The 143,040-nt window shown below is 43.1% G+C and overlaps 1 protein-coding gene across 1 annotated transcript; it reads left to right on the plus strand.

Moving 5' to 3' along the window:
* Positions 1-17,797: 17,797 nt before the first annotated feature.
* On the plus strand, positions 17,798-96,225 carry ZNF704 (zinc finger protein 704). Its single transcript, XM_065752543.1, has 9 exons — positions 17,798-18,095; positions 34,251-34,498; positions 75,559-75,662; positions 79,848-80,080; positions 82,763-82,863; positions 84,558-84,819; positions 89,182-89,286; positions 94,239-94,333; positions 95,835-96,225. The coding sequence occupies exons 1-9, from the start codon at positions 17,814-17,816 to the stop codon at positions 95,944-95,946; spliced, it is 1,542 nt and encodes a 513-aa protein (XP_065608615.1). The 5' UTR covers positions 17,798-17,813; the 3' UTR covers positions 95,947-96,225.
* Positions 96,226-143,040: the final 46,815 nt, after the last annotated feature.

The raw sequence follows: 143,040 nt of genomic DNA on the forward strand, positions 1-143,040 counted from the left end.
CTGGCTCTCTCAGAGCAAATACGGTTAAATAAGCTGTGCAGTTCAGCTCTGGAGGTAGCAAGAGCAGTTCTAAGGAATGACTGTAATATATAAACCTGGAGTCAGAGCATGCAGACTTCCAAGCTGGCACTGCTGAGCCTTGTTTGCTACACAATTGGTTATCTGGCTTGCTCCCTTTTTGAAATTGATACGTTTTTATTAACAGCACCACAGACACCAAAATACTGTAGTGTTGCGGAACGTATGCTCCATAAATTGTAGCCTGACTTAATTGCGGGCCTTATGCCGCTGTCAGAGCGGCTCAGAGCCAACACTACGCTGCATTTTGTAAATGGATAAATGCCACGACATTCCTTTCAACGTTTTGTAGGAGTACACACAAGCTGATGAGATGTAGTCATACCCTTATTGGAAGAATCTTCATCTGATATTTCTAGCCAACCCAGCTTTGGGCTGCTGAAAGCACAGTAGGTAATTATGGTTATTTACAGTAAACGTAGGTGAGTTTTATGTAAATACGTCAGGAGAAAAGAAATGTTACTTGAAACGTCTGAGGCCGTTACCCGAAAGTCAGAACATAGGTCAATAATATAAACCGCAGCTTTTATTTATGTGCAGCGGTATCCTAATCTTTGCTTCTTTATATGTGGGGGTGGGGGTGGGGGGGACCTTAAGATTCTGGACTGTATTCTCTGAAAGCATTTAAAATTGGCGCTGCCGTTTTCTCCGGTTAATACAGTTGCAAGTATCTTCTGAAGTGACTGGAAATCCGTGTAAATTATGTCGAATGAGAGATGTTGCATTGCAATGAAAGCAGTTGAATTAAAAAAAATCCTAGGAAAAGTCATTGGATTTAAATCTATATAAAAATTCAGTCACCACATAGACTAAAACACAATAAATGTCTTTTTTTTTTTAGTTTGTGCCTCTTTTCTGTGCTGCTTTTTTTTTTGCTGCTGTCCATTGGTTTATTTTCTTAACAAATGCTTTATTTAATCCTTGCCGACACTTCCTTTTCTAGGTCCTGAAGTCTGCATTATTTGATAGGATGTTGTTTGTGCCAGGGATTTTCTGCTGATTTCATTATCTCCTGAGAACTTTTAAGTGTTCTTTGTGTTACACAGCACTGTATTGCCCCCAAAGCCACAATACTGTCAAGATTCAAGCACGCGCTGTGCAAATTTTAAATTGCCTGCAGACTAAAGCAGAAGCTCCCACGAATAAGGTGGTACTGTGCTCTTTAATGAAGGTTAAAACATGGTCTTGTAAAAGTTACATAGCTTTCAGCATTTTTAAACAGCAGCAATTACCAGCTTAATGGGTTATTTTCTGAAATAGTCACGGCATTTGATTCTTTTTTCTCTGCTGAAGATGCTCTCCAGGTAACATTCCCAGCCATCAGCAGTGCTGCCCTGTCAACAGCAATACTCTCCTTTGTGCAGAAATACTTGTAAGCATTGTGAAGCATTTCAGAGGCAGCTGAAACAGGTTTGCAGCTGAATACATGACACATGTCTGTGTTCCACACCTAAACAACACAAGAAAAGGTCATCTTTGAAGCATTTCACTGGAGTGAGGCTTCTTCATACCCTAGAGCCTGAGGCCTACCTGTGCAACCTGGGCTAGGGAGCTGCTGTGGCAGGGGGTTGGACTCCATGATCCCTAGAGGTCCCTTCCAACCACTACAGTTCTGTGATTCTGTGCACACAGCCTGCTGGGACTTCACGTTTCCCCATGGGTTGGGCCTTTCCCCTCAGTGTCTTCAATTGTAGGTGAGAGAAGAGCAGCTTTACCCAATTAATACCACACCAGTACTGATGAGTGAGTTCCTGGAAGATTCACCGTGCAGCCATGGGTTTGTTACACTGAGATGGGAGGCTGAAAAACTGCACTCACACAGGCAAGTCGTATCTGTTTGTCATCAAGGCAATGGTTCTTTAACCTGTGTTCGTATTATCTTAATATTGAAAGACACAGACCTGTAGGTCAAATAGAAGACTTGTAAGAATGAGGAATATGTGAAGAATTCAGTATCTGAGAGTTTAACAAACTGCTCTTCAGTGAACATTTTTTCATGAACCAGGAAGACACAAAATACATAACTTGATACAATCCTTTGATGAAGTAACTCGATGAACATCACCCAATACCTAAAAAATGCATACGTTATTCTCATAAAGAGACCTGTATTACACACACACATTTGTTTCTCCTGATGAGAATTAACGTGTGTGTTTATATAGTATATATCTTATATATGTGCATATACACTCACACATATGTATATATATAAATTCCAATTGCTCTTAGCCATAAAATAGCTCTATTACAATGGCTAGCTTCAGGTTTGAAGACTACTGCGTATATAATTGCAAATGTGTCTGGTTGAAACACTGAGCATTATGCCCAGATTCCAGCTAACCATGTAGCTGTATGCAGCCGTTTGGGAAAGGAAAGCAGGAGCAGTCTTTGTTCTCCACTCATCTTTGACATGGCTGAAACCAGGCAGGAGTATGCTGCAGTGACACCTGGTGTTTAAAACAGAATTCTTCCCTGTGAAGCGTGACTGGCCATTTGCTTTTAATTGGGTACACTCAAACACTCAAAAGTTCACCCCACGTTCCTGCATTGAACTAGAAAATGTTGGGAGCTAACGAGTGACTTGACATTACTTTGTAGTGAACAAACGTGGAGAAATGATGTAAAAAGCATCTGGCAGATTTGCTTCAAAAGCCCAAAATTGCAGGGACATGATCTTTCTTGAACGGCTGTTCTTCCTAGCACTTTAGCTGACAAGTTACTTTATCAGTATTTCTTCTCAGTTGATTATTTCACAAAAGAGATTGACCCTTAACACACACAACTGGAATTTCCACGACAGATGCTTCTGAAGCAGTCTTGCTAAAGAACTTGCTGACCAAAGGAGTCGAGACCTGGGCATCCACAGATGCGACCGATGTGAAATGCAAAGCACATCAACAGTTGAGGTAACTCAGGATTACGAGGATAAAATAAGATTATAGCAAACGTAAGGAGCATAATTAACAAGGACGAAGCAAAGTTAAGGATCTGGCAGTAATCTATAGACTGCTTGACAATTTCTGTTATGTAAAAGACTGTGTGCCTTGCTTTGTGCCGAGCATCCAAGCTCTGCATTTATGTAGTTAATCTTTGGAATCTAGGAAGGACAAAACCCTCAGGGCAGCACTGTATTCTTCATTTGTCACACCAATTCTGTGAGGGTTTGGCTGAGCTGCAAAAGCTATATTATACTGGGAAATGATGAGACACAGAGTGTCTACCTTGTACCCCAAGTCAAGCAGCAGAGGTGTCTCAGTGTCCCTGCTTCCACTTTCTATAGGATTCCTTGTGTTTGAGTTTGGCCAGGAGCTGCTTGTTCAGCCGTGCAGGCCTCATGGCAGTTTTACCTATTTCTTGTGCTTGCTCATGAGCAGGTGATTCTAGAACAACAATCAGCCTTCTCCGACCTCTCTTCCCTCCAGGGCCTTATCCCATGGGGCTCTGTCAAAGCTGATCCCATCCAGCCACCTCCCCATGAAAAGGGATTCCCGTGGAAAGGTAGTACTGTGATCAGTCAGTGACTGCATGATCAGGTTTGTTTGCTTTGTTTGTTCATTTGTTTCATTGGGGTGTTTTCTCGCTTTAGTTTTAGGTTGCTTTTGTTTTCCCTGTAGAAGCAGATTCAGTGAGTTCTGAGCACAAAATAGCAAGAAATGGTATAAAAAGTATATGAAGGTAGATGTAAATCTCAGATGTCTTTCCCCCCAAATTTTGCAGCCTATATACCATGTAGAGGTTTGGTACATGACTGAAAGACAGGTCTGTAGAGTGTAACAACTGCTACATGGAAAAGGAAGACGCAGATCCTACCCTTAGTAATCTGCAACTGAAATATTCCTTGGGCAGATGAGTGGGAAAAGTCCATTCTTGTAGGATATCATAATAGGATGCTTAGGATTTGTTTCCACAGCTTTCAAATCTCAGGCAGATCTTCCCAGGTTCATGTACAGTGCTTTCCAATGGATCTGGTGTCTGGAGAGCCTCCTAGCTCAGCCTGCTTTTCCCACCCACCTTACTACAGTATACTGTTTTCTCTGTAATGTGCTCTGGGCTGCCCCAGCCTTGGCCAGCACCGAGCCCCACTCAGGGAGCTTCCCTGGAGCCAAGCAAGCCTGTGCAGAAGGAGTTAGTGTGTTTCTGGACCAGCACTGTGGTTAGGCCACAAATCAGGCAATTATCACACATAAATGAGATAATTATGTGGTTTTATTTACTTATGTATGTATGTGTGTGTGTCAGTGGGAAGGGGGAAATCCAGAGAATCACAGATTCGGTATCATGTAATGTTCCTTTTCAAAGCTTTTCTTATGTACTTTTCCACTTTGAATGGCACCGAAAGCCAGGCAAGGCAAATAATGTTATCTGAAGTGCAGTTAATTCATCTGTTCCTCTGTAAAATGGCTTTCCAAAAGAGGAAAAGGAATAAGGGTGCTATCACATCACACAGGGGTTCTTGCTACTGCTATGCTGATTCATCACACTTTGAGACAGGTGAACGAGCAACAGCAATTTTCTTCAGCCAGAATTTCCCTACGTTTGCTTGATTTTATTTCTATTTATTTATTGTTAAGTGCACATACGCTGGGTGGGACTGCTAACCCGTTCCTGCTCTCAGCTTGGAGATTCCGTTTGGTAGATGTGGGCTCACCAGGCTTGAGGCTAAAACAAAGTAAGGGCTTACATATCCACATCCACATATCCACAGATGCTCTTCCCAAGTGCACCCTAAAGGTGGTATTTTCCTTGTCACCTTGGTTTCAGAATCTCCAAACTGCTTTCCTCCAATACTGGGCAGGCAGCTTACATGTCTAACTCATTAACTGCCCATGAGTTTAGATGGCTGTAGTGTACTCTGTTTCCATCGCATGTACCTGTGCAACTTTTCATTTAGTAACAGAGCTAGAGAACAACTTCTGTCCATATTACTGTGAGCAATATTTGTGCTGCAGAGATATATACCCTCACTCCACCAAGCTTAGCAGATAGCATGAGTCCCAAACACAGTTCTGCACCAGTATGTCCATCCAGGGAGACTGCCTTGTTTCCTGACCCAAATGGGAAGAAGGTAGGTGCTGTAGGGCATAAGAAACTATTGATTGTGCCTGATAGGGTGAAAGAGCTAGAAGGGGAGGAAAAAGGGAGACAGAACATGGGCATGATTAGTTCTTGTTTCTAAGATTCCAAAGCTGAATATGTGATTAAGATTTCAATCTCGCTGTGTTCTGGCAGGTGTGCAGGGCAGCAAGCACCCTCCACACGTGTCCGAGTTCTGGGTGTTTGGGTATGAAGTTCAGAACACCGAATTCAGTATTCAATAACCCTGGCAGGTGTTAAGAGGAAGACTTTGGCAAATGTTACTGAACTCAAAAAGCAGGGAAAGAGAACTGCTGCCAAAAGCTCTTAGTTTCATGCTGAATTTCTCCCCCAAACTTTGTTTCTATTGCTGCTCATTAAAGCTGCTCTTCCTACACCTGGAAAAGCAGAGAGACAAAAGAAAAGGAGAGGATGAGGCTCTTACTCTTGAACAACTTGTATTCCCATCCCTAAGCTTTTGGTGGCACATTTATAACTGAAGCAAGCACTCACTATGCTTCCCAACTTGAATTTGGTTAGGCAGTAACAAAGGCTTTTTGGAGATGGTCTTAATCTAGAAAGTGAAAACAATGCTAAGTGTCACTTAAAAACAATGTTCTTATTGCTTGCTGAAGTTTGGGTTTGTCTTTTTATTGTTGGGTTGTTTTTTTTTTTTGTTCCCCGTGGTGCTATTTCGAGTTCTAGCACATCTATTGTACTCACGCTGAGGAGCACTCTCTGGTTGTTTACAACAATTTTCCTTGCACTGCCAGGCTTTTCTTCCATGGAGCATAACTTTGTAGCCAAATTTAAAAATTAAGCCACAACATAAATTGAACATGTGTGGCTCAGCACCCTTCATATGTTGTCTCTAGCTCCACCACCATCATGAGAGCATGAAACTTAACAGTTCGGGCTGGATTCAAAAGCTTCACCACCTATTGGCATTCAGAGTTAAAGGATTTACTGTGTTACTTGTGAAAATCTGGAATGGAAAAGATTTATCTAATTTCAGTGTTGCTGGGCAGGCTCCGATGGTTGGCCAGATTTCACTCTGGCTCTGTTGAGCTCACTGTGGTCACAGCTGCTGCTGCCACTGAGATGACTAAGGCTGCTGATTTGAGGGCCAGAAGGGACTTTTTGGTTGCAATAGCTAAAAACATTGATTTTCTGGTCAAATCTGTGAACTAATAGTGGATGGAAGAGCTTTGTTCCATTGTGCTTTCATGTGTCCTCTGGTCTGTCTGGCTCATTTGATGTACACCTGGAACTTGCTGACTTTTTTTGGTTGAACTTTCCTGGGAGTTTATAAAGCAGTGCATTGTCTCATGGTGACAGGGGTTCACCAGAGAAACAAGGGAAGAGTGAAGTCATGGAGACTGCCCTTGTTACCACTTCCTCATGCTCAGTGAAGGCTCAGCAGGTGGAGACAGCACAGCACCGGGGTCCCTCAGCCATGTAATCCACCACACACCTCTGGCACTCCCACTGGCTCGGTGGTCTCCTCATCAGACAAAGCTTCTGCAAGAAAAACAAAATTCAAGAACCATTATCTGAAGAATAAAAGGTGGAAAAGAGCGACTGCAGCACTTCTCCAAGGTTTCCCAGTTCCACAGAAGAACGAGAACGATGCAGGTGTAGAAGAGAAGAATCTTCTTCACACACAGTTACCAGTAAACCAGTCCAAACCTGTCTGAGAATTGACAGCTGTGTATCTTAGGTGGCTGCAATGAAGAGCTCTGCTGCCATTGGGATTACACAAGTAGAATATGTATGTAAGTTATCTGGAACACAGACAAGAAAAATTCACAGCTTAGTCTGCCCATGTGCTACATGTAGCTGGCTTTGACCTGAAGATGTTTTCTTTACTTCAAATAGTCAGATTCTTTGGTGCCATGTTTATTGGTAATAGCCCAGTTACCTCACGAGGTAAGTAATACATGCTGTGATTTACTTTCCACGCATGTTTTTCCACTTCCATGCAAAGCTAAAGAAACTGCTTTGCTTCCAGAGAGGAGGAAGCTTTCCAAGAAGGAACTGCAGTAAACTGCTCAAGGAAGCAACTGGCTCATCAACCTGACAGTTTCAAACGGGGAAGAGGAATGGATTCCACCTCCTCTTTCTTCTGTACTACTAAGTCTAAAAAAGAGCAATTTCTAACCACAGTGAGACATTGATTTTTGAAGTCTGTCACCAGATCATTTTCCAGTTTTTCAGTTGTAAGAACTGCCCAACTAGCAGTGACACAGCAAAAGAATTTTATTTCTCCAGGTACTTAACACTTGGGGTGGTTGAAGAGTACCGTAGAATGGAGACTAATTTGCTGTGAATGCTGGTGCACTAGACCATGAGGTTGTGTGTCAGTAGAAAGCTGCGTGTGACGTGCAGATTATAGGCTATTTTTTATTGTCAAACTCAATCCTTCATTTAAATGAATACGTTGTCAGAACCCTAATTATTTCTGTTAGGAATGCTGCAGCTTGTTAAGAAAGGGGCATGAAAGTCTTTCTCTGTAAGTTCTTGATCATTATATTACAATTCTGAGGCATTTATGAAATATTCCATCATTTAATTTACAGCTTGTTTCTCTCCATGTGGGCTCTGATTACAAAGTCATCAATCATTATACAGCATTAGCCCTGTGATGAACCAAGCGCTATTTCTTTTTTAGCTTTCCTCCAAAATAATGCCATTAATTTCTTTCTCATTATCTCCTTTTCCTCCTAATTGCTGACAGGCAGACTGGAAAATCTTCAGTCATCCTGCTCTTCCTCAACAGTGAGAATTTCAGGCAGAGCCTGTAATGATCCTTCTGCCTTCATCCAGCACTGTGAAGTTTCATGGACAGGTTTTTAGATCTGACATTATTAGTAAAATATTTTATGCCTCATCCCTTATTGAAACTCAGTACGGAATTCACTCAATAGAACAATGTCAACAGGCCTAGACCTCTGGTACATGTCTACATGCATAAATTTTAGGTTAACGATGCTTTGAGGGAGTAAATGCACCAAAACAATACTTTCTCCTGCCACAGCTGGTATCAGCACAACAGAAGATGATCAAGGTGGCTGGGACAAAACTGGAGCTGCAGGGAAACTGAGGAGTGAAGCACACGTCTCTTCGGGTCCAAAACACATCTTCTGAACACTCTGTAATGATGCGTTTATAAATCCTACTGAGCAAAACGGAGTATATCCCCGGGTTCAGGGAGTATCTTCAATGAAACCTGACCCTAGATTTTATGCACCAGGGCTACAGTATCTTTCCTGCCCAAAATCATGAGCACCAGGTGGAAGGGATCAGCAGCTCACAGCTGGGACGGACCTGGCACTGGGAGCCAAGCAAAGCAACAGTAGCTCTCGGAGGTTGGCTGCGGTTGGTGAGCATGTGACCAGGAGCCAGTGCTGGCTGATCCATGGGATTAACCATTGGGAAACTGTTCTTCAGAAACAGCATAGGCCTTGGGAATGCAGGTAAAGATAGGGAGTAGAACTAGAAAGATTTGCCTCGAAGAAGGCTCTGAAACACCATGAATATATAATACCCTTTGGACTGGGAGTAAAACAGCCAAACTGTGAACTGAGAGCAGCTTTCCCCTAGGCAATAAAACTAATGTGAACACTTTTCTGTTATTACTTTTCTTCCCCGCATTATTTAATAACTTACTCCTGGTTCTACTTTTCTAGATTTCTTCAGTGTTTTAGATCCCCTCCATGGAAATAAATGAGCAACATAAAGCCCTATTTCCAGAAGGGAAACTGTCCTCATAAAGTAGGAGATGATAATAGCGATGTCCTGCTCCAGCTGGAGGAAGGGAAACACACAAATGGAAGACCTTTTCCTACATAGGACCACCACATTGTACCACAGCTACCCATTAGAAAACCTTATGTGTGTGAGTGTTTTGCAGTGAGCAGTTTAAAGCAGGGATGAGTTTACCAGTCATGGTGTTATTTTTTAATGTAAGCCATCCAGAACCACTGAGCTCTGACTGCAGACCAGCACTTTAAGTACCTCCATTTCAGAAAAGAAATGTGTTTTAAAACTGGGGACACGAAGGGTTTTAAAACCCAAACGTTCCAGTGGTCTGGAGTCTCCAGTGAGCATCAGAGACAGCAAGTATAAACAAAAGCTGCTGTAAGTGGCAGCAAACGCTGCTGTTCCTACCCATGACTGTAACTGGAAAATTAGCAATTATGATGATGGATGCTCCAACATTTATAGATTTCACTAAATGTACTTTGTAATTACATCATCACAAATAAATTCCCATCTACTTCAGTTATCTCCTTCAGTTATCTCTCTGAGTAGCTCCGAGAATGACAAGCTACATGTCAGGGATAAGCAGAAAATTATTTTCTGTTACTTGTTGTGGTGGAACTGAGAGAAACTTTTCAAAAAACAATACTGAAAAAAAGGATTTGAAGATAAATGATACAAGTTGAAAAAGCATTCTTGTCACTAATATATCAGTCAGACTTTACAGCTCAATGAGGTCTGTATGTGTTGCTTGCTAAATGCTGAAGAGGTCAATGGAAAAATTGGTTTGAGAAAATAAATGGGGTAGCTGATCTGATTCCTCCTAAGGTTTTACTCTCACTCACTGTGACCAAATGAGAGATATGACTACAACAGAACACTAACTAGGAACTCTGTTCTTTTAAAACTACTTGCCTCTTCCTGTTCAATCAAAGAACAACTTCTGTTGGCCATTCCTTGAGAGAGAAATTTTAATTTGCTTCTACCCAGAAGAGGGAGGTAATATACAAATATTTGCAATGTATTTGCCTAAAAGAAACTCAGAAGTAAAGGAAACCTGCATTCAAGGATTAAACACGTGAACAAATGTGTTTATGTCTCTCAAAGAAACAACATATGAAGAAAGAGTTTTGAATTAAAATATTTCTGAAGGGGATGGAGAATCAAGCAGCAATGGAAAGCAAAACTACTGAGGTATTATCCATTCAAAGGCAAGAACACGCATGAAAATGACTACTAAATCTATTGTCACAAATGTCTTTGAGATCAGTGAAGCGAAGACATTTAGTGAGTTGGCATTGCTCAAAACCTACTAATCTCCATGAACAGACTGAGATTCAAAGCAGACCAGAGAACAACCCTTTGTTAATCATAATAAAGAATTTGCTGTATTCAAATGAAGTTACAACAAAGTGGATGCGTGCCAGTGCAGCACCAGTGTTCCAAGAGAAAGGAAAGCTAGGAAATTATAGACCCTTCATCTCAATGTCTGCAATTTGCAAAGTAAAGAATACAACAGAGGAGTAAGTTTGCAAAATGCACGTGCAAAAGCACTGTCATTCTCTGTGATCTAGTTGCAGAAATGAATGATACTAGGGATCTAGAGGTTGATGGTACTGGTTAACTAATCTTTTTAAAACAACCGTGCAACGCTTTTGTTATTAAATACTCAAATAATAATTCATGTGGCACCTAATGCTCTGTGGTAGAAGAGGTTAATTCTCTCTCAAAGGCAAAGTCTCTTTTTCTGCAAGATGAACTTTCTGCTACTGTAAAAAAGAGATCCCAGGTATTAAAACTGGCTTTGCAGCCAACCAAATTTCCGAGTGGAAAGGACAATGTGACCACAGAAATAAAAGTACAGAAAAAAAATTATCCAAATGTTCTGTCATGAGCTGAACCAGACATCTTCAGGACACTTATCTACATCATGAGAATTACCTGCAGCCTCTCCTAAAGGGGTATGATGCCCATTTGATCACCTGCTTCTCCTCAGTCCCAGTAAACTCTGTCAGAGTTGTGTTCAAGGAAAAATGATATGAGAAAATTAATAATAAGAAACAAAAATCTTGGTTTCATCAGCTCTGCTTTCCTTCAGTCCCTTAGGGCTACTCTCATTCCAACTGCTTGATCCCTCTTAATCTCCTGCTCCTCTTTTGCTGTCCTTCCTCTGTGACGACAGAAATCTTTGCTGTTTTGCGTTGCTCCATCTCTATGTTGTGTTTTATTCTTTTTCTGCTTTGAGACTGTTTATCTTAAGTAACGTGTTCCAAATGACTAACTCAGCCAAAGCAGTAGATGCTTCATAAAGTTAACTCAAGAAAGACTCATTATCTCTCCATCTACACCAGACTTGTTTTCACTTTCTGACCCACCAGAGGCAGGCAGCCTGCAGGGCTGCTGGGCACAGCTCTTCCTCTGGCTCGGCCTCCCTCTGTGCTTCCCACAGCACAGCCTGCAGCAGCAGCTCATTCATATTCTAAGAAAAGTGTTTATACACAAATAAGTTTGTTCTGTAAACACTGAGAACCCTTTGTATCTATAACACTTTCTGTACCCACAAGGTTTCCTTCTTGCTCACACAAATCACTCATTACAATGCAACACACCGCTACCAGAGGAAGCCAGCAAAGCAGGATCCTTTGGGTGGTTCTGAACAGAACATGAAAAAATTATCAGAAATACCCTACAAAAATGCTTTGGAATTCAATGTTTGCACTGCATGAGACTGACCCTCCCAGGACTAAGCCAAAGTCCCCCAGCAGCCAGAGAAATCAGTGGGACGCAGCGTGTGCTGTGCTGGGCTGCAGCAGTGTGGGAGCTTGAGCTTGTCACAGCCTTGACTCGTGCTGTGCCCTCAGGGAGCGTATCCCCGCAGACCGCATTCCCTGCCATGAGCTTACATTTGCTTTCTGTCCGTAAACACCTCGCTATGGGAGCACAAACTGCCCCGACCTAACAGAGGTTAGGAAAGCTGCGGTTCCCAGTTTTAGCTTGAAATCACAAGACGCGTGTGAGCTACGTTTTGGGCACAGTGTGTATCTATCTGCTCACTGCCAAACTGTTTGCTTATATCGAGTTTCCAAACTTCTTTTTTCTTTTCCTCGCAGAGGAGGGTTACAGAGGTTCTGTTTGGGTGGTTCACTGAAGGAAGCTGAAAGTCTTACACAACCTTGGCTTCATTAAGCGGGGCTTTCAGATGTTTATTTATAGCCAATTACAAAACCGACTCTCGCCCGCAGCGGAGCAGCGTTTCTCCGTCGGCTCAGGGCACAGCCACGGCCGCCATGGCGTAGGAAATGCGCAGCTAGATTGATACATCGCGGGGCCCTGCACCGAACGGGCAGGGCGGGCACAGCCGCTTCCGAGTGAGCCCGGGGCCCGGCTCCAAGGCGGCTCCGTGCGCCCGCCCGCTGCCTGTGCCCGTGGCGGGGCTCGGCTCGGCAGCCCCGGCCATCCCTCAGCTCGTCCCCCGCCCTCAGCGCGCGGCGGGCGGGCATGGCGGAGCGCTCTGACAGGGCCGCACAAGTTGACGGCCGGCGGGAGGAGGAATCCGAGGCAAAAGCCGAACAGGATCGCGGGCGGGAGCATGGATCGAGGGCTGCGGGAGCTCGCCGGGCCCTGGGGCGGCGGGACGGGGGCACGCGTGAGAATGGGCTACGCCGCCTCAGGGTGGGCTTGTAATGGAGGAGAGAGGCGGAGAGACGTGAGCGACATGGCCTCGGGGGAGCGGCGGTTTGTTCCCGACACACGCGGCAGAGACAAGCGGAAGAAACCGTCCGCTGTTGCCTTTTCCACGCGTGACCCGTTTTGGTTTCACTTAGGGGCTATCGGTGTCGTTAGGTGGTCCTACCCACCCACTCCCCCCCAACTGTCTGTCTGTATGGTGCTTCCCTTAGGTTTTGCTTACAGGGGAGTTTAAGTGAAAGAGCCTTTGGGGTTAATGCCAGCGTGGTATGTGAGCCAAAAATCTGGAACGCTGCTGTCAAAGCTGAGAGTGCTTATCTCCGGGATTACACACTGATGTCAATAAAACTATACTATCTTAAGATAGTAAGCAGTACGATCAAATTAAAATTGTATCCACTGCTTAATTGATAGGATGGAGTATTTTCATTGGTGACATTGAGTTACAGCTATATAATATTTTCCTTGGTTCCACCAGATCCACGTAAAAAGTAATTCCACAAGTAGTGCTCTGTGCCGTCCTGTAATATCTGTGTTTTCCTGAGTGCTCGATCTCATTTGTTCATTCTGAAAGGAGCAGCTAGTTATTTCCTTCGTGATTGCTACCTCTGCAAATTCATCCTTGACCCTGAGAATCAAGCTGAGTTCTTTGACACTTCACTGCGAAAGAGGAAGTTGACATGCCATCCTTGCCATTTTTAAATTGTTTAATTTAACATTCGTGGGAAAGTCCACCTGGGTTAGGACAACGACAGCACTTATTTAAAATAATACTTGAATATTATAATCTTTCATTTTCTGTATACACCCTTTATATTCTGGTGTAGTTTTAGGGATTGTTATTAACACACATTGCTGTTGTGCTTGGGTGAGCACAAACCATTTAAAACTCCCCTGAAGTTACACAGTTTTTATGTAATGTATATATACGGATAGAGACATTTCTTGTATGTGCACAGACGTTCACATGAGAGGTCTATGTTTCTTGTGCTTCTGCTCTCCTTGTAGATGGGTTTTCTTTAATAGTTGTTGCCCTGTGCTGATTTTAAGAATATGTGTTTCTTTCCTCTTTTCTTTTCTTTTTCCTTGATGGCCTCTCTGGACTAATTACGAAGGAAAACATTAGGGTTGTTTTTTTTTTTGTTTATTTTTTCAGTTTGATGATCTGCCCTGTTGCTTTCTTTCTGGAAACAAAGCCTTTTGAGAGGTATAAAAGTGTATGTTTTGTGAAATTACTTGTTGGAATAGTTCATTACAAAAACATTGGTGAGGGGGTTTAAAGATGCTGTGCCTTTCTCATTGTTATTCATTCTCTCATAGTCCAAGTATGGAACATCCAGAATTCCTTCCCGTACCGGTAAGATTATTCAGAACTCATAAATGTTTCAGAGCAGTAACTGAGAAGGACAATGCTTAATAGCTGATGAATTTTGCTACTTCATTCCAATGCATGGCTGGCACTGAAGACTCCTCCAAGCAAGAAGCATAGCCCTGTCTGCAGGGTGGAATTTTACTGCACAACAGCCAGACACAGAAGTGACCTTGTGCTCCCCACTCAATTGATGACTGGGGCAGAGGGATGTCACAGAAGCGATGATTTTGCTCATTGAAAAGGGGGTCAGAAGGCTGCCACCTCTCCTTTCGAGCGGCATCTGGTAGAAAATTTTCTGCCTGATATTGTCAATCATCCCCTTGATCCTGAAGGTGCCTGAGTGTCCTCCCAGCTGGAGTGAGAACTTCAGTGATCACTATAAAGCAAAACAAATGCAAAGTTTAGAAAGGGGGTGTGGAGAAGGCAGGTTCCCGAATAAAGAAGTTGGCAGGGTCTCAAATGCTTGGGATTATGAGAGAAGTGGAACACGTGATTAGTGCACGTGCTGGTCTGAATACTAAGGCTTAAACGAATAGATCTGTTGCACACCAAAAAAATGAGAAGTAAGTGACTACTTGAGCAGGTTGTGTTTTGAAAAATGTGATTAAGTGAGCAGAAAATTGAGGGCTTCTGAGCACCAATTGGTGCTAGGCTTTTGTAAAGGCAAGGGAGTGAAGCATAGTGTTGGTCTGGGGAGCAGGTGGGAGCAGAGGGGATCTTGCCTCTAGTGATAAAAAAAAGCTGGCATTCGTGGACAAAACTACTAAGAGACTGAAGATAATAAACCAAGAAATGCATTTTTTCCTTATTGTATGGAGGGGAGAAGAAAAAAAGAAGGAAGCAGACGGCCAAGGTGAGGATTACGGGCAGTCCTGCGAAATACACGCTGCACTGTGTCTGCCCACTGCTGCCACACAGCACGCTTAAGCACACCCTGAACAGTGCCTGTGTGCAGCGATTAGTGCTTGGTGCTGCTGGCAGCTGGCACTGCTGACTGATAGCCCTGGTGGAAACAGTTCTGGGAGCAGCAGATGAGGTGGTCACGTAGCAGTGCCTTCCTGAAGCCTTGAGGTTTCCAAGCAGAACAGACTCCCCAGCTTTGTGTCAGGAATGATCAGTAAAATAGCAAATGCTGAATAAAACAAAAGGTCAAACAGGTTAGTAAATAATTATATGAGAAGAATGCTTAGGTGAAAGGTGGACTCATAATGTACGAAAAAAGCATAAGTAATAAGAAACTGGACTTTGATCAGTGTAGACTACTGGTGTCAGTGTCAAGGAAAGTCAAGAGTTTTCCTGTGACTGCTGCACAGGGCTGCACAGTGGATTTACCAGAAGAATTTAAACAACAAGACAGCCTGAAAGCTGTCACTGTAATTGAGCTCTGCAGATAATCCTGGCAGAACTTCTGGAGGGAGGATGCCTATTGATGGAACTGTTTTGCATGGCTTCCCGTGGAGGGATACTCACTGCTGCTTCTGGAAATGCGAACTGATTGCAAAGGTTAGAGGCGAGGATTTCTGCAACATTTCTGCTGTTGGAAAGCTGTGTACGCAAAGGGAGTGTGAACGTGCACCTTAATTTTTAATGAGCTTGGAAATCATCGGTGTATAAAGTCACTGCTACAGCCAGAGCCTGTAGTTTTGTTGGAGGCATAGTATGCTCTAGTCCAATCAGCAGGTAACTATTTAGCTAAGTGTTGCCATCATAAGGATTTACTAGATGGCAGGATGTGGCTATGGGCCAGAATGGTTCAGCAGTTCACCCCAAGAATGCTAAGGCTGAGCCTGAGGGGAAAAAAATGTGAAGGGCAATAGAGGATTATGGTTTGTGTTTGGCTCTTTCCTATCTGTGAATGTAGCAGGGTAAAAATACTGAGGAGTCCTTATCTACATCTCCCCAGCTGTCCTTAGAAAACTTTCTTCCTCAGTTAATTCCTGGGGGAAGCCCTGTAAGGGTGATACAGGTTCAGATTCAGTTCTGCTCATGCTGCACATCAGACAGACTAGAAGAAATCGAGCACTTCAGTCATTTCTATCCTTCGTATCAAGTATTGTGAGAAGTTATTACTGCTCCAACCTGGCTCGCCTAGTAAGTACTGGAAGTCTTTATCCTATCTGTTGCAGAGTTGTCCACACTGGCTTCTCATCGCATGTGCAAACCCAGCAGGAGTAAAAAGCATTAGCAGCTCAGCTGACTGATCAAAAGTCAGTATTCTCTGAGCCCCTTCTTGGGATTGCTCTGCCCAGTGAACTCTGGACTTCTTTTTCCCTCCCAGTCCCTAAAGTATTTTGCCTGCTCTTCCCCCACCGAGATTTGGTGATGCTCTTCTCTTTTACCCTGCCCAACGTTTCCAGGGCTCTTCTGCACTCCTGCTGCACCTTGAGGGAGCTGCGGGACCACCACCTGCTGGAGGAAGAGGCCGTGTGCTGGAGGATGGAGCAACCTCTGCAGAAGGAGGAACACCACTGGAGCTTCAGGAGGACGGATTGTTACTGGGGCTGCTGGCAGCACACCACAGCTGTGTGCTGCTCCGGGGCGAGGTGGGCTGATGCAGCAAGGTGTGGCCAATAAAGCTGGAAGGCCTCAAAGCATAGCATTGTGATGCGTGAGAAAACGCTATGGGAAAACCTGGTCTGGTAGGGTTTGTCAGCAGTTCCACTGCAGATCTCGCCCAGAAATAACGTGGTCTCTGGAAACCTAGGAAAACAGCTGTTTTGTGGAGCCAGGTGGAGAAAATTGAAACAACTTCCTTAGTTAGACAGGAAAAGTATTTTCATTATTGCTGTAAGAATGGTAACTGGATTATCTGTAATTTCCTGCCTGGAAAGCACTGTGTTTTATATTCCAAAGCGAATAAAAATTGTTACATTAATTCATCAATGTCAAAAGTAGATTTGGAGTTCCATGGTGGTACATTATTTGTGCATGTGGCACATGAATGTTTTTGTACAGCAGAATGCATGTGGGGACAGGGACTAAACACAGAAAATGGGATTCCTGCAATTTGCTTGTAAATGGAAGAGAGTACATGTATATGTATACATATACAGCTCAGAAGTAGCAAGTAAATAAAGACTCAAAACTTTGTCCAAGACAAAAAGGTTAGGAGAATGGGACCCATCTTATTAGGCATTAATAGCAGGGTATGTCAGTAAGCGGTATGGCAGCCTATAGGAAATGCCAATAGTTACTGCAGCATCACGAAACACTCCGTTTTGAAACATCTTTTTTTTTTAAGTCTCTTTCGTGTTCCGAGGTTGGTTGTGCATTTCAGACTCGCTCGGGCAGAGGTGCGCTGCTCCCTTCACTCCTGCCCAGGCCCGCGCCGCCCCAGCCCCGTCCCACACACCGAGGGCCGCCCTCCCCCAGGCTGCGGGCGGTGCGGGGCCGGGCCGGGCCGCAGCAGGTGGGCGGTGGGCGGCTGCGGCGCTCCGCACGGGAACCCGCCCGCGGCTCCGGGCAGCGCGGCCCCGCGGACGGCGGGAATCCAGTCCGGGTTTTGGTGCCGGGGACCGGCAGCGGCGAGGAAGGGCCGGCGGGAGCGGACCCCGCACCGCGCCCGAAAGCCGGGCCGGGCAGGGCAGGACAGGGCGGCGGGCGGGAGCAGGTGGGCGAGCGGCGGGGCCGCCGCGCCGGTTCTGGGCCCGCCTCGCCGCGCCCCGGGCCCCCATGGCCGCTGCGCGCCCGCCGCACACACCCACCGCCACCGCCGCCCCCCGGTGAGCGCCGCCGCCGCCGCCGCCCCTTCGGCTCTGCGCTGCCGCTGCGCGCCCGCGGCGGGGGCCGCCGCCCGCAGCCTGCGCTGAGCGGGCCGGGCCGGGCCGGGCGGGGCACGATGCAGGCGCGGCGCCTGGCCAAGCGCTCCAGCATGGGCAGCCGGCGGCTGAGCGCGGGGCCGGCGGCCGCGCAGGCGGACGGGGCCCGGCCCCCCAAGCCCGAGAGCGCCTGGAGGCCGCCCCGGCGGGAGGGCTCGGCTGCCGCGCTGGAGGAGGAGGACGAGGACGAGGACGTGGTGGTGGAGGTGGAGGAGGAAGAGGAGGAGGAGGAAGGCGGCTTGGGGAGCCCCCCCCCAGCGCTGAGCGCCCACGGCAAGGGCTCCCTCCGGGCGAGCCTCAAGGTGCGTCCGGGCGGGGGAACGGTGGGCCGGGCCGGGCCGGGCCGGAGTGCGCGCTCCCCGCTGCCGGCGGGCGGGGGGAGGCGGCGGCGGCGGCGGTCGCGGGGCGGGCAGGGCCCGTGCCCCGGGGCGGGCTGCGGCGGGAACGGCCTCTCCGCCCGCGGCCGGCGCTCAACAAGTCCCGCACAAAGCGGCGGTGGTGCGCGGGCTCCCGGAGCGGGGCCGGGAGGGCGGCGGAGTGCGGGCGTCCCTGGGAGAGAGGGAGGGAGCGCGGCGGAGGGGGGCCGAGCGCGGCCGCATGCGGTGGAGCTCTGGCTGAGTGGTGCCGCCGCGCGTGCGGGCTGCCCCTGTCGGGGGCGGCTGGGACCTCGGGCGGGGGGAACGAAAAGTTGGGGCGGGCCGGAGTGCGGCTCAGGCCCCGTTCACAGCCTGTCCAGGTGCACGCGGTCGGGCTGTACGCGGTGCGCCCTGCTGAGCGCCCGCACGCTGGCAGTCTGCGGGCTCGGGCTCAGTTGTATTGATAGGAGTGCTTTTCTGTGAGCTGTTTTCTCTTGGGATAACTCAGGTAGGACTGGTAGGTGTGTGTGCCGGTCTGCTGAGGGCTCACGCGGTAGGCTGCAGGGAGGATCAAAAATAATTGTGCTTGAGAGCTTCAGGTATATCCATCTGGATTTGGGGTTGTTTTTTAAATTCTCCATAATGAGTCTTACTTACCAGGAGGGGAAGAGCGGCAGTGCGGCTGTGCCATATTACCCTGTGACCTCCTCTGTACCCCCAGGAGAAGCACACAGAAGAGCAGCAGCAGCTGCCGCACGGTCCCAGCGGGATTGATACAGCAGGGCACGGTGACCGCCCGGGTTCTGTGAGCCAGTCCCGCCCGGTGATGAGCGTGATCCCAGCCCCCGGGCTGCTCAGTGCTGCACAGCCCCCCAGTACTTTGCTTTGTGGCAGAGCATGATGGCATGTGCACAGTGTGCTGCTGCTTCCCAGGGTGCTTCCCAGGGCGCTCAGGCACTGAGCACTGGAAGAGTCTCAGGAAGGCACTTTGTAGGACAAGGCATGAGGTTCTCCATCAGGGCACAGCAGACGAGACCAGCAGCTGGGTGACACAGCTGTAACCTGTGTACAGACAGCATGGGCTGGCTGCACGCATCGTTCTCGTTGCCAGTCCACGGCACACTTTTAGTGCCTGTCTGTCAATATACATTAAGGCAGCTGGTATTTGTCTCTCTTACTTCAGTCTTTATGTTCATACTAGAGGATGATACTTGTGTGTATTTACCTCCTTGGAAAGTAAACCTGCCTCATGGATGAGATCACTGCTGTCAGTACACACAACAAACTTGGAGTCCTTGGCCATGCTGGGGCTCTGTAAGTAGGTATGCACCTACTTATGGCTTTGGAGGAGTATTTCTAACTCTCCTGACCCACTGCATTTCTTCTTTCACCGCTTGCACTCTTAAGTAAAGTACTATAAACTAAAAAAAATAACAGATGAAGAAATTAACTTGGCTTTGTTTCCACGCGATTCTTTAATGGTTGATAGAAGTGTGTAAAGCTCAGTCTAAGGGTTCTTTCAGGCAAGTTTGGAGCAACAGATTAAAGTGAGGGAAGCAGACCAGAAGAGAATGCAGGGGACTGATCACAGGACTGTGAGAGGGTATTGACCTGGCACGGCACACCTACAGTTAGTCAGAGTGGGACCCTGACAACTGGAAAGCTGGCATTGGCTGAGGGATGTCTGCTTCCTGAGTTGGCCTTTGGAGATGGAGGCAGGAGCAAAGGGGGCTGTCAGGGTCTGTTGTGGAGGTGGGGCTCAGGAGACATCCTGCTTCAGAATTCATTCAGAATCAAAAGCAAAGAGTGCTGTTCTTGCAGCGTACTCTTCCCAGATAATTGCAGTTAAAAAGAAGCGTGCAGTGTTTTGGTGCATGATTTAGGTAGCAATATCACACATGTATACAGCTGATGTATGCTGCCCTTGGTAAACTGACGTTTTGAGTCTAGGGGTGTCTTGTTCTCTTCACAGAGTTCCTTCCGTAGAGCTGCTGTGAATGTGCCACAGAGTCGTCTTTGGAATCTATCACTTTTAAAGGAACCTGAGATTTTGGTTCAGTGGCTGAGATAAGCTGTACTATGGTGCCAGGCTTCATGGCCATATTTTTCCCAGTGGAATGGAGTCGTCTGTGTGTCTGCGTTGTGGCTTCCTGACCATCACTTAAGTGTGGAAAGAGATAGGAAGGAAGTGCCTTCTAAAGACACATCTTGGATTTCTCAAGTTTTGCAAGAATATGTAAGAGGGAGTAAAGGGAGGGAGAGATTTCTTCTTTGTGTCAGTGTAGCCACCTGGTTACTCAAGAGGAGGAGGCTGGGCACTGTAGGAAGCTCCTTTTTTCTCCTCTCCTTTTTCCCAGCTGCTCCAGCTTGATGCTTTGAGAGGTGTGAGCATGCCGTATGAGGCCAGCAGCAGCTGGCAGGAGGACAGCCCAGGAAACCTGAGCCTTTAGGGCCATGCCAGAATTGCCAGGATTGCTGATACTGCTGATACTGCTGATTTTGTTCACATGGATCTAAAAACAGGTAACACTAAGGTGCCAACAGAACCAGGATGCATGTTATACATACATCTTGTATGTAAAACTCTGCACAACCCACAGTTCCTACCTTGGCTGCATCTAGATCTCCAAACTTTTGAAATTAGATGAGAAAGAAAAATCTTCCAACATTGGAAGAAGTTAGTTGCCTCTTTTTTTGTGCTTTGTTCTATTTCATTGAATTCTTTCTCACCTCCTTTTTCTCTCCCCTCTTTTTAAAGCCAGGTGTGAATTCATTGTCATCCTTTAAATCATACATCCACATTTACTCTTTAAATGGATTATAGGCTCACCTCAGGCAGAGCAAACCTACTTGCCGCTTGATTAGTCAAGTGCTATTTAATTTAGCTTTCCTGTGTGCGTGCCAATGTATTTGAACTGGCAATATGCAAAATACAATTTGCCATCAAATAGTGGCTTCTCTTTGTGGTGGAGAGGTCTCAGAAACACTTCAGGAACTTGCATGCTAACCTGAGAGTGAAGGGGAGAGTTTTCTGTCAGACTAGTAATGGTAGTAACTGTTACTTCTGTGGAAGCATCTGTGTAATCCAGAACTCACATCCCGGCCTGGGAGCAAGCTCCTGCTATGCCAGGCTGTGCCGGGCAAGCACAGTGCTGCTCTGCTCCCTACTGTAGGGCTAAAGAGAGAAGAAATGGGTACTGATAGGCTGTGGAGGACAAGTAATTTAAGACAATATAGATTCGTTAACACCAGCAGCTCCACTGTGTTTTTGTAAGTACAGACCTTGAGAGAAAGCTTAGCTCGTGGCAGTGTAGAAACTGCCAGGTAGACTTGGGTTTTTCCTCTTCATTACAAGTAGGAAAGCTCATATGTAGTATGGATTAATGGAGGCAGATGAGAGTGATACAGTTGTAAGATGGTATTCTTTTTCCTCAGTCTCCCACAATAAAGAATACATGAGAGCAATTTGCTGGGAATTTTTGGTGCAGTTTATTTTTTTGTTGTTTGTGGGAAGCTGACCAAGGGTAACCACTTTGCCCTTAAAAGGAATCGTGTGAGCGAACTATGGCTATGTGTGACGAATGAGGTGTGCTGGAGCTGCTGGCAGCTCTCATCTGTGTTTGTGGCACGGTTCTCAGCCCCCAGTGAGGCTGGTTGGAGTGATCACGAGTTGCCGTCCGGGACACAGCACGTACTGCTTGTAGGTGTGTGCTGCTTGCTGTCTGTGTCTGCCAACTCAATACCGAAAAAGTGCTTTTCAGGATGTGTTCCTTAATATGCATAATGCATCCCATGAGAAGTGTGGTGGCATAGACTTACGCCCTACCAGTCTCTGCAATGTTCAACCCTCCGTAAGCATTGCTGTGGGTCGAGAAGGATGGTTAGTTTTTTTTTCTCAGTGAGAAAGTGCCCATTGGCTTTCTCTTCATTAACCTCGAGTGATTTATTGAATGACTTAACTAAAAATAGCAAGCAGCTTGACTATTGCTCAAGGTCAGCCAAAAGGATGCTGAGGACTAAAAGTGAAACTGTTATTAGTATTCGTATTAATTTGTAAAGACTGAACAGGAAATAGAAAGTGAATAAAAAGACTGCGTGTTACCTTCTGTGGTGCTCAGCTTAGAGTTCCTGGTCTGCTGGTGACGTCTGACTCCGCAGAGCAGAGCATGTACGCATTGAACGATGCCAGTGCTGATGAACAATCTGCAGTTTGATCACTTTCACCTTTTGGGCAACTTGCCAGACTTTCCAGTCTGAAGTGATGGCTGTGGTGACGTTTGCCTCATTGTATGAGAAAGTACATGTGTGGGTGGTATTTGCTGTTTGACAACAAAACTAACGAAGACAGGAAACTGAACAACTTCTGTTGCTCGAACTTGGGATAAAAATACACATCTTTTCATTTCTGTTTTTGCCAAAGATAAGAGTCAAACTTCCCTAAAATCCTGACCCAGCTAAAGCTGATGGAAAAATCCCGCTAGTTTAAACAGACTTGGGACTTGGGCCCAATTATATAACCACGGGTGTGCATCCATCAGTCTCTCCATCAGTCCTACTGATCTTTAAGTACAGCTTCAAACTACCAGAGGCACTTACCATCACTGAACACAGAATCAGAGCAGGTAAAACGCCTCAGTGATTGGATACCGAAGTGTGAAATTACACAGCTCATCGTTTTACCATCTTGAATGTATTTTTTAACGCAGTGGATAAAAGCTTACTTGAACTTTAGATAGGCAATGCAATTATGACAAGCAGTCATGAGATGGGCTGGTTACTTAGGAAATTTTCTGCTTCAGCAGATCAAGTGGCAAATGCCTGCATCATACTGACAGGGAACATTGTACGGAAACCTTTGGTGAGCTGGGCTTTTTGAATTCAGTGAGCTAAACATTTGAGCCAACTTGATCCTTTATACACATGTCTACGTCTTTTAAACAAGTCTTTTCTTTACGTAATTGTGTCTAACGTAAGTGCTGTCTAAGGAAAAAATCAGAACCAACTCTTTTACAGTCCGCTGTGGTGCAGTTGTTGCTCTTACTATCCGGGTGAGCAGCAGTGCTCATGGCTCTGTGGTGCACAGGGCTCATCTGGCACAGCGCTGGATGGGGAAAGCACAGTTAATAATGGTGAAACTGAGGCTGCTAGGGATTTGCTTCTGGATATCTGCCCCAGCAGTGTTGTAGACATCTGCCCTTCCTTCCTCAGGCCACGAGAGAAGTGGCTTCTTCTGCCCATGTTCTTCCCACTGCTTCCTTTGGGATGGGGCTCTGGGTTTTACCTACAGCTTGCCATGTTGAGCTGACACGTTTCGTCAGTACAAAAAGGAGTAAAGCATCCCTTTTCCCTTCTGTTCTTCCTTCTTCCACCTCCCAGTGGACTGGTCTCCATGGGCTTGTGTTAGAACTTGCTGCAGTGAGCTGCCTGAACTTGCCTGAACAGCTGGCAACCAGTACAGCATCCTGATAGCGTGAGGGAAGAGGTGATAATGTCCTAGCTAGGGCATGAGGGACAAAAATGAAAGAGAGGGAAAGGAACAAGCCTTCCTCCTTCTAGGGACAGCGTCTCTTTGGCTGGACGATCTTTGCACAGAACTTTGGGATTCATTCTTCGTGTTGTTAGTGAAGGCTCTTCTCCTGTGTGACATGTTCAGTCCATGCAGTTTGCCAGAGGTTTTGTGTCTAGAGACACTGAGAAAGCGAAGGTCGCTTTTGGCCTCTGCACATTTCTGCTTGTGTTATTCCTTTGTCTGCAGGGGTACTGAGATGAAACTGTGATACCACTTTGCTGTGCAGTCAGACCCAAAAATAAGCTTCTCTGCTGGCACTCCTCCTACACTGAACAGGAAAACTGTTAATGTTTTTTGTCTGGAGCCAAACATAGCTTTTGGAGATCATCTGAACTGGTGGCAGCAGTCCTTACGTGCTCATCTCTGGAGGGCCATGCGCTCCACATCTTGACTCAAAACAAGGTAGAGAAGACAAGAATGTGTGCATAATACTGATGGTGTGAATGTATCCTCCAGGCTCTAAGAGCCAGGGGTCAGCTCTGACCCTTGAAGTCTTTGTCCTCAGTGCCTGATTTTGTTCAGAAACTAGATACGTCTGTGAACTACCATAGCCTGATTTAACCAAAACCTTGTCATTAAAAAAAAAAAGTCTTTATTTTCCACTGTGATGCTTAGGCAAATAGATTCAGTTTTTGCAACCTCTGAGAGGATCTGCAATCTCACGCCTCTTATCTCTGCTGGCTGCTTCCAAACCTGGGCAGTCACTTCTGCCCTGAGAAATATCACACCTCTCTGTATCTGATTTGCAAGAGATCTTGAAAATAAAGCTGATGTCTTTTTTTCACCGGAGATGCTGCTATGCATCTTGGTCCACACAGATCTTTCAGATACAGACTGACCAGATGAGTGTCCTTAGTGAGGCATTGCCAACAGCTTTCTGCTGCGTGTGGGAAGTTCTTCGCTGTCTCTCTGATGCCTGGATTTTGGGACCTAGTTGCTTAATCCTGAATGAGATTATAGGAGAGGTGATGGTATTTCTCTGTCCTGCTTGGAACCGCTGCCATTCTTAACTGATATCAAACCAGTAGAAAATGGAAAGAAATAGAGCTTCTCATACATCTTCAGTAGTGAGTGGTCTTAAAGTTGTTGAAATCAAGATAAAACATTAATGTAGATTCCTAATGTGAATTTTACTTACACCTGCAGAGCAGGTGGATGTTTCTGTCTGTTACAGAGTCCATACACAAGGCTGTACTACTGTACTTAAACCTAGAGCTGTGGTGTGCTGCTTCTTAATGTAGACAGAATCAAAATGAGGGTCAGCAACAATAACAGATACTTTTCCAGTAACTTCTGTTACTTTCTTTATATCTTCTACAGCAGAAAGAAATGGTCATTCCAGGGGAGATAGTTCACATGAAGACCATAGAAAACACCTTGATGTGAGATTTCAAAGCTTCAGGCACAGCAGTAGCCACTGCATCACCTGGTGTGATGGCACTCACTAATTACAGCTTGTGATTACAGTTAGCAATGTGATAGAAATAATAGCCAAAATTGCCTGTAGTTTAATGAATTTACTTGCTGCCTTGTGTTATCACACTAGTTTTTGACTATTTTTCCAGGCATTCCCTGAGCTGGGCAGACAGACCAGGTCTGCCCTGCTCTTCTCCTTTCCTGCTCAGTGTCTTTCTCCTGTCCTCCTTCTAAAGCTCATAGTGTCTCACAGGGACCTCTGACTTACAGGGCCAGGCACGTATGCCACCTCAAGAAACGTGATAATTGTCTTAGTTAATTTTAAACTCTCTGTTTGGGAAACCAATAATTGGGAAAGCAATTATGGCTTCCCATTTTGGGCCAGCATGCTCCTTCTCAATTTGTGTCTGGTGAAAACCTGAGCGGTTGATGGTGGGTGTGTTTTGCAAAGCATAACATGACGTAGCAGGATTGGTGAATGAGAAGTGAACCTGTTTTGCAAATAAAATCCTCTGCTTCGTTCTGCTTAAGGCTTTCCTTTTGTTCCTATGAAGGGAAGGAAAAGGCTCCCATGTCTCTGAATTATTTTTGTTTAGAACTGAATGTGGCATATGGGAAGGGCCACGGTTGTTTCACTTAGTATCTCCTATAATCTTATTGACATCCCTCTCTACAATTTTAGTAGCACTTAACCTTCCCGTGTCAGTTACTGCAGGATTTCAGATGTCACAAATTGATGCTTGTTTTGTACGGGACACAACGGGTGCCTGGACAAGTGCTAGGTGTTGGTACGTGCTTGTAAGTGTGTGTGAGTACGTGTCTAAGCCCATGCACTAGTGAAAATTTCTGGCATTCATCTGGATGTGCCCTGATAGACAAACATCTCAGGCTGTGTGCTACACTTCTTGCAGATAAACTTAGATTTAGCCAGGTAACGTGTGTGTGTGTGTCTGCAGTAACAGTGAAGTGATGGAGACTTCTTGGTGACTTCAGTTCTTGCTGCCTCTCACCATATTGCTCATGTGTACAGCAGATTTTCAGGTTTGTATTTTAATGTTTAGAAAATAAGCACTTTGGACGCTTTCTGTATTCAGACAAATGATGAAGGTATGGACTTTGTCCTAGCTAGGCTGATATACTGGAGGGATCAGGTACCAGGGACAGTGACCTTAAAATGCTACATCTTAAGTGTTGCTAGAGAGCAGCAGTTTACAAATGCTTAGAGTGATTAGGTTAACACAGTTTAGTATAATGAGCAACTGCTGGTGAAGCAAGTAATTAAATGCAAAATATACTCCAAAATGTAATGATACATTGAAATTCAGGGCAGAGTATTTCTAAGCGTCGTTACAAAAATGTCTTATCTCTTTGTATTCCTGTATGAATAGAGGTTTCTGGCTAAATGGAAATTCAGTCTGTGCAATGTGCTCTTTCCTTCTGGTGAGAATACAGTTTTGGAATGGCAAAAATGAGATCTTTCTTACATAAAGAATGCTGCTAAAATAACTCAAACTGCAAATACTGTACGAAGTAGTAAGAATAAACCAAAACCTTTGTCCTCTCAGGGATTCAATTTAAATATTTTGTACTTGTATGATGCTATCTTGGTAATAAGTTCAGTGTTTCTCATTGCTGCTATTCTGTTTGCTGTCAGCTCTGCGCCTGATTTCTTTCTTGTTCAGAAAAAATGGATAGGCTTATTGTTGTCCGTAGAACATAGCCTGCTGCTCAGGCTGTGCCTGAAAATAGTCTTGCAGGTATTGATCTCTTATTTTGGATGAATGTATATCATGTCATATATACTCATTTCGTTGTTAGTAGGTATGCATTAACACTTCCCATGAGTAACGCTAGCCTGAAACATATTGATTCCTCCTTTCTCTCCTCCCTTGAGCTGCGTTATTTGTGCAGTGGTGAGTCAAAAATGATAAAGGCTTGTTTTAAAAAAAATCTTGTGGCTTTTGTTTTCTCAGCAGATGGCAGCTTTAGTGGCAGTCCATAGCACGTAGCATGCTTGAGTCTATTTCAGAACATGGAAGAGGTGGCCACGAAGTCGGAATGGAAAAATATCTTGTGAAATGCAAGAGAGCTGTGTGGCAGGCTGAGGGGCTCTAAACCAACTTGTGGCTATAGGTACTTTACCTAGGAATCAGAGGAGTGTTTTCAGGTAGAATTAGACCAACTGAGCATGAAGGCAATGAGATGGCAGTCCAAACTCCCTGTCTCAAACTGTGCCTTGTTTAGCAGCTGTACAGTGTTACTGTTGTATGTAAACCAAGGTGTCAGCATTAAGTTGAAATCATTTATCTGTTGACAATGCTGATTTATCTTGAATGGGAGCAGTGAACAGTGGTGTGTGGGTGTTTTTTTTTTTAAAGGAGCTCCTCGCCTATCTTTTCTGGAAAGCAGCCAGGGTGGCTTGAGGGGGATCTTTGTTTTGGAATGAAGTGGCAATGGGGCCAAGTCCTATTATGGTGGCCTGTAGTTGAAGTACTGCAAGTATAACTTTATGGGTTGAGGGAGAAAAGGAGGATTGTATGAGAATGGTAATGATATCAAGAATTTTGAATGACAGTGGTATTTTTAGTGTATTTTTTTTTTTGAGCAGCTACTTCCCCCAAACACATTTCCAGTAGCACTTTTTTTTTTGACAGAAGTCCATTTCTGTGCACTCTCAATCCTCATAAAATATTTTAAAATGTTTTTGAGAGGCATCTGTATTTTGTTGTAAAATGAACTATTTCATCTGATGAGAAAAAAGTAACCAAATAATGGCACAAATAGGCCATAGTGTGGTTATTTAATTTACCCTGGCCTCTAGGATGTGAACTGTGATCAGAGGGATCTTGCTCATGCATCTTGGTCTTTGCAGAGTCCCAGCAGACCTGGGAGGACAAGTTGGAGTTAGCAGTTGTCTCCCAGAAGAGCGGAGGATGGCAGAAGATCAGACAAATGCAGTCACCTTCCTCTGGCACAAATCAGTGCAGCTTCACTATGGTTTGAATGCTGTGCTATTGGGATGAGCTGTGCTCTGTGCTGGGCAGACGCTTTCTTTTCGTTCCATCTCACTCAGTGATGCCCAGCTCCTTGTTGGAATATTAGCCCAAAGTGTTTGTAGGAATGGCAGTGAAGTGTGTGTCTTATGCAACGTGGCAACCTTTACAGGGGCATTTCTATACACGTGGGTGACGTGCAGGTAAACGGTGATATTCTTGGGGCACTGATACTTAGCAGTTTATAAGACACACAGATGTCAAGGCCAGGCTGGATGGGGCCTTGAGGAACGTGGTCTAGAGGGAGGTGTCCCTGCCTATAGCAGGGGTTGGAACTACATGATCTTAAAGGTCCCTTCCAACCCAAACCATTCTGTGATCCTATGATTGTTCTTAATACCTTTTAAATGTTAATGACCTATTTGAAAATAACTAACTTCCATTTCTAATCAACAGTACACCAGAAGTAAAGGAAGGTGCTAAAAGCCCAGTCAGTTTACACTCAAGATGTGCATTTATAGTCTGTCAAATTTAAGTCTTTTGGTTTGATTGTAAGTATATTTCTTCTTATTCAAGTCTGGCTGAAACTTTGGCTAGGTGGTTCAGTACTTGAGCTGTTTGATCAACACATTTATTACTGTTCAGGGCAAAATCCAAGCTCATATGCAACTGAAATTGGAGGAGACTGAAGTTTGACTGCAGCGTCGTATCAGGGATATGCCTTTGGGTGAAATAAAAATCAGACTGCGGATATGTTAAGGGATAACCTATGGAAAAATTGGAGTCTGCACATCCTCCATAGTGAATAGAGAAAAGTTTATCAAAAACTTCTCAAAAACAGCATTGATGTGAAGTGTGCTTTAATTTGGGCAGGACATCTATTGCAGTGCAGCAGCCTCATCAGGGCACGTGAAATTCAGGACTGGTAACTCAGTGGTGACAAGGTGCTACCAAACACAGGTTTCATAGGCAGGCCAATGTGAATTTTGAAAAGAAAAAAATGTAATGTGGTGATGGAAACTCTAAAAATAATAACTGTGTGGTAATCATTTAACTGTAAGATTAAATAACTTGGGTTAAAGAATAATTTAGAAGAAATTGAAGCCTAAAATAAGGACTTCAACCAAAATTCGTGTCATGACAACTTCAAAGCAGAAAGTAAAACTTCCTGCTTTTGGATTAATAAAGTTTCTGGCTAGAAACAAAGGCAAAAAGAAAAGTTCCTTTCGGTTTTCATAGGAAGATTACCGAACTCTGGCTGAAAGAGCACCTGCCTCTGGTTTGCTAGAGCACAGCTGCCACATCGCCACTGTGCTGACTCTGGAGAGGGAGAATACTCCAAACTGATCAAGAGCAAGTAGCTTTTTAACCTCTTTATTGTCTCTGTGGAGATGTTCCTGCTGTTTGATGTTGAAAGCTTAGAGGAGTGTGAGGGCCAGCACTTCTTGAAAAGGAGCAGAGAGTAAAATCAGGTTAGGACCCAAGTGGGTGCAAGTACCAGATCCTGGAAGGTGGGCGGGTAACATTGAACTGACATTTCCATGTGTCAAAAGTTTCACGTGCCCAACGGTGGTTGGAGGGAAGTTGTCAAAGGGAGGTGATGGTAACTGCAGATAGAAACAAGGGTAGGTTAAAATTTGAAGGACTTTTATATTTCTGTAACAGAGCTTCAAAGCAGTGTCGGTTGCCTAAGGGCAGGTTGCAAAGCACTTGGCTCAAAGCAAGCTGAAGGTTACTGATCTCTTGAGGGGGAAAATATGCAAAGAATTGCATAGAAAAGCAGTTACTGTAACGTAAAGTGGCTTGAATGAGTGATAATTGTGTGTATGGAAAAAAACTATGCAGGTTTTTATCAGCAGTTGATATTGGAGGCAGTAAGGTGGCAAATATTGAAGTATGCAAGCAAAAAACATTAGCTAGCAACATAATCGTGTAGTTTAACTACTTCCCAGCTATTGAGAGAGAAATGCAAAGTATCAGAAGTATTATCTGTGAGACTCTTACCTGCTTCTAGACACTGCACTAAGTGTTTGCTGCAATGTATTGTGGCTTTACAGAACTGCAAAACCCTGAAATGGTTAAAAGGCCATGATGGATTCATGGGAAAAAAAATACTTCTGATAAGATAGAGCAGCTAACTTATATGGAAAAATACGTTAGAAATTGGTAATGCTATCTCACAGCTGTGAATGATCATGAAGCAGAACTTGAAAACTGAGTAGCCCCAATGGTGTATCAATGGATTTACCACAAGGTGAGAAACTTGTTCTGTCAAATTACTGTGGCACGTGCTGTTCTCACATTAACTTTTGCTCACGTGTATGACTGGATTTCCCTAACACAGTCATGTACTCTTCCACAAAGGGCAGATGTCTCAAGTGGAATTGGCTTGTGTAGACATGGATGAATTAAAGGAAAATAAGCTGTCTGCAGAGCAGGAGAGAGTTACCACACAGTGGCCACTGAATTAAAGTCCTGATTTTCTGTTGTCATCTCCTGTTTTTAAAGGAACAAAGATTCTTTATCTGAAATGACCATGAAGGGGAAGTTTAGAAAGATGGTATTTTATTTTATTTGTTCAATTATCTGTTGAAAACAGAGAGAATAAGCATTAGATGTGATCTTGTGCCATTTCTGGCTATTTAACCAATGGAACTGACCTGTTCATTCATTAATGGACCTTCTGCAATCTTCTGAACATTTATGTCTATGATTTTTGTCATTTTTCAATTTCACACACTTGGATAGATCTGAGTATTAATGATGACATATTGAAATATGAAAACCCAACCATTATTTGAATGTATTTGAACTGAATATGAATAATTTTGATACATATCACAGTTTGGTATGCATTACAGTAAAAGTATTCTGCTGTTAATATTTTGGACTTTATTTGTTAATTCAGTCAGAGTCTGCAACTTTTTGTGATCTCTGTTTATGACTGAAAAGTTACTGATGTGTGATACAGTATTTTAGCTGACAGTGAATAAAACATCATAGTTCCATTGAGAAGTAAGTATTTTCTTCTTTGGTAAAATTATTAATATATTGGGTAGGAAAAAAAAGAAACAAAGTGAAATCATCCTCGTAAATATAGTGAATAGAGATACTTGAATGCCTTTTTTGCTTCAGTTTTTTCTGCCAAGGCCAGCCATCAGGAATCCCAGACCCAGGAGACCAGAAAGAAAGTCTGGAGGAAAAAAAAGGCTTTCCCTTGATTGAGGAGGACTGGGTTAAATTGGTTTTGACAAATGTGGTGCCCACAAGTCATTGGGTCCTGCTGGGATGCACCCATAAGTGCTGAGGGAGCTGCTGAACATCCCTGCTGGGCTGTTCTTGATAATCTTTGAAAAGTCATGGCGATCAGGAGAGGTGAGTGAGAAAGTAAGCAAATATCACCTCAGTCTTCAAAAAGGGCAAGGAGGAGGGCGTGGGAAGCTGCAGACCCATCAGCCTCATCTCAGTCCCTTGAAAAGTGGTGGAACGGCTCATCCTGGAGGCCATCTCTAAGCATGTGGAAGGCAGGGAGGTTACTGGAAGTAGTCAGCATGGAGTCACCAAAGGGAAATAATGCTTAACTAACTAGATTAGCTTCAGCGATGGGATGACTGGCTGAATAGATGAGGGGAAAGCAGTGATGTTGTCTGCCTGTACAGGAGTTTTGACACTGTCTCTCGTGGTATCCTCAAACCCACTAAGTGGGAGCTGGATACATGGACAGTGAAGTGGATTGAGAACTGACAGTGTCAGGTCTCAGAGGTTAGTAATAAGTGGCACAGTCTAGTTGGAGGTGTGTAGCTAGTAGTATCAGTACCGAGTCCAGTATTTAATTCAAAAATCTCTGACTTGGATGACGGGATAAAGGACCTTCTCAGCAAATCTGCTTATGATACAAAACCAGGAGGGGTAGCTGATACCCTGGAGCACTGTGCTGCCATTTGGGAGGGCCCTGTCAGGCTGGAGAGATGGCAGAGAAGAACCTCCTGAAATTCAACAAAATCAAGTATAAGGTCCTGCATCTGGGGAAGAATAATCCCATGCAACAGGGTACAAGCTGGAGGCTGATCTATGGGAAAGTAGCTGAACAAAGAAGTACCAGGGTGTCTTGGCAAAGCACAAGTTGAACATGAGCCAGCAGGACAGTGGTGTTCCGGGCTGCGTTAGGAAGAACACTGCTGGCAGGTAGAGGGAGATGATTCTTCCCCTCTAATCAGCCCTCGTGAGGCATCACCTGGAGTGGTGTCCAGTTTCGGACTCCCCAGTACAGAAGAGACCTGGAGCTCCTGGAGTGTGTCCAGTGAAGGGCCCCTAAAATACTGAAGGGACATCTCACATGGGGAGAGGCTGAAGGAGCTGGACCTGTTCAGCCTGGAGGAGGAAAGGCTCGGGGTTCTCCTCAATGTGTATAAGTACCTGAAGGGAAGTGTCAGGATAGGACCATGCTCTTCTCAGTGGTGCCCAAGTGACAAGAGGCAGTGGGGACAAACTGAAACACAAGAAGTTCAATCTGAATTCGAGGAAAACTTTCTTTCGAGGGTGACAGGAATGCTGGAATATGTTGCCCAGGTGGGTTTAGGAGTCTCCTTCCCTAGAGGTATTAAAAAACTGGACACAGTTCTGGGTAATGTGCTCTAGTGGCCCCTGCTTCAGCAGGTGTGGCCTCCATAGCTTTCTTCCAACTTCAGCCATTCTGTGGTTCAGACTGGATTTGGAGAGTAGATAAGGGGGGAGTCTGCCTCTGCCATGGAAAACCACAGAGCAGCGACATTCCACTTCTATACATACCTTCATTTGGCTTTGCATAATCTCTAGGATGGATATTGGAACCTAGGTGATCTCAGGCATTCTTTGTCTTAAGTGCGTCACTTGTTTCAGGTCAATCTCCGTGAAAACGGAAGGCAACTCAGTGTCTGTGAAAATCCTCAGACCCTCAGAAAAGCCTTTCTGTAAATCTTAAGAGGTTTTCCAAAAATACTCATTAGATCATAATTAGATTTATATTGTTTATATGTCTTCTTTTAATTCTGTGATCACATGCTGATTGTTTTGTCTTCCAGGCAAATTTTCTTGGTAATGTGTCATCTGTTTGTGTGTGAAGAAGTGCAAAATGACTAATTCTTTGTACTGTTTACATTCATAAAATAACAATTTCAGCTTTGTACTTGTAGCAACTGCCAAAAGCCCTTCCATGGAAACAGGAGAATGAGAGACATTAAATCATTGGTCTCAAATATGACATATACTTTGCATAACAAAGCAAAATTACCTTGGCAAAACTCTTCCCTGTGAACAGTAAATAGGTTGCACCATTTTTACACCTGCCAAGATCTGAAAGCTATAGATTTGTGGGGAGAAGATATATATATTTGTATACATGAGTATTAATTACATATATATTTATTAGCTTTTTGATCAATGAAAAGGAGGAGGAGTAAGGTGGCAGAGTTTACATAGGAAAGGATTTCTGCTTATCTGTTCTGTTGGTATCTGATGGTAACCTATCCTGGTTTTGTCCACAATAATAATCTGTAATAATAATAACAGGTGTCTAAAAATCCACTTTGCAAGCCTTTGGAGACTTCTGGACACCATGCATGTGCTGTGGAAGCACATCTATTCCAGACAGGTTGTTCTGTCTTCTGGAGGCCATTTGGCTTCAGTGGAGGTGATTGCCACCCAGCTCCAGCCCTGGAACTTCTGTCAAGTTACCAGTTGAAGCTGCTGATGTTAAAAGCTCTTAAATGGCTCTCGGAAGCTCCTTAATTTCTTGGTTGCCTTTTAGAAAGTCATCCGTGTAAATTCTGATATTTTAGGATGGGAGCTGGAATTTTAGCTGGAATTTCTTTTGAATGGTTACACAGCACAGATGCGTGTGCCTTAAATATAAGTTGTGTGTACTGTGACTTAGAGTGTTCCAATTCAAATACCTTTTTTATTTATCATTAAGAGTTAGCTGATTGCTTTGCCAAATGGCCAAGAATTGGCTTATTTTCCTGGACTGTCTTTGGAGAAATTAATAGCAGTTGCAGAATTTATAAAGAGCAATGAGTATTTTCTGACTCCACCACCACTTTTTAGAGGAATAAAAGGAAGATTTAATAATTACTTTTAATTTTGCAGGCAACAAGCATCAAGCGTGAAATGACCTTCCCTGCATTTCAACAGGAGGATGTAAAAACTGACATTAGTCAAAAACTGCCGGACCAACAGTTTCTCCTGTTCACCACAAAGGAGGAAGATCTAAAAACAGCAGAGACCAAAAAAACAAGCAGAGTTCATGAGTATGAAAAGGAAAACACTCGTTCTGTTTGTCTTCTGGAACAGAAGCGCAAGGTTGTTTCTTCAAATATTGATGTGCCTCCAGCAAGGTAAGGAAAGTTAGTTTTGGTTTGGTTTGGTTTTGTTGATGATTGTTGGCTTTTTTTTTTATGCTTTTCATGTGTGTTGTTCTTTCTTTCCTGGTGGGATATTGAAGGCAAGTTTGCCAAGTTTGAACTGTTAAAACTGATATTCATGTTTAAGCAGCCCAAAGTTGATCTCAATTCCTCCACTTGAGAGATCTGCTAGAAAGTAGAAAACAGTAGTAGCAGGAGCTGAGGCTGTCAGAAATGTTGGACTTGCAGTGGTATTGCTATTATCGTGTGCTGCAACTGAGGTAGGCCCGGAAGAAGGTGTACCTTAGCAGGCAGAGATTGTTGATCCAGCTTTAGGTTTGCCTGATAAATAATCTTGTAAGTGAGACACAGCATCATACCTACAGCCACCTTATAATCACAGGAATATGAATTGACTTGTTCTGGATATTGAGGTTGTTTGTAGTATCGTATTTTCCGCTATCTGCTTACATGGGATAGAGCCGAGTCATGATGTGGTCAGTGAAGTGAATTAATAGAAAAAAAAGTGATGAGGAAAGCCAGTGCAGGAAAAACAAATGGGAAATTAGGGATTTTGTTGTTACTTTTTTAAGTCTTATTCCTTGGATTGTTCTGAATGCACATAAATTTTTGTGACTGCAACGCTACACTTCTAATTATAAAATACTTGCAGAGAAATATGTTGAGAAAAAGTATTTGTTCTTTTATGTTTGTTATGTTTTATCTACACTGCAGCAGGAAATTCAAGATTTATGGTGTGTTTTTTTTTTTTAATTTTTCTGATGTTTAGGTGAAAAAAAAAGGAACCAAGAATTTTGTACTAGCTAATTATTAAAGAGAAGGAGATAGCAGAACAATCTGTAGAACTTTGAACTTTTTGGGAAGGAATTATCTTCTTAGAGACAGAAAGGGAATGACTGCTCTAGACAAGGGATAGTGTAAAGGAAAGATATCCTGTAGCACTGAACAGATTCTCATGAAATGGTGGTGAAAAACTGACAACGAATTGGGTGTTCTGTCTTGCAAGATAACAAGTGCATGAGAGAGTTTTTGCTGTTTGTGATTATATGTTGGCATCAGTTTATCGCCAAGTATTTTTTTTCTTAATGTTCCTGGGAAATACACTCTCACATAACATACAGTGAAGTTCCTAGCATGTGTATTTTCTAGAATGTCACTAAGTAGTCAGACTGTACGTTGACTTGTTGTTTTTTTTATTGCTTTCTAAAAAGGAACAGAAAGCTGCATGTTTTGCCATGTCATCCAGGATAAGGTCTTTATTATCTTCTGGCTCTCATGGATGGCAGTTGTAATAACCACAAAGTTCACAAGCGTTTTGATAGAATTTTTATTTCCAGGCATATATGTAGTAAAAAGCTGTGCATTAAAGGCTCACAATTTTTAGGATACTTATTTAATTTTTTCACCTATAATCAGCCCTGTAAATAATGCCTGAGTGCCCATATATCTCAGAACAAATGGAGTCATCAGAAGATTGAGGTCAAAAGGCACCATAGGAAGTGACCTGGTGCAGTGTACTACCCAAAGCATGCCTTAGCACATCCATTTTAAAATGTGGGAAATAAAGTTTCAGGCTTTAGGAGATATTTTTGTTTGACTTCATTGAGATAATCCATCTCAAGTAGTCAAGCTCCTCTTTCCTGTAACTTGAACATAATTTTTCCTCTGAGAGTTGGATGTTTCTTTCCCAACATGGAAAAAAGAATGAATAAACATCGTAAATACCCCTTTAAAACTAATTACAACACTAGTTGTTAGCACAGGATACTAAGATGATAAGAAGCATATTTGTTTGCAAAAGTGTCTTGTAAAATTGTTCATCATTCTTGTATTTTGTTGCCCACACACATATGATGATATGAATTAAGTACCTAAGAGAGTTGTTTGCATGTTTTCAGATGGGCGAGTCAAGCTGCTGCATTAGCAGTCTTAGAGAAGGAAGTAGGCAACAAATCTAGAATCCAGATTGGATAGTATAAGTATCTTGGTCAGTCCTGCTTCAAGTTTGATTTTCCATTGGAATGGGAGGTGACTTTTTGTCCTGTTTGTCAAAAACAGACTGGAACTTTGCTTGGAGACCTTATTAAATATTTGCTATTGTAATGAGGGGAATGCCCAATCCTTCTTCAGTGGGGACTGTGGAATCTGTAAGTCATGTTCTCTGGAGTACAAAGGAATGTAAGGCCAGGTATTTGACATTCTCCTGCCTCTTTTCAGTAATATGATGTTTACAAAAGTGTGGGATAAATAAGGAGGTGATATGATACTCAATTTCACATGGCTATATACACTTTCTTTAGAACAAACTTAGCTAGTGTTTTGAAGTGCCATGGAAATAAAGTTTGCTGTTTATTCTGTTTTAAAACCTTGATGGAGGAGGAGATTATCAGCTTCACTTCAGATGCCAAATTAAAGTGGAAGGTTGAACTTTACTAAATCCTCAACAATATCAAAGTGGTTTAGAGACAAGTTTATTGTACTGCAAAACCTTCATTAGCAGGAACATTATGAGTTATCTCCATTAGAGCTCTGGAAAGTGTCTTCAAGAGAGTTGGTAACATGGAAAGCTATCCTTTGCTTTGACCACTAAATGAAACAAAGTCCATCCCATCTCATCTGTTCTTAGCGATATCAGTGAATATGAATGAAAATCTTTGTGAGGCTCTGTATCCAAATATCCAACAGCTCAAAAAATATTGGCATGATAAATGCTTCTCAGACACTCAGCCACAGTAGTATTGCAGTGCTCTGATTATTGCTTACAGACACAAACTTAGGAATACGTGAAAATATTCTGGCCTGGTCTCTGGTGCTTCAGGTGCTTCATACTATGGCATGCTGAAGTTACTGTAGATGGAAATGTAGAGGGGAGACATCTGGGTTGCCATGTATGGCATGGTGTTTAACAGCCTGGCAGTAGTTTTCTGGAGGGTGGTGGAAGGTGTGTGTTCAGGCTCTTCTGTTGTGTTTGGAGCAGTGCCATGGACTCATCCAGGGAGGTGTCCTGACCATCACATTCCTGGCATACTCAAGGTGCTGCACAGGGCAGATCTTTAAAGTAATAGTGTCAGGCTAAACAACCTGCGTTTTATTACATAGTGAAGAATTGTAGTTCTGAAGTGAAAATTAGCTTTGAAAGCTAATTGTTTACATTTTCTATTGTTTCATCTTGAATTACACCTGTGGACCTTTACATCTCTCTCTACTGCTCTATTGGAAGTTTCTACTAGATTAGAGTAGAAGATGGGGCTTTAAAAAAAAAACTTTTTTATATTTTGGAATACAAAAATGAGATATGAACTTAACAACATGAAGTCTTTCCTTTTTCAGATCTCTACATTCTGTCATTTTGCACAAATGCTGTACAAGGTGTATAGCATTTCAACTTCTCTAACTCAGATGTATGCAAATGAAGCTGTTAGCTTAGTAAATGAGCTGTTTAACATGACAAGGAAATGTGAATTCCTTGCTTCAGTTTTCAGAGTTTTAATTTATCGTCAGTTGTGGTGCTTATAGTGCTGGTCTTGGAGAAAATGGTCTGACAACTCCACTACAAACTGCAATTATCTCTGAGAATTGAGATTTTATCTACAGAACAGAGGAAAATACTTTTTAGTTGACCTGCAGTTCAACTACAAGCGATCAAACGCAGAACAGATCCCTGGGATCTGAGTAGTGAAAGGTCATCTCCTAAAAAAAGTGGTGCCACGTAGGGAATAATAGCGTTGCATTGTAGGCAGAAGGAAGTCCAGCTCTGCTGGTGTTCTGGGCAGCTACATCTGCAGAGGTCAGCTGCAATCAAAGATGATGTCCCCAGCAGGCAGCGATGTGGAAGTTAAAAGAGCCTTTTCACTCATTTGTATTTTCATCAGTTAAGCACCAGAGTCCTCACTTATTCCCAGGGCAAGTCAGCAAGGACTGGTGGCAGCGCAGCTGGGAGAGCAGCAGTCAGGGCCTGGGCAGTGACTGCAGCTCAGGCCTGTGTAGAGACCCCTCACGCTGCAGGGACTGACTGGAGCATGAGCAGCAGACAGCAAGAGGTAAAGTTTCCTTCTTTCAAGTGAAACATAAGGCTAAACATGTATAAGTAGTAGTGGGGTTAAAACTCCATTTGAACAGATGTGATTTGACCAACTGTATCTGGAAACGCTTCATAACTTCTCTGCATTACTTACAAAGGTAATGTCTTTTCTGGTGTCACAGAAGGGAGCAACTTGAAACAACCAAAAGGATGGAGAATCAAGGAAGGAAATGAACAGGCGTTACTCCTACCCTTCGGATGGGTTCAGGGTTTTAATAATTTTATTAACTTTTTTAATTTTGTTAACTAAAATCTCAAAATATTGTGAAGTATGTATAATCCACTTGCCATATCCTTCATCTGTTCCCTCCAGTAATGTATCTCCTCTGAAAAAAGGAGGAATCCCAAATTTTCCTACTGGCAAACTTTCTCTGCATTGTTTGTGCTCTTCATGGAAAAGACAGTGCTAAACCTCGGTCGCTTAAGTACTTCCGATAGTGAGAAAATAGCTATTGTGCAGTAGAAACCTCTAGTTCCCCTGCCTTTCTGGTTCTCTGTTAGGTAGTGCCATTTACAGTGACAGTCATTTACGTTGGCTTTTCCTGTCTTGTGTTTCTTTTTTTTTTTTTTTTTTAAAGTTGTGCTATTAATACAAAGTGATTTTTTATTCACGTAGCTATACATTAACTGCTAATTAGTCCATAATTTATTGGAAAAATAAGTGATAGAACTGAAATAAAGTAAATTTAGTATCTCTGGGAATTCTTTCCCTTGTTGCCATTTTATGTACTTCTAATATAGGCACAGAAAACTGCAACGGAATAAATGGTGGCCATGTTTTCTGGCCATCGTTATGAGGAGACAGCACAGGGTACATTTTTGTCCTGGAATGATTTTCTTGCCTGGTATCTCCAGGAATGTAGCTCTGGGCAACCTTCTGATCAGGGAGTTTGCTGCTGATCCATGTGGCCTGCTGGGCACAGCTGGTTACGCAGCATGCATTTCAGTATTTGGAATATTTGGATGTTTTCGTAGCCAAACCTCTCCAGGAGCCTGACTCTGAGATCAAAAGCAGTATCTGTTTAACTCTGATATCCTCACGAGGAGAGCTTTGTGATACGCTTGCAGGAGGAAGAACCCAGTGATCATGTTGTGCTGCTTTGTTTGCCCAGAGATGTTTATTCAGATGCAGTCTTCTCACTGTCCTAGAAAAGCCCAACTTCACTGAGGAAGCGCTCCTTTTCTCTTTGCTATGTAATTTAGGCAGAATGGATCTGTCGGGCAGCTTCAAAAGGAGTCAACTATTTGTTGGCTGCTGGTACTTTTCAGGCAAATGGATGAAAACAGAAGGCCAAGAAACCAGACTGTACTGCACATGCATTGCAAACTTCCTTCCAGCTCAAAATCACTTCATGTAGACATTTTTCAAAATTTTTCCAACTACCCTTTGGACTGAATGTTCTCATCTCTTTAAGTTCTATTTTCTGGGTATTCATCATAGTTGGAAACTTTGAAACCCATTGTTTTTCATGTAATGAAAATTACACCCAGAGTAATTCCCATATTTCAGAGCTTCTGTAATAATGTTGGGAGTTGGCAATACCATGTGTTTAAAATCAGCTTCTCCAAATATCTGCACCAACTAATTATTGAAGTATTAAACTGTTGCTTTGTTTTTCTAGGCTTCTTTAGTTAAATTTGTGTGCAGCTTGATTGGATTTCACCCAAGCAGTCATTAGAGCTTGATTATGTTTAATATTGATGGTGAACTGCTTGTCATGGTCTGCTGCAAAAGACGTGCCTTCTAGGATCCCATTGTTAAGAGGAAAAAGAGATTTAGACAAAAAGCAACCATGTTCTTCATGTGTTTCTTGATGCTCCTTTCCAGTACTACATTTTTTTTTTTACCTTATCAAAGGACTGTATGTGTATATTAAACTCCAGGGGCCTTTGAAAATGTACATGTAAGCAGTGTAGCAGAAGTTGAATTAAAAAATGTAGATTAAATAAAGTAAAAACGCTGCAGGTGCTTACTACAGTTACAGCAGGGCCAAACCAGAACTCCTGAAGCCACCTTGCTCATTTAACTGAGTTCTTCCAGATCCCTTGCCTCGGGGTTGGTTGCCGTGATGGCTGAACCAGCTGCTTGTGATGCTGAAAAAGTGAAGGGGGACACATCTACAGATGCCTTTGTGACTGCCTTTGAGCTGTGGAAATCTGACCTCTCACGTGATGAGGCGTGTCAAGTCTCAGCAACGCTGAGGAGCAGAAAACATGATCAGGGAAACTGCCATTGTAAGGGTGGCTGACAGTGGGGTGGCTGAGCTTCTTACCAATACTGTTGATGTACTCACATGTCAGAGTTTCAAAGTCCTCACTGCTGTACGTCAGGGAGAGTAGTTTGCTGAAAAATTTACTTAGATCCATCACTGGAGAAGAGTTTACTCTGTGTACATAGAGTATTTCTTCTTTCTCTTCCATTGGATATTTCTGTCAGTCCCATTTCATTGTGTTACAGTGCACGCATATCCATCCAAGAGCTTTAAGATCTCCTGTATGTGGTTTTATGACTACAGTGATAATGGTTTCAGCTGGTAATGAAACCAGTGATGTGACTAATGCAATTGACCTTCACAACCAATCTTAGGTACATGTTAGCTAGCCTTTCTAGCAGGATTTTGTCCATTTAGTAGTGTTGCTAAGTGTGAGTTTTGGATGAAATTACTCCAAGATTTGTTTTTTTCAGTAATGCCTAAATCACAGTGAATATTAATCTCATGAATAAATCAGAGTGCTTTTTTCACTTCTTTACAAATGATCTTCTGCAATGGGTAGTGATTTTCTCACAACTTGGTATAATGCAAGATATGCATGTTTGTGGTGGTATTTACTAGTGGTGGTTGAACACACGAGTATGCAAATGAAGGCTACTTCTCAGGAATACTTTTTTTTCTGCTTGGTGGGGTTTTTTGTAGTGACAAGTCAACCCATAGACTTCTTCCTTGATCCTCTCTAAAAGATGCACCTTTTCTTCTGAAGGATACAACAGTATTTGAATTAGGAGCAGAATTCTTAGCCATGTGGATTTTTGGCCAGTTTCCTTTTCTGTTTTATTTTTTTAACTTAAGACTTGTGGTGGTGCTCCCAGGGAAATAAATTCTATTAAAAACTAAATACAGGTTGAATTGTTTGTGCAATTAATGGTGGTAACATGAAGCTTTCCCACTGCCTGATTTTGGAGTTGGTATTAAATTTTAAGTAATCACTGTTTTCAAAAGGAGGCTGAAAAGAAGATTTTGCTTATGTCCTAATACATATATGCAAACATGTGTAATATATGTGTATGTATATAGACATAAATAAGGTTCCAGTTTTTCTAGAAATTATTATTTTCAAAGCAATGAAGAAGATTTGTCTCCATCTGCAGAAGTATCTTTAAAACCTTCTTTCACTGCTAGTCAAGACGAAGGGCTGAATTATTTCATCTGTGTGTCCAACGTTGCCAATGGACAGTGATCTCATTATCAAGCAGATTTCAATGAATTCTTCTAATGTGACACATAGGAAAAATGTGTCCTTAATCTACAACGAGCACTGGACTCTGGTTCTTGAGGAGCTGCATTCAGCAGTCACTGCTGCTCTATCTGCTAGCTACCACTGTGAATAGACATCTTGTTCTCAGCTCTTCAGTTCCCTTAAAAAATGGAGTGTAATTTCAAAACACTCTCAAACAGCAGGCAATATTCAGTAAGGGTAATTTCTTTGTGGTTTGTGTTAGCTGTGGTGCAAAAAAAAAAAATCCCTGTTGAAATACCATCTGTGCTGAGAAAAAGAAAAAAGTCAGTGGGTATGTAGTTCTTGTGTATCTGTGAGACGTGCAAGAATGAGTTACCATGTATGTGGTTGTACAGAAGTTTATTTGTAGCTACAGTTTTATTTAAATGCTATAAAGTTAAAATACTCTGGCTTACACAGTGATCTTCAGTATTGTATCATTCAGGTGAGGAAGGACATGGAGCTTGCCTTTCTGAGAGAAGTTCTAATGCTCATAATTCTTCTTCAAATATTTCTAGAAATTTCTGTTTAACTCCTAGCATCATCTCCATGATAACATTAATTTTACGCATTAAAAGAATCAGGTAAAAAGTGTGACTTCTATATTTATAGTAACATGCATGCATTATGTGCAAGGGTTTTTGGTACTTTGTTCACATTCCTGTGATGACTACTCTATTTTAAAGCTCATTTAACCCTACTGATTTTATTCTGTACATAAAAGTACATAGTTGGTTTGCATAGATGAAAGGCTATTTTTAAGGTCATTTTCATTAATTTCTGTAACAAAGGTTTTTCTGATCTCTTTTATATAGAGATTTTTTGTGCATCTGGTACCTGTTTTACCTGTTTCTACTAGAGTTTTTGTGATAATGAGAATGTGAAAGGATGGAGCATTTCACCTAGGTACTGATATTTCAACATGATTAGGATACGTACATATGTATGTCTTTGATGGGGACAGACTGAGAGAGTTGGGGCTCTTCAGCCTATAGAAGAAGAGGCTCCCAGGGTACTTTACAGACCTTCCACTACCTGAAGGGGACCTACAGGAGAGCTGTGCAAGTACTTTTTAGAAGGGCATGTAGCAACAGAACAAGAAGAGATGGTTTTAAACTGGAAGAGAGTGAATTTAGACGAGATATTAGGAATTGTTTACTGTGAGGGTGGTGAGACATGGAACAGGTTGCCTGGAGAGGTTGTGAATGTCCCCTCCCTGGAAGCATTCAAGGCCAGGCTGGATGGGGCTTTGAGCAGCCTGGTGTAGAGGGAGGCATCCCTGCCTATAGCAGGGGATTGGAACTAGATGATCTTAGAGGTCTCTTCCAACCCAAACCTTTCTATGATTCTCTGATTTTATTTGAAGCAGAACCAGATCTTCCTCTGGTTTCAGCAGTCTGCTCAATATAAACATGTACAACTCATGCTAGTCTTTCCAAGTAGTGTATTGTTCGGCCTAGTGATAACAGCAGGACTTGATGGTGACGCACTGCACAGAATGCACAGGTAGAAGGTAGAAGCTTTGGGTGAAACATGAACTAATGTTTTGGCTGATCCTGGAGAAAATTACATCCTGTAGCATTTTGCTGCTTCACCATACAGTGAAAGTGGGTGAAATGAGCGAAGACATCTTGCTCGAAACATTCCCAAGCAAATGTATGTTTACACTTTCCATAGAACTGACATTTAGAAAAAATAACTCATTTTGGGATAAAACATTCGCTGTTGGTGGCTTTGTGTGAAATTGTTTGATAACCACATCTTCAAAACAGCTCCTTAGGGAGCTGAAGTAAAAAGTATAGAAAGCCACTGCCAGAAAACAGTAGCAGAGTGTTTATTTTTTTATTTATACATTGTCATATGCTGGATGTCTGGCAGTTGCACTTGCTTCTATCAAGGAGCGTAGCAGACATTCAGTTATAGCTGCGCTCCTGACCTTTGTTATCCACCAACAGCAGAGGTAGCATCATTGTGGTTAGCTGAGCTGTTTCCCATGTGATTTTGTCTGGAACATTCAGAAAGAGCCATTTCCTTGAGCACTGGAAAACGTCCAGCTGGTGGTGGTGGCCTGCTTATAGTTCAGACCTCTGCCTCTTACCATGCACCTCATCTTCAGGGGCATCAAATTCACTGTTTCTGTAGTGTTTTAGTGGGACCAATTTGTCATAATTTAATATCTGTAGTGAAAGAAAACCTGTGTTTGGGCAGTGCTTTCCCATAAAAAACAAAAAAAAACAACACTGTTTGAATACTTCATAGCCTTTTACTTAATTTTGCATACAAAAGACATTCTTTATCTTGTTGCCTGCTCTCAAATTTAAGCTCCTTGCTTTGTCTGACTGCTTTTTCCTCCTTGTCTTAATTTCACAGAATCATAAAATCACAGAGTATCCCAAGTTGAAGGCACCAGCAGGGGCTATTGAGTCTCTATACAGCACCACTCAAAATCCAAACTGTGTATGAGAGCAGTGTCCAGACGCTCCTTGAACTCCGGCGCTCAGGGCTGTGCCCCCTGCCCTGGGCAGCCTGTTCAATGCCCACCGCCCTGTGGTGCAGCCCCTGTCCCTCACCCCCACCCCTCCCCTGACACAGCTCCATGCCGTTCCCTCGGGCCCTGTCGCTGTCACACAGAGCAGAGCTCAGTGCTGTCCCTCCACTCCCTGTGAGAGCTGCAGCCGCCATCAGGGCTCCCCTCAGCTCCTCTGCTCTGCGCTGAGTGCACCACCAGCCCTCAGCCACTTATACACTATGCCCTCCACACTCTTCACCATCTTTGTAGCCCTCCTTTTGACACTCTTTATATACATTCCTATATCTTGGTACCCAAACCTGTACCCAGTGCTGGAGGTGAGATTGCACCAGTGTGGAGCAGTTTTATTGTCTGGTACTTTCAATAATAACACAATAGTAAAACTCTAACCAATTTAACTCTTTAAAACATGATGTAAAAAGGCTCGTGGTTATACTTATGTGTTTTGTGATATGTATTTTGTGATGCTGTTAACAGAAATTATGAGTATGACAAAGGAAGATATATTACTAACTCTTGCCAGTCCCTGGTGCAAATAAATGCAGTTGTGTTTTGTGGGTTTTTTTCATTTTATTGTGTTTTGATCTGAGTAAGAAGATTGCAGAGAAAATTGATGTTGTATATAGAACTCTGGTCTTACAGAAATAAATCAGTTATGTACTATTACATTAGCATGAAAGCAGTACAAAAACAAGCTTTCAATTATGTTTCAAATTAAGACATAATGCATGGCATTAATAAACGTGGCTTGTATTGGTCCTACAGATAGAAGATTTGAATTACATTATGCAGCAAATATTAGTAATCTGGTGGATTTTTCCCCTTTTCCTTGTTTCTTTTTTTTTGGCAACCTGTTGTGCAGACTCCAAACTGTTCTCAGTATTAAGTTTCCCTGTCGCAGTTATGGCTGAGGAGCTGGAGAGACAGCTTATATACAGTGCAGAGCTGCATTGACAATCCAGGGAAGGATGTACCTGCTTTACATTGCTGAAGAGGCATCGGTTGTCCTGTGTGCTGGCACTGCCCTGCACTACTGGGGCTTATTGCTGTGTGAGAGGGAGTTATGGTTGTTTCTGGTCTCAGTGTGTCTGCGTCATTCCCTTGGGGTGGAAGGGAGCACTCAGATGCAGCCGAGGTGGTGCTGACTCTACTGGCTTTGTTGATGTGATTCGTTAGCATCCTCTGTGCCTTCTGAATCACTGTTGGCTCAAATGGTACTTGTATCTTGTGATCCTAGGAGTATGCTTTTTTAATATACTTGATATCAAGTAAACAGGAAATAACAGAGAACAAAGTCTTCAGTCAGGCATCAGAACTGAAACCAATCTTTCCTTCTGTCCATCCTTAATGTCAGGTTGCAAATATTGAACTATTGTGTTTCTGCTTCTTAAATTAAAGCTTGTCCAAGCTAAATGTGTCCCTTGATATCATGCAGACTTACTAAGTGTCTGGCCTACAATTACCCTCCTCCTTTCAAAACCTCATGTTGACTCACTGTGCCTTACAGCTTCCCACGTACCCATCTATTGCTACATGCTATGTTCCTCCCACTTGTTCTCCCCTTCCTGCTCCTGTTGTGGATGTGCCACTGCTCCAGCTATCCTGTAAAAAGCAAGTGAGGCTCCAGACCTCACTCTCTTTCAAATACTTCGCACTTCTGAAACCTTCCTTTCAGCTCCAATGAGGAGTACATTTTTCTTCCTCTCTGCCCTTAACATTGTTCTAAAGATGCAGTTCCAAATATTCTGAAATTATTCTCTGCATGTTTTTATGTTATGTTAACGTAAGCAATGCTTAGGATAAAGTATATTGTGCTGAACTAAGGAAGATCGCATTGTTAAAAGTTCCTAGTGTCATGTGATGCACTGAGTATATGTGTGAGCATGGAAAATATCATGACATTTCTTGTCCTAATGCATTGGAAAGGAGGGCTGCAAATAACTGTGTGAGCTCATGGAGGGAAAGAAGTAGCTGAGAGAAAAAGCAAACCAGGCTAAAGAAATATCTGAAACTGGTCATCATTTTTCGCTACTGTTTCTTTGAAATTGACAATACTTATTATACAAGCTGATTATATCTGCATATGCTGCAGAATGTGTCTTGATGGGAAACTGGATGTACTGCCTTTACCTTACAGCCTTGCCTTGTTTACGGAATTGCTGTAGTTTTAATTGAAAAATATTTGAACAGATTTTAACAACCTTAAACTCATATCATGTTCTGTTTAAAAAATATGTTCGATACTTTTCCAAACTCTTATCTTTCAGGATATGCATGACTGCATGTTTTTGTTCTGGTGTGTTGCCAGATTTCCAGTATCATCATCTATGCCAAATAATTGCTCACTTATTATAGAAGCAGCTTAAATATTGTCTCAGATATGTGCTTAGGAGATACTGGTATGATAGGTACTGGCATACTCTGATGTATAGCTCTAAAACAACAAAATGAAAGCAGGAAAGTCCTCCACAGGTTGTGTACATCTTTGCTGGCCCACCAACAAGAATCAATAAAGCTGAAAATAAACAGCAGTGCCAGGAGTACACCTTTTAACAAGGACATCCCACCTCACAGGAACACAAATTCTGGCTTTTTGTCTGGGACAAGGGGTGGAGGTCCACCCCCAGGAGCTGGCTGATGGGGTTCAGTGAGGAAAGGTCAAACTCCAGTTAGCAGATATTTGTGGTGGCACGGCCTGTGAGAACGTCACATGCAGAAACTTGGGATGCCTGTGGCTTTGGTGTTATGTGTGGGGAATTTGAGGATCGTGCCCTTTAAGCATTAACATTTTTTGTGACTTGTTTGCTTTCCCTGTCTCCACTCTCCAGTTTCAATACAGAAGGTATAATAGTCCTCCCTGGTGAAGAAGATGACACAAACTCCATGGCTGCTTATGTTGAGTAACTCCATGTTTTGAGAGTGTCTGGTAAATAGGTGAGACTGCAGGCATTGCCAAGTGGGAACAGAAGTAATAGGTTCTGAAAACTGAATCCAGCATTTGTTTTCTGGGAAAGAGAGCGTAATATTTTCCACATTAGCGCATTGTATGGGCTCAGTGTTGGACCTATCCCAATCTGTTGTAGTTCATGTGTGGCTGGGAGCCCAGAAATGCCAGCTCTGTTCACGAAGGATGGCACTAAAGCTAGTTTAGATAGAGAAGGCACACTCGTTGTTCACTTGTAAAAGCCAAAGTCTCATCAACACTGCCAGCTCCACAATTTAAACCGAGCTGTCTCTTTTTTGTAATATGTTTATGTTGAGTGGTTGTGTTGCGTTGAGTTTAGAGGGAGGCAAGCCTCTTTAAGTTTTCACTCTGCTAATTTCTGTCTGTAACCAGAGATTGCTATCAGTGCTTAATGTGCTTCAGCTGCTTCTCCTGCCTCTGCCTTCCTCCCTGCACGCTCCCCAAGTGCACGTGGTCTCCGTGTGGCATGGTACTGTCAGAGCCCAGCAGGCATGCTGTGGGTGCCGTGGCTCTGAACACTGTGTTTACAGAAGGCAGAAAGGAGATGCATGGCTTCATGCTGGAAAGGAAGTGTGGGGCTATTGGCAGCTGTCCGCGCGTGCAGCTTTGAAACCTGGTGGCTGCTCGCTGACGCACTGGGGAGGTTTTGACAAACTCCAGATTGCAAAGCAGTGGTGATGAAGCATTAACTTGTTATAAGTAAATTATACCTATACATATTCATATCTGTAGAGAACGTGATTTTGAAATGACAAGTTCACATGAATTTCGGAGGTTGTTTCCTTATCTCAAACACACTTTATTTCCTTGGGGAATAATGTTAAGGTTAGGGATGGGAATGGTGAAACAGATGACCCTCTTAAATCTATGGGAAAGTAGGATGCTGTTTCCTTATGAATATTTCAGGTGCATTGTCCAATTGAAACTTCTGGCATCCAGAAGCTAGGCACTTAAAGAGTGGCAAAAGAATTGTTTCCTGCATGCTTTCCCTTGTCTGTATGTGTGTGTACTATTATGTGCTCATGCAGTGCTTGTGGTTAGTATGCTGTGTGATTTAAAAGAGGGCATACCTTTTGCTTCATAACTGAGCTTCTTCAGGCACTGCCAAGAAAAGAACAGCTTTTAGGAAAAAAAGAGAATTACTCAGGTATCGGTACCTTCAAAAGTTTTCATGTCTGCTTCATTGTATCCAGGTTAGCAACTGCAGTGCTTAATGCAGTGTTTTTTTTCAGGCCTGCGTAGATGCTAACACCGTTTTAAAATTGGAGAGAACAGTAAACAAACCTGCTTTAAGGGTGTGTAGAAAGTGGTAGAGCAGGAGGAAGTGGATGCACAGTACAGCAGGGACTCTGTGAGGGTTAGAAGTAGACTTTCCAGCCCTCTCTTCCAACAGCCAGTCTCATTTTTTTATGCCCCTTTTACATTTTCTTGTCTGTCAAAATCCCTATTGATGTAAAAAATAAGGAAATACCTCCAAAATAGAACAAAGCAAAATACCTCTTACTCCATATTGAAGTATATTCCTTTCTTATCAAAAATCTGTTTCAATGCTGCCTTATCTAATGGATAAAATAAGTTCTTGGCTTCTCTTACATGTTAAATATTTTTTTCCTATGCTCATACTTAGATTCTAGTGATGGTAAAAGTAGGTGTTTTTAATATGTGGTTGGTTTTTTTTGCTTGCTTCCCAATAGTGGGTGATTAAGTTAAGCCGTACAGACTGTATCTTTTAAAGGTGCTGAGCCCAGAGTTGCTTTCTGTTTGAGACATTTCAAAGTGAGCCCCATGCATGACATGAGCCTGTCAAGCCTGGGAATTGCTCCCTTTCTGGGTGTGCTGGGGTAAGTGAGTTGGCTAGAATAGACACAAGGATGTTGTTAGCATTGGAAGTGAATTGTGACAGTCAGTCCCGGTACAAATAGCAGCTTTAGGTTATTGCTGTTTTCTGAGAAGTCCTTGTGCAAATAATGATGAGGTGCTAAAAATGTTAAATTTTAATTGTAGTCTGAGGTTGAAGAGCTGAGGTTAGTATTTAAATTGTTTCCATCTTGTTTAAAGGAGATTTTGCAGCCAGGCAAATCTTCAAATGAAAGGCTATGTTTCACTGCAGTAAAGATGTAAAAGAAACAGAATATCAGTCATTCTTTGTTGTAGCTTACTTTTAGAGAGCTCAGTGTCTCTGCTACCAACCCTTACTTTACTTACCCAAGTAGAACCTCACTTTCCCAATATACAGAAGCAAACGAAGGAGAGAACATTTCTAGAGGCTGACAACCCTGCCCATGGCAGGTAGGTTGAAACTAGATGATCTTTAAGGACTTTCCAATTGTTTTATGATCCTGTGATGTTCAGGTAAGAAAGAATGTGCTCCTGAGCTTGATGCTCCCTGTGGTGCAGACCATGGAGATGTACCAGGCAAGTCCTGCAACAAGCCCTCTCTGAGCAGAGGTACTAAGAGCACCTGCAGCATGTCAGGCACTCACCAGCCACAGCCCACAGTCTTTGTTTAGTATGACTCTACAACCTAAGCATCCCGTCACAAGAAAATGCTTCACGGACTTAAACCTTGATTGAGCAACTGCATGCTTCAGCAAAGAAAGATCTTGTATTTTTTAACTGTTGCAGTGATCTGAAACACTGTGTTTGTGACCTTCTTGGATGTTGTTTATATCTAGTAGTATATCTAGTAATATAACTAGATATTATAGATCAACTTTTAAAATATAACTTTATATCTAGTAATTGAAGTTCTGAATAATGGAGCTCCTGAAAAGTAGTACTGCCTTATTTTATTGATATAGGAAGAGCAGTATTTCATCAAAGTCAGTCTCTTTTACAGTAGCCATTAGGGACAGGAGAGGCTCAGAAGAACAGAGTTAGCACTCTCTTGTTATGCTGGTGCTGTGTAACTGAAGAATAAGCATTTTTAGAGCAGTCTGTAACTTGGCTCTACTTCAAAACCTTTTTTTATTTTTAATAATGATGAGAGCGTTGGTGAATTGGTAGTTTTCCCTGTTTAACCAGACCAGCACAAGTCTGTTACTGACTTTCTTGTTTCTGCTAGCAGTATTTTATAATGCTTCAGTAGCAAATAGAATAGAAACTGTATGAGCAGAGAAACTAAGTAGTGGGCGTGGAAGCATAATTTTGTGTTCTTGTATAACTTCAAGTCCTGGGTTAGTTTGAGGACCCTTCTTTTCCACTTATCAGTACTTAGGATTTCTGCTGGTGTTTCCACATCTGTCCTCTCCTACCCTGCTCATTGCTGATTTTGCTCTTTGGTTGTCTCTTGCCTCCCCAGCTCACTGCTGGAGTTTTCCCTTCCACTGGATAGCCTTGCTTCTTCTTGAAATCCTTTATTTATTTCCTCTCCTGCTTTACTGCAGCGCTCTGACATTTTCCATTTTTCATCTCTGTCTAAATTAGAAAGTCTAAATCATTCCTTCTGACCATCTTAGCTCTGTAATTTATTGTGCATTCTCCACATACTTTCCTTGTGCCAAGCTCTTAAACTGTGTGTTCTCTGACTAACACACCTGGTTTATTTCACAGATCTTCAGGTCATCCTCAAAGCTTCTCCCTGGTGTTACACCGTGGGTAGACAAAGTCTGTCCACTTTTCAGACATGGACCTTCATCTGCAGCTGGTGCAGAAATGCTGCTTTTTCCCATTGTACATTAAGGTCGCTATCTTGAGAGGTTCATAGATTCATAGATACATTAGGTTGGAAAGGACCTACAAGATCATCTAGTCCAACCATCCTCCTATCACCATCCATACCCACTAAACTACTAAATCCAATCCCTTAGCAGGTTGTTGGCTCTGATTTTGTGTTCTGTAGATAAGGGAGATGTAAATTAATACATACTGTTAAGAAAAAGCCATGCCATCTTGCATGCAATAGTAGTGTTTCTGTAGGTTTTTCTAAACCAATTTTTGTAAAGTTCTAAAGAATTTAAGCTTACTTTCTGCATATATTGTAGTAATGATATTACTACAGTAATGTCTCCTTTACATTCTATACAGACTTCATTATTATTTTTAATTATTAATAATAAATAATCAAAGTTGAGCATATCACTTTACCTGGGAATCATTTTATGATTTTTGGAAATGCAGAAATACAAGTCCTCTGTGTTAGTATTTCCATGTTGTAACTCTTTTTTTTACATATTTTCTGCTTGGAGAAGCTGACTGAGCACTGAAGACTGAAATTGTATGCCATTCGTCACTGAATTACATTAAATCTTTTGCTTGGGCTGTATGCATCTGGAAAGAAAGGTGGGGAAAAGCTTAGCCTACAAGTTATTTTCTGAACTGCAAATCTAAAATGACTTCTTTAAGTGGAAGCATCACTGATGCATTTTGTTAGCATCTTCTGCGTCCAGGCAATAGCGTGGGGAGATGAAACAGCCTGTTGCTTCATCTGAGCTTTCTCTAACTGCTTAGCCTTTTTCCAGGTTAATCTGAAGCATCCAGTTTTGGGGAGAGAGGTTCTGGCTTGGTGGCATGATGAGAAGAGTAATGAATGAGAGCCGAGTGTGTATTCTGTGCTGTGGTAGAGTGAAGCTGCAGAATTGGGATCTGGGGGCTGATTGCCAAAGGGTCTGATGTTAAAATGGAAGATTTCAAAACAGTTCTTTACAGTACAAAGTCTATTTACACAGTCCAGAATCTGCACTTGGAGCAGAAGAAATGTTTTGGCTTGTTTTCCTCTGCTGCTTGTTTTCTGACATCTCAAGCATAGCACGGTGCACATGTTTACACAACCAGAGACAGGATTCCTCTGAGGGGAAGGAGATTCAGGGGGGAGCTGATGTGTCTGTGCACCCATTGCTTTGCTGCCTTTCATTTTCTCTGATACCGCCGTCTCTGCCCCGAGCTATCAGCCGGTGTTCAAGGCTGTCAGGTGGAGCAGGAGCTGTGCAGAGGAGCTGTGTGTCTCTCACCGGAGCACTTGCAATTTCCAGAGGCCTTTGTCAATGGGCAGAGAGGGAGTGAGGGAGGGGTGATGTACTGCTTCCAAATTACAATCCTGTACAGTCTGCTGGGCTCCAGACAAAATGTTTCCTTGCCTCCTGGTTCCTGCTGCCAGTCACAGGGGAAGGCCTCTCCTCAGAAGATGAGGTGCACCAGCTTTCTGCTTCACAGGTCTCTAGCCCCAAAGTCTGACTTTTTCCTCCAGCTTCTGCAGGAGCCTGGAGCTCTTCGCCATGTCCTCGTGCCATCTGCCATCCTCCTTTCTTCTGCCAGGGTTTCTGCATGCTCCTCGGAACCCCTCAGACATGCAGAGCTCGCTGTGTGTGCAGCCTGGTGTTGCAGGCCTCCTGTGCTGCCATGCAGAGTGCATCACGCTGAGCTCCATGGATCTTCATGTGGATCTTCATGTCCACGTCCTTATTGTGCTGCTGTTGTCAAATTTGCTGTTTCTATGTCTTGTCTGAATTCGCTCTCGTTTTTTTTCTGTTCATCTAAACAGCTGTATAATCTCTTTATGAGAGCCCTGTTTGAATTTGCCTGTCTGACGTGAGCAGGAGCCCACTGCCTGCTTTATTCCTACACACAGTCAGTTTGTATGAATCAAATCAAGCAGTTTGTATGAATCCTAGAAAATGAACTGTGGCAAACCCTTAAGTCTCTGAGTGCTGGTTTCTGTCACTCTTGCCAGTGGACAGCAACCTGTTCCCTTGACTTTGGCCAGGCTGGAAGGCAAGAGGTGATACTGCACATTCCAGCTACAGTACTTAGCTTTGGGTATGTTATATCAGGTTGTTTTAACAAAGGCTTTTAAAATCCCTTTGTGTCACGTCCAGTTCGTTTCACAGTTACAGCACCTGGCCTTTGTAGGTAGTCAGAAAAAAACAGTATGCCCCCAAAATGTAGAAATTGCAGAAGGGATGATTTTGTTGTGTGATTTTTCCAGAATTGATGGTGAGAAAGTTTTAAAACTTTTCTTGAATTTCTCTCTTTTGTGAAACACCCATTCTTGTATGGAGGTTTGTAAGATGAGCCTTTATTACAGTACATATGTCTGTATATATACACACACATGGGGATGTATAGTGCATATATAGATAGATCTAATGCAGCCCTCACACAGAGGTGGCTATTTGCAAGACCAGTTAGAGGCAGGAGCCTGAGGGGTGGCTCCAGTTCTGTTCTGTGCAGTGGTGCTGCCTGCACCTAGCAGTGGGCTGTGCTGCCATCAGAAATTGTATGAACTTCTGCAGCAAAATACCTGTATTTCATTGAAGAGCATGAAATAGACCTAGATAGGCTTGTTCATAAAAATGGTTGCTATGTCTCTAAAGTTACTAAAGTTTGTTAGAGCCCTCACCTGGCCCTTTCTGTTCATGGGTAACTAACAAGATAGCTTGAATTTCTGCAGATCTGTATCAAAGCTGTTCACAGAGCTCTTCATTCACATGCTACTCCTGTGTGTGGGCTTCTTAATAACTACTTAGTTCGTCTTGAGATATCCCATATTGATACTTTCTGATGGTGTCTGGTGGCTGACTGAAACTTAGGGAAATGACAGAATTTCAGCAGTGTGGCTGAGTGAACATTTTCTTTTTGAAACAAGTCCATGCTAAGTACTTGTGAGACCTGGTTCTGAGAGATTTTTCATGAGCTAAAGGTCATGAAGACAAATACTGGGCAAACATGAAGTGGAAGTATCGAGTTCTTTGAAATATACTTGTGGATTTTATTCAAAGGCATGTCTCTCAATACTTTTTTCCTTTTTTTTCCAGCTTTGTTTTGAACTAGCCTGCAGTTTTATTCTGCCCTAGATAGAAAGATATATTCTATTGTGTCTGTGCTGGAGCTGTGACAACCTAACAGGACAAACACTGGATTTATTGGCAGGTCCTTCTCTTCTTTCTTCTACCTAGGAGAAGATGCATATTATGATCACTATTGGAAAAAGCTGTGTGGAAAAGCAGCAGAAAACCTGTGTAGGGAGGAGGAAAGTGAGTGAGCGTGAGCACGTATGTGCGCACGCGGCTTTGCAAGCATGATGTCATCCTAATTTGCACTGCTAGAGGATGAGCTCATTGGGAGGGGTCTTGCAGATTTACAGCTGTGCCAATTCATCTCTGTTAGGATTAACATTCTCCATGCTCCCTCCTTGAACTAAACAGCAGGCATTGCGTTATGAATTATTTAAAGACCTGTGAGAGCTTCTACTAAATAAAATGGAGTGCCGGTGAAAAACAAAAGGGTGAACTCTGTGTTTTGCTTTCACTATGTTGTTAGAAAATGGCAAGGCTACCATTCCTGAGTGGATATGTGGGTTGCAGCATACCCGTTCCATATTTCTTTCTTTCTCTTGTTCTGATCATTAGCATTTTTTTGCTACTAGTTTTTGGCAACAATCTGAGTTGAGTTTTTGTGGATGGTAGATGATGTAGACACAATACAGAGAGAGAGATACCTGTTGCTTGTTTAGATACCATGTAGCATTGGTAAGGCTGATTTATTCCACCGTATAGGTGAGCTTTTAACAGGAATTTATATATAAAACATGGACTTACAGAAAAACAGTACGTTCTCCTATTTCTATAAGCCCTGTTTAGACTCTTTTTTGTTCGTTTTTTAATTATCCATGAGAAAATATCTGAGAATGGTATAGCTTTGTCCTTTATTGTTTTTGCAATTTGACTGTGTTAATAAGTTAGGTAACGACAATTTTCTATAGGCAGATTTAAAAGGGAACTATTTAAAAGTTGTGCCTCTGTTCTGAAGGAAGATCCAGACTGGCCTCATGTGCAGGACTCACACCATTTTGCAAGCAGGTCAGAGCAGCTGCTCAAGTCAAGTAAGTGATTTGGGAGCTGCTGCTGCTGTCCTCTGCCCCTGCTTAGCTGCAGGCACAGCAGTACATTTACCTTCAGCAAAATTCTCAGGAATGCCTGAGAGACTTTTTTTCAAAGATGAAAATACTCGGTTGAGGTCTGCTGTGCAGATGGGGTGACAGAGCTGTGCCAGGCACCCATGAAGTACTCTGGGACCTTGCTAAGAAGCAGGATGCAATGTAAATGTTAAATCTGGCTTTTCAGAAACACCTCTTGTTTTCATCCAGAACAGTCACTGATGGAGGTGAGGGGCTTTGTTTCAGAAGATCTAATTGCTGTTATCTGTAACAGCTTCATAGCTTTGTTAGTTCCTGTTGCAAGATACTTTAGCTACTTCCTTTCCATGAGCAAGTAACACAAAGGGAAATACAAAATTTAATAGAGCTTGAGTTTTTGTTTCAGTGCCTGATTATTCCTGTATCAGCCTCTCCTTTCAAATTTCGATTGTGAACAAAGCCTGGCTGAATACCTAGACAGCGTTTGGTCAGAGATTACCAGAGTGGGCTGCTGGGGAAGTCAGTCAGTGAGGGCAGAGGCCAAGGAAATTGGGAAAATTGGGAGTAAAGCAAGAGAACTTGTGATGTAAGTGCCTGCTTCGTTATAATAAACCTGATCCATAATGAATTGTGTACTTCAAAAGTAGTTATCTTTTCATTTCACACTGTGGATGGGAGTGGTGCCAAAATGTGCTTATTCAGAGGTGAACTCAGAGTGCCTTCAGGGCTGCCAACCCAGCTCCCTGTACAAAAATAATATTGCACAAACACTGCTAAGTTTCCAGTGTTGCAGATGGCAGTTTTCAAGCAGTTTCCATTCAGACAAGAAAAAAAAAAAAAGAAAGAAAGAAAAAAAGCCTGTGCTCTAACCTAGAAGTGTGGAGTCAGTCCCACCCCTTGGTCTTGGTGAGGTAAGAATTCTTTGTTTAGGAAAGTTACCTTGAAACGCTGCTGTCATTACAGGAGCAGGGACAGACAGGATCTGCTCTGGGGTCGGTAGCACCATCCAAGAATGAATGCACAGCAGATGCTGTGGGGAAATGCCTTCACTCTCCTTCTAATGTCTTTCCATATGTAAAATTGGGACTATTGTACTTTTACTGCACTTTGGGAATCGGCTGGGAGAAGCTAAATATCAAAGCAGGGTAGGGTATATTAAAAACTTTGGACTGTAGTTATGATTAAGCTTTTCAGTCAACAGGTACCTTTGTAAAGGTTATTGAAGAAATGCAAAAGACTTCTTGTTCTGAAGAACTTGATACGCATCTAGGCAGTGAAGTCAAAATTGAAGTTTTGGTATGGGGACTTGGAGGGAGATTCAGTGCTGCTTTCACACTAGCTCTGATAAGGATACAAACATAGGTGTCAGAGCTGCAACCAGAAAGCATCCTTCAGTTAAGATGCTTACAAAGCATATGGAATGTCCAGAGTGTGATCACAAGTGACTTGTGGGAAAGTGAGGATCTTCAGTGCTCTCAACTGCATCTTTTTTGCTCCCAGGAAACAGAATTAATTTAGCTGGAGGCAACATGTTATTACATTTAATACAGGCATGAATGTTGAGAATTTGTGACCAAAGCCTTCTGAATATTTTTACTTTCTATTATTTGCCTTGGGGTTTTTTGTTTGTTTGTTTGTTTTGTTTTTTGGTTTTTTGGTGTTTTTTTTTTTTTTTTGAGATGGTTCTCACTTAAAAGTGTGGTGAGTACGGGGCTGAGTGGAGGGAGGAAGGCTGCATGAGTTGCAGGCCTGTGCACACGGGTAAAGAACTGTCCATCCTGTATCTCCCCAATCTGTTTATGCATTCACTAGGTACCTGGGGAGATTACTATTATGAGGGAAAGAAGCTTAGTTCCTGAGTCCCTGATCAGCCTACCTGTGCATTTAGTACGGTATGTGACCAGCAGGGCTTGCTCCCCTACTGCTGGCAATGCAGATGCTGTAGCATGGATTTCTGGGCACAGGAAGTACAGCATTTATTCTGCAGGAGTGTCCTACCTCTTGGGATCCGTGCTTCTTGTTTTGGAGCTGGCTTGGTTAACTCTGTACTTCCATTGGATTGTGCTGTACAGATGTATTTTGGCTTGTGCTGCTGGTGAGTTACGGAGTATTTTGGGAGCTTTTGAAACCTATTGTTTAGAAGTATCCCGTTGGGTATATTTTTATGTGGCCAATTTCAATGCACAGTTTCCAGATTGAATTTTAAAGAAATGCAAACATTTTTCCTGGTTTGGAAATGTAGGATAGTTCATCCAATTAGGTATTGCTTAATCCTGCACTCCATGTCCCCAAGTTAATAAATCAGTGCTGCAAATCACCGCTCTCCCTTTAGTAGGACTGAAGCCACAATGCATGAGCTTTATAATCCTGTCATAAATGCCACGTGGGCATTTTCTGGGCCGATCCAAGTTCTGTTCTAGAGGGAAAAAAAACAAGTTTTGGTAAGATTGCTGGCAGGAATTTAATTTTACAGGACAAAATCCTTTGTATTTATGGCTAGCAGAATAAAAAGTAAAATGGCTGAAAAAATACATTGTTTTCACTAATCTACCATTTGATTTTTCCAGTCTGAGGACTTCTCAAAACATGTCATGCAGTGTAGTAGTGGTTGCCCTGTTTTTGGTTGTATCCACAAGGCTGGGACTTGGCCAGTCATGCACCCAACTGCTAATTTTCTCACTTCTGGCTTAGAAAACACAGGAAACAAGATCACTTTGGCTAAAGGAGCAAAGTACTTGCAGAAACTTCTTGTTGAGTCCTTTGTCTTCTCAGCTGGGAATTTCTCCAGTGGAAATTTAATGGAAATTAAAGCAAGTAGTAACTCACCAGGGCTGTCAGCTGATTTCTGAGTACAGCAGGTATTTATTTTCTCTTTTCACCAATAGTTATATTCTTGTCACCGCTATAAGTGAATTTTAAGAAGTGTTACATAATGAATTGCTGTGGCACATTAGCAAGCTGTGTTCAGCTTCTTAAACTTATCTTGTCAAATTACATCTTAACAAAGAAATAGAAGAGACAATACAACTTCATAAAGTATTTCTGGAGTGTAATAGAGAGGGGGAAAAAACAACATTTTATCATGTGCACTTCTTATTTAGTAATGCAAAAGATTGAGGGCTATTAAAGCAAAAAGTTCAGCTGGTGGATTCTCCCAACAATATAACATAGAGTAAGTATGAAGTGGTCTGTACGTATCACTTTGCTCTGTGCTATAAGACGTGACTTCAAGATGCACAGTTTCCATCTAATAAAAAAGCAGTGAAAATCATAACCTCGATAATTCTGAGCTTTCCAGTTACTTAAGCAGAATAAGAGTATTCATTTGATTAATTTATGCAACTTCACAAATGAAATGGAAAATGGATACTCAATTTAATGGTTCATTTAGGACTGCAGTTAAAGTTTGTGGTTAAAATAAAAAGCTCAAAGCGTTCATTTTATACAAACTTCTATTCATAGAAGTTGAAGTCCATCTACCTGGACTTGAGCATTTCGCACTGTACAGCACCACATCCTGGTTGCTGAATTGGGGAAAAATGGATTTGATGAGCAAACCACTTGCTGAATAAGGAATTATTGACTGGATGGTCGCACTCAGAGAGGTGCAGTCAACAGCTTGATTTAGACTAGATCTAAGGAAGAAAATCTTTACTGAGAGGGTGGTGAGACACTGGAACAGGTTATCCAGTGAGGTTGTGAATGTACCCTCACTAGAAGCATTCAAGGCCAGGCTGGATGGGGCTGTGAGCAACCTGATCTAGAGGGAGGCATCCCTGCCTGTAGCAGGGGGTCGGAACTAGATGATCTTAAAGGTCCCTTCCAACCCAAACCATTCTATGAAGCTGAAATGAGACCCAAGATGCATTCAAGACATTCAATTAAGAAAACATAAATATGGACAAATTTTGTCCCTGCAGCCCAGTTTTGAAGACAGACCTCCACTGATAGGTATTGTTAGATAAAATCTTTCATAGTTCTCTCTCTTGGAATTTTTGAAGGCAAAGCTCCAATTTACAATTTACTTTTTAATAGCCCCCAAACCTACCCATAGCGACTGAGGAATATCAGATATGAGCTTTTGCAGAATGTTTTCGTGGTGTTGGAGAACATGTTGTGTGTGCTGTGGAAGTGTTCCATGGTATATTTGGTAGCATCCTGAGCACAGGCCTCGCATGCTGGGTGATGCTCTCAGCTGTAAGCTACTTGGGAAAGCTGTTGGGAAGGGAGTTTTTAAAACGTTGATTGCTTCTCCAACTCTGGTGAATCCTCTGTGATTTAAATGTTTAAAATAATGTTAGTTTTAAAAAAATCATTGGAGAAAGCAGCTGCTTATTCTTGAGGAATGAAAATGAGATAAATAAAAAATCTTTTTTTTTTTCCTGGTTACTGCACTTTCTCTGTACAAAATCTCAACTGTTCCATCATGGCAGTAATAATTCAGTAAGGTTGTGCCAGACATATTGGCTTCCCTGTGTAGCTCAGATGCCCTTGAGGCTAAAATGTGAAATCAGTTTTACTTCTGTGCATCAGTGATTCAAGAGCCGTGTGAGAGGCTGCTGATTGCATTGTGTGATTGCAACAACTGTTTTCTGTGTGTGTTTGTTTGTTTTCTGAGTTTTTTTCCTACCATACTGTCCGCCTGAATGCTTTCTGAAAAGCTCATCCTTCCAAGTTGTTAGGTCACATGCCCCAAATTACTGCCTTTTTCTGATCATTATTTAAGAAATGTGACTATTTTTCAAACACGCAACAACGAAATTTTCTTTTGCTTTAGATTTTCATGAAATATTTTGTAAAGATGCTCATTTTGGCAAGTCTGCCACCATCGAGTGACTCAAGGACTCCCATGCGCTCCTCTGAGGCTGGGTACCAGCTGAGCATCTTCTGCTGGAGCTGGCAGCGTGTGGCCCAGCCCACCATACATTACATAGTGCTACAGTTGTCTTCTTTTATATTGATAGACAAACATTAAAATGTGTCTCAAATCTGTTGCTTGGGAGTGAAGTATACTGGAGGAGGTGCGAACCACAGAAGTTGGCAAAAGTTTTTTCTCATTTTATATTTTATTGTGTGTTTGTTGCTAGCGCTATCCATGTGGAACCCAGCGTTTCTGGAACAGGCTGCCCTGAGAGGTTGTGGATGCCCCATCTCCAGAAGCATTCAGGGCCAGGTTGGATGGGATCTTGGGCAGCCTGAGCTAGTGGTTGGCAACCCTGCCCATGGCAGGGGCATTGAAGTTTGTTTATCTTTAAGGCTTCCTACAACCTAAGCCATTCAGATTGTCTTCCATTGGCTAAGGGATGTGCATTGCTGAGGTTTGTGTCATGTAGATGTGATTAAACCATGGTCAAATCTTGGCAGTTAATCCACGGCAGCTCCATCAGCAGGCACAGGTACAGCAACCAGCCCAGCTCCCTCCAGCAGCACCCATCCCAGTGATGGACAATCAGCATGAAGGACCAATGAGAGCAGGGCAGAAGAGCTTTCTCATCCTCCGTACACAGGATCCTCAAAGTTACCTAGAGAGTAGGGAAAGCCTTTAGCTGCCAGGTAGGTGCAGTCAGTGGTCGTGCTGGGGATGTGCAGGTGCTAGCAGGTGGGCATCTTGTGTAATGGCAATGCTGCTCCGCCATGGTTCGTGGCTGTGATGGAGCACCTCCTTGGCCTGCCATGCAGTGGAGGGAGCAGGCTCATGACAAGAGTTGCTGTTGGAGCCTGCCCTTGGTTTATTTTCAGTTCTTCAAAACATGACCCTTGCCACAAAGCAAGGAAAAAAAAAATCAGCCCCAGAGCGTGTGTTATTATTTTAATGGTTTTGCTTGTGAAATGTTTGTGGAGGTTGTGACACATAGGCTTGCTTCAGAGTGATTTATCGTGCCCTGCATGTTGCAGTTTGTAGCTGTAGCTGAATGCTTTTTGTGAGCAAATTCCGTTTGTGGCTCGCATGCAGACACAAATGTGTGACACTGGCATTGCAAAGTGATGACTCTATAAGGATATTCCTTTAAAACAAAGGACAGATATGTATTTGATATGTGGTTACTTATTTAATATGAATTTAGTGGATCTGAAATTCACCCATGAGGTTTCACACAGGAGGCTGGCAGGCTGCTCAGTGTAGAAAAAACAGCAGAAGTTGTGAATGGCAGAATGATGTTTTTCTAAATCCCTGTGCACGTGTGCTCCTCCTCTCTCTCTGCTCCCAGTTTACTCAAATGAAATGTGCATTAACAGAGTGCTGGTTGCTAGGACCTCCACCCAGTGCAGGTACCGCAGTCTCTGCAGCAGGCTCTGTGAGCAGCTTCCCCAAAGCACACAAGGCCACTTTCCAAGCTGCTTCTCATAAATGTTGTTTTAACCTCTTTTGTTGGCCTTATATGAGTCCCAAAGTTCTTGAGGTCCCAAGTTTGAGGCTGTGTTTTCCTTTCTTGCTTAGTGAGTGATGCCTGAAGCCTGATTTTTTTTTCCAGTTTGATTTCTTTCCGTGTTCTGTGTGGTCAGTACTTTTCAGATCATGCAAACTGGGAAGTGAGCTTCAGTCTACTCATGAAGCTCCAGCCACAGCGATTGAGGCTGTAGGAGCAGCATCTCTCCCTGTGGAATAATTTATAACATGCTGAACAGCATCAGCACTGGGATAGAAGAGTGCTGTGCTGTGGGGTCACAGTTCCCATCTGCAAGATATTGTCATCCTACTCTTGTATCAGTCCTCAGCTCCCACAGTTGGCTCCCAGGGCTTTGTTCCCACCGGGATGAGAACTCAGCTCCCGTGTTCCTGAGCCAACAGCTTTGACATGAGCTGGAGGAAGAATTTCACAAGCCAGAGATGGCATATAGCCTGGAAGGATCAACCTGTGCTTCCTCATTTGCAGGGTGCCGTAAAGAAAGATGTTGACCTAGATTCACTCATTTGCTCAGATCTGCTGTGGAACAGCAGAAACCTGTTGTGTATGTGATGGAGAACAACCCCGCTGCTCTGGGAGCCTGGGCACGCTGCTTGTTCCACGATGCCACCAGGGTCCCAAAGAAGTGGGAGGGAAAAAGGGCTTCTGGAATGGGCATCAAGATAGGTGTGCTCAGGAGTTCTCTACCTCCATCTCTTTAATGGGAGGTTTTTTAAGGACTCTGGACTGTAGTAAGACAAGGTGGGGACATCAGTGACCTGTGGAGCAGTGTGTAGGAGGGGAATAGAAGCAATGAAAAGAGGTTGTGAACAGGAGAAAATACAGCTTATCTGTATTGAAAAGCCAGCGGGTGAGGGTAGAAAGCAGGCTGTGGTCAGGCTGTGCTGGCAGACCTGCTGGGGACTTGTGGCTGTACTAGAGTTTTTAATTCTGAATGGAGAAGTACAGAGGAGAAGGAGTAAACTCAGCTGTCTTAACTTTTCTGAAAAAAAAAAAGAATCAGAAATTATGGAAATTCTAAAGATAGATCATTCCTTGTATAATGATAAACTACTGAAACACACAAATGCACTGCAAAGATACCGTGTAACTGCAGTGCTGCAGATCACACAAAATGCAGATAACACAGCTACAGCACAGTGATGTAATCTGTCTCTGGAAATGGTCGGGTTTGTGTCTTATTAAAACTTGCTGTCAGGTGAACATAATTTCCAGATAGTTATCCATATAGAAGTAACTCATTCTCTGTTCAGGTCATATCTCATTTGCCCTAAATAGCACCCAATATGGGGGGAGGAGATTGGATTTGTGCAAGTGCTGCATGAGGTCGAAGTGGAGGCACCAAACCTTGACTGACAGCTTCTCACTCATCTATTTTATAATAAGAGTTATTTACTAATGGTTTTATTTACTGTAATCTTTTTGAATGTTTGTTGAACTGTGGCAGAATTCTTGGTGGTTGTACGAGGCAGGCGTTACAGGGGCAGTCCAGATAAAAGGGGACCCGTGGAAGACTGGAGCAGGATGTCACAGATCAGAAGGACAGATGACAGGAGAAGCTGAGGAGAAGATGTCTAAATTTATGGAAATTATGGACCGTCTGCCTAGCAGCATGGAAAGCAGTATGTTGTGCATTCACAGTTCCTTTCTGCTTTCCAAGCCTACATTTCGAGTGGATATGAAGTTAAGATTAAACTGATAACATTTCTCCTCTCAGTCTTCTCTGTGTTCTGGAGAAGGAGGTAGCATTCACTGTCTTGTGGATGCGAAAAGTTAGTTAAATACTTCTAGTGAAAAGTTTGAATGTCAGTGCCTATATGGCTTTAAATACTCCCATTTTTTATCATGGGACGTTGCATGTTCAGCCACTTGTAGGTTTGTTTTGTGGAAGAAATAATGAAGAGCTAATAGTATGATAATAGGAAAAAAGAAATGAAAAATGATGAATGATGTCTAACAGTGGCAAAGAGTGCCACATTAATAGTATCAGCTCTAACTTAGATGTTTCAAAACTTCATATTAAGAGAAGAGTCCAACTCATCCCTTTGCCTCCCACTCCTGAAATATTTATAGACATGGATCAGATCCCCTCTGAGTCTTCTTTTTTCAAGGCTGAACAGACCCAGGTCTCTCAGCCTTTCCTCATAAGAGAGGTGTTCCAGGGCCTTCATCATCTTTGTATCCCTCCACTGGACTTTTTCGAGGAGATCCCAGTCTTTTTTTGTACTGGGGAGCCCAGAACTGGATGCAATACTTCAGGTGAGGCCTCACCAGGGCAGAGTAGAAGGGGAGGATCACCTCCTATGACCTGCTGGCCATGCTCTTTTTAATGCACCCCAGGATGCCATTCTTGGCCACCATGGCACACTGCTGGCTCACGGCCAACCTGTCATCTACCAGGACACCCAGGTCCTTCTCCTCAGAGCTCCTCTCCAGCAGTTTATCCCCCAACCTGTACTAGTGCTTATGGTTATTCCTCCCTAGGTTCAAGACTTGCTCTTGTTAAACCTCATCTGGTTCCTCTCTGACCAGCTCTCCAGCCTATCCAGGTCTCACTGAATGGTAGCACAGCCTTCCAGCATGTCAGCCATTCCTCCCAGCTTTGGATCATCAGCAAACTTGCGGAGACTGGGCTCTGTCCCTTCATCAGGGTCACTGATGAAGATGTTGAACAGGACTGGACCCACCTCCAACCCCTGAGGAACACCACTAAGTACAGGCCTCCAACTGGACTCTGCACCACCGATCACAACACTCTGAGCTCTGCCAGTCAGCCAGTTCTCAACCCACCTCCCTGTCCACTCATCTGTTCTGCACTCCCTCAGCTTTGTTATAAAGGATGCTGTGGGAGACAGTGTCAAATCCCTTGCTGAAATCAAGGTAGACTACATCCACTGCTCTCCCCTCATCCACCCAGCCAGTAGTGACATCATAGAAGTAATTTTATGTAGAGTACAGCTTCTGTAGGAGCAGTGAAGTGGGACAGATGAAGATGATGTTTTCATCACAGTTAAATCTTTGTTATGATTTCTTTGGGTGAAGGTACCTCTCACTATCAGGAGTAATTTTATGAAATCGTGAGACTGGATAGCACGAACAGAATATCAGACCCACATCAAACGACTGGCAGTTGTATGCCATGATTATTATTACCTTTGGTGTTCATTACAGCAGCGTTTCCCTAGACAAAAACAAATGAAAAGCAAACAAAAAAAAAACTTGTTCTGCTGTGTAATTTAAAAACCTACAGGAACAAATTTCACGTTGCTACTTTATAGAACAACGTTATGACTTCATATATAGATGTGTTAACAAGGAGAATGTTTTCATCTAACAAAAAAGAACTGGAAAACAAGCTGGACCTGGTACTAGATGAGGGCTGGATATTGTTTTCTTAATTTGTTTTTTATATCTGTAGGTCACAGTTCAGTTAATTTCTCATAGTGAAAAAAAAATTGTTCTCCTGATACTATATGTTAGGTCAGTGGTTTCATTGTTTTCAGTGGAAGGCATGCAAATAAAAAATGAACATTGTAGCACAATGAAGGTTCAGTCTTGAAAGGACCTTGGAGAATCATTTTGATCTGGAGTACTTATAAATCCTGCTGATATCTCAGCGCTTTATCACTTAAAAAAACTAATTGCAGTTCCACGTCCTTTTCTGCTTTCATAATATCTTTACACTTCTTGGAGTTGTCTCTTCATTCAAAATACAAATATAGATTATGGTCATCTTCTTTTTATAATGGTGTCACTGATACACGTATTCAGAAACAAATGTCAAAGCAGAAATTTGCAGATTGGATTTTCTCAAATCTTCGCTGTCCTGGTGGGATCATTGATTGTAATTGCTGCTGCCAGCTTTTTTGAGTTCTCTGTCACTTGGGACCTATGTTTTCAAAACTGCCACTTGCAGATTATTAAAGGTAAAATTTTCCCCTGCTCTCAAACGGTGTGTTATCCACCCACCTGTGCATCTCTGATTCTGATCTAACTGTGTTGTGGTAGTCTCAGTTACAGGGGTAGATTCCAACATCATGTTCAATTTGCTGATTTTGACATGTGTCCATAGGATGTTTTGCAAGTACAACCCTAGGTCTAGTTTTGTGATTTTTGACTGTGCACGACATACAGCAAATAACCCTAACGGAACATATTTTCTAAGGGTGAGACAGAAGGACAAATGTGGGGAAAAACAGATGAGTGCTAGCCTAAGAAAAAAAGAAAATGGAAGGGGTGCAACTTCTGTAGCCCAGGGACCAGGCAGTGAGTAACAGAAACTGAATCACAGAGCAGCTGGGGTTGGCATTGACCCGGGACCACATCTAGGCTGCTTTTGGAGGTATCCAAGGCAGGGACTGCACAACTTCTAGGTAACTTGCATCAGTATTTCATCACCCTTGCAGTAAAGGAGTGCTTCCTCATGTTCATATGAGGCCTCCATTGTTCCAGTTTGTGCCCTTTGTCTCTTGTCCTGGCACGAAGTACCACTGAAAAGAGTCTGACTCCATCCTCTTCGTGCCCTCCCTTCAGATGTTTTTACACACAGATGAAATCTCCTCTGAGCTTCCTCTTCTCCAGGCTAAACAGTCCTAGATAATAGCCAGGCTTTTATAAGTAAAAAATAAGCCAACTCCAACAGATTGGAAAGACTGTTGTACACCAGGAAGAGCAAGACAGGTGTCCCCCATCTCCTTGAATGTCGGTCAGATTGTAGTGGTTCTGTAATGTCTGTTTTCATTTCCACAATTATAAAAATATCTTCAGTTGATATCAGTGCAGTAAAGAAAAAATATTTTTAGTTGTGGGTTGAGAAGACTGATCTCAGCTCTACTGATCGTGGTGAGAAGATGAGCATCTGTGAGTCTGTACTTGGTTCTTATGGAAGAAAATAAATTGTTAAGTGAGATTTTTGAAAGGGTCAATCTATTGTTTTAAAGACAAGAGGAAAGATTGGCTAAATACATGTCATCTTATAAAAGATGTCTGCATTCTGTTTGTTTCCTGGGGGACCAAAAACCATGTGCCCTTGTTGAGACACTATGTTGGCTGGACCTCAAGATACGATGTTAACACTTCATCAGTTCACAATCTGAAGTTTGAATTGCGAGTGCATTTTAACCGAACAGCTGAGACCTCTCATCTGTAAATATGAGGCTTAATGGTAAAGTACGTGTGACCTGGAATGAGATCTTACACTGGGAAGGAATTATGGAGTGTGGAGTATGTGCATCGTGATTTTTACTTACTGCAGAATGTATTTTTAATGTGGGGTGGTCTTTGGGTTTTTTTGTTTGTTTGTTTTATTATCTATTTCAGTCTGTAACCCAACACACCTTTTCCTAAAATATAATAACCTAATTCTTCTTTATCTGTTGTGCACATCATTAACTAGACAGAAAATTAGCGTCCCTCACTCCTGAAACATCAAGGTGTAGAATCAATGAACTTGGTTGAACTCCTTGTCCCCAGCAATAGAGCATATCCTGATCTGTGGTTTGATGAACATTGGCATAATGGAAAACTGAAGTTAATGTGTATGTTCACCTCAAAAAGGAAATGTATAGGAGGATATAAAGCAGCAGTGCACAAAAGTTGCACTTGGAGCTTCTGCTCTCCCAGTCTGGTCATGGGAATATAACAGTAGTCAGAGAAGTAACCAAATCAAACCTGATAAAAGGTAGTATTCATCTCCTGAATAACATGACTAGGCTGCAGTGCTCCTTGACATAGGATATTAATGAAGCCCAGGCAGGAGAGCAGCTTGCAGAGGGGGAAGATAGTGTGGGAAAGAAGCATTCAGAGCTATAGCTGACAGCAAATGCATTGGGAGATAGTGTTTTGTTTGTGGGAGAAAAAGGGAGAAAAAAATTCAATATTACCTACAAATTCCACCTTCTGTTTCTGTAAGTAACTGATGAAGAAAATGGCAGTGGGGTTGTAGTGCCTGTTACAAATGACTGAGCTATCACTGTGAGTCCAACCATAGGTCTTTCTGCAGACAGGGAAGTCCTCCTGTCCTTGTTCATAGAAGGTATGGGCAAGACTGTTCCAAGAACACTTGGAACATGTCTGTTCATGGAGAATGTGCTCATATCAACAGGGAGCAAAGGAAGATTTATAGGATAGTCAGGGAAATGGAAGGAGAAACCATCTTAAGAACCAGGATGGGATGGTTTCCAATGGAGCTTGTGTGAACACTGGCCAAACAGCTTTTATACCAGCTGTTGTCAGTATAGTCTTGCAAAATTGGTCCAAGGACACATCAGTGAAAGGAAAGCAGAAATGGAGAGGACAAGATGAGCTACATTTATGCTTGTCTTGTTCTGAAACAGGTTTCTAATGGGTTGAGAATAACAAAACCCAACCAGTTCTGAGGTGTGTCTCTGGATTACTTCAGTAGCAAGGATGATCCTGGAAGCTTTATGGTGTTGTGACCTGTTGGCTCATGCCTTAGAAACTACAGTTTAATGTCGAGATATGATATTTTACCTTGGCAGGAAGAGAGGGACATCCCAGACGTGTTTCTGTCTCTGCTCTTCAGATCTTGTTCAGTGCACTGGCAGCTGTAGACAACCTTGCAATAGCGGCTTCTTTCCAATTCTGTTTACTTTTCAAATGCACAAAAACAAAAAACAAAAAAAACTCACATGGATAAAAATGACTAAACACATAAATGTTAACAATGAAGAGTAACTGACCCTGACCCCATAAGAACTGATTGGATTTGGTGAGCAAAGTGCTTGCCATCTCGTTCATATTAGTAGTTGGTGAGCAGAAATGAGGATAAATGGATTAAAGACTTCCAGGCTTTGTAAAGTATTTTGTAAACATAGACTGTGCTAGAGAAGATGTATGTTGATGTGTGGAAGTAGATAAATTTTTAAGGTTGACTCGGAGAAACTTCTTGTAGATAAATCGTGCTAAAAAGTAACTGGCATGTTTGTTCCATATAGATATGCTAGGGCTGTATATTGGCATTGATATTACAAAATATTTTGAGACTGTTACAATTAAATTCATTTAAAGTGAGAATTGTACTGCTGACTGTAGATAAGGGATAGAGAAGGATGAACTCGATGTTTCTGGTGTGGTATTTTGTATTTGCCTTTGCTGAAGGGCAGAATTTCCATAGCAAGAACCTCATGGGCACTGCAGCCAGTGGTCCAGCAGCTCTTCCCACAGAGTGCATCACTACTTATAAGTGCAAAATTTACTGTCCTGTAAGCAGTACCTTTGAAATGATCCCATTTATGAAAGTGGATATGCCTTTGAACAAGCTTGAACAGCAGCAATAAGCAAAGGCAGAGGAGGGATGAACATGAATAGATTGGATAATATCTGGAATAACTGGTCTGTTGCTTCAGGGCACTATTAAGACATGATTTGTAGAGGCCGATTTACTTACTGCACTGGCAAATGGCCTTTTAACATAGAGGTGATGGAACAGAAAATCTTCCCAGAAAATCATCAACGACTGTGGGTGACTGCAAGGAGAAACAGCTCTGGATAGGATTCTGTTATTGCTTTCTGAATTTAATTTTTGCTTTGCACTCATCGCCTATGAAGTGATTGGTGTTTATTTGATTACTGTGTTTTGAAGTAGCCAATTTCTGCGCCATACTCCTACTTCAGCTTCTATTGCTGCCCTCAGGGCTCTTTGGCAAAATGAGCTTTCTTGTTGAATCAGGGTTGTTTGAAAAGCAAAAATTACTCATTGGTTCAACTTTTTCAATATATAAAATCGTTTGTGCCACCTATGGTTTATATTCTGTTGTTGAATTTGGCTTTCTTAAATACTCTGCATAAATAGAAATAGTTAAAAATTCTAAACCTTATTATCAGTCAGTAATTACAAGAAAACTCAAAGGAAATAGTTAAAAGTATCAAAGACAACAAGGCTGTTTGTGGAGCTGAGTGTCTCTACACCAGTGTACATAGCTTGGAAAGCGAACAGGAGGAGTTAGAAACCACTGTGCTACTAGAAAACCATGCCATTATTGCCATCACTGAAACCTGGTGGGATGATTGTCGTGACTAGAGTGTGGCTTTTGATAGCTACAAGCTGTTCAGAACAGACAGGAAAGGAAGGAGGGGAAAAAATGGAACGTGAAGAGCTGTTAAAAGGGTAGCCACACGCATGTCCTAAGCATGTCCAAAGGTGAGAGTTAAAGACAGAGGCAACAAAGGGAACTGCTGACCTGTCAGCCTCACCTCCCTGCTGGGGATGATCATGGGACAGATGTGATGAGTGATGTCCTTCAGGAGTCAATACTGAGACCGATGGTCTTTAATATCTTCATCAGTGACATGGACAGTGGGATTGAGTAAGTCTGTAGATGATGCCAAGCTGTGTGATGCAGTCAACGTGCTTGAGGGACAGAATGCCATTCATAGAGATGTAGACTGGCTCAAGCAGTGGGCCCAGGTGAACCCTGTAAAGTTCAACAACACCAAGTGCAAGGTCTTGTATCTGTGTCGTGCAAATCCCACTACCAATACAACCTGGGGAATGAAAGAATTGAGCACAGCCCTGCCAAGAGAATTTGGGGATACTGGCGGGTGGGACATGAGCCAACAATTTGCCCTGGCAGCCCAAAAAGCCGAGTGTATCCTGGGCTGCATCAGAAGTGTGGCCAGCAGGGGAAGGTAGGTGATCCTATCCCTCTACTCTGGTGAGCTTAACCTGGAGTACTGTGTCCAGATGAGGAGTCCTCAGTACAGGAGAGATGTAGACCTGTTGGAATGCATCCAGAGGAGGGCCACAAAAATGATCCAGAGGATGGAACACATCCCCTACAAGGGCAGGTTGAGAGAGCTAGGACTCTTGAGCTTGGAGAGGAGAAGGCTCTGGGGAGATTTGGGAGCGGCCTTTCAGTTTCTAAAGGAGGGCTGTAAGAAGGAAGGGGACAAACTCTTTGTCAGGGTCTGCTGTGATATGACAAGGAGAAATAGTTTCAAACTAAAGGAGAGGAGATTAAGATTGGATATGAGGAAAAAGTTTTTTACAGTAAGGTTGGTGAGGCACTGGAACAGGTTACCCAGAGAGGTGGTGGATGCTCCATCCCTGGAGGCATATAAGGTCAGGCTGAATGGGGCTCTGAACAACCTGATCTAGCTGTAGGTGTCTGTTCATTGCAGGAGAGTTGGACTAGACGACCTTTTAAGACCTCTTCCAACTCAAACAATTCTGTGATTTTACAATTCTGAAATTACAACAGTGTTCCACTGCCCACCCCAGCACGGTGATGCTCCACATGATGCATATCAGAGGAAGAGACCTAGAGTTCACTCCTGCTCCCATCTGAACACATTTCAAACTTGAGCTAGCTTTAAGAAGTCGGAGGAGGCTCTTAGGAGGTAGAGATAAAAAGGATTTTATTAGAGATATTTTCCCCCTGCTACAGAGAGGGGTATATCAGCTGCTCATGGAACTGAGTGCTCATGTTTGTGTGGTTATCTGCATCTCTGAAATACTAGTTGAAATTGATAGGTTATTTTCTGTTAAGTTTCAGCACTCTTAAGGATAGCTAGAAAATTATCTGGATTTAGAGTCTTCTTTTTATTTTTAATTTTTTATTTTTGCAGAACCAGAGGGAAAGTGGTTGCATTCTCTGATGTGAGGAAACTTGAAAGACTTCAGGAAACACTGTTATTACCAATCACTTTCCCTGCAGTTCTCCTGTTAAACAGATTTTCTGTTCCAGGAGGCCAAAAATCACTTTGTGAATAATGCCTCCCATATGGTACGACTGATTTGCAGGCACTTTATTGTCTTTAAACCATTATGGTCCAGATAGAAAGTCAGTATCTGCTCTACAGATAACTCAGTAAAATCTGCTCAGCCCCTAACAGACCAGCCAGGCTTCCAAGGATGCTTTGAATAATTGAATCCCAAAGTCTATCAGATCAGCCTGAGGGAGGTGGAGAGCTTTGAGGTGGCCTTTGATGCCTTTTTCTTTTTTCCTTGAGAATCTCAAGTATGTTTTTCAGAAGAAAATCTCCTATATTTGTATAATAAAGTCTTAGATCATAATTGGTTTCTAGTAACTGGTAGCATCCTAGGAGATTGCTTGTTTATGAGCAGAACAGCAGAGAAAGACACAGAAAGGACAGTTATTCCTTATGGGAACTAGTCTTCAAATATTACAAAGGCAGTGTGGAAAAGGTTAATTGTATGTGTAGCCAGTATGAGCAGAAGCAGAAGCCCCTAGCATCTAATTATTGCATCGCATTACTGTGTTTGTGCTTCAGATATCAGCAGTTCAGCAGATAATTCAGATAAGCAGCAGTTCTCTTTTCCAGTGTGTAAATAGTAATGATCCCTTATGTTTTAGCACGCATCATCATAGTACTGTAGTTACTTAATATAATCTTTGAAGATATTGGTCTTTTGCTTCATTTTGAGAAGTTACAACTTTGCCACGGAGTGCTCAGGGACCTCTGGCTGATTCTGTGAATAATTTCTTTGTATAATTGTTGCTTCTGTCTTCCTTTTTTATAAAGCAGGTTAATTTTTAACCTTCATAATCAACAACCAGACACAACAGCAGCGAGCAGAATTAGTTCCTTTATTTATCCGTACTGTCAGGAGTTTGAGTTGTTAAAGGGTAACCAAGTATTATTGTAAATATAGGCTGTTTTGTGGGTTAATAATATTTTTAGCTCAATATGGTGGATCTCTAGTTGTTTCAGATACATGAAGCTGCAGCCACGTGCATTGTTTTTCTTGTTGCTTCCTTTTTAGAATACTACCTTTGTCAGTGGTGTTGAACTGAAGAAACTTCAGTTTATTGTACTTGTTGAATGAAATGCAGAATTTTCCCTTCTTTGAGAAGAACTTCTGCTGTTACTAGAGTACTGAATACAACAATTCATTATATGATTAACTGTATTTGTGCAGTACAATAGTGTGTAAGAACTTGCTTGTCTGTCAGTATTGATACAGCACTCCATGTGCTCACCTCAGTGTCGTGTGCTTATAGTCGGTGAAAGGAAGACTTAAAATGTGGGTCTGTGAATGAACATTTAAAGAACGACTTTGGGAGGGAGAGAGCAATTTTAGTATACTGAGCTATTTTTCTGGTTGTGACATGTACTCATGCATATGGTACTTCACCAACAAAAGTGATGAACCACTCCCATCAGCTGGATTTTGGATGGGGAGCAGTATCTAGCTAATGGCATAGTAGCATTCAGTAGGAAAATTCAGTCCTGTGAGGAATGGTGGCTCCTTGAGAAAGACAGCTGGTGGCTGTGGGATGTTGTATCAACTTTCTGGTTCTGTGGCTGATAGCTGCTTTCAAGGGCTCCTTGAGAGGACAGGTCAAAGCATCCCTGACCAAACAGCATAAAAACAAAGGGGAATACCTCCCTCAGAGTCTCAAGTGAGTCAGCCCAACATTGAAACCCAAATGAGGGCTTTCAAGGGACTGCACAGAGGTGGTACTGCAGGAGGTTCTGCCAGAAGTCTCACTCAGAGCTGGCATTGTCCATCAGTGAGAGGTGGTATCCAGAGGCTTGCTTAGAGGCTTTCTGCATGTGTGGGTGGTTTGGGACACTTGCTTGACCATGGACTTGCCCTCTTCTGTTCATCTTTTGTGTCTTAAGTTCAGAGAGCTCTGAAAAAGATGGAGTTTCTTAAATGACTTTCAGAAAAGTGGTAAATTCATCAGCAAGACAGACTAAAGGTGCCAGTGAGCGAGGATAGCATCTAAATTTAAGTTGAGCTCAGTTATTAAAGAAAAGGACTGTTTGAAATACCAGGCTAGCCAGGCATGAAGTATTAGGGGGTTCAGCTGAGGAAATAGGAAACCATTAATCCAAAAGACACAGGGCAGTGGCAAAAGGTCCGTCACCAGAGTCCTCTGATATTCATGAGTTACATCTAAGCCAGTTTATTAAAATTCATCTGTTAGCTTGCATTTGGACATAGAAAGCATATTGGATATTGTGGACACTGATGCAAATGTGAAAGTTTGGAAATAAAAGCTCCGGGAAGGTTTGGTCTCGAGTGCAGGCTGGGCTGGTGTGAGCATATCCAGGCAGAAGCGGGGAGACTGCATCTGAAAGCTGGGATGTGGGAGCAGAGGAAAGAAGAAATCTTTATAGCTGGTGCAGAAGATGATTTTACAGCCAATTCAGATTTCATCATACTTAATAGCTGTTTAAACAGTGCCAGGGATCATAACTTCAGTCTGCAGAGATTCACATTAGCCATAGTGGAACAAATGGTTTGTGAACAATTGGTTTGTAATGGAGCAGTTCTCCTCCCAGCTGAGTGCAGATACTGTTGAACAGCTGTGCACAGGTTCAGCTTTCCAGTGCAGAAAGCTGGAAAAGAGTGAGGCAGCCTCAAGATTTTGACTCAGTGTGATGCTGACTGAATGCAGATGGCTTAAGTGGTTCCTGTCTTCAGTTCTGTGCTTTGCCTGTATCTTGAAGGCTGCTGTTCCTCCAGCAGTGCTGGCTGAATGATACATGAAATGTGTGTTTACATTTATGAGCCAAACTGTAGAAGTGTGTTTGGGAGCAGGTTCGCATAAGGCACCACTCGTAGCTGCTGCAGTTCTTGTGGTTGGGAAGTAAGAGTGCATCATTGCTGGGCTGCTGAATGCATCTGAAGAGCAGGAAGTAGTGAAAATGGCTGGGATTCAGTGTAATGAGGTTGTGTTTACTTGGGCTTTCCACAATGAAAAATTGTTAAATTGATCAGCTGAGGGAAAGGCATTCCTGTAATAGCAAGGGGATTCAGAAATGGAGGGAGGTCTCATGGCCTTTGCTTACCTGTGGAAACATTGATGTTGGGCACAGGTGCCCTTGCTGACAATGTGGGGCATCACTGACACCAGGTGGGAGCAAAGGGTGGGTTTTGAGAGCAACAATCTGAGTGATTGTAGAGAAGAAAAATGCATTTATGCAGAAGAACCAGAAAAAGTTAAATTTACAGACTATGTGGAGGAACTTGGCGTTTGGGACTAGCTCTGGGTCTGTAGAGACTGAAATATTGACACCAGCATGGCAGACACCCACAGCAACTGCTGCAGCAGACATCTAAGACCTTTCCTGATATTTGATGATGACCATATGGCTGCTGTGGTCTTTGCAAAAATGAATGAAAGGAGAATTTCTGTGGCTGAAGGCCGAATGGAGCAGGATTGATAATCAGCATCCAGTTCCAGGCACTGATGTGTTACAAAAGACAGTCATGAAGAGCTATGTTGTCTGGCATGGAGGTGTTCATGGTCATCCACAGGGGTCTGTACATCATCCAGAAAGTGGCTGTGCAGTGTTCGTGGAGCAGGTTGAGGTTTACTCACTGAAATATCAAGAGGTTTGGGCCGTAGTTTCTGGTAGAGGAGCCTTTCACTTGATTTGGGATTGCTGCACACAGGTCGGTGGATAAGGTCAGTATCTGAAGAGTCTGTGTGCCATCCCAGCATACCCCAGCTGGGAATGATGAATGGGGGTCCTGAAAAGGGACAGCAGCCCATGTCACCTTCCTCTGGGTGACCACGCTGCCTGGGTTCCCCAGTCCTAAGACAGTGGGCAGCCAAAGTCTGATGAACCGCATGGTGGAATTCTGCTTGCTTTGGTCACCGTGCCTTGCTGTCTTAGGGTTTGGTTTGCTATTCAGTAGCCGAAACACTAACAGTTGAAGTGCTTGCTGATGTGTCTCCTGCCTCCCCTTTGCTGTCTTCTAGAAAATCTCCGGAAGAATTGGACATGGATAAAGTGACAGCAGCCATGGTACTGACCAGTTTATCCACCAGCCCTTTGGTTCGCAGCCCTCCCATCCGGCCCAACGGTAAGCATGTGTTGTGCTGAAAAAACACACCTGGGAATGATGAGGAGCCAGAAGAGGACAGCAGCTCTGCTTGCCAGCACCGACTGTGTGCTAGCAGCAGTAGGAGCTGGTTTGCAGGAGTCACAGCGTGGTGGAGGAAAAGGCTTGAGAGGCTGGAAGGCCATGGTGCTGGGACAGCACCAAGATGCAGGCTGCAGGAGCAGGACAGGCAGAAAGGAGAAGGAAATGTTTCGTTCCCAGTGAGCTGCTCTGTGAGCTGGGAGGTGCCCACTGGCCCCGAAGGATGGGATGGGGAACTGGAGCTGCAGAACACTTCTCACTGAGGCTCTGCCTTTCCCAGCAGTGTGTTTGCAGTTGCTCATACACAGTACATGTGGCAGCAGTTGCTCCTGCCCATACAGTGCTGAGATGGGCTGTTCCTCAGCTCTGTGATGAGCTGAAGAGTCCATGGGCTGCAGCCCATGGCTGAGAGCTGTGCACCGCCAGGCTGTGATGGCATGGCTCTGCCTCTGCCAAAGAGTGGGGTCTGCAGTTTGTGCCCTGTTTATCTGTGCTCTGTGCAGCTCTGGGGTCTGCTTCAGACCCATAATCCCTTACAAGGCTGCTTATTTCATGGTGTAACCTGAGGCACCCAGATAAAAACACACAAGAAGTGTGTGATCATATTGAAAAGACTAAGGAATTGTGATTAATCTATGGAAGCTTGGCTGGAGTTACAAGAGATGGTTAAAACTGGTACACTTTAAGGAGTAGTCATAAATGAGGGTCTCTCCTTAGCATGAATCTGCATTGTTCGTATGATGCTGGCTTTTCTTACTCGCTGCTTATTTCATGGTGTAACCTGAGGCACCCAGATAAAAACACACAAGAAGTGTGTGATCATATTGAAAAGACTAAGGAATTGTGATTAATCTATGGAAGCTTGGCTGGAGTTACAAGAGATGGTTAAAACTGGTACACTTTAAGGAGTAGTCATAAATGAGGGTCTCTCCTTAGCATGAATCTGCATTGTTCGTATGATCCTGGCTTTTCTTACTCACTTGTAGCTCTTAAAATAAATGCTAACTTCCCTCCTGCTTTAAATGAGTGCCAAGAGGAATACTTACAGATTGCACTTAATGGGAAAGTAGTCTTTGCAGGTCTCACTGTTACAGGGATGACCCTCTGAATGGCATCATACTTAAAAGACTTTATAAGGGCAGGTAATGACAGAACGATGGGAAATATCTTTAAACTGGAATAGAGTGGATTTAGACTAGGTATTAGGAAGAAATTCTTTACTGTGAGGGTAGTGAGACACTGGCGCGGGTTGCTCAGAGAGGTTGTGTATGTCCCCTCCCTGGAGATGTTCAAGGCAAGGCTGGATGGACTGTGACAACCCGGTGTAGAGGGTCCCTGCCTATATCAGGGGGTTGGAGCTAGATGAGCCCTGAGAAAGCTCTGGCAGTGGCAGGCCTTTGGGGCCAGGGCAGCTGGGGCACATTGGGGTCCCATTAGCATTCCTGTCACTGCGTTGTGCCTGCTCGTGGGGCAGGGCACTCACCTCTGGCAGGCCGAGCTGGTGGCAGCGCCTGAAGTGAGCGTTTGCTGACATCTCTTGGTTGGGCAGATCCCCCAAAGAAGCCTCTTTGAATTGCTGAGAGCTACATGGTAGCTGGTAGCTGTGTTTGATACTTCTCTATTCAGGCAGAGTGCTCTTTGATATTCCTTCACATGGACCCTTTGTATCTTGCGTGAAATCTGGGTAGGGAAGCCTGAAAAAGCGGTACAGATATTTTCAGTAGTGAGACAAGATTTTGAAGCTGTTGTTGAGCATGTTCTCCCTGAATATCTTAATTTTTCCCAAGTGGAAACTTACTGAAGATTTCAATAAGAATGCAGAGATTGTATAATTTAAAACTCAATTGGTATGGCAAGGCTGGGCTCCAGTCTTAGCAGTACAAGTTTAGTTATGACAGATTTCTTGAAAATCCTTTCCCCACAAAAAAGAGGCAGTAAGCAGCAATGTAACTGAAGGAACATTTCTTTTAAAAGAAATTCTTTAGAATTTTGCCTGGAAGTTAAAATAATAATAATACTAATATTAGTATTAATGTAAGAGTCCGATCTTCACTGGAATTCCTGGGGACAATTGCCCACAGAAATTGGATCAGAGTTTGGCCTTTGTTTCTCTGCAGCTGAGTAATGCTTGGTCTGGTTCTCTTGCACACAACTCCAGCAATGTGATAAGAGCCCCAAAGTAAGAGTAAGTTGCATTTATTTATATTTTAGTCTCCGTTACATTGATAGATTTGTTAGTATTAATGAGAACCAGCGTTTCTGTGTTGGTTTGTTTTTTTTTTCCTGTTGTTAGCCTCACTTGGTTTTTTTCTTTTACATACTACTTCTAAAATGCTCTTGATCTAAATCTCCTTCTCAGTAAGGTGAGGAGGAGCTGTAAACCCTGAGAATACAAAGTACCACTGTAAATGTGTCAGAAAATAGTAGTTGAAAGAGTGCTATTTCCTTTGTTTGTTTGAACAAATGGAAAAGTTCACAAGTTGATACCAGATGTACTTTGTGGCTTTGGCCGGAGGCTCAAGTACAGATACAAGAAGCAGAGCCTACCTCCGTAATAACTCAGAGGGCTGTAGCCGTGAGTCAAAACATTGCATTTTCATATGGTTACTTATTAGCTACAGGAAATTCATCTGTCCTTTTGCAGACAGGATTTATTTTGTCAGGGAAAGCGGGGTTTGCACTCATTGGCCCCAGTCAGTAAGTGCAGGGACGGCTACTTCAGAGACAGCTGACTGTGCAACGAGGTATTTTTATACATGTACTTACATGATGGAGCACCAAATTCAGTTTTGTGAGCAGGTGATGTTAATGAATAAGGGTTTCATCCAAAACCAACTGAACAAAGTCATTCCATTAAGTGAGCTTGGAGTAAGGCTTTGGTAGCTGTTGGAAGATGTTATTTTTTTCTTGCTGATGTAATTAGTTAATTTAAGAAATTGGAAAGGAATGAAGGAGTGACTTCTGCAGAACTCTTAAATGCAGGCAGGGACTTGTAAAGACTTAGAATAAATAATGTTTCTTCAACAGATAAAATTTTACTTCGTTGCCAGCCGTAAAGTTAGGTATTGTGCAATCCTCAGACACCTCTGGTGCCATTGGGAAAACTAATGCCCAAGTTCTGGCAGGAGCTCATCAAACCATCCATGCACAAGTGCCCAAGCCCTGTTGGTAGCTGAAGCTTCTCATGGTGTCTGGCATTGCACTGCTGGATGTGCTCAGTCCACACACTTGCCGGTGACCTCAACATTCCTCTCCTGCCAGAGGCTTTTTAGGGGCTAAGAGGAGTGACATGCCAGTGTTTAGCTCCTGAGGACCTCAGCACACAGAACACAGCTCAAATCTTGCCTCGGACTGCAAAGGCAGTGCAGATGCTCTCACCTGCACATGCTGTGGTGTGACCTGTTGGCTTAGGTGTCTCTTACAACCCAGTGCCAGGGCGGCTGCTGCGGTGAGGAGGGGTTCCTGCTGTGGATGGATGGAGAAGTGATCCAGGGCCGCACCTATATGAGAAGAGGCATATCCTTCTGGGGATACATACCACCTCAATTACACCAGAGTCAGATTAGAGAGAGGTGTGTACAGTGCAGATGATAAGAAGGCAGTGAGAGTGCTGTTATGGCCTCTGTTGGTGTTCCAATACCTGGATGATGACTCTTGTTCTCACAGAAGCAGTTGGTGTCCTGGGGCTCACAACTCGTGTTCTCCTCCTGGGCTCTCTCTCCTCTTTGTGAGCAGTGTCTTGGAGCTTGTTCCTAATCCCACTGCAGTCGTGTGTTCATGGTTGAAGCTGAGAATGTATTTGAATGTTTCTCCTTAATGGTGCATGCAATATCTGAGTGCTTATCTCTGTTTATGCTCTAAAACAGGTTATTTGCCCAGAATTTGTTTTTAGAAAAATGATTTTTTTTCTAAGTTACAAAATCAAGCGTGGACTATGGCTGCTGACAAATGTAATTTGCATGCTGTGGGATAGATGTAATTGTCCTCTCTGTGTCCAAGGTTTTCACTTTTCTTTATCGAGGATCCAGTTAATTGCCAACATTGTATTTAAGCCTTAGATGAGAGAACTCCTTAACCCTGAGATGATGATTCTGTTGTAATGATGCCTTTTGTTATTCTTGACAGAATCCCTAAATGGATCTTGGAAAGAAGGAGGATTTGTGCCTTCTAGTACCAGCAGCAGTGGATACTGGAGCTGGAATGCTCCCAGTGACCAGTCCAACCCATCCACCCCATCTCCGCCTTTGTCAGCTGACAGCTTTAAAGCTTTTCGAACACCTTCCCAGCCAGATGATGGCATTGATGAAGCTGAAACAAGCAACCTTCTCTTTGATGAACCCATCCCTAGGAAGAGGAAGGTTAGCCTCCTGTTAAATTCCATACCCACAGGTGAACAGAATGTTGGTAGACATAGTGTGCTGTGAGGAAGGAGCGGGTCACCCGGACAGCTCTGTACACATGTATTCCCGCCTTGGCATTCAGTTAACTTAGGTGCTGTGCCTAGGTCAACCCAGTCTTCTACTGCACATGCCATCAGCACCACATATTTGCTGGCAGATGGTGAGGTTCTGTGGATCCTCCTGCTCAGAAAACAGTGAAGTGATTCCCAGAACGTGTTGCCCCTGGCCAGTCAAGGGATTCTTCCCCAGTGTGGCAGATCCTTTGCATGAGGGATGCAACAGGTAGCCTTTGTGTGTCATCACGAGGACTGCATTTGGCTTTGATGGTTCTTGTTCTGTGAAAGTGCTGTTTGTCTGACAGTGTGTCAGATACCTTAATACTGTGACGCTTTCACTGCACAAACATATGGGATGAAAAAAGGAGAGGGAGATCAAACCCGGTGGCTTTTGATGCAGCGTTCGCAGTGGCCAAATTTATCCTTGGTAGGAGTGGAAGAGCAGACTAAATAAAACACTGTGTAAAGAGGAAAAAAAAAAGTCCAAGACTAAAACCAAAAAGGCACTTTTATGCTAGCAAGCAGGCTTCTCTCGGAGAGAAAAAGAAAACAAAGAGGTGGCACTAATCCAAGCTCTCTTCCCTCCCAACACAACAGGACAGGTTTTACATAGCAAGATGAGAAAGGGCTTTTTGTAAGGAGGAGAAAAGCGACATTGTTTCTGGCTGAGTGTGGGGCAGTTAATTGCTTCACCACCAGCAGGAAGAAGTTTTAATGATTGTTTTAACGTGTTCAGATTTATCTTGTTGCTCCAGAAGTTGCTTATTTGCTGACCAACGCTCTGGTTACTGGGAGAGGGGTGTAAAATGTTTTTGCTTTTTGCTAAAAAAGGAAATAAAATATTTGGGAGGACACATTTATTAAAACAAATCAGAAGATAGAGCTGGTTGCTAAACTGAAGGCAGAGCCTGTTTGGGGTTGTGTGAGGCGGGAGGAGTAGGAATGCTGCTTTAGAAGTGCGCTGCTTTGCCTTTCACTTTTCAGTTGAAGTTACACTTATTATCATCGCTCCTATTGTTCGGCCACAATTAGACAGATGGTTTTCCAGCTGTCATCTTTATTGTTATGTAAGTTGCCTTTGAATATTTCTATTTATGTACTCATCACAGATACATTCCACTATCTCTTCCTGTTCTCATGGATTTTGCTCCGTACGGCAAATGTTTAACTTTGATAAATAATAACATTACCTGCCAAACTTTGTTACAGATTAACTGCATTTCCTGCACCTTTTATGATTTTTTTTTTTATTCTGGCCCCAGCATGGTGTTTTATCTGAGTACATCTTCACACATTTAGAAACGGAAATGAAAATATTCAGGTTAATTCTTACTTAGGGCTTCAGAAATCAAAAGGAATAGGCACGGAAATAGAGATTGGTAACCTTATTTTGAGTCATTAAAGTACTTCTCCCACTGTGTGTTTCAAAATGTCGTATTAGCAGCCACATTCCATTAAGAATCATAAAGTCATAGAATGGCTCAGGTTGGAAGGCACCATCCAGTTCCAGTCCCCCTGCTTTGAGCAAGGCGGCCACCCAGCAGCTCCCAGCATAGCAAAGCCAGTAAAGCCAAAGAGGCAGTAGAGGTAGACTGCTTTTACCATCTAATCAGAGAGTGATATTAAACTACTCTGTGTTCCTAAAGATGCACGTGGTGTTTGGGATGGCAGAGGGGAATTCCTATGTACAGTAAGCGTAATCTTCATGTTGTCACTGTGGCTGGTGGCAGTCTGTTGGCTTTTGAAGCTGATGATGGTATTCTGTGTCGTATTATAAAAGTAAGAAGTGTGTCTGTTAGAGTTGGCAAATGATATGTAATTTTAGGAAGAAATAGTTCTGTACTTATTTAGGAAGTAGCTGAAAGAAACCCATGCAGGGTATCGATGTTCATTCTTTCAAACAGGAGTTGTTAACTGCTGAGTAACTGGGAACAGCACACTGTTGCAGTCAGCTTTTGCTTTAAAAGGCCATCAACCCAGGTCTTTTGGAAAGTTGCATTCTAACTGTGCTAACTTTATAGCAAACGCTGAAACTTATCATCTCCTCGTGTGCAATTTCAGAGCATCCAAAGTGAAGTGATCAGTACGCTGATTTCTGTTCACAATGCAAAGGAAGCGAGTGCACGATCTGAGGATGTGCTTGTTTCTGTAATTGGACGTTACCTGAACATCACAACTTAATCCTACGTGTAATTTTTTAACCGTGCATTCTGTAGTAGTAGAGAAAATGATTTAGGGGAAGACCAAATTATTTAGATATTAACATTTTCAGTTAGAAGTGTACAGAATTGCTTTCATTTGGAGAGCTGGAAACTGGATCGTGCACATTAACGAGTCGTGCTGGAGAGGTGAGGCTTGGGCACAAGCTGCTCCTTCCTCTGCAGTCTGTAGAATCCAGTGGGATTGTGCTGTTAGCTGAGATGATAGCAGCATTAGAAATGCAGAGTTGGAGGCTGCAGGCCTTCAGTGATTGATTCAGCACACAGACAAGACAGTGTTTGATAAGTCTGCTTGTTCGGGGTTGCTTTTTCCTTCTTCTTTCCTCCTTGTGACTAAGAATACGCCGCTCTGCTGATAATTTCAGAACTCAATGAAGGTGATGTTCAAATGCCTGTGGAAAAACTGTGGAAAAGTACTGAGCACAGCTGCAGGGATTCAGAAGCACATACGGACCATCCACCTTGGGTAAGAGACCTCTGCCTGCAGAAGTCAAAGGGGTTTGATGTAGAAGGCACACAGTTGTGCTTTGCCCAGGGGATGAGCGGATTATCCCCGTCTTTTCTGAGATCCAGAGGTTTCTGGAGAAGTTGAGGAGCGGTGTGTAGAGGTGAACGGGGTCTTCTTCCAAAAGCAAGGTGCTTTACTTTCTAAACTTGTGTGAACTTTGCTACAAGGTCATGTACACTGTACTTCCCTAATGGCTGCACAGCTCAGCAGCATTTGGTGAAGAATTGCTTTCTCTTCGCTCCTGCTCTCTGCATACCATGTCCAGACTGTGGCTGGGTGAAAGATGGCAGGTTTCACGGTCTTGCATGAATACTTTCCAGTTTTGTTTCACAAAGAATTGCGTTCTGAGTCAAAGCAATTAAAAAAAAAAAACAAAACTGAAAGTGAAACCAAACTGCAGATTCCATGTGTGTTTATTTGGATTGGAAGCAAAAGCTAACGAGTCTTGTATGACATGAGGTTTTTTCAGAGCTTCAGTTTTCAACTAAAATCTCTGTGCAATTCACTGAGTGACCTAGCTGCTTAATATAGAGTTAGGGGGGGGACCCAGTGCTGCCTCACGCTGTTCCTGAGCAGGTAGCCTGGGAGGCAGTGTGGACATCAGGGCAATGAAAAGGGGAAAGGTGTCTCAGTGCATATATGTACATAGGTGCATACAGTTCTTTGACTCTTTTTTCTCATTCCCCTTCTTTGTGGTCCTCACCTGTGAGATGTGCAGATATATCTGTTGTGTAAGTCTGTATTACCCAGTGCTTATAAATTAAAAGTGACTGCGAATTGTAGTCTGGCATGGAACTCTAGGGGTTGTGCAACAGTGGTAGTAATTGGTGTTGGGCTTAGGTTCTGAACCTGTCAGAGGCTGTGAGGTTATATCTGAATAGCATGTGGGTTGGGAGAGTGCTAAAATAGTGGTTTGTTTGGGATTTCCTGGGTGCCTGTAGGCTGTCAGGAACTACTGCTATGGACTGGGCTGCTTCACACCCAGCCTTTGTTCTCTAGCACATAGCAGGTGGGGTCAGGGGGTGCAGGAACATGCAAGCCTCTTGCATATCCTCCCTCAGTAAGTCTGCTTCTGGAAGTTAGGACCAGAAAGTTCAGCAATGACAAGCCAGCCTTAAATGTCCTTTCTGTGCCCACGTTGAAGTGAGTTGCATGGTGAGACTGTTAACCTGTTAGCCAAGGAAAGTTACAGTGAACCGTGGCCAAACCTATGTTTGATTTAAGAAACCAGCGATAAGATAATAAATTATTTCCTGTTAGTTAATGAGGTTTATCTTGCCCATGTTTGTTACCTTTAAATGCCCTTCTATGGCTGCTTTATGAAATTAAAGTGCTTTGAGATTCCTGTTAACTTCAGTAGTCAGCAATGGGAAGCAGGTACTTCTTGATATTTAAGCTGAGGCACAGAAGTTAAACATCAATTCCAAGGACAAAGAATTAGAGGGAAAAAGTTGAAATTCCTGCTTCTTTTGCCTTCAGACTCCGTGATTTTCTTTTCTTCCCCAGGGTCAGATCTCTGATAAAGTAGGCAGAGTTAAAACTGGAAATATTAATTTATTGGCAGTGTGAATAGATTTGCTTATGCATCTGGAACTTAAAATGCAGCTTAGGGTTCTTGCTTTCATTTAATGAGTCCCTCTGTCTTGCTACAGACGCGTAGGAGAGTCTGACTACAGTGATGGAGAGGAAGATTTTTACTACACAGAAATCAGGCTCAACACGGACTCAGTAGCTGATGGCTTAAGCAGTCTTTCCCCAGTCTCTCCATCTTTAGCATCTCCTCCTTCCTTTCCCACCCAAGATGTAATCCGTCCTGAAACTTCCTGTGCCAAAACTGAGACGAAGTTGATGACACCTCTGAGCCGCTCAGCTCCTACCAACCTCTACCTCGTACACACGGACCATGCTTACCAGGTAATGCTACTGAGTGTCAACTCCACTGATTATACTGGCTTCATTAATGTAAAAGGAGATGTCTCAGTGTTTGGATTTTGAAAAGCCAAGCCTAGTTTTAGCGAGTTGAAAAGTTTCATAGAACAAAAGCAGCTAACAGGGCTCGTCTCATTCAAACCTTGTGTCTACTTCTGGGCTAGTTCTTTGTGCTCCACCACGGCCAGTGGACTTTGGGACACAAGCTGCTGAGCCACGTATGGGTGCACACTTCACGTTGAAAAGAGCCACTCTGTGTATTCCATTGCCTACTCAGTTTTCCACTGACTGTAAGAAAGGCCCAAGGTGACGCATTCTTGTGTGGTCTCCTGCATTGTAACCCTAACCCAGTCATTCACTCCCAGGGTGTTAGTTTCATCTCTGCTCATACTGGGTATGTTTGGAAGCAAGTACCCAATACGTGGTAGGAGCAATTCCTTTCCTCCACAGCAAGCACAAGATGTCAGTTTCTGTGTGTGAAGTGGAAATGAAAAGACATATGTGATACCTTCCCACTCTAAGAGGTGATTCTTTACAAATGGGAAAAATCCAATCAGATCCAAGGTGCTGTTCAAAAGCTTCCAACTAATTTCAGACAGGAGGCATTAATTGCAAAAGCGCACTAAAATGTGATATGTTTTGGTCTGGATGCCATATGAGAAAGTACAAATTGAGACTTGGAAGTGGTGTGCTCCATGACCTGCATATGCACTGGAGAACTGAACTCTTACGTTTGTCAGATGCAATAACTTTTGTATGCGGTGCTGTGCAGTTAAAGCCCTTTTGTTGTTTGTCTGGAACAGCATGGTTTGGTCTCCCATGCACTGTGGAAATCATGAGTGGACGTTTGGGACGTCACGTGGGAGCTGCGTGAGGTAGTGCACCAGCCTGGGCACTGATGAAGCCAGCTAGAAGGATTTCCCTGTCAGACTCACCTCAGCCCTGCCTCTCTCAGGTAGAGGCACCAGATCCTGGCTGCGTACTTCGTCTGGGATTTGTGGTTGCAGTGCTTTTTCCTGCTATATGGAGGCTCACTCAGTCCTCTTTCATACAGCCAGCCCTTTCCATTTCTTTCCAGCCTGTGGGTAACGCACTTGATAAAAATTCCTTTTCATGTTTAAGCATTCTTTTGACCAATTTGTTGTTAAAGGGATCTTTAATGCCACCATTGTTCCCTAAGTTTGCTTCAGTTTTGACACAGATTTTTTTATCAGAAGTTAAAAGAAAGCAGAGGTTCAGTGGGAATATAGTTACAATATCTTGTATGAATTAAAACATGAAAGTGGAAATTACTTCATTGGGAGCAAGTGAAGAGGCTGAATTCGAAGCTCAAGGAAATTAGATGAAGGAGGCTGGATAATGTTCATCTCAGAATTCCTATTAGTGAAAGTTAAAAAAAAATACAGAGCCCAAAGCTGGGTCACAGGAATTCTGAGCAGATCTGTTCATCTGCATTTCTGGTATGACCTGAAAATGGCAGACTATCTGCAGTAAGACGAGAAGTGAAAGGGGCGTGATCAGGCAGGTTCTGACTCCAGTCTGACCCAGTCCCATGCATGAGGAAACATCTAGAAGAATAACTGAAGAAAGTGAAATAAATAGAACAAATGAACTGAACTCCAATGGAAGTTTGTGCTGGAACAGTTGAACACCCCCAGAAATAAGGTAGCTTTTGGAGGAAGCAGTTCTGGTTTTGAAGAGAGTTTGATCTTAAAACACATATGCAGTACTTGTTTTACTAGAGGTGAAGTTTGGTGTAGGAGCTTGGGAAGGGAGAACAACGGTGAGTTATTTTGAAAGGACTGTAGAATGTAATTAGCAGAGTTGAATGAGAAGCTGTATTTGGCCTTGATCTCTTTTTCATTACATCATTTTGGTGCTAGACAAATAATACTATAATAAAATTTGATGATAATGAACTCAGGAGATGTCAGTAGTACCAAGATTTGTGTATCACACTTATATGGCTGAGTGATCTTAAGAATAATAGGTTTTGGATGCAGTTTGACAGCAGAGCATACAATGTCTTGCACTTCAGGAACTCTTGAGATTTTTCTGCTCTAAACTGTGATAGTTAGAAAATCACATGAGGAGGAAATCTCTGCTTAATAATCTCTATTTATTAATGACTGTGAGTCAACTACAATGAAGATGGGAAGGGGAAAGAAGCTATTAGCCTTCTCAAGTAAGGGATTTTTAATGCCACTGTATAAGATCCTTATATAACTTCAGCCATGATCCTGAGTATGGTTTTGGTTGCCCAAGTTGAAGGATGATGGTCTCCAAGTGGAACAGGTAGAAAGAAAGTTTCTGAGGGAAGAGATCTCATCCAGCATAGAGGTTGAGAGCTTTGACAAAAAAGGTCTGGCATGGATTGAGATTGCTGCCCGTGAAGAATATTGGCGCAAGGGTAACTAATTATAAATCGGCCATGTGTGTATTTTGATGGGAAATAAAGGTTCTAAGCATGTTCTGAGAGTGTCTAAATCTGATCATGCTTAGATAGGTGTTCAGGGACAGTGGTAAAAGAATTGAGCATCGTGGTATTTTAGGCAACTACAAATTAAAGCAGTTTTGAACTTTTCATGCTTCACATTTCATGATGAGACCAGAAGTCCATACTCATTCAGTTTAACTACAGAGTAGCTCCAGGTGGACTTTCTCAGTGCTCAGGATTCCCCTTGCCAGTCTTAAGGGCATCCCTCAGGAAGCAGCCACGCTGATCTTGGCCTTGCAGTGATGGCCCAGGAGTTGCCCTGGAGGCATTCAAAGCCAGGCTGGATGGGGCTGCGAGCACTTTGGTCCAGAGGGAGGTGTCCCTGCTCGTAGCACGGGGTTGCAACTAGAAGATCTTAAAGGTCCCTTCCAACCCAAACCATTCCGTGATTCTATGATCCATAACCAACATGGGTTCATGAAGGCAAAATTAAAGACTCAGTGACCCTTGTGAATCCCTTCCAACTTGGGATATTTTATAATCTGTAGTTCACCCTCTCCCATTTAAACGAAGTTGTGATGAAGCAGTGCAGGTGCCATGTGGAATTAACATATTTTTTCCTGATACTGTTCAGTGAAGATATTGTATTTCATTGAGCTCAGTGGACATGTGCTTTCTCAGGGAGGGTAATGTGCCTGTATTGTACGTCCTGGAACTGTCTGCAGCCTCAGCAGTGCTGGGAGCATAGCTGCAGTAGGTGGTGTCATTCAGTGGCTTTGGTTTCAAGTGCTTGGAGAGACTCTAGGAAATTGTTTCAGCACTTGTTTGCTCCGAAGAATATTTCCAATGGGAAGAATCAGATGGCAGTTTGTCATGGCTCCTTCTCTTCATTTCATTCTCTTCTGCAGTTAGATGACTCCAGCAACCTCTCATGCAATCCCTACTTAGATAAATGCTTTGCATTACTGCAAGACACAGGTGACTGAAAGATAGAAGGAAAGCTCATTTTTAAGAGCAAATTCTTCATAAACCCGAATCGAGAAGTAGTTTTTTGGTTGATTTTTCTTTTTGGTAATGAAAGTCAGAGGAAACCTGTGTTGATAGTGGGTGCTCATACTCCTGCAAGGTTACAGATTTCCTGATCGTGTTAAGTGAACAGGGGTGCAAAATAATGGAGGAAAGGAATTTCAAGGGGCACAAAGCCAAGTGAGAAGAACTGAGGGAAGACATAAGGTGACAGATACTGAAGAGTCCTAAGCTGGGCAACCCAGGGTATTACTGGGTGTTACAATCCAGACAGAAGGAAGGCAGGAGTTCTCAGGACTGTAAGTGGTCCTTCATATCTTTGCTTTAGCTTCAGCTGCCATTGAATCCCAAGTTTCTTGTTTTTAATAAGAGCAGCTGTTCTCATTAGGGTGAGTCATAAGAACGTTTATCTGATGAATGAAAAATGGCCAGTCCTTACTGTTAATGCTGTTGTCCAAAACCCCTCTCCATCCAACCTTCAGTTACTTGAACCAGCTGCCACCAGTTGATCCACTTCCTTTTTATCGCTGTGGTATTTGCTGCCAACTGGTGTTATTAAAACAGGATTTTTTTTTTTTAATATGGTGCTTGATTTCATGTTTGTTCTGCCAGACCTAGGTTCTAGAGGTTTTGCCTGGATTCTGGTGAGAGCTGTTGTCTTCCTCTAATCAAGGTTTTAACAACAGTGATATACAAACATGTTCCTTCCTTACTGGCTTATCTGTGATTATCCATCTCAGCAACGGGGTAAAATGCTTGTCTCTGTCAGCACTGTGAAGGTTTTTTCCACCTCTGACACTCTGTCACAGATTTACGGCTTTGAGGAGACATGCTTTGGTAAATGAATGGTTCTTTTATTGGAATAATATTTTCTTTTCATACAGGCCACTCCTCCAGTGAACATTCCAGGGTCAACAAAATTCACTCCCAATGGCAGTAGCTTTAGCATCTCTTGGCAGTCACCTCCAGTTACCTTCACTGGCATTCCGGTAAGTGAATGACAAAAAAAAAAGAAAGAAAAAAAAGTTTTTAGAACTTCTAGTCTGTTTTCACAGTATCTCATAACAGAGTAATTTTGACATAACAGGTACAGAAGAGAAACAAGTTAAATTATGCGTGTTTGCTTGCATGACTGATTGCAGCCCTCTTGCCAGTCTCTTAAATATGCAGTACATATGCATATTTACACTGCAGTACAGTGGTTTTGTTTTGGTTTGTTTTTTTTACCTTGGTGACTACAAGCAGAGAACTGGGTTGATAGTGAGTTATTTTTAAATACCTACTTACAAAAAATCATTCTGGTAGGCGCAGAACCCGTTGCTACATGCTTCTTTTTCTGCCACTAAGGATTCCTTATGAAGAAGGGAAAATTAATAAGGCAGTGGTTATGCTAACAGGGTAATTGGAATCAAGCAGTTGGGCTGTTATCTAAATGAACTCTGAAGATGATGAAGTGTAGTTGAGAGGCAACAGAAAGGGAAAAATAAAGTGTGAAGTCTAACCCTAGTAGGCTGCAGGGACATAGCCTCTGCTGACAGCAGAAAGTTCTGTAGTTTTGCACAGAAGATGCATTCAGTACATGAAATATTTTAATATTATTTTTAATATTAATATGTGTTGCGGTTTGACAACTTTTTAATGAAGTATTAGATGCAAAGTCAACTCTCACTCTTTCTTCAAAAGAGATAATGTGCGAGGCCTTATTTTTTTACTCAACTGCAGAAACTGGATGTTCACTGAAACATAGGTTCCCAGGAGTCCTAAATGTAAAGCAGTGTAGGTGTGGATACTGTAGGGGGAGATAAAAACCTTAATGAAAGCTTCTGAGGGATTAGGTGTCTGGTGCCTAGCATGGTGAGTACCGAGAACAAATGTAAATCGTTGCCTTCCAAGTAATGGAAGATCTTTTATGTAACAAGGAGAAATAAATATGCATTAAATATATTCTGATTTTTATTGGAAAGCAGTTTTCATTATAAATTATTATTCTCTGATCATAAACCCACTTCACGTGATAGTGTTTCTTTTAATATTGGGCTTTATGAATTTTTTCAGTGTAGTGCATGACACACATTGCTCATTTTAAGGACCGTATAGCTTTTTTTCCCTACTGCCAGTGTGCATTAGGCATGGTGATAGCAGATGCTGTTTCCCTCCCTTTTCTTCACCGAGTGAATCTCCAAAGCTTCTTAATGTCAACCTTTGGCAAATCTTGAAGATTTTCTCAGACTGTGGTATCCTGCAGGTCTGATAAAAAATGAAAGTGGCTGAATCAATTACACTGTGCTCTGCCAATGAATATTTATTAAGTTCTGTCAAGGAACAGCTAACATTGAAAGACATCATGCTGTCAGCAATTTGAACAAGAGCGCCTTGACAGAGCGTGCTATCTGTAAAGTTCCTTGAGTATTTGATTTCACAACAATGGGGTTGATACAGAGCAATTACAAAACTGGCTCCTTCTGTGGAGTAGCAGAAATTGGTGCCAGTAATGCTGGGAATCTAAAAGTGCAATTATCCACATTGTAAATCAGACACATAAGAGGACAAGATTAGACATGTGTGTGTTGAGTTTACTTGCTCAAGCAACAACGTTGAACTCTAGCTCTAGAGCTGACAGTTCTCAAGGGAATTTAAGAAATGCCAAATCACTTTCAGACAACGGTGTGAAGATGCCAGTAATCTAGGTACAATTCAAAAATAATCCCAGTACAAAAACCTTGGGAAGCGTTGATGATAGCAGAATAATAAAGCACTCTGGGAACCATACAAACTGATTCTTGTGTGTGTAATACTTAGTTTGTCGTAATGCCTCCTATTTATTTCCATGGAAACTCCAACAGATGCAAAGAGCACAATAACACTGTTTGATAGAGCACATTCTCAGCTACAAAACACTGCTTTTCAACACAGTCACCACCATTGGCTGTACATTTTTGACAGCCATGAGCAAGAGCCTTCGTGCTGCGCTGGTAAAGATCTGCAGCAGCAGAGATGATCCCCTGTCGCTTTTACCACTGCTGAAACATGGCACTCACCACCTCACAGTGCTCACATCTGTTGTTTGGTCCCCATCAACGTCCAGCAAGCGCTGATGAATGTCATTGGATGCAGTTTTTTCCACATGGAGGAATTCAGTCCCACATCTTTGCTCCATACACTCTTCCCTGTCAGACGCCATTTTGTCAGTGCCCCTCTGCTGCCGAACTGCAAACATTCACCTCTGACATTGTGGGCAAGCGCAATAATATAAGAGGCATTTCCTTTGGAGCGGCCCATGTAATATTTATAGGGCTGCTGGCCAAAAGGAAGAAACCAGCCCTGCCTTTTAAGCTCACACACACTTGAATATTCTGTCAGCAATTAGATTATTTGAGAACGAAAGGCTTGCCCACAGTGGGAAATGATGTGTGGTAAGCGCGGATGTAAATGCAAAGTGATGCTAAATAATTGCATATTCAATTAAAGTTGCATTTATCTTGTGGTTTTTTTTTTAAGTAAATGAGATATTGCCTTACAGAAGTAGGGCTGTGTTGGTTCCTGCCCTTACAGTGAGTCCCACTCCTTTAGGAAAGCTGTAGTCATACAGTGGATCCATCTTCTCTGCCTTACACAACCAGCCTGTGCGACAGAGCCACTGGAACACATGCTTTGCTCTGAGCATCACACGTGCCTTATGTATTTGGCCACTGAGGTTAGGTGCACGTCTACAGCAAGCAAGGGAACTTGAGAGAGTAAGTCCAAGCCATTACTTTCTGCCCTACCCAAGATAGTTACAGGCAATCTTCTAAAATAGCTTTGCACAGGCTCCTTCCCAGGCCTGCATGTCAGCAGTTCAGTCCAAGTGGGAGATGAAATTACAAAATACGTGTGGTTTTTGATACCTACGTCAGATGTGTCCCCGTTCATTCCCACAGACTCTGAATTCGGATGGCATAGAGCACTCAACCCTTGTGCTGTCCCAGGAACTTGAGTGCGGTGTAAACTGCTCAGTCCTCACTTTTGGGTGGTCTTCAGCAGGGCCAGCAGAAGGCCTTGGTGAACTGAGCATGTGTATCAGGAGTTCCCAGAGCATCCCCAGACAACCTGTGCTTACACCTGGACCAGTTGGGATTCATTATACAACTGCTTTCAGCTTGGGTATTCACTGCATCTAAACCTTAGACATTACCTAGAACCCCAGGTGTGGTACTCTGTGTTCTGAGTCATGTGCGAGTTAGATTCCCAAGGAAGATGGGAAATAAATACACCTTTTCTTACAGTTTTCCCAACTTGGCAGGTACAAGAGGAGGATGAGACCAGCACGGCTAAGAGTCATTGCTGGATGTGCTTCTCTCTGTGGGGCAGAAAGGGAAAGCTGTTTGCTCTGACAGTTGGGACTGACCAGGTCTGTGTTTGGAAGCAGTTGGAATGACGTGCTTACGCCATAGGAGGCCATCAGAATGGTCTTTCCAGTGACAAGAAATACGTTCAGTATCAGTTGGTGAATCGACTGAAGGCCTCAGGTTGAGGCTAAGGACTGAACAAACCTGTGCATTGTGTCCTAAATTCTGATACCTAAATAGAAAAGTGTTACTGCTTTGCCAGTTCTAAAACATAGAATCACATTATTGTTAATGTTTCAGTCATTCTTTGATAGAACAGGAGAATCAGTGAATAAAAGGATGGTTAATGTCAGTCAACGCTATTTTACGTAAAGCAGGATTTGCCAGAGAAATGTCCTGCCTGCCTTGAGGAACATGACAGGTTCATGGATAAAGACAACTGCAGAAGTTTATTTGAAAATCAGCGGATATCTCAACTAAATAGCAGTAGTAGTGCCAACACAGCACATCCTTTGTAAGTTAAGATCTGGCTGTATCAGTAGTTGTCGGAGAATCTTCTTCACTGATCCAGCATCAGCTCTACAGTAGGGCGAGTGCTTTTTGGCATGTTTGTAATTGATTTGGAAGGAAGAACAGAAAGTTACTGCTGCGGGTCCGCTTCCTGGGTGACTGAAAGACTGAGCAGAAGGCAAGATAGTCACATGCCGTTGAATATTCCATTTCAAAATGAGCCTGTTCAATGCAAGTCTGTTTTAACGGTGTGAAATGCAGGTTGCTATTTATGAGGAAGGGAATTTGGATAACCCACAGCATCTAAGGGCACCGACATTGGAATTAAAAACTGCACGAGGTTCAGGAGCTGTAGCAGACAGCAAGCTGCCCTTGGTAGTGAGAACTGATAGAACAGAAGGATGCAGGGCGGTCTCTGGTTGTATAAAAGTTGAGTTGTGGTAATCAGGTGAAGAGAGAGGAAATAGGCTTCACTTTTGGGGATATAAAAAGTACTGCATCAGTTGTGGCCTGAAACCATGCGTGAGCTGCACACACAGAAAGTTCTGTAAGTGCCAGCTGAAAGTTAAATTTAAAAGAACATCTGCCACGTTGGTTTTTTGCTTCTGTGGAATAGCTTTGAGACAGGCACCTTAGAAGGGCAGGAGTGAAAAGCCATAGTTGCACAAGGAATGGTGACGTGTTTTATTTTTGTTGTCATTTTATCTGCTTAAACTGGAGAGAGTTTTAATAAGAGCCTTTCAGAGTTGTTAAAAGGAATGCGTGCATTTGCTGTATTTCCCCAAACCTGAAGTGATGCTGTTCTGTACTCTAGTTTACTCTGCTGGGTGACTAGACGTACAGAAAACCAACATGGAGCTAATGTCACGTACATATTTACACCTCCAGCTTCTTCAGACCTCCAACTTATTTGTGTTTGTACGCTGTATGCTGACCTTTCCTTGGTCTGTCTGCCACCATGTATCACGAATTACTTTTTCTGGAGACAGTTGTGTGTAGTTGTGACAAACGGCAGCAGTTTGCTCTCCATCCACTTCAGGGTATGTTTCTGTTTTACTCATGTCTGCATGCAGTTCACAAGCGACTTTTTCTGTCTGCATTGACAGGTCTCACCAACTCACAGTCGTCCTGCCGGGAGTGGAGAACAGAAGCAGTCCCACACAGTTCTTTCATCACCGCCCAGAGTAGCGTTTGGCTTGAGGTACAGGACTGTTAGCTCCTGCTGACAGACCAGCAGCTTCAGAACCTGGGGGGGTGTTGGAAAATAAGATATCGGTGGCTGCAGAAACAGAACTGCAGCACCGACTGTGATTGCAGTTGTCAGGCAGCTTCTTAGTGGGGTACTTCAGGGTAACCCATCTCTGCTTTTCATTAGCAGCTAAAGTAAAGTTCTGAGGAAAAAGGAGTTGTCGAGGAATGAAAAGGTCCCCGAGTGTGAAGCAGGACTGCAGGCCTTATGCCAGGTAGATCTGGAGTTCGGATGCACATCTAGATACCCGTGTAAAGCAGCAATATGCAGATCAGTTCCAGTTGAAGCATCGAGAACTTCATTATACGGCTTTGTTTTTTTCTCTGAAATGCTGAGCTGCCGTGTGAGGTCATCTCCATACATTCAGTATGGGGTTTGACTCCAGCCAGATGATTAAAAGACGTATCTTAGAATAAAAGGTGACCAAACCCTAAAAACACACAAGAGAGCACAAGGAACTTTTTATTCTTTTCATTTTCCACGTGACTCTCGGATCATTACGTGTGCTACAGACCAAACCTGGGAGCTTCCCAGTTCATGGATTGTGCCCATTAGTTGGCAGTGATCAGAAAACATGTATATGTGCAAGGGAAGAATCAGAAGGCACCTCCTGTGTGCCGTGCAGTATCTCATACAGCTGTTGAATAGCTGTGCCTGTGCACTCCATCTGAGGACTCCAGGTCTGGTGGCACTGCTGGAGCGAGCGTTGGGTCACTCCTCTTGGCATTGCTTCTCAGGTTTGCTATGTGTTGAGTAGGAAAGCTCCATTCTAGCAGTTACTTTAACCATGTACTGCATTACTCTTGTGAGCTTTTAAGTATAGTGCTAGGATGGAATACACGACAATCAGGATGGCTTTAAAAGCAGGTAGTGCAGGGAGGAAAAGAACACACGAGAGCACGTTGCAGCTGAGGGCAAGGGCTGAAGCTTGGTTTTGGTCTCCTGGGTGTTGCTGGGTCAGTGAGCTCAGCAAAGCACGCAGGAAGGATGTACAGACTTAGGAGCTGGCAGCTCTTACCCTCTTTGCATAGCTGCTGTGTGCTTACAGTCAAGGTCCGCTGCCCTTCACTATGCAAAATATTTGTAGCACAGCGCTACAGCAAAGAGCGCTCGTGTGCCATGTGGTCCTGGCCGTGCTGCAGGAAGCCATGGTTACCCACTGCAGCTTGGCACTGCGTGTGGCTAAAGTAACATGGATCTGGATCAGGCTGAGTCCAGCTGAAGCATGGGCCGTGCATCAGCCTTGGAAGAGGGAAGCAGGCACAGCAGCTGCTGCAAAGACGTCAGCCGTGCCTCCCATCTGCCTGCTTCATCGCTCTTGGTCAGCTCACGGACACATCACGGCCCCTTTGAAGCTGGGCATTCTCGGCCTGCACGCCGTTGTCCTGACCTGGGGTGGTAAGGCCAGGCTGCAGGAACGTCGTGTTAACGAGCTTCCCTTTCTCTCCGACAGAAAGCCAAGAGGGGAGGGGAAGAAATGTCGAAAGGTCTACGGGATGGAGAACAGAGATATGTGGTGCACTGCCTGCCGGTGGAAGAAGGCCTGCCAAAGGTTCATCGACTGAAGAGCAAAGTTATGCAGAGGATTTAGGGATGGGGGAGGACGACGACAGACAGATTGCTACTCCTGCACTGTATGCTTCCCATTTTCCTCCAGAGATGCGGTGTTGGGGTTTTTGTTTTACTATTCAGTTTTTGATTTTTTTTTTTTGTTTGTTTGTGGTTTTTTTTACAAAGAAAGCTTTGTATTTCAAAGTGAAGCACTTGTAGCCAAGGAGAAGCACTAATTAAAACCTGTGTGGAGCAATAGAGCAAAAAAATATATGAATAAAAAGCAAAACCAAGGACCTGTGACAAAATTCTGTCTTACAGAGTATTGACACCGGAGCAGCTATCAGTGTTTTTCTGGATATTTTTTTTTAATTAAAAAAAAAAAAGGAAAAGTTAATTCCTTGCTAACTCTCTGAGCTACTTGCTCCTTAGGGTCATTTTTAACCATTTCAGTCCCTTTGCTGCCAACGTCTGAATTTGCTAAACCGGACATTTTTTCTTTTCCTGAAATGAAGATCTCTTTTTAAAAGCTTTCTAATAAACACTTCAGAGTCATATAAGCTACAGTTTACTCAACAAAAGCTGTACTAAGACTGGAGACAGCTAAATAATTCTCCTGATACAAATGATCGTGATGATACTATATTTTTGGAAAGGGGCTGTGGGAAGGAGTTGGGATTTTTGTTTGTTTCTTTCTAGGAAAAAAGGCAGAACTTTCCAGAAGGACAGACTGCTCCTGGAAGGGTTTCAAACCAGGCACAGACCAGCAGAGCGGAACAGAGTAACTCACCTAACTAAACTGAATTTTGACCCCTTGGAGGAGGAAAAGCAGCAGTGGAAAGTCACCAGCAGATCCGTCGCCACCGAAGTGGAAGGAAGAAATGCAGTGAAGGTTGATGGAAACCCATAAGAATATAATGGGGTCCGGTAGCTTTTCTTACCACTGTCCCTGTTGGCAGGGAGGAGCAGCAGCTGGACCAGCACACGTTGCTGTAAGGAGCTGGGAAATACAGCCACTAGGATTCCATGTAGTGCCTGTTCAGGGACACACTCCAGCCCGGCAGTTCCGCTCTTGCTTCCTTTTCTCTTATATGAGAGATGGTTAAGATAATGGTTTGCTCAGCATTTCTTTTTTTTTTTCCTACATATTAAAGTTGCTAAAATTTATTTTGCGCAAAAAAATAAAAATAAAAACAGTAAAGAAAATGCCACAACGTCATCTCAGAAAAAGAAGTACAACATCAAAGGAGCAACGTTTGTATGGTAAAGGTTCATTTCTTAACTCCTTTTGATAAACAAACTAACAGGTTTCTATACTTGCAGATTTTGGAAAGATTTGGGTACTTTAGTGTCTGTGTCCATTAGGAATTATCCACCTGAATGCAGGAAGCTGTGTTCTGTCTCATCTTCTGTGGAATTCCCATCAACTGACCATTATTTCAATGCAGAAATAAAGTAAGGATTTCCTATGATATGAATGTATGCCATTAAATGACACTTGTCTGTTAAACAAAGCAAGACACCTGAAGGGGGAAAAGAAATTGCAAAACTTGGCTTCGTACTGGAGGCGTAGAGGCCCAACAGTTCTGATTTTTGTTCTTCATACCATTTGAAATTAGACCAGGTTGCTGCTGTTGTTGGTAATTATTTAATCTGCCTTGTCCTGTCTGAGATAAGGGACTCTTAATTATCCTGACAGCTTTCTAAAGTCTGGCCCAAAGTTCACTCGATAGCTTTATTGAGCATGCAGTGCTGCTTATGCCTGGGTGAAAGCACAGGACAGCAGTGCAGGCACTGAGAATGTACACGAGGAATTCAGCACAGCACAGCAGTACCAAGAAGTGGAGGGTATAGTAGGAGCTACTGGAGGATGTCATCTGGGTTTGGTTTTTTTTTTAAACGAGTTAATTGGGCAATCAGATGCATAATTTGAGCGTGCTATTTCTGCAGTTGTTTACAAATTGTGTAATTTGCATGCACAAGCAGCAAGATCTGCCTGCGTGCTCGCAATTTCTTATTTGCTTATTGTTGTTCTGTAAACCATTAGAAGAACAACAGGCTCAAAAACGTACTGAAATACATACACGTATGTATGTGTGTATCTATATATACATACACATACGTATACATACACACGTGTATGTATACATATAAAATCTGAGCTCAAAAGGGAGGAGAAAGATTGGACGTCCATAGCCACTGTTTTAACGTTGCTTTTTCCCAGCAGAATGCAGGCTTTCTTTGCATGTTATATTTCTGTTTCCTTAGTAAAATGCCTCTGGTGATTCCTAGTTGCAAAATTCATCTTCTGACACTTTGTTGTTTGTGTATTACTGTGGTAGGATTTACAAGACCTGGGTGTTTCAGAGATGCTTCTGCCAATTTGCCCCTATTTTTACAAGCACTGCTGGACTGATGATAATTTGGCTATCGTAAGACCTTCAGTATTTGCTTATATATTTGTTCTCCCCCTCCTTTTCTGTTTTGCCTGTTTGCTTTAGAGGATTTTATAAAAATAATGTATTAGAATGTATGTTGTTTTCTCAATGTCGTGGCATCATGAGCACCTTTCCTGAGGGCACTTTATGAATTATTGTATTAAGATTCTTCTTTATTATATAGATTTCTGCACAAAAGATGGGTGGTGGTGTGAGCACAGCTCACCCTCTGGTACACGTTTCATACAGATTACATATAGGCACAAGAGCTCCAAGTCATCAGGTGTGATAGAGAGGTTTTGTTGCAAAGCTGAGACCAGAAGAAGCTTCATCTGCCATAAATCCTGCCAGGACAGAGTTAAGTGATCCGTATTTTCACACCAGTGCCATTCAGCAGAGCTTGTATTGAATGAGTTTTGCATCTTTAGGCTGTGGCATTCCTAGTGCCACGTCTCGCTCGTGGCCTGGGGTGGCACAGCCCTGATGCTGCCCGGGGCATTCCCCCATTGCTTCAGGTCTCAGGCTCAGATTGACGCCTGTCCCAGTATTACCGGGCGCCATCTGGAGTAACTTCTTCCCTTTTCTCATGTGTCACTTCAGTGCTGTTTCACATTCTTCCTGTTCTGCTGATACGTGCTTCCGTGTCCGAGTTCTGCACAGTCCTTCCAGAAGGAGTAAGGGCCTTTGTTTCCCCAGGAGGAACTGGCTTGAAGGGTGGCTCGAACCTTTGCTCATGTGTCGTCATCGGTGCCCACCATTTCCTGTCATTTCTGTTGTTGTAGTCTGTAGGCCACCATCTCTGACCTTCCAAGAGAAGTCGTGAGGAGTGGCTGGAGCTCATCACTCAGTGACTGTGTGCTGCACGTACCTGGGGGTGTGTACACTTAAGGCAAGGGCTGGGAGCTCTGCCTGAGGTGTAGAGGTGGAAGGGTCTGTGTCAGCAGCGTAAGCACACGCTGCTGTTGGTGCTGCTTAGAGAAGCTGCCCGTGTCAGTGTCCCAGTGGCTATCAGCAGCATAGCTCCCAAATGGTTTTCTTGCTCAAAGCTTCCCTTGTCCCCATTTATTCCACCCCTAAACTGGGACAACAAAAAAATTTGAAAAACGAGGTATTCTGAGAAATGCGGTTTGAAAATGTGATGGTGCTCCAGCTGCTTCTCTGGGAAATAGCAGCTGTGGGACCTTACAGTCGTCACATTCCTAACATCTCCACCGCGATGTGCCTGACTCTCTAGTGCCTTGCACAATCATAAGGGGTTACACGGGATGCAGAGTGAGCAAGAGCTCTTCCACAGAGCAGCGCGCAGATTTGTGCTTGCTTGTGATCAATCCCTGTGGTGGCATGAGCTGGACCCGCAGGGCTCTACCTGTGTGAGTGAGCTGGGCAGGAGGCCGGGCCCCTGAGTTGCTTTGCCCATGGCAGTAGCCTGCAGTGCTCATGAGCAGTCTGACCGTGCACGGATGCCTCACACGGTTCTGTTACCTGCACTGCCCTCTCCGTTCCTTCACTCAGTTAACAAGCAGGCAGACAGCTGAAGGCAAAGCTTTCCTGTTAAGTTCTCGGAGGACGTGCATTTAAGAGCAGATTCCAGCTCTGTCTCTTGTCCCAGACGTGGATTTCCTTGCTCCAGAACACTGCGGTTTTCATTGATCCGTACCCGCAGGACAGGCTGTGGTTTCCTGTTAGTGCTGTGGGCTGGGAGCAGCTGGAGCACGCAGACACGGCTGTCAGTGTGGCAGTGCAGCATGATTTCTTTCGTCCTTTCTCAGAAATTTGTTGGAAAATCCACCTCAGAGGATGGATGTGAAATGCAAAGATTGCTGGCCGTGGGTACAGATCCAGCAGGTTACCGGCGAGGTTTGTTAAACGGCGGTCATGTGTAGGGACATGCTCTCCTTTTCTGAACAACACTTGAATCAGTATGTTTGTGAAGTCTCACCTTTGTCTTGTGCTTCCACATTATTGCATCTTCCCGTGGGTGATGGCACCAGAGCTAAGACCTGCACTGAGCACCAGGTTCAGGCTGCACCTGGTGAGGGTTAGCGGGCGGGTAGCTGGGGGCTGCTGGAAAGCAGTGCTCTGAGATTTGGGGCTCGTGTATGTACAGGAGAGCTGTGTGACAGGAATTGTAAGGCATTAGCAAAACCCGAGAACAAGGTCTGCTTCTGATGGCACCAAACAGAATCCTTGTTGGATCTGTTCTTATATTAGCAGCAGGAACTCATCTGAAACATGAAGGAATGGATCAGTTCGTCAACAAGCCACTGTTCTGCTTTTGTAACATGTGACGCCGAGAATATTTTTCATTCAGTGAGATATCTAAAATGCCTGTGAGATAAATCAATTAAGCAATGGAAATACTATTTTAGCTTTGGAGTTACTTCAGCCAGTATACGATATTACACTGTCAGGGTAGGGTTTTGAGATGAAACCCAGATTCTTGATGTGCTTCCTTGCTAGACGTGGGCTCTGATGTACTGAAATGTTCCTTTTTAACATCTTTGCCAAATGGGAAAGGCCACGTTTTCTAACTTTAAACCAGTCCTGTTCAGAAATGTGTGTTTGACCCCAGAGCCTTTATGTGACTGTTATACCCTACAGCCATTTGCGTACAGTGTGAAACATGCAGATAAACAGAAGTTACCGAACTGTTTATACACAATGCCTTGGGAACACTGACAGAAAAAATAGATAAGTTAATGCAGATTTCCTCAGGGACCACGGGAAGGCTGCAGAGGCAGGATGTAGCTTTACTGGAATGGAAGATGGGTGAGAATTTGATTACTATTTTTTGTGTATTCTAGGCAAATCTAAAGAGCAATACGTCACTACTTGAATTATTAAACTTAGAAGGAAGCAGTAATTGGTGAGCCTGATCTCACTTAACACTAAAGCTTATGAAGTTCCAAATACAAAACAGACATCTTAGCTGTTAGAGAAATGTAGGAAATGAGTTTGAACCATAAACTATATATAGCTCAAACCTATACACTTGTATAAATATTTTCAGAACGTGCTGTAGATATAAAGGGTTCTTGTTTATAAGATTGCCTGGTTGTTTATAATTGAACTACTTCTTACCAATTTAATTCAACAAGCAAAAAAAAAAAAAAAAAGCCACTAGTGTGACACCCTGGAGGGCTTCTTGCATTGGAAAGGGAATGTGGGAAAGAAGAAATGTTGTAACGGTATGTTTTACCCTGCAAAAGCATTTCTTAGATAGGTTAGAGGTGTCTACTTATTTGCCATCACGTGGAAAGGAACTTATTTGAGCACATCAGGAAGAAGCGTGTGAGCTGCATGAAGTGTTGTCCCTCCTGTGTTGTGCTCACAGTGCTCCTGTGGAGGTGCAGGGCTCTGAGGAAAGGAATGGAACATAAGGAAATAAGGTTCACCTGAAACACTAAGATACCGTGCTTTTAAGCCACAAATGTTGTTGTCCCTGTGTAGTTTTCTAGTGCTAAAAAGCATCAGTACTTTTACTGCAGAGAAAATAGACATTAGCCTTATTAGCAAGGTGCAATACTTACGAAGGGCTAAACTGTGGAAATAAGTGGTGTGTGGGTACATCACTGCCAAACGTGCACTCTTGTAAAACCAGCTTCTATAGCACTGGGATCTTAGCACTGCTCCGAAATTACCATGTTGGTATAATTTTATAACCATGTATTATAAGCTAGGAAACAAAATTTGGGATTTCAGAAGAACCAAAAGGAAGGGGGAGTTGGGGGGGGGCTGTAAATTATATGGAAGAGTGGTACGTTGTCTTACGTGGCAGAAGTAGCTTGAACACCTGTACAAAGCTATATGCATTTTGGATTTCTGAACACAAACTGTTCCCCTTGGTTACAAAAATAGTTTAACCTGAATTCAGACTGAAATTTGCTGTAATGTCAAGAAAATGCCTTCTGAGTAAATTTTGCTTCGTTTCTTGTGTATTATTACCGGGCTTTATTTGTTCACAACCAGAACTCTGTGCTGACTTGAGTGCAGAGTCCATCCAGCAAATGGATATGTACGAAAAGATGACATGGTGACATGGTTCTGTTATGGAAAGGATGCGAATGACCGAACAGAAGAGCTCACTTGGTTTCAGGAGGGTATCTTCTCTCCACCTGCACTGTGAGGTCTGCAGAATACAGGGTGCCCCGTGTGCTGCGTGCTGGAAAGTAAGGACCTCCTGCTGTGCTTCCATTTCTTCCTGTTTGTGTCATCTTCTCAGAATCCATCTTGTAGTGAAAGACTGAACAATTCCATGTGCTGAACAGGAGGGGTTTGCGCTTTTCCTGTGACTCCCTCCAAGTAAGGGGCTGAAGGACAAGCTGAGACCGGGTGACATCAGCAACAAACTTGAGCCATGAAGAGAGACCTGAAGCAAAACTGCTCAGAAAGGGAACGTAGAATGAATTTGTGTGTTGGCTGTTTCTACGCATGACTGACACCAGTTGCTCGAGAACAAGGTCACACAGAGAAAATCTTTAAGCACAGTCCTCATTCAGATGCTGCCTTCAGGTGTGCTGTTACCTCTGGGACCTCATCCCTGTAGGTCTGGGTACAACTTCTCTTTCATCTGCCCCACATGCTGCACTATCATCTTCTATGCAGGAGGAAGCAATTCTGCCACCCCCCTGGTAGCCACCCTGTTGTTATTCACTTGTTGTAATAGCATACTTAATCCAGCTGGCTCACCTTTCTTGCCCAGATGTATGATCACCTTTTCTTCAGAAGTATGTTAAATTAAATACGATCAGATACTAAAATTCAAGCTGTTACTAAAAAGCAGATTGTATGAACGGCCTACTCCTATAAACCAAACAGCATATACGAAACCTTTGCACTGATCATTTTTACACAGAATGAAAAGTCCAGGAAGCAATTCTCCCTCCCTAACCACACAGTCAGTCCAGCAGGAATTACTTCTAAGTAGTCTGAGGAGGAGAAGGTGAGCAGAAGGTGCTGTTCTAAGTAGAGCACCCTGTGAAGCCTGCACCAGCCTGCCTGTAGCCAAGGTCCCATGCCGCATGTCTCATCTCATGACCAGGACTGCTCCCGTGGGTGGCAGCTGTAGAGCGGAGGCGGTGGATTTTCTTCCATGTGACTGTTCCCACTGGCACTGGGACTGTGGAGCTGAGCATCTCCCCTTGTGAGTGCTGGAAATGAGAAATGTGCAATCAGGCTTTGTGAGAGGGGTTGACATATACCTAGAGATCTGTGTGCTGCTGCTAGAAGGCCTGGGTGGGTTTCCAGTGAAACCAGAACACCCACTGGTTGGATGTGTCATTTAGGGGTGGATTTAAGATCTACTTGGTGTGCCATGGATCTCACTGCTGCCAGGCCTAGGAAGGGGGTTTCTGAGCAGCATTCAGGATGGCTGCAAGCCCATTGCGGCCTCACTGCCATCAGCTGCAGCATGCTCCAGGTTGATCGCATGCTTTGGGCCACCCAATGAGAGGTCACCCTGTGCTCTTTATGGGAATGAATGTTCTTTTCAGAGGGTGAAATGAAGCCACCCAGCACTGCAGTTTCAGAGCATGTTGGATGGGCCCAAGCCCCGACTCCTGCCCGTGCCCCCAGCCTCTTCTTTCTGCTGGGGCCTAGAGAGAGCTGTCCCATGTTGTGCTGGCTCGGAGCCCTCCTGAAAGCATGGGCCTGTATAAAATGCCTAAGGCTGTATCAGAGCATTGCTTCGTGGGTTGGTAGCTCTGCATTTCATATAGAAGGCATGGTAACGGGGCCCTGGCCTGCCTGCCTCAGCTATGGGCTTAGTAGGGGCCTGGACACCAAACCCCTACAGCTGCACTGGCACCCACCCACTCAGCAACCCTGGAATACCACTAAAAGAGGATTGATTTTGATATGAAAGTGATTTTGTAGGAAAAAAAACACAAGAGCTGTATCAGTAATCCTATATCCTGTGAGCCATAAGACTAGATGTTAACTTCGGCACGGTTTTGCTAAGTAGATACTGGAAATGTAATGGGGCATGAAAAGCAATCTCTGGGGACCTCAGAGCAGCCCTGACCTCAGGCATAACCTGGAGCCAAGCTGATGTTATTTGGGGTAACTTCAGGCCATTCAAGTTCTTCTGATGGGTGCGATGTGGGAGGTGCTCATTGTAGATCTCTGAGCCACAGAGAACCAGGATACATTTCTTGTCTTGATAGTGAACCTTTCCTAAATAGAAATATCCATCTCCTCTTGCAGATTTTCAGTCTCTGGAGCATAGTTTCAGTAGTGGGGAACACTGGGGCCTGATGGGGAAGGGTGTTCATAATGTACTTGGAGAAAGAGGTCATCAACTGTGCTATGATTACTTACACTGTGTGAAAAAAAAGCAATGATATTTCCTAGTCATCTGCTGCTTATATTTCATGTTCTAAAAGTATTGCCAATGAAGACAGGAGTGAACTTAGCACACATTAAGAGTCTGTAGAAAAACGAGCCCAGTTGCCCAATGTTCATGAATACAGAGCTTCCTGTACACCCTGCTTGCCTAAGACAACAGTATCCACGCAGCCTTTTGTCTCTTTTCAGTCACAAAAGGGAAATACCCGCCTGCGTGTCTTGGTTTTCCTTTGATTCCTATCAAATATTGTTTTGGAGAGTATCAAGTAAATTCAAGATCTTTTTCTGCTTTATTGTTAGAACCAGAGCATTTTCTCTTACAGTGTAAATTTACTTTTGCGGAGCTTCAAAGCGCTCTGCGTTGCACTTTATGTATTTGTCACTTGTTGGGCCATTTATTTTTTGATATACGAAACAATAAAAATTCTGTTACTCTAGTTTTACCTAGAAAATAACCACAAAACTAAGATGTTTTTATAAAAATGGAAGTTCCATAAAATGTAGCAAATAAACTATTTAGGTCAGAAATCTTTTTAACGATAGAGATGAGAAATATTATAGCCTCTGAAATGATTTACTATTTAGGAGATTCAGTATATTTATGGGTAACGTGAGTATCCCTTGGAGTATGAATAAATGGAGCATGAATAGACAGGAGATGGCTCGAGCCATTGGATTTCCTTATGTATAAGACTTGTGTTAGTTTAATTGATATGGGGCTGAGAAGGCCCTTGGTTCTGTGGGGTGCACTCACATGAATCTGACTGACCTACCAACAGAAGCCAGTGCTGTTTCAGTTTGTTTTCTGGCTTTATCCCCTCCAACTTGGGGAGCCAGCATCCTAAAGACAATCTTCTTGTTCCTAAGTGCACTAACAAAGAACTCGTCTTCCCCCTAATTTTGGTATCAAGCACGGGACCCTAACACTGTCTTCATGTAGGTTAATAGAAGTATTTTGAGATGCCAGTTTCAGAGCTTTAATTGAAAACCAATTTCTCTGCCCCTGTGTGGAACCACTTGAAATTTTGTGGAATATAACGAAAAATAAAGACATCTGTACTTTGTCCAAACTGTGGTTTTTCCAAATCACAGCTGATACAGTGTAGGCCTGCGGCACCCAGCCTGCGGAGCTGAGCAGCAGAAGGGACAAGGAGCTGTGATGTGATGCCCCCTCCTTCACGTGGCAAAGCGCTGTGCCTCGCTGTACACACAGCCTTCAGTGGGAGATGGAAGTCCCTGCAAAAGCTCCTTGCCAGCACGCAGCAGAGTCCCTGGCCCTCATGAGAGCTGTCAGATGCTCTGCTTTCTCATTTCTGCATCCATGGGTGCCAGCAGAAGGGAACGGCTCAGCCTCACGGTGTGAAGACAGTCCCAGCTTGAGTTGCAAATGCATCATCTCGCCGTTGTTTCACCAAGCCTCAGCTTCACCTGCAAAAGATGGTGGTTTTTGAGGCGGCACACACAGCCGTTCTCTGCCCATCTGCTTTCTGCATTCCTTCAGGAAAGCTGAAAAGAGAGGGGAGACTTACAAGTAGCTCATACTGCCAATCCCATTTGATCCTGCCAATATCTGAGGCAGTGGCACGGGTGTAGGTGAGGTGCTTCCACTGCCAGCTACTTGCACGTGGCTAAACATTAGCAAGCAGACGCTGTTTCTTGACTTGAACCCCCGCGCCCCAGAACAGAAAAATGCCACCATGAAGACCTTTGTTATTTCCTTCTGTCTTCTTGCTGCACTGGCAGCAGGAGGAAAGTGCAGAAATCATAGGAGCCCAACCATAACTCATCCAAATGCCTTTGTTTTGCCGCAGGTGTTAGGTGAATAATGTGCAGGCTCAGGCCCTCCAGAATTTCTCTAGGAATTTTGCTGTTACTTTCTATGAAAAAAAAAAACACATTGAAAGCCTTTGAGTCCATGTCTGACTTGATTTTGCATGCTGAATCAAGCACGCTTCCAACAGACTTCAGATATGTAGGCAGTCATCCTTAGCACAAGCGATGGCACTCAGATGTTTCAATTGTATTTCTTAAAAACATTTGTGAAATTAGCAATGTGCATACTCATATCTTTATGAAAATAACTGAGATAAATATTAAGAAGTATGTGCTTTCACTTGAAATGTTAAAGAAGACTACTGAAATTATTTTGTTTGCTAAGCACTGTCCCCTGAGTTTGTTAATGCACTAAACTTGCATTGACAGAGTGACTTTGTCTTAATAGAGAAAAGTAATCATTTCTTCTCGGATTATTTGAATAATTCAGGATGTGAACAGCTTGTTTCTGGTCACTGAGTTTTACGAAGAAGAAATCTCATCTCCTCCTGCACTTTTAAAATTCAGTATTTGCATGGGAAAAAACAAACAAACAAAAACCTTCTCACTTTTCCATTCCCAACTGAGTGATCAGTTCACATGAGAATCTTAAGTCATCTCATAACATTTCCTTAAAGTAAAAACTAAGAACATGAAGAAATGTGAACACGAGGACTCGTGAACGAAGTCCACCCCTCCCGTTCTATCACTGTGTTCAGGGATGCTCAGGACAGACATTCCTCACGGGAAGCTGCTGGGTTCCAAAGTGTGAAATCAAAGCTGTGAGCAGATTTGTAGAGTTTTCAAAGTATTAGCTATTGCCAAAAAAAGCATCAAAGCACTACTTGCTACTGAACGGCGATTTCAGTGTTCTAAAGGGATCACTCTTTAATGTAGTGATCATTGCTATTTGCAAATGGATTTCTGCTGGTCTGCTCGCTTGTCTCAGGGCTGTGGTTGTCCTCAGACACCTCAGAGCAGGGCACAGTAATACTCAGATGGCCACAACCGAACTGGAAGCTCTCACGATTCCCAGTTGTGTTATACATTTTTTTTTAAGAAGCAGCAATCTTTGAATGAAAAACTACTTAAAAGCACCTCAAAATAAGGCAACAAGAAAAAGAAAGAGCTTTATTTGGGAAACACCACTGAGCTCCCATCAATCCACAAGATGCGTGCTTAATTGCTCTCCTGTAGCTCTGTTAGATCTCGTTTCTGTTGAAGGCAGGTGGTGATGAAACTACACAGCAAAGAGACTTCCTTTCATCTATGTAAATGAATGTATATGTATAAACTATGCATTTTCACCCAGCTGCAGGTTGTATCTCTAAGCAGTTAAAATCTAGCCTTTTCCTCTACGTTAGTAACCCCCAAACTCCAGGAGATGAAGGTGCTCCCCATCGCTTCTGGCACGTAATTCCTGTCCTGCTTCTGTGCTTCGCAAAGGTGAGATGTGTGATGGGGGAGCTGCAGGGCCAAGGAGCAGTGAAGTGAGCAGGGCCATGGCTGAGGTGGGAACCTGTGGCTGAGACCAGGCTGGGCACAGCATGGTTGAGCAGAGGGCTGTGGCTGCTGCTCCAGCTCCGTCACCTCTTCCACAGTCAGGCAGCAATGCAGGACCAGCAGCTGCTGCCTCACATGGAGTCAGTGGGAGTTTGCATCAGTGCTGGAAGAAGCTATGCCAAGAGGTCACTTCAGACTGGGTTCACAGTCTGACTGTCCCCTTGTGAGAGCCTTTCTGGCCACCACAGCCTCGGGTCTGTCCTTACTTCTCTGTGTTGCACCCCACCTGGGAGCCTCCTCTGGCTGCAGGTGTCTGGAGGCTCTCACAGCGTGCAATTCTTCACGGTGAGCACTGGTGGGCTTCAGGAGAGGGAGGGCCAGGCCCTGGTCTGAGCGTATCCCTGCTAGAAGGAATCAGGAGAGGTGAAAAATGGAGGGCTTGTTTTAGTAGCTGACAATAAAATGAAGGAAAAAGGTACTGCATGCAAGTATTACTTACATTTCAGGTTGTCACAGTAATATTCATCAGCTTGGTCTGGCCAGTGAATTGTGTGTTTCTTATGGTTTATCTTGCAGGAAGAAAGACCAAAAATAAATAAATAAATAAATAGAAAGAAAGATCCTTGCTTTAAAGTAAATCAAGCGTGGACTAAATCAAATCTTTCTCTCCTTTATATGCAACCTATTCAAATATTTGATACTAGTATGTCAGCAGTGGTATTTTTATCTATCCAGAGATGTGCACTCATCTAGGTTATGCTTGATTGAGAAATATTTTTGCAGTATGTATTTGTATTTGACGGGCTAAGTCCCTTCACTTTATATTCTTTACAAGAATTAGCATGGAAACGATGCTCCCCCATTTATTGAGCTACCTGACCATCTGTTTGCATACAAGATATTTCCAGAGCTTGGTTTGGTTTGGTTTGGTTTAAACACTGTCCTTCTTTTTAATAAGTAAGTGCAGGGCTTAACAGATGAGTATATTCCTTATCAGGGTCCCTGCGATGTGATGCAGGGAGCCCACTGACATGATGAAAGCACTCGAGGCCAGGCCTCTCTGGGTTCCCAGCAGCCGCAGCTCCCGTGGCTGTGAGCACATGGAGCAGCAGAGGACCTTCCCCCAGGAGGGGCACACGGAGCTATGGGGTGCTCAGTGTGCTGCGGGGGGTCCCTGGATGGCACATCCTCCTAGCAGGATGTGGCCTGTAACAGCAGCACAAGGACACTGCTGCATCCCTCTGCAACCCGTGGTGTCCTGCGGGCCTGCTGTGGCTCCAGCTGCACACTCAGAGCTCTGACTGCAGTGCTCGGGCTTGGGCATCACTTACAATCACAAAGGTAACTTTTTAAATGAGAAAGAGCTTCCAACTCCAGCACCAATGGAAATACTGAATACTTTTAATATATATATATATATATATATTTGGAAAGTATTTGAAAAAAAAAAAAAGTGTGTGTTTTTTTATACAACTTTTAGCCAAATAGAAGCATTCTGATAATACTTCTGTGGACAGCTGTCCAAATGTAAATAAACTCCTATGTTCAGGTACATGAACCTGAAGAGAAAAAAATAATAAAGACTGTTCACCGGCTATGCGCTTTGCTAGCTCTTGGTTCCTTTGTACATAAGAGGTAACTTTAAATGTTGGGTGGGTTTTTTATTTAACTGCTGTTCCTCTAAAGAAAGAAGAAGAAAAAAAAATCTTTTGACTTTGTTTCCTCTTTTCTGAGTCAATACAAAGATTTTCTAACTTTTTACTGCAGAAATGGATAAATACGTGGTGCTATGTGAATCTGAGAGTCGAGCTGGCCATAGCAGACACACCAGTTAGGATGCACTTTTCCTGTGGCACACGATGTATTTTCTCAGAACGGACTTTCAAAGGACCATCAGATGTTTACATTTCTTCTTGTGGCCCCAAATAGTTTTGGATATTGAAATAACTTCCAAAAATAGAGAAAGACGTGATGCATTACCGATGCGATTACATCTCAGTATCTACAACAGGTTTGTACAAATACCATTTTAGACATAGTTGAAATATTGGGCTATCATACTTTGTAATGCTTTGATGTGACAATAAATATGCTGTTGCTATCTATCTAGTCTAACCTCATTGTAGACCTGTAACTTCCTGTTTATGGTTATGTCATGAATTGCACTGGCTTGACTTCAGCCAAATACTGACTGTTCAGCTGAAATATTCCGACTGTTATGATGTCCACAAAACATTAATTAAATGCACTTGTAACCGACTACTGAGGAGTATGTCAAGTTATTCATGTAATAAAACCCATATGTGTAACTTTTGCAACTTGTTTATGTGAATTCAGTTCTTCTACAGCCGTGACCACCAGGATATCAACCAAAGGCCAACTCAAGTCCATGACAACCTTTGCACAGACTCCATTACAGACAGGACCGACTCCCCTCCCCTTGGTCAGATACTAATACACCAGAGCATGCTCTCATACATACAGGATAGGAACGTGGACTTCAAATTTTAAATCCAGGCCCTTCAGCCTTCAGCAGATAACTACTCGTTGCCACTTCTGGGCTTATGCTATAGAAATGGCCCTCCTGATGTACTGCACTAGGAGCAGTTTTTCCTGCCCTTTCCTTGCCTAACAGTGGGGGCATACCGTCCCCGCAAACACCAAGCTGACAGCAAGAGCTTCAAGATAAGCCTTCTTTCTCATGGCAGAGCTAATGAAGCTACAGCTTTCAACTTGCAAGTTGGCAATGCGTTCCCAAGAAAGGGTATAAATGAATACTGTTTCTGTCCAACCCAACTCCCCTTCTAGCTTTGTTAGCTCATATTTAATTTTTCCTAACGCATTCCTACCCTTTGCTGCAAAGCCAACTCCAGTATAACTAGCAGGGCTATTAAATTTAATGAGTGGTTTAATTACTCTTTGGTTCAAATTTTTCTCCCTTCCAGGAACACCTCACCACACACATGCAGGAGCAGTTGTACATTTCTAGTAAGGAAGATCTCTGGGCTCACCTGTTCTCCGAGGCAGTCAGAACAGCTCGACAAAGGGCCTCCACCCTGCTGCCCATTGCTGCCAGTCGGGTTATCCTCCATGGCCCCTCCTGAGCTGCTGGGAGAGCTGCTCCTTGGAGGCTTCTGCTGGAGCAGTCTGTCAGCCTCAGAGCTCCATCTTGCCAGGTAGGTACCCACAGCTGTCCAACCTGTGTCATGGGAGACCCGTGACTACATGATTCTACAGCTGACTCCTCCAGAAATAAAAAGGATTTTGAAGTCATAATTAGCAAGGAAGTGTTTAGTGCTATTTCAGATTAAATCCCACTAATTAAATGCCACTCTAAGAGATAATAATCTCTGCCATGATTGATGTTTCTGAAGGCACACCGACCACTACAGCCAGCTTTATGCAAATAACGTGCTTTGTAATTTCGTGCTAAGCAGAAGCATTAAAGAAAAGTGATTTCCATTTAGTGTAGGGTTGAATACCTTCACTCTCTCCACTTTTTCACAGGCTGGGGCCCTTTTTGAGCTAATTCTGGACAGCTTCAATAAATAAGTGACTACCTCTTGTGCATTTGGTTTAGAAATATTTCATACCTTCACATCCTTTAGAAAACATCGAGCCAGAACAATCCCTTCTCTGCACGCATCAATAGCTTCCTCTGAATTCATTTATTTTATCTAAAATGATCCCCTAAATTCAAATTTCAGTTTCAAATACTCTTGGCTGCAAGAAAACAGGTTTCCTTTCCTTTCCCTTTCCCTTTCCCTTTCCCTTTCCCTTCCCTTTCCTTTCCTTTCCCTTTTCCTTTCCATTTTCCTTTTCTTTTCTTTTCTTTTCTTTTCTTTTCTTTTCTTTTCTTTTCTTTTCTTTTCTTTTCTTTTCTTTTCTTTTCCTTTCTTTTCCTTTCTTTTCTTTCTTTTCTTTTTTTCTGGAATTATTCTGTGCATTTTATTTTTCAAACGTTACCATCATCTTTTCCTACACCAGTGCCTTCGAGACCTGTTCTCCAAATGTGGCACTGCACAATCATTACGTTATGGTTGTTTCTTCTGTGAGGTCCTGAGAGGAACTTGTTGCACTGAAAAACCCATTTTAGCAATCAAATTGCTACTTCAAGAACAGTAGTATTTGGTCCCCCTTAATTGAGTGCATTATTTTTTATTTTATCTGCTTCAGCTGCCAACTTTTTTCTTCCCACCCACTCCTTATGGCGCCAAGAAAAATATTTCAGTTATAAATTTGGCCTCATCAGTTTGTAGTCTAAGCTGTGTGAGTCGGTGTTTGTGCAGTAGAAAACTTGTAGCACTAAGGTATGGGCCTTTACTAAACTCCCTTACAAAAAGGCTGCAGGGGTTGTTTTTGACAAAGAGCTGTTGAGGCAGAGCTTAGTGCAGGGTACAGTGAGTATGCCAAGTATTTTGTTCTTCAGAACGTTCTGACCAGGTGGGCAGATACCAATAGTAGCTGAGGAGGATAGGTAGGGCAGGGAGAGCCTAGTGTAACCTGTTCTCCTGTCCCCCTTGATGAATGGGGAACTGCAGGTGGGACTAGTATATGTTGCCCTCCTGTCCCTCTTTGGAAATGAAAAGCAACAGGTGGATGATAGACCAGATAAAACAGATAAAATCTCTCCCTCTTTTTTTTTTTTTTTCCCCTTACCATTGAGGAAGGAAAAGAGCTTCCAAACACATCAGTTTTAAGGCAAGGCAAATGTCTTAGTTTTTCCCTATAGCCACTATAGTATGGTGTCCTGCTCTGAACCAAGATTTTACTTTGTATTCATTTATTTATTTGCCAAGCTGTTAAACAAAAGGAAATCAACCAAGTAAACAAATCAGAAACAAGAAAACCAACCTTATGGACGGGGCAGGGAAAAAAGGAGGTCAAACCACTACCAAGGTTTGTGTTAAACTACCAAGCTTGTTATTAACCAAGCGATAGCATAGCTCAAGGCGTCCACATCTGACTGCGAGTCACTGATCCACCAAACTAAACTTGGTTTAGAAACCGATTTCCCAAAATTTCTTTCGAAAATGAGAACACACAGAGAAAGGAAAAATAACTAGAAACCAATCGTTTTTAGCAGAGAGGAGATTAAAGACACGAGCAGGCCAGGGCCGCTGCTGAACGCCTGCCAGTCTCCGCTGCAGGTGGGAACTGCGCGTTCCTCACCCGTCGGGGCCGGAGAGCCGACCGCCGCAACTGCAAACTTGTCAAGTGCTGACCTCGTGCGGCCCGCAATGAAGCTGCAGTTGGCATAAGGCAGCGGCACGGCGAGCCGGGCGGGATTGCGGCGGCTGGGAGCCCTGAGCGTGGGGAGGAACGATGGCTCCACCGCCCGGGGCAGCTTGTTGCAGTGCATCGCCACTCTTACTGAGAAGAAACGTTTCCCTCAATCCAACCTGAACCTCTCCTGGCACAAAGCCACCACCTCTCCTTCCTCGTGTTACGTGGGAGAAGAGGCCAACTCCCACCTCCTTTCAGGCATCTGCAGAGAGCAGAAGGTCTCCCCTGAGCCTTCTGTTCTTTGGACCGAACAATCCCAGCTCCCTCAGCCATTCTCCATAGGACTTGTACTTCAGACCCCTCACAGCTCCGCTGCCCCAAACTGAACACAGTTCTCAGCAGTGCAAATCACCTCCGTGGTTCTGCTAGCTGTGCAATTGCTGATTCAATCCAGGATGCCATCGGTCTTTCTTCTCCACCTGGGCACACTGCTGGTTCAGCATCTTACACACCACTAAAACACGACTGCTCTACCAGGCAGTTCTTAAATTTCAGGAAGGATTTAGCAAAATTCCTCACAAAAATAAAAGCAACTGCAGCAGCAGCAATCTCCTCCCAGATTGTTAGAGTCAAGAGATATACCTGCGTCCTTTTATCACTAATACCAAGCTACTTTGTTCTGTCCAAGGCACGGAGAGTCCATCTCCCTGTGGTGAAGTGCACCTGCCTGACAGATGGATGAATGTGTACACCTCGTGCCTTGCTGCTGCCCTCCTCACTGCCCCATTTCCCCAGCATGCTGTAACACAGCCATCACAGTGAGCCATGTACGTGCAGCATCTTCACTACCCTGCCTCCAAGCACTCATCCATATCACCTGAACTATTTCACCCACCCTACTCAGGCCCCAGAGGACCAGAAAGTAGGCACAGTGTCATGTTGTGACTCTGACCATCGTCCCTCCATCCCTGAGTCCTGCTGTTGCATATACCTGGCTCTGCATCCTGCCACTCCCACCCCACAGCTGGTACAGAAAATCCCCAACCCTCAAAGCAGCAAGACTCTCACCAACATTACCCATACAAGCATCTAGCATAAAGGGTGTTTGGAATCCCACTACAGAAGTAACTCAAACTCAAAGCAGCTTTGCTTTTAGAGGCATCGGGAAGAGCTCTGCCTACACAGCCATCCTTCCAGGGAAGCCTCAGAAATGGGAGCACACCAGAGACATCTTTATCTTCCCACGGAGCTGGAACTGCAAACACAAACACGGGAGTTCTTCAAGCTGAAATCTCACCCCAGAAGGAGCAGAGAGCAAGCCACCCCCAGATACCGCTGCCAGACAAGCAGAATGCTTTTTAGCCCTTTCCAGGACATCAACAAAGCTCCTAGCCATATTAGAGCAGAAACCTGCTCTTCTTTTCATGCCTCCTGAGGCTTACAAAACCATGTTGAGCCTGAGCTTGTGGCTGGGGTCGAGCAGGCTTTCTGCACTGCTCAAGTGCTGAGATTTCTGTTAGAGGACTCAAATGATGTCCTCTGCAGAAAGGGCAGGGTTCCTTCCTTCTGCTCACAGACCTCTTGACCTGGAAAAGCAAAGAGGATACAGAGCAAGGAATGGAGGGAGAAAGGGAAATGGTTTTTACTTCCTTGGCTTTGGTAAAAATCAGAAATTTCCAAAAATACTCTGAAAATCCCACTCCTGGGCTCTATTCCCAGGCTGCTCCTTTCTTGGCTTTTCTTTCTTCTAAAGGTTTGTGTTCTCACCCAGCACAGCAGGCAGGAGTTCTGGCATTTCAGGCTGAACCTATGTGGCATGCCTCGCTACGAGGGGTGATTCTCAGAGCTCCCCCTCCACCACTTCTGATGCTTTCCAAAACGAGAAGTGCAATCTCTGAGTGAAGGCATTTCATATTTAGGGTCAGCCCTGAACAAAGACGCATCCTGCACAGCACTGCTATGAGCCATGTGCAGGGAGGCAAACCTGCTGCTGCATCAGGGCAGAGGAACTAGGAAGTTATCAGAGGAAAGCAAGATGAAAGTGGAAGGGAAATGAAGTAAGCAGGTGATAAAATAATTCTGTTATAGAGGGAGAAAGCCAGAAGGATCAAAGGATCTCTTTTATTTGCATTTTATCCTCATTTCTGTTCCGTGCCGTTTCCTACCTCTGCTGTATATTATTATCACCTCCACTATAAAACTTTCCGGTTGCCTGCAATTATCCCCCCTTTAATCTCACACTGGGCTCTTCCTCTTTGATCCAGAGCAGCGCCATATGACTGACTGTGTGGCTGGTGCATATATATGTAAAGACATTTATTTTTCCCTGCTATTTTCCCTCTCGTGTCTCCAGTTGAAGTCTGTGAAGTGTAGGCAAAGTTGCATGCCTTTCTCCAAAGGCTTTTAGGGTAGACACAACTCCCAGTAAAAATGTTAGAGCGTTCCATCTAACATCATTTGATTTTTAGATAGAAGTTATAACTTCATAGAATAAAAGAACATGAACTATAGAGAGGATGAACTTATTAGGCCTCTCATTGCAAAGTGATGGAAAACTTCTTCTCTACCTTCTTGGCAGAAGCTGAGTTCCTGTCAAACAGCACAATAAGCATCCCAACAGCTCAGGAACAAAAGAACCATGGAAAGGAGTAAGGAGAGCACTCCAACTAAAACTCTCATCGTGGCCTCCACAAATCTTCCACAAGGCAACAAATCTTCCAGAAGATAGCAAGCTTTTGTTTTCTTTAAGCACTGAGAACAACTACCTTTGTGTCCTCCGAAGAATCAGTTCCACTTCAGATTTCCTCAATATCTGCAGACCCCTTGGCAGCCTCCAGCTAACAGTGTGGAGCAGATATTTGTTTCTTGTTCATGTTGTTCTGCATCCAAGTAAATCCACTAATAGTAACACAAGTTGCAGCACCTCATTTTCTGATATTCTCAGGTCACATTATGATTTGAACACACATTTCTGCTGCTAACCTTCACACACCAAGGGGCCTTCACAGGAACAAGGGATTTACATAGGTTATTGACTTAAAACAGTGACCCCAAGATCCTTCTGCCTCATGTCCTTCCCAAGTCCTGTTCTCTGCTGAAGCAGCAAAGCTTCCTTCTCTTCTTAAAACCTCAAGCAGTGCTAAGTTTATTCATGCCCCCACACTCTGCCTGGGTGATCAGTTACCTTATCCCCTCAGAAATGTACCCCATCTCTGTATTGCTGGAGGGTCTCACATCAACAGCAAGAACTGACAATCCCTGTGCTACAACACCTTTGCAGCTGTGAGTCTCGCCACCCACTCATCAGGCTGCCTTCTTCAACCACCTCGTCAGTTAGGTGCATTACTCAAGCTCCTGAAATAATCACCCTCAGGGCTTATTTTCCATTTTTGTGGTCCTCCTTTGAACTTAAGCCAGCCTGTGCCTTCCCAGAACGTTACAACGTTGGTAATGAATATATCTGATAAGAGTTCCTGGAGCATTACCATCAGAGAGCCGACAAATGGCCACAAGTGCTGGAGAACACAACGCGAAGGAAATACATAACAGACTGTGGAGGTGCTTTAAGGGCAGCTGGCCCTGTGGGAGCATGGCTGGGCACAGCTGGCACAACCTGACTCACGGGGTGGGGTGCGGTGATTCAAGTCTCCTACGGTCTACGCAAAAGAACAATGTAGTGGACTTTCATTTTTGCTTAATCTGGGGTAGCGGTGTTCTTTCTTCCTAGACTTTAGGAGAGAAATATTCATTTTGTATGAGAGTTAGTATTGAATTAACAGTGGTACTGGGAGTTTTTGTAGATGGTAAGAAGTATAATGCTAGCTCACAACATGAACGTGTTGCTGTGAATGGGTTGTGGATGGGCTTACAGAGTTGTAGCTAGAATGCATAGAGCCCTGAGGGAATATCCAGGCAAGTATATTTTTAAGTGCGGTGGTGATGTGTCTGACCCTCATGGAAGGAGATAAAAGGTACTTTCTGATGCCTCTCCCATGAGATCTGGGCTCTGGGGGTCTGCTCTGCCTCCTGGTGTGGGCAGTATAAAGCAGAAGGGCTCTCACAGGCTGCCCTGGCAGCACAGGTTGCCCGGGCTGTCACAGCTTCACAGTAACCTCCCGCTGCCAGGAGCCCAGAGCTGAGGTGTGCAAGGAAATCCCTCTGGATTGATCTCTTAGGATAAACCGGTCTGTGATTCCCTGCAGCGTACTCTATCCTAAAGGGAGAGAAGCGAGCCATGAGATAGACTGAGCTCTGTCTGGCGTTTGATGTTTTCTCTTCTGATCCTAAGGTGTGATCTGGAGCCTGTGTGGTGTGTGGAATCAAATTTCAGTAACAGATGCAGGGGCTTCTCTTCTTCACAGCACAGAGACTCAAGGCTGTGTTCAGTTTGTTCACGTTTGTTTTTTTTCTCAGATGCCCATTGCCTAAATGTAATCTAGAAGGAGTTAAGAATGTTTCAGGTACACAAAAAAATATTGTTTTTCCACCATCTTGTTGGTGAAATGTATCTTAACCACTCAGCAAACTGCATGGCTCCAGTGGGAAGTGAACGGCACACTCTGCAAAGGGGATATAAGCAAGCAGGGTGCAGTTATCCAGAGTGCAAGCTGGCAAGAGGATAAGGCTGTGCTACCTCTCAGTTACTCCAGGTTACTTCTTAGGGAACGGGAGAGAGTGCTGGGACCTACAGTCCCCAGACTCCAAAAGGAGATTCTGCAGTGTGTAATGTTCACCCAAAGATTTCCAATGCTGTGTCAGCACGCAGCTATGAAGAAGGGGGAGAAGGATGCACATGTACTTCAGAGGAAACACTTGTCTACCACAGCTCTTCATCCAGACAGATGGGAAGAATTATTAGACTCTCACTGCAGAGGTCAGAACTGCAGGCCTCACTGGGAAATTCAGCACAGCTGTCTGAAGGCATACACAAAGACAGTAATCTTAAAGAAGAGGTATCTCTGAGACAAAGACAGTAATATTAAAGAAGAGGTACCTCTGACTGGGGTGTAGTCAGCAGTGAGATACAAATACAGAGTTCTTACATTGTGAAAGCTGCAGCACTGAGGACTTCTGTTTCAATCCCACACTAACACTTCCCCACCATTTGGTCTACTTCAAACCAGACTGGCTTCTTAGAACTTCTGAATGTGGTCCGTCAGCTTCATCTCCTCTTCTGAGACTTCAGTTTTATTGTGTGTGCAGAACTTGTGGCTCTGCTGATTTCCTCCTTGCACAACAGAACAGTTCATCTGTTTGTAGTGCAGATAGCAAGGACGTGCTTAGTGGAGGTGAAGGCCAAGTTGGAAGTAACATTTCTGTTTAGGAAAAATATGGTAAGGATTGATCCAATTTACTATAGCCCTGTTTAGTAAATTTTGGAATACTTTCTTTCCTGATCAAAACTTGGAAGAGTTGGGTCTGAGTAACTGTAATCTACGTTAAGGTCTTTAAGTAATAGGTTGATTGTCTAATATACTGACCCTTACAGTTCCTTTAAAATTTAGAGCAAAACACTTTTTATAGGAAAACAGATTTATTAAGAAGTTCATTTTTCTAGGAAAAAAACCCAACATATAAGATTTAATTAGTGAATCAATCATCTTAACTTTAACATTGTGTGGTGGAACACACTGGAAGAAAATAGGATGTGCTTGGTAGTAATTCGTTTATGCCTAAGCCTCCCTCCTGGCTGGGAACTCTTCCTTTGTGGGAAAGCCCCATAGATGCAAAGGTTGCACCTTGCACCAGATGGGAAATGTGGCACTGACATTTTGTATCAGCTTGTTTCTCATTTGAAAATAGGCATCTTCTTTGATCTGCTCCAGTTAAAACACAACTCAGTTTGGTGAATAAAATCTACACGGAAAGCAAAGCATGCTGTTAGGGGGCAAGTGACCATCCGGGCTAATGGGAGTTGGATTATATGCCCAAGGTTAGCTTGTTGAGCTAACTGCAGTCAGTTATGACAGAGAATAGTTCCATTCAATTATTTGTGCTGCCTGTATGAGTGCAATTCACATCTCTGCACAATTCCCTGTTTGCTCTAAGCTTGCTTTAGGAAGGAACAACAGGAACACCCTCTTGCTGATCCTGCTTTTTGAAAGGCTGGTGCTTGTTGGTCTGCTGTAAAGATAAACTCCTGAGTCCTTTTAGTGTCTTTCAATAGCTGGAGCTTTTAGTGCAAAATGAGATAGGAAAGTGAAGAATGGGTTAGTAAGGACAGCAGCACCAGGAAAAGAATAGACAAAATACGAGATAGTCTGTGCTTATCACAGAGCTGTGCTTAGATGCAATGAAGATATTTTATCTCAAGCTGGCAAAGATTTTTGCCTCTTTGATCTGCCAGTGTACAGCTGAAGGAAATGTAACACGGATTCAAAACTGGAGGCATTTAAATGTAGTATTTTCTGAAGTAGCTTAAAGTTATCTGAGACGTACCATCAGACAGTCCCTAGCAGGGAAGGAAAAAGGGCTAGACAGCAGCAGACAGCTAATGAACACTTTGTGTGGAGAGAAAGGAAGGAGAAGTGGAACTGAAATCAATGAGGATAGTAAAGATGAATGTGGGAACTGCCTTGAAAGTTAGGATCCCAATGGCAAAAAATGATGGGAAAATGAAATGGCCGGTTTTGACTTCAACATAAACGAGCAGGGGTGAAACCAAGAGCTCTTAAAAATTTTGGCTGACAAACTCTATAAAGCACCATAAAACAGACACAACAATGCTTTGCTGAAATGTATTAAAAGCCTCTTGTGTCTCTTCCTTTACTTAGCCCTTCTGTGCCCCTTTAGCCATCCTCTACAGCCAGCAGCTATGCCACTGTACTCAATGGTTCAGCTAAACTGTCTTGTTCACTTCCATTCTCCTTGCACGTCCTAAGAATCCACTGAAGTGGCTGGACACATTCAGTCCACCAGTCTTGAGAGTGACATGGGACAGATTTCTAGTCTCTAAAACGTGCATTCTCCACTTGGCTGGTTGTTTGGGGGTGCAAAAATAAAGAAGTGCTTTGTCTAGGACAAAAGATATCAAATCAGACCTGAAAGGCAAGGAGCATGCAAATACAAAAGATAAATGAAGGACAAGTTCTATCACTCTGTTTCTTTCCAGTGACTAATACACCAATTTCACCAACATAAAGTTCAAGCTGTGGCAAGTACCCCAGGAACTGAGAAAGAGACAAAAAGGAGAAGCAAGGGTGTTTTCTTTTAGAAGTGGTTTCCATATGAAATTCCAAAGATGAAGTGCATTTTTAGCTACTTATTAGTTTTAAGATTGCTATATAAAAATCCACTTGAATGTTCTGTAATATTTCATTTAAGTTCAAGCACAGATTTTATGCAGATTCCCTATTTGATAACTGGATCTGCGTGGGGAAATTTTACCATTTTTCTGTATTCCACAGTTCTGAGGAAAGCAGTAAAAAGGGCATACATGGTTTTGTGGCCGTAGACTTGTATAGGTCAAAAAGTTTTGACATTTACTACACCTCACAGAGTCTTTCAGTCAAGAGATATGCAGCAGTGACAGCTGATTGCAGAAGCACTGGGATTTCGTTGGGTCAAGACAGGATGCGCTTCCTGAAAGATAAAGAATAGGATCAACATTTCAAAAGGAGCTTGTGCTTCTCCAAACTGATAAGGAAAACTCGGAGCATTTAAAAGACAATTTACAAACCCTGAAGTTGTTGAAACCGCTCAGTGAAGGTCACAGTTCTCACTGCAGCGGTGCGCAGCTATGGGGGCTGGGAGCACACACTGGGTGTGCTTCTGATTGAAGATACACTTGCTCAAAGTCACTTAGCTCTTCTCTTCATTGCAACCCCACGATGTCTGTATTTCTAATGACTGCATTTACACATGCTGCTACCACTGAAAACTGAATGCCTAAATCCCAGAGGCACTACTGGAAATTTCAAATTGATAAAACAAATGAGTATGTGAATTCAGTGCAACACCTGAGCAAGCATGGGTTAGCACATCCTGATTCCACACACAGCCCACATCATGCTGGAAATAACTCTTCATGAGAGTTCTCTCTTAACATGCAGACACGCTTCTCTTTAACCTGCTCATCTACAGACAGACGTTTTAGAGCACAAAACTACTGTTCTGATAAAGCTTCAGATCAGCGAGATACTACAGCGAAAGTCTTTGTGACTTAGGCTCCCCAGGTATTCATACGGCCCAACAGGAGAGGAGAAAAACCTGAGGGATTTCAAAGCAGAGCTGCTTTAGAAGTGAGGATTTGTGTTTGATGTCTTGTTTTTGAGGAAGGTGGTTTTAAGGTACGCACAGGTCCCCTTGTTCTGTTTCCAAGATAATTGGACTTCACTGTTTTCAGGTGTGGCAACCTGTGAATCAGACAAATTAAAAGTGTCTGTAATTAACTGCACAGGCAGCTTTCTTGCCTGAACAAACATCATCCAACCTTAACCACAATCTTAACCCTGTGAGTCTGTCATTAATTACTTTTAGTCTTAACTGATGTGCTAGCTCAGGATGAAGTACCGCATGGCATCTCCCTGATTCTCCTCTCAGGCTGCTTAATTAAAGGGCAGTACTAGGCGAGGCCTCTGCTCTCTTCCATCCCAGTTTCTACTCTTATTATCACAAATCCATAGCCTTTGGCACTGCACAAACACATTTTGCTCCTATTAAATGACTGTGGTAAGTGGAAACTTTGCAAATAACCTAAGTAGGTGACCACAGACATTATTTAAGGAGAACCCAGAATGTCAAGGGTTTGGAGAGGGAAAGCTGGAATATGTTTTGTTTTTCACAGCTGCTGTAACCCTAAATTTAGTGTTTGCACAGCTGAAGTGGCGTGCTGATGGAGACAGGTTCCTGACATCTTCATGCTCCTTCAAACTGATTTTGGTCCTCACAGACAAATGCTAGCAGGCTTAGCAGTAGTGTCTGTGGTGTTAACACACTCAGCTGACAAGATATTCGCTGTCAGAGGTTACAGGCTCCTTGCAGGAGCAGAAAATACAAATTGTATCTCCTTACTTTCTCCCTTCCTCCCTTTCCTTTGTTGTTTGTATTTCAGATCCTAGGTGCACGTTTTTCTGACTAAAGGAAGACTGTTCAGTTGAAATGTAAGTCAGGTCTGCACTATGTTACCTAAATCACTGCTCATTCTATAAAGAAACCAGGCGTGCAGGCCCATGTACCCTACATATTCCTCTGACGAGATTCTCCTAATGAAGGCTCTGCAGGACCAGGGCCATTACACAAGGAAGCTGAAGGAGAGCTAACTACTTAATGAAGCTGAGATTTGTGACCCTGCTTCATATTAGTTATCTGATTATCAAAATAGGTCTACCTTAACCATCAACATGGTAAACTTAGGGCTCTTAAACTTCATAAAGAGATCTACAGTGTATCCCAAGATCTCCTATTACTGGTCCTGCTTCATCTTACCATTTGTTCCCTCCTCCCTTCCATTTGAAAATGAGGAATTATCTTCATTATAACTCACTTTCTGTTATGTCTGTATTAGTAACATGAACATACTCAGTGCCTGTCCAGTGCATGTCCTCTGACTCTGCTGCCAGCTTGTCCAGGTGGCAGCATCCTCCTCATTTCCTAAAACTACTTCCTACTGGAAACGGTTTCTGACTTTTACTGGCTGCATGGACCAAGGCCATCACAGAAAGCATGCTAAGCTAACAAGGTGACAGTCACATATCAGTGACCACTTGTGCCCTAACACTTGTGTGCTTAGCTCATTATTTTTGTACCATAGTTAGGAATAAAAAATAAATAAAGGATGTACTTTTCATATCTTCTTATTAAATGGAACAAAGTTCTATTTTATTTCCTTGAGCACAGATTTAACAGAAAAAGGTGGAGCAGTGAAGCAGAGCATAGGGTGCTGAGGGATGTGATGAACATGTCCTTCCAAAAATATGGAATACCACAATCTGTATTTTAGGAGTTTTTCTAACATGATTTTAGGAACAACTAAAAAACTCCATTGCAACCATGCCTGGCAGCCTAACTCTTATTTACTGGGAAATGTAAATTACTTTCTGGAGGCAATGCTATGTTCTTAAAGAGTCGCTGTCAAATTAAAAACAATCTAAAACACACATGCATTTCAAACCTCGTCGTCTCTCAGTGCTATATGCCTCAAAGACTGCAAAACAGATGCTATTAGCAGTGTTTTTTTCCTTTGCCTGGTGTACTGGCAGTCTTCATGGCTATTTTAGTGGACCTTCCACACAGCAACAGGAAGGAGAAAACATTTTTGAAAGTGTGATTGTAAAACCACAAAATACAGCTTGGGAACATGGCCACTTGTCCCTGAAGCTGCCCTCCTTTCAAACCAAAAGTAACGCAATAAACATGCACTATACTCTCTAGATCCCCCATCCTTAGCAGTAACCATTTCCTCAGTTACAGACAACATTAAAGTTCTGAAAAAAAAATGGGAGCAGGTTTTTTCAAGCAGTCAGCAAATACAGGCCATGCTGTTCTCTATATTCAGGGCCAGAATCCTTATACCTCTTTTTTTTTTTTTTTTTTTTTTTTTTAGCTTTTATTTTTCCCTAAAACAAAAAGGACAAAGGAAACTTTTGCCCTTCTAACTTCTGGCAGATTGATCTCTAGTGGGGTAAGCCATCCTCTCACAGGACCCAGATGCTCTGTTCTTTCTTTGCATCTCGACAAATCAATAACATACCCCTAAGCCCACCTTCCCCTGGGGAACGCCGGCTGCCTCTCTGCCCCCATGCAGCTGACTGAGGCTGCACAGCCCTCACTTCACACGCTGCTTTCAGGGGAGAAAATGAATGCAGCATCTCCTGTCCAGCTCAGGAGGGGGAAAATGTATGCTGGGCTGGACTGTCCCAGCTGCAGGCAGGATGCAGTAGGCCCCTACCAGTTCATCCTGGCTCCTTGGGCATAGGGAAAACTGGCAGCACACTCCTAGGACTTACAGGCAGGAAAAGACAGGGATGCTGCTGTCCTGACCAGATCTAACTACATTGATGAACAGAATATCTTAAATATTAGTATTTTAGTCAAATGCTGGGTTAAGAGTTGCGTCCTTCACTTAGCCCTGTGCTCAACTGCAAGAACACAGTCTTTAATAAACATGTGGTGTTTTATTGTGGGATTTTTTTTTTTTTTTTTTTTTTTTTTGCTTTGCTTTGTTTTCCTGTAGAATTTTTGCATAATTTGGTGAGCAGGACAGCAACCACTTGATTAACTCCTGGTCAATAACTTGATTTCTCCCACTTCTGTGTTCTTACATGCTGAACATTACCCTAACCCTGCTCTGCACAGAGAATTATTCGTGGCTGTTGCTTGGGGGCTCAGATGGCAAAGTAACTCACCAACATTAATGAAGATGTTGTTACACACTTTTGAGAGGTGAGGGACCAGCTCTTACGCTTCCATTACTATAGCAATGAGAGACCTGGAGTGTAGTTAATGGAAAGTTTCCTCCCATGACAAAAGCAGTTGATGAAGTTCCTCCTCTTAGCCCCACACCTCAGCGACCCAGTCCCACTCGCTGCATGTCTCACTACTTCCATAGTGTCACTGAAGCTATCATTAATTAGAACGGCTTGTAAATCATCCACACTGAGGTGCCACAAGCAGTTGCGTTCAGGGAGCTGACAACAGCCTTGAAGAGGCAAGGAACAACGTATGGACAGCTGTAACATAGGGAAACTGCATTACGCCTTGGCATCATAGAAACACTCCTCTAACTAAATCTTAAGGCTTCCTTTCTCCTGAGACCTCCCCCATCAGTTACGATATGTGTTCCAGTATCTGCAAAAGTGAAACAGGAGATGGCTGGATACATTCCCCCTTCACTGCCCAGCTGTGATTCCTCCCCTCGGCACCACTCCCCTTCCACACTAAGAAAGAGAGGCATCCTGTAGAACACTGTGATCATGTCATTGAAACCTTCAGCATGATGGACATGCAGAAGGGAGATAGATTAAGGATGGGTCCCACAGCATAATTTTGCAGGTGGTATTGAAAGGAGAGAGAAGACATGCATCCCATCATCTGAAATCCTACATATGTTACCCCACGACCATCAGCAAGGTTGCTAGACACTTTCACTCCACGTAATACCCTTCTACTACTTGAGTTGTGAGGTTAGCCTCTGTCAGTGGCAAACTACCACCGCCTACAACAGATGAGTGGAGAAATAGCAAGTCAAAGGGCGCTAGCCCAGCTGATCTATCAATAGGGGGCACCCCTTTCTCCCCACTCAGTAGCTATGCATTTCTCCTGTCTTTGTGTCAGCGCTGGCGCTCCTCTTGAAAATCCCCCCTTTCATCTTGCTGTATTTCCACCTCTTTGCCTTGCTCAGGAACCCAGTTTCACGCTCCTGCTTCACCGTCTGTCTCCCCACCTCCCTCCTCACAGTCTTTCCTGCTACTGGAGGAAATGACTCGCAGCACCATCTGCCCACATCAGATCCCGGCTGATGTCTCCTTCCCAACTGCCATGAGCCACAGCTGCCCCTCTAGCCTCCGTTCTCAGCCACTTCACCACCTCCACCAGTCCTGCCAGCTCCCCATTGCCTTTGTCAGCCCCATGCTCCAGGCTCAGCACGTCGCCCAGCTGCATGTAAAATTCCACTCTTTTGAGCCAGGAAAACTCCCCGCTGCTGCTCTCCTAGGTTATTAGAAATAAATAAATATATGCCATCGGTGACCTAAATTCGGATTTTTTCTTTTATTTTTTTCCCAAAAGACAGGACCCCGAGGTGTGAAGGAAAACCCCATGCCTTGGCGTTTTAATATGACTTCTGTCGGGCTTCTCCAGACCTCTCAGGAGGATGGGGGGAGGGCGGGGGTCTGAGGAGGGACCGCTTTTCCACAGCGGCAGAGCCCATTATGTCGGCTCCGTGCCCTCCTTCCCGCTGCTGGGCGGGAACGGCGGCGCGCTGAGAGGGCGGCAAGGGCAGCCCGGGTCGTCCCTGCCAGAAATGCCTCCCTGAGGAGGCTCGGGGGGGAAGTGTGGGAGAAATGGGGAGCTTTTCTCCCCCCAAGGGATCCTTTGTCACCTCAAGAGGAAGATTTGTGGGTGGTTTGTGCACACGGCTGTCTGCTGACGGCAGCAGGGCCCAAATGATACAGTGCCCTGCCATCTCTGCACAGACTCCCATATTTACCCCGTTGTGATGCTACGTGCCCTTGCCTTAGCCACGTTCGGGCACACAGGTTTGCAGGACAACATTTTTTTTTTTCTTTCTTTTTTTTCTTCAGTACTCCAAACTGTTCAAAGTTTTATTAAAATGTGTGCTTTTCGTCGAAAGCAACAATTAATATCTCTTAGAAAGTCCTGCTGCTGAGCAGCTGTAAAAGGGGGGATGACGTTGTAGTTAAATAGTTCTGAAACAAACATCATTATTCAGCCACAACTATATATTTTTAGACATAAACAGCGTTTCAAACAGTCACAAGACCACAGGCTGTTAACAGAACTGCTCATTTTGCTTGCAATTGTAGCGCTGAAATCTTGGTAAAAATGGGGAACAAAATGTACTTAAGCTAAAACACCGGGGGTGCTGAGGTTGTGTGTGACATCATTTAACTGAGAAAATGGAGACATTTAAATACAGGCATCAGTACTAACACTGTCTTGCTAGCATGTGCGTAACTGCACATGGGTCATTTCTAATTTCAGGAAACTTTAAGAAATCCTCTGCTTCCAAAATAATTCACTCCTCCAACCTAGCAACCATTTTCAACTGAGTAGCACAGAAGAGTAGCACATCCTACGTGCTCTCTGTACTGTTCAAAAATCAGCTTCAGGGATCCTGGGATGGGCAGCAGACTGCCACAGCCAAACTGTGTACACACGTATTGCCTTGTGCTGTGTGATTATACCAACTTGTTTGATATTTTGCATTTTGTACTGCTGCTCAGAATGCTCATCTAAATTAGGTAGTTTCTGAAAGTTGCTTTCCAAGAACGTGTGAAGATTGGAAGCCCCATAGTTTTCAACGTATGTGATATAAATTACCTTATTATTATTTATTTCATACCTTTCTGTGTTAAGCACTTGGGACTCCATGCGATTAAGGAACTTACTGAGTGCCTTCCAATGCTACATTTTTTAAGGCAGCTGAGGAAAGAAAAAGGCATACTGCCTTCTTAGAGGAAGGCAGCGTGTTGTGTTGGGCTCATGGGAGAGGAAAATTTATTTAAGCACATAAAAATGGAAGGCATAGGAGGAAGGGGGAGTGACAGTGAGTGCTCTGAGTGACCGTGACACTGCTGCAGGCGGGCAGGCTGAGCACAACACACTGCCTACAGGTAAAGGGAAAGACACCCCACTACCTTTCCCACTAGTGCTGTTTTTTCCAATGGTGGGTTTCAGATGATAGAAATTTAAAAGTTGCCAGTGGTAGCTTTGAACCAGATCAGCTTTTAATTTCTCTGATACCTAGTGGCATCCACAGATTAGAAACAGAGATCTGATCCCTTCTGAGATGCCTGTCAGCAGCAAACTAAACAAAAGTTTCTCAGAAATAGCAATAGGAAATTCTAAGGGGACAGCCACAACTTAACCCCAAGGGGCTTAGGCTCAGATTTTAAAGGCAGTTAGGTACCTTTAAATACAAGTTTCACGTATAAATATTTGAGACTTTGAGGAGGAAGTCTCCTTAAATTATTCACAGCCATTAATCCTCTCCTGTATTTGGAACTTGTTTTCTTTTTCAGAAACTGAACGGGATATAATTTGATATTATGACAATTAGGCTGGTGTGGTGGGGGCTCTTAATAGCCTCCAGGATACAAGGGGCAGAAATGTAGGTTGGATAGGAAATGCTGTAATTAGTGATCTCCTGTGGGAAAGAAAAACATTACTTTTGGTCAGCAGTGAGGTTTCCCTATTATAAGAAAAACAAGCAAGGAGAGAAAGGCAAAAAATATCATGCAGTAGAGCAAAATCTCAGAATTCTCACATCGATGGATATCACTCATGTCACTGCTTAAACTTCCAATATTCTGCCATCTCATTCATAAAGAGCCTTGAAATTTCAGTCAGAATAATTTACATGGAGGAATCCTGTAGTATTTTACATTAATTTCTTGAAATATTTGTACATGTGCTTTGTTTTGGGCCTCCGGCATTTACTGCATTCCACACATGAATTTTAAGGGCTTGAAAAGGATTCATAGCATACATTTTCTGAGTTATTATTAGAAATGTTCATATTTTTGCTCCTGTATAATTATCAACTTTTAATAAATGATCTTTCTCCCGTTGTCTCTCTCTGTCTCTCTCTTCTGTTTTCACCGCCTACATTATAAAACTAACTTTTTAGGAGTCCTGAATTTCATTGTTTTCGCTTTATCTATAAGGTGCATAAAGAAGAGCTAAATTTGAAAGCATCAAAGTTCATTTTTGGTACAGTGTGAAAAATTCATAGTAGTAGAAACGTTTCTCTGATTTAAAATCCAATGGAAACTGTAACGATGCTTTGAAGTAATTCACTGTTTCTTGTTTGTTTGTTTGTTTTTATTATTTTTTATTTTTCCAGATATATACAAAAAAAAAAGTCAAGAGGGAACCTGAGACTCGCTGCTTATTCACAATGAGCTTCCCATGGAACATCTCCCAGCAAACCGAGGCTCTCATCTCCCCACCCCTTCTCTTAACTTCTGTCTGACTTAAAATCTTTTGCGCCCTTCCACACAGATCTAGCCCAGAGCTTCATGTCTGTTCTCATCTTATGCACAAGTGAATGGCATAAAGGGCCCAAACAATTACTAAGCATCACATCAAGGCCAGGTTACTGCAGCTGAGGAATCATGAAGGATCACCATAGAATTGTCATGTCTTGTGAGCTGTATAGAACAGTCATAAACATTTCCACAGCAACAGCTGTGCAGTGAGTGTTCATGGCTATGGCTGTTAATTGCTTATAGGGTCAGCTGGAATGAGTTAGAAGAATTCAAGTGCTGCTAAACCAGATTCAGCTCCTGATGTGTTCTTATCCCCTAGAATCCAAGCAGAAAAAGAGCTGCCAAGGTATATTAAGTCCCTTCTGCATCCCTTCCCCCATTTTGCCTTTGAGAGGTGATGCAGCTCAGGATTTTGTGCTTCGCTATCCAATTTTCAAATGTGGTATAAATCTAAAGGGTTTTCATGGCAGGAAGTGGTAGGTGGAGACATCCTAAGGGCTGGAGCAAGGCTAAGACACAGCTGCCAGGGAAACTCTGGTGGGTGGGAGAAGGTGGAGACAGTAATATGCCTGGCAAGAGAGAGCCTTCCTGGGGATGAGCACAGCTGAGAGAGAGAGTGACTGAGAGAGAGTGCAACTGAGAAGAAGTGGCTGGAGCCGGATTTGTCCAGCACTCCCTTTTTTGAGGCCAGAACATAGCACTGTGTCATAGAGAAGTGAAATGGGAGAGCGGTGAACCTTCTCATTTACTCCTCCACACCTTTCCCCTATCTCCAAGTAGGAGTCTTTATAGAATGAAGGGATTATTTCCTTACAACCAAAACAACCTTTTCATGTCTCCCAGTCTCGACTGTGCTGTTGTTACCAGCAAAAGTCCAAAAGTCCAAGGAACTCCAGCTGAGAAAACTTGTTCTGAACTGAGATTAGAATTGAAAAGCAGGCAGAGATTATGTACATGGGAATTCCAGTTGTGTTGCTCTCCTTAGGGTCTAACACTGTTATTCTTGAGGCAAGCTCTGGAGACTATCACTGAGAGGCCTGCTGGCACCATCGTGGGCATTCCAGCTAGCAGCCACTGCTGTCCACAAAGGTATAGGTAAAGGTGTGGGATGGCCAGAGAATATGCCCCCGCTAAGTGATACTCACCAGCTTCTTGGGTAAAAAGGGAAAATCACTAATAATTAGGTCCTGATTTTATTAGGAGATCTTGCAACGTTAATTTAGAGGTCTGCCTGTGGGCTAAAACTGCTCTTAGAATGTTGCAAGTAGGGACTTGATACAAAGCAGTAGTATTGGAGGGAAATTAGAATTCCAGACAGGAACTGTAGTCTTACACACAAATACCATTGTCAGTTCTGTCCAGGAGATCACAAGCCTGTTCTGCAAGTAACGTGGAGGTGGCTTTCCTGGCACAGCAAGGCAAGGGCTCGTCAGCTACTGGCTCAGAGGCTTTTATTTTAATTCATGCAAGTGTAGCAATCTTTGACCTTGATTGTACCAGGTTCCTGGAGCCTGTTCCTCAGTAGAGGGCCAGCAGATCAAAAGCAGACTAGGCAGTTGATAATTCTTTTTTTCCCTTCCTTAATGAGTTATGGACATCTGTGTTTGGTGCCTTTTCTGGCAAGTGGTAAAGCATATTTGTCATATGAACTCATTTTCTGCAGACTTCAGAGAGATAAATTGTATTTAAGAAATGCTTTCCACTTTGTCTTGATAGACGGCCTCTTCCAAATCAATTGGAGCAGTGTGTATAGAAAAGCTAGATAAACAAGTCTGCCTGTTTTAAGACGACATCTCTATGTCCCTTTGCAGAAACAAAACTGAAAGCATAAGGACTTCAGAATACTGAAGCACACACGTTCACATAGGAAAGTATACTTCATTTTTTCTAGGGGAAAAATGATTCACTCAACTTACAGTAGGAAAAGGGGATGATTTCCTTTATTTAGGATTCAGTGGAGTATTCCTTATTTGGAAGCTGCGTGCAGTTCCCTGTATTTGGAAGAATCTGTTTGTTGTTTCCTAAGAGTGTGATCCTAACTGTGAGAACAGGCTGGGTTTTAAGGACTGAGGACTTTCTTCTCACTTGGAGAGCATCCTGCCAAGATGCCTCAGCTGCTTCTTTGTCCATATGAACATTTATCTTTCATTTGGATATTGAATTTAGTTATCTGTTTTGCAAATGTAGATTGAACGGTCATCTTGTTACTATGCCATCTCTGAATCCTAACCTCAAAACCAGCTAATGTAAGTTTTAGTCTTCTAACTGAAAAAAAAAAACCAGGTGTCTTGCTTAGGAAAATAAAGGACATTCATTGAGAAATTATGCAGCTGGAATAAATTAAAAGCCTCCCTGTGAAAGTCTATTTTTACCATAGTTTCAAGAGTGTTTCACATTTGTTCACAAAAGTGACAGTGTAGGAATTTGTAGAATAAAGGTTTAATGCATGGCACAAAACTAGAAAATGTCAAAATGACTGGGTAAAGTCCTTGGGGTTTATGTTTTGAGCTGATGCTTGGTCAAACTTTGCAGGGTAGGACTCTCCATCCAACTCTAAGGACTCTGTAATTCTGAAGGACAACTGATCTGATAGAGTGATGAGATACTCAGGTCAGATACCTAATCTGTATTATAACAGCACTGGTAACATTAGAACACCATGACTGGTAGCCTTGCTGTGGGAAACACCTCTTCATTATTCATATTTGTTTAGCTTCAATTGCATTGAATACTGGTGTGTTATTGGTTTGAGCATCAGAATTTCTCCTGATGTGGTGTGACATTCCTTGGAAGACATCTACATGCCCAGTGGCCAAACGGAAACTGGGCAGATGCTATCAGTGTAAGTGCAGAAGGAAGATATGCAGATGAGATGACTAATGCAGTAGTTCTCTTGCTAGTACAACACTCAGGGTTGGAAGTCCCCTCGGACTGAAAGAGCTTATGAAACAGAAGAAAAGTTACAGGTCTTCATTCCATTCTGGAACCACTATATCTGAAAATAAAACAAAACAAAAAGATAACCAAAAAAAAAAAAAAAAGGAAGTGATAGGCTTCATGCTTCATTTCCACATTCTAGATGTGGTCAGTAGCTGTGTCTAAGAAGGACAGGATATGGAAGCCACACACTGGCTGTGCTATTCTGCATCTGGGCAAGATTGTGCTAGCAAAATAAAGATTCATTCTTGAAGCAGTCAGGGGCCGTGCTGTACTGTCTGTTCCCAGGAGGACCAAAGGGGAAATTAGTCATCTGCCGTGGAGCCGTAGGAAGGAAGATGATAAACTTAAGGAAAAAGTCACATGCTTTTTTTTTTTTTTCCATCTTTACTTCTAAACTTGAGCATACTCTTGACAGAAGTAACGCAGCAGCCAGGAATTTTGAATGAAGGAGGGACAGAAAGTGCCTATTATTATTGGTGACCTGTTAGTTAATACATCTTTATGTCTGCACATCAGATCAGGTAAACTAGAGAGTGGTATCTATATAGTGCTACAGAGAAACGTGAAAAATTAGCAAGGGCTCCGGGTAACTTTAGGCTGTAGCTATGGATACACCCCATAATTTGGCAGCCAGACAGAGCAGGGCTGTACCCACCCTTGCTAGGGGCACAGTTTTGCCATTAGAGCTCTGTAGTTAAGATGATATATATTTATTTCCTAGATTCTTCCTAATGATAGCAGGAAAATCTCTGTAACTTTACAAGATCTAACCGATACTTAGATGCTGCTTTCACTAGGGCAAGTCCCTTCATTACTGGCTCTTCCACTGTTTCACGCCTTCCCCCAGATTTGTTCCTTTCAATCACTTTTGTGTTGTTTGTTGCTTTTATTTTCCTTCTGAAGAAACTGCATTTATGAATTAAGTGCAGAAATCTCACAATGTAAGTCAGCCTCATGATTTTCAGGAGTTTGTAGTTTTGGCAGTGTTGGTGATTTTGGAAGAGATCAGAGACCTCTCAAGTATTTAACATATGACTGCTAATGAGATACTGCTGCAATTAAATCTAAATCAAGGTTTGCTGTCTAAGCTATTTAGCTCTGTTAAGACAGTTTAGCCACCAAATAAACCTGCTTTGGTGTTAGACCCAAACAACCACATCACAAAGATTCAAGAAAGCTTCTAGGATCATCACTCCAGCTCTACATCTGAAAAATAAATCTAAATGTGCAAAGATTCAAGAAAGTTTCTAGGATCATCACTCCAGCTCTACATCTGAAAAATAAATCTAAATGTGCACTATTCAGCCTGTTCTGATCAAGTCAGCATGAGCCTGAGCAGACAGCACTTCTCAGACTGAGAGCCGAATATTTGCTTTCCAAATTTAACAGCACTTCAGACAAAAGTCATTTTTTAAGCAGATAGTTATAATCTGAAGCGAGAAACATGAGATGATGATTAAGGCTGGCAGGGCTACAAGAACAAACATTCTGTCATGAGGCTGCTGAAGCACTCCAGAAATAGCCCCATTCAGATATTTTCAGAGCACATATTTGTGCATGCACTCTATTAGGTCTGCTACTAATTTGGTCAAAGTTAGTAGTGTTAATTATCTGTCAATTTGGGACGGTAAGTTTGACAATTGCTGAACAGTTTCTTCCTCAGTGTCCTTGTGATCATCTTTAATGATCTCATCTAATGTATTGCCTTGAAGCTGAAATGCTACAAGCCAGCACTAACCCAAGAAATAAATACAAAGCAATAACGTGACATTTACTGACAAGCTGTGGCAAAGTTTGCTTTTACAGTTGCTGTCAGAATTAAAGCTTTTAGGAAATGAGCACATGTACTGTTATCAGCTGTCAGCATTTTCTCTTTAGTCTTGCGTGATATTTTCTTTTTGCCCCCCATAAAAACTTGTTGAAGTTAAGATTATGCAAGAATTCCACCTTTTACTTTCTTTGCTGTTAATAATTCTCATGTTTATGAGGTAATTCTCATGGCTATCTCACGATAGTTCTCAAGAAAAAAAAAGTGATTGCAACCCATAAAACATTGGAATTTAGAAATAAAAATCAGTGCTTGAAGTTTTCTCAGCTTCTGATTTAGAGAGCCCGACTTTTATAAGTGTTTACTCTAGCCAGGACTGCACGACTGCACAAGCACTAAGATGGCAGAGAAGCTGAAGTGGGAAGGCAGATTTCTAGCAAATTTCACAGTTTCCAGTGTTTATATTCCTCTGTGTGCATTTTTAATAACAGGTGCCACTAATTCTTAGGTCAAAATTAAGTGGACAAAGTTGGAAAAACATGTTCTCAGGAACTCCACAGAAGGCGTGGTTGGCATTTCAAGTCACTTATCTCACAGGCACTCACCTGTGACAGACCACTGTGACTACTAATTTATGTCCCCAGCCTGTTTTACATTAGCTTGTCCTTTCCTGACTCCAATAACAATTGTTTGTTTAGCTTGTGGCAGATGTGCCAAGCTTGAGGATTAAAAAAATACAAGTTCCCGCTCCACACGCCCAGTCAGGTGTCCTGCACTGTGGTTATTTATTCTGAGCAACAGTGTTAAGTTTTTATTTGCTTTCTGGTTTCTGAACCAGGGTGGACCTGACTCACATTTTCCAAGTACTGTGTAAGCTGTAGGGCCTATGGTTTTTGTTCTGTTTTGTTTTTCTTAAGGAAAGTTCTGCTCTATTGCAATCCCTTGATTCCTGCAACTCGAATATTGAGAAGAAAAATCAAGAATAAAATAAGCTGCAACGCATAGCACAGAAGCTGGCACCTTCCCATTGCTCATTACTTCAACGAGGCTGAGAGTCTAGAAGTGGTATGTGGTGTTCTGTTTGTTGCAAAGAGCAGCAGCTACCCGTATTATTTGCTGTATCAAAACATTAAATTCTAGGTAGAAGTAAGAACATTTTGGTTAGTATACAGTTCCATTTATCACATGAACTTTGGCAAAAACAAACCTGTACTACTCTATGATTAAGCCAACAATTCCTTAACAGTAATTTATAAGGAGAACTGGCCAGAATGGCTACTGCCATCCAACCAAAAATCACTGCTCATGCCAAAAATGCCCTGCAGAAGATGAAGGTAGCTATCCAATCCTAAATATTCACTGCTCCCTCTTGTATTAGATCCCTGGGGTGTGACTCCACAGCTCACTGACACTTGTCCTGGAGATGTCCACTCTCCAGCAGCTGCCCACTGATGCTAACCCTAACCCTCCTCCCCAACCAGTTTGACCAGGCAGTACAATCACCTCCAGTCTCCAGCCTGACTGACCTCACTTACTCAGTAACTGTTACAGTTTCTGCCCTTGCAGTTCTGGCTACAGAGCTATTATTCTGTGAAGAATTTGTGAGTGAAAACTTTGATCCAAGTGCACTCAGTGAATTTCCACTCCCTCAGATGAAATAGCTTTGTAGGATTAATTCCCTCCCTTTTCTTGAGGTGCAAAGGGGAAAAATATATTGCAACCTTCAGGAAAATTGCTGGAGAAGGTAGCGATTTTCCCTCAACTTGATCCCAGTTAACGTTTGTTTTATATTTTAAATGTGATCTCATGTACTTGCTCATAGAGATTTCAATGCTTACAGTGCTCTGCCATGGTTTGGAAAGGAGCTAAGTTGTTACCTCCCAGCTCCATTTTGAGATGCTGGCTGTCCTATGTGTTCACACAGTTTTTATATGGTGTCAGCCTCTGTGGGTCTGTAAAAGAAGGCAGTGTCCAAAACCGAGTGAAAGGAATTGTGCTACTGGCACAACTGGTGCAGAAAGAAACTTCAGAAGTCTTAGTACCACGCAGCTCTTAGGCTACGGCTCCACTAGGCATGTATTGTTTTAAAGTACCTTACATACATCGAAACAATAGGCGTTGAACACAAACCCTTAAACTATCAAGAAAACATTGTAAGTGAATGTTTGGAGATGTAACTGTCATTGCTGAATCAGTTATTCTTTTCAGTTGCTGCACTGACCTAGTTCCATATAGTTTCAAGTATAATTTAAGCCCTTCTTAAGTATAAAGCAACATTAAAAATATAACAACCTTATACGATGTGGTCTGCACTTAGCATAGAATCATCTAAGTTGGAAAAGGCCTTCAAGATCATCAGACACAAATATTAACCTGACTTACCAAGTTCCCTTACCAAGCTATGTCCATTAGTACCCTATCCAAACACCTTTCAGGAACGAGGACTCCCCCACTTCCCAGCAGTATTCCATGGTTTGGAGCCTTGCCATTAGGCACGCGAGCCCATTTGGCATTTCAAGCAGGAATGTCATTCCCTGGGGAACGGAAGGTAAAGGTGTACAAATCTTGCAAGCAAATTGTGTCTGTATGCAGAAACATAAAACACAGAAGCACAACACTGACCACTATGTACAAAAATACCTAAAAGTAGTTGGGTATGACCAACCCTTTTGAGCTTCCCAGCCACAAGAAGAAAAATTTCATACAAATCCTTAGTCACAAGCAAGTTAGCTGTAGCGAAAATGCTAAGTCACTTGAAGCAGTGATTGAGCACCTGGTGGGAAGGCAGGACCGACCCAGAGGAGCTCAGGTACATGCAATGCACCTGTGTGACCAGAAGGGCTGGAGCCAGGATCCACTCCTTCCCAGACCTCCTTTAAAGGTTATCAGTGGAGATAAGAGTACCTTGCTGGAGATCCTTGCCAACCTAAGGCCTTCTAAGGGTAAATGGCTCTTTTTTTTCCTTTTGTTTCTGTGTCCTCAATTGCTGTGTTTGGGTTTACCCTCGCTTGCAGCAGCCTGGGACTTTGCCATTCTGCTATTAATGCTGTGCTTTCTGTTGCACTATAGGGTTGCAGTACTCTATTTACCTGTGCAATCAGCAGTCAGAGAGTACTATAAGTGGATCTTAAGGAGGAAGAGAGGGTGCTGAGGAGCCCCATAACTGCCTTGCAGGAGGAGCGTGGCTGGAGGTGCATGTAGGTTCCCAGGGAGTTCTGTGCTGTTGGCTCTAGCTGGTGTGGTTGGCTCATTCCTTCCTACAGGTTGTTCAGAAGCCTGGGTGCTAGCCTAGGCCTGAGCTATGTTACACATTGGAAATGTTTGAATTACCTCTGGATTGAGTGGATTGAAGTAGATAAAACACATTCCCTAAGGCGTTTTCCTTTGTAGCTTTTTTCCTTTTTAAGGGTAGAGCTTCAGCTTTTAATTTTCCATCTTTCTGAAAGAATGTAAGCTAGAGCACACTGACCACTAATGTTCTGGCAGAAGCATTTCATTGAAGAGGAGCTGCCAGTTTAAAACATAATATGTCACATTTATAAGCATTAGAAAATCCATGGAGACTCAGATATCCTCCAGGAAAATACCACTAAGTTAAATTGTTGGTAGGTTAAGAAATTCTAGCACGTTACAATGCTGACTGTTATATTTTAGTGCTGAAAACGTTTAAGGAGTTTGAATAAACACATAGGCGAAGTAGAGGACTTTGCAGATGAGTGAAATTTAAAATTATTAATATCCTAAAATACAGGAACATTACAGCATGCAATGTTTAATCTCTGTCAGTGTAAACAGATGAAGAACCAGATGCGAGAGAGTAAGTTGATTTCTTTAGAAATGGGAACAATAAATGTAGGCGTTTGTGATAATATGAAGGGGAAAACAGGACAAGATGCCTTGTGCATATCTTATTCCTGCCTTTTATTTTCCTCTTTCTAGTGCTAAAAGGGTTTACCCATGTGGACTCATAGGTATGTATGGTGATGTGTTTACAGTTACATGTTTACAGCGAGTGCTTGTTTAAGAAGCTGGAAGTTTATTAGTGGAGTTGTGATACCTGTGCCTGCCTCGAAGCCACTGTAATAAAATTGGATGAGATGAAGTGCAACTTAGGACCTCTTCATTGCTCTTTTAAGATTGTCCTATGATATTTGTGAATAAGTTGTATTAACCTCTACCTGGTTTTTGTATGGAGCAAGTCTCATTTCAGTGCCTTTTGTCCACTAAGCAGGTAACAAAAGCAGTGAATAGTGACTTCTACGCATGCACATGCTCTAAAAAGATCCAGAGCATGACACACAGCTACTAGGTCTGTATGTGTTTTAGTGGATATAGGCATGCCTAGTGGCACTGCTGGCTGCTCATTTATTTGGGATTCAAGTATATGCTCTAGAGGAGACTTAAGGCACCATCTAACTGGCTCTGTGGCATCTTAGTGGATTCAGCAGTTGCTTTATCCTCGTGTTTCTATAAGTTACTTGCTCTGTTAAGAGGTGACTATTGGGACAGAGTAAATTAATCTTCCTGCTTGACCTGCTCCACTGCCATGTTCTTTCAATGCACTTAAATTACTGACAAGGGTGAGCTGACGCTACACATGAAGACATAGCTGTGGCTTAGTCATGAGGCTGTTGTAGCATGTTGCTTTCTGCTTTCTTGACTGATATCAGCTGTCTGCTGAACTTAGCTATGCTCATCACTGCCTTGTGATGAACAACTGATACGTGTTCCCTGAATTACACCAAGCCCATTAGCACAGACTGGGCAGTTTGTTTCAGAGCTATGGTTAGAGCACAGAGGCTCCTCATTGCAACTCTGGCCTTTCTTATGCCCACACTGGGTCTGCTGTGGCCAAATGTGCTGTGGTGTAGAATATGGAAACTCAAAAAGATTCCAAAATGACTTTACCATGATACAAGGGCCTGGATCCCCTAAAGCACTTCTTAATGCCTTCCTGTTATTAGGACCAATGTGAAAGTACTTCATAAACCTAAAGCACTTCCTCCCAGCAGCTACAGAACATCAATTAGACCACTGGCAAACAGAAGCTGGTATGCCAAAGGTTCTGAGTTTTGGCTACCCAGCAGCTGATGTGTCAAGATGTGAGCATATTAATTTGAATTTCTCTTGCCTATAACACTACTGCTTTCTAAATTTGTTCTCAACCCATTCTGTCAGAAGACAGTTAGCTTTTATGGAGTTTAAGTTTTTAAGACTTCTTCCAAAGCAGATTGTTAGCTCACCATTGGAATGGATATTGTTCTTTGAGACAGGGACAAGATCATTAGCAGACAATAGTGGTGAATGCACATGTCATGCTATTTTAAACTCACCATCCTCTTCTGTTTAACACAGAACATAACTTACAAAATTGAAGAGAAGCTTAGAAGTTGTCGGTGTAAATTGTGACAAGAGTCCTATTTCAAGAAGTCTACACAAGGATCTCCAGTAGGTAAGCCTGCTCTTTTTTTTGTGTGTGTGCATGCTTAATGTGTGCCTATAAACACTAGGAAATTTGAGCCCTTCATCCATGTGTGGTAACAGTCGCAGCCCTCTGTCTCTAGTTTGTGACTCTTCACACAGGAGGAGACAGCAGCATTTCAGATGTTGAGACTTAGTACTATTAATACCAATTTAGTCTTATAGCTAAAATTCTAAGAGAAAAATACCCTGGTGGCTTTCAGGTGTTTGTGCTCCAATAATGTGTGCGCTCTTAAATGCTGAAAGAGAAAGCTTTTACTTTTTTATTCTTATTTTTACAAGCACTTGGCAGGTCATAAATAAAGCATGAGGAAAACAATGGAAGTAAAATTGTGCCAGCCCCAAAGCACCTTAAGGTTCATTTGTCAGGACTTTCCCAGTGAAGAGGAATTGCTTGTATAAAAACAGAGGCAAACCAATGGACATAGGCAGCATTCAGTCTCCTTAACTATCTTATCCATTTTATTTTACTGTGTCCCTTTATATAATATATAATGTTAGCAGCTGTGTTCTGGGTAAGTTCAGATTGCCTTAGCGATGAATACATCCTCACATATCCCATATTTTTTCCAGTTGCAGGGAATCAAATGCATGATGACTGTAGATATGTTCTGTGACACTTTTTTTTATTAGAAGCACTTTGAACCCACATATATTTGGTAACTAAGTTGGGGTAACATTTTTGTGAGAGGGCCTCACATTTTCAGTAAGAACTGTTAAGAAGTGATGCTTCCTCTGGAGGGAGGGGAAAAAATAACAACCTGACCTTGAGGAACGGAACTTTTCCTAACAGATGACTTAGCCAGTTCTGTGTCTGTGATGTGTGATGGGTTTTGTTTTTTAACCCACTTCAGTTCTACATAATTTCCTTCCGTTAGTCTAAGGGAAGTACACAAGGTGTTTGCAAGAGCCCATCATATTTCTGTACATTTGATATACAGGCCTTCAAGGTTACCAATTCCAACTGTCATTTAATCTACTGAGTCCCATCCATATACTATGTCACTTATTGAAGAGATGCACAGGCAGAGCACTACCTCCACTGCTGCACAGAATAGCCTGTTCCATTTTTCTCTCTCAAGAGATTCTTCCTCACTGTCCAGTTCTGGGCTCCTTGGAACAAAAAAGACAGATCTCCTTGAAAGAGTCCAGCAGAGGGCTACAAAGATAATAAAGGGTATGGAACACCTCTGTTATGAAGAAAGCCTGATAGCCTGGGTCTGTTCAGCCTTGAGAAAAGGAGACTCAGAGAGGATCTGATTTGTCTAATAAATACCTATGGAGCAGAAGGCAAAGGGATGAGGTGTGGGGGATAGGACAAGGGGAAACAGCCACAAACTGAGGCATAGGAAGTTCCACACAAATGTGTGTGGGAACTTCTTCACAGTGAGGGTAACAGAGCAGTGGCACAGCTGCACAGAGAGGTGGTGGAGTCTCCTTCTCTGGAGACGTTCCAGACCCGCCTGGACGCCTACCTGTGCAACCTGGGCTAGGGAGCTGCTTTGGCAGGGGGTTGGACTCCATGATCTCTAGAGGTCCCTTCCAACCCCTACAGTTCTGTGATATACTTTTGGGGAGATGTAGAGAGTGGTGAAGAATCCCCTCAGCTTCCACTTCATCAGATCAAACAGGCCCAGTATTCTTCAGCTGCTTCTACAGTCTTGTTTCCTAGTCCCTTCACCTACTACACTGCTATTCTGTGCCATCCAGGCACAGTGCTGGCTCATGGTCATCCAGCTGTCAGCCCACACTCCCAAATTCTTTCCTGCTGGGCAGCTTTCCAGCTACTCTTCCTCAAGCGTGTTCTGCTACATGCAGTTATTACTGTCCACAAGACTGAACTCTGAGGGACACTGCTGGTGGCAGGCCACCAGCTTGGACTGACATCCACTCTTTGAGCATGTCCACCTAGCCAGTTCACCCAGTGAAGTATACACCTCTCCAAGCCACGAGCAGCTGGTTTCTCAATGCCATGTGGGACAACATTAGATGCTACTAAAATCCAGTAAAAAACATCCACAGCCTTTTTGTCATCTATTAAGAGGGTCATTCTGAGCGAGTTGGGCTTGTTTAGCTTGAAGAAGTGAAGGCTCTGGGGTGACTCCATTGTGGCCTTCCAGCACCTGAGGGGAGCTTACAAGCAGGAGAGGGGCCCGATTATTTTTTTAAACACAATCTAATAGTGACAGGACAAGGGGGGAGGGGAGGAATATTTTTCTTGCTGTGAATCTGCTGGTGTCCCCTCATGCATCATCAGCTCTTCCATGTCTGATATACCTGTGAGGTACCTGTGTACTGCATACAATATCTTGTGATAGGACTTATGTAGTTTTAAGTATTATTTAACCCACAGAGCCCTGGTGTTTACCTGCTGACAATGGAACAGAAATTTAACTTAAAAAAAAATCTGAATCCCAGTAAACAACAGTTTTAGTTTCAAGTCTGGAATTTCTACATCCAAAACCTGAAAATGGTTGCAGTTGTGGCAAAGTTTGGGCCTACCTTAATAGGTTCGAAGTACCTTCCTGCCTGTGAAAGGTTGACTTTGTAATAACAATCTCAATTTGAAAAGGAATGAAGAACAAAAAAAGCCTGCATTTTAGAGTTGTAATTTAAAGGCTATGCTGTTGCCGTGTCTAGATAAATGTGTGAGATTGTGCACACATGAGTTTCTCTGTTAAGCAGTTTATGATCAGGTGTGACAATACATTAATGGCTAAATATAATTTTATAGCTACATGTATTTTTACAGCTTCCTGAAAGCTAAGGTTTGTGCAGACTTGCTTTAATTATGTAATTATGAGACGATTCATAATGGCCAACAGCTATCAGCTGACACTATCTGTGTACGTCAGCATCAGTTTGTTTTGCTGAGCTTTCTCTTAATTCATGACTCGCTCTAATCATTATCCTCTGCAAGTCTATCAAAGCTGAATGCAGATTGTCACACGATAGCTGTTCTGATATTTTCTGTGCATGATGGTGTTAAGAATGTAATTACAAGAAGCAGCCACTTCTAAGGAAAATCTTATCTAAAGAACTGGATTCCAATCTGAGGATTTCCTTGGCAGATTTAGTGTTGCCCAACTTCTTTTGGCTCCGTTTGCTGTGGCTGACTCATACATTTATACTTCAAAGTTACTATACCACTTAGGTTTTTGAAAGGAAGAATAAAGGATGGGCAGTGCTACTCTTTGGCTCAAATTGATAATGAAAACCTGGAGTCCTCGGGATTGCTGAAGGTGATCACCAGCTGTGTGAAGCATGCAGGATGTGTGGAAATGACATCCCACTTCTCTTGATAGAGAACCCGAGGAAGCATCACAACATGCACCAATGTTCAGCTCTCAGTATTATTTTTCTAGGCTGTTTTCACAGCCAACTTTGCCTTTCAGCCTCTTCTTTTTTGCTTCTTGAACATTCAGAAAGTGAAGGACACATCAAATGGAATTATGTGATCAAACAAAAGACAGGCTTTTGCTCCAGATTTAGACCCAAATTTAGCAGTCTACCTATCTGAAGAGTCAACAGAGCCTATACAGTGATTCTGTTTACCCTAAAAGAGATGCTCAGTAAGTTGTCCATTGAATGCCTTCTAGCCCATCTTAGTCCACACTTCCAATGCAGTCAGGATAGTGACTGACTCTGCACTGTCACTCCTGGGTTAAGCTCATTTTGCTGCACAGTAGATGTGAGGAACAGATGAGATGAACACAGACAGTCAGGGTGGGATGAGGCACTGATGCTGCCACAAACCCTGCACATGCCTTTGTTTAAGTGGAAAAGTATGCCTGAGCTAAGGCTAGAGATTATAAATGTTTCATATACGTCATTGCAAATTAAGGCTAAGAGCTATGCTCCCCAATTCTGATGAAATTTTGCTAGTTTAGTCTTAGTAGAGCGTGTAATTTGGTTTCTCTTCCT

The sequence above is a fragment of the Cyrtonyx montezumae genome, unplaced genomic scaffold (assembly GCF_038088225.1).
Source record: "Cyrtonyx montezumae isolate F1298 unplaced genomic scaffold, pur_monq_1.0 scaffold_8, whole genome shotgun sequence".
Classification (NCBI taxonomy): domain Eukaryota; kingdom Metazoa; phylum Chordata; class Aves; order Galliformes; family Odontophoridae; genus Cyrtonyx; species Cyrtonyx montezumae.

Excerpts from the sequence above, each read along its gene's own strand:
- ZNF704 (XM_065752543.1), top strand. The coding sequence starts at position 17,814 with ATGCAGGCGCGGCGCCTGGCCAAGCGCTCCAGCATGGGCAGCCGGCGG. Across the intron at positions 75,663-79,847 it reads CCCTCCCATCCGGCCCAACG|AATCCCTAAATGGATCTTGG; the intron begins GTAAGCATGTGT and ends TATTCTTGACAG. Across the intron at positions 84,820-89,181 it reads ACACGGACCATGCTTACCAG|GCCACTCCTCCAGTGAACAT; the intron begins GTAATGCTACTG and ends CTTTTCATACAG.